A 142,419-nucleotide genomic window follows, 5' to 3' on the forward strand; every position below is an offset into this window, starting at 1 on the left:
TTACCACATGACACAAACAGAACACGATGGTACAGATGTTACTGGTTTTGGGTATGAATTCTTCATGCATGAATTCTTCATGCTGACTGAAAGAATGTCCTCCAGAGCTGTTTCCAGTGAACTGACTGTTCATTCCTCTATTATAAACTGTGAACGGCTTCAACAGCACTTCCAAGAATGTGGCATTACATTCAACCAGCCTCAGAACCACAGGCCACGTGTAGCCACGCCAGCCCAGGACCACCACATCCGGCTTCTCCACCTGTGAGATCATTGCTGTCCAGCCACCCAGACAGCTGAGTCAATGCTGGGTTTGTTCAGCCGGAGAGTCCCAGTAAAAACTGTCAGAGAACGTCTCAGGGAAGTGGACCGGCATCCTCCTCATCCTCACGGAGGTTTGAAGTCGACTGCACTGTCACCATTACTGGTGATATAAACACACTCAGTCCCTTTATCTTGACATGCAAACCACTGATTACATCTGCCTTCACTAAATATTAAATTGCACTATTAAAAACACTTTTAACCGTGTTGTTTGTGATCTCGTCATTCTTTACACAGACGAGGCTCCTTCCTGTCACTCTGCGATGTATATTGTGTCTCTTGTCATCAGCGTTAGCAGCACGGTTCTAGACATGGCAGGTCCACTTTGGTCTAGACCACGGGTGGGAAATTAATTTTTGCAAGGGGCCACATTAGAAACCTGAATTGGGTCAGTAGAATCCGGAATTGTCAACTTAATTCTTCCCTTGCAAAATGCACTAAATATTTAGAATAGCTGGTACTGATTATCAGAAGAATAGAACACTGTAAATATTTATATTAGGCTATTTGAAATTGTAGCGTTCATTTTATGTCATGTGTGTGTAAATAATTTATAATTGGCCTCATGTGGCCCCGGCAGGGATGTACAAAGGGCCAGATGTGGCCCGTGGGCCGGTTTGCCCAGGTCCGGTCTAGACTGAAAAATTTCAGCAGCCATTAGGTGGATTGCTGATTTTTTTATACATCGATGGTCCTGAGAGATGAACCACGATCCCTTTAGTGGTCCTTTGACTTCACCTCCTGTGTCACCAAGAGGTTTGTCATTCCTATGAATTGGCTTTCCACATTCATGGTCCCCTTAGGATGAACTGAGGTACCTCAGCTGACCTCCCGACATTTTGTCTAACCCCACAGGACTAAATCGTTCTCATCATCTTCAGCTGACATGTTCTTGTTACGCTTCATTTACCTTTAACTTATTAAACAAAGATAAACATGCTGATTATTACATTATCATGTTCACATCTACATTTGAAAATATTAGCATCCTGATGCCAACATTTAGTTCAAAACTCCAGCCTGGGAGCAGCTGGCTGTATGTATACCACCTTGTTGTGTGTTACTGGTGTGAACACAGATATGTGAACACAGATATGTGAACACAGCGGGTTGTGATCACCAACGTGTGGGAGGCTAAGGTGGCCAAGAAGAGGGACTTCTGTATATGCAACGTTTACTCATCTTTAATAAAGAATAATACCATTCAAGATTGAAATCTCATTTATTTAGTTATGTACAGGAGAAAAATGTTGAATTTCACAAGTAAAAGAAAAATAAAATCACATTTCATCTCTCTAGCCTCTAACAGAGGTACACTAGTTGAGCTCTGCCTCGTTTACAGACACACATGCACTCACACACACTTTCTTCCACGCGCTCCGTCTCTCACTATTTAAAATGTTAAAATATGTCTTTCTCTCTGGTAAATATGTTGTACTGCATTTGCGGGTAGCTGTGCTGCTGCTGTGAGTGGCTGTTAACGTTACGAAGGTCCTGCTGTCTGGTTCTGGTTCGGTTCTAAGGAGTGAGCAGAGGTTTGTGTGGCGTCAGATATGATCTCTGCATGTACCCTCCTGTCACAGACATACACACCATCTATATGCATATACACAATGGCATTGATGTGAGCAACCTCATTCACACACACAAACACACACACACACACACACAGTAAAACATACACACTCTTCCTCCTTGACCTCGGGTCTCCACCCCTCAGCTCCATCTCTACACCATAATTCGGTTTCCAGACACAACCCGTCCCCGGGGGATGGGATGTAGACGACAGGTGATTTTGCAGCCTGTGGTTAACAAATTAATAGTAAGAAGAAAAACAATCCTGTTGAATTAAGTGTTCTCCTTTAGTGGCCTTGTTTCTGCTTCTTGCGTCACTCCTGCCCGAATCCCTCCGTCTCCTCGATGGCGAACAGCAGCTTCTCTCTGAGCTGCTCCAGGCTCCTGTAGGGCGGCAGGTCCAGACGGTTGAAGCTGAGGAGGAGACAGAAGACAGGCCGTTAGTGCTGATGAAGAGGAAGGACTGACACCCCATCAGGGCTGTCAGTGCACTTACTTCCTGTGTTCACCCAGTTGGCCAATCAAAACACTACACTCACAGGAACAAGGTCATGTTTGTCATTAATGACTTACTTTACATCTTCAATATGGGACAAGTTGTTTACAGCAGCCATAAGACTGGATTCAGTGTTTTTATGTGATGTAAAATGTGTCTAAGATAAAACTTAAAAAACAACAAAAAACAAAGAAAATAAACTAGTCTGACACTTGACAGTTGAAAAATTTTGCATTCAACACCTTTTACATGAACACCTTCATTTATGCATTAACAATGGATCTTTTACCAACTGATCTGACACTGAATACATTTGTCGTCACCTTTAAATGAATATTTTATATCTCCACCATGTAGCACTACTGACATTCTACAGGAGCCCACGGCAGACAAACCAGTGCACCCCCCCTGCCCTCCACTGGATCCTCTGAATCCCACACATGAACTATTTTTGAAAGGTTCAGTCACTTCTTGATGTTTAAATCTTTGACGTCATTCGTGAACACTTCCACAGCCTCTTACCATGTGTGGCTTCTTGGAAGCCAGGTTTCCTTCCCCACCTTGTCTATGCAGAACTTCTGGGGACCGTTACTTCCTACAAGAAAAAACCTTCAATTATATGATTCTATATTTGGAGAAATATCTTTCAATATAATGGTGTGAGAAAAGAATATCATCTTAGGATGTGTTGTTTAATTTTTAGAGCTATAAATTACTACAAAACAGCCAGAATTCAAATTTGAGACAAAGAGCTGTGTGTTGCTCAGAAAGTTTAAACGACTGATTATGGAACCTTCAAAAACTGTTGGAATCTCCACAGTTAAAATCAGATCGGCTGACGTCAGCGCTCTAGACAACATCTTGATCTCACACAGTGACTTGCTGGATGTTCTGTTTTCTACCTATGAGCTCAGCGAAGCCGCCGACGGGCAGCCGACAGGTTCCCGTCACAAACTGGAGGAGACGAATTCGCTTCTCATTGTCCATCTCTTTCACCACCTGTAGGGACACAACCCCATCATGCTTTATCACAGCAGCCGTGTGTGTGTGTGTGTGTGTGTGTGTGTGTGTGTGTGTCTTCTGGGCCTTGCGGAGGTCTGTACCTGCCAGAACCAGTGGATCTGCTTGCTGTTCTTAGTGTAATGTCTGTAGATGGTGTTCTTCTGCCAGTCGGCCAAATCGATCTCCTGCATCCCACAGAGCATCAGCTGCAACAAACAAAACGACGTTTAGAGTGTGTGTTTTGTTCTCTTACTCATCAGCATTCAGGACAGGCCAGCGCTGACACACGAGTCACTGTGTGGTCCACCTCCACTCCAGACTAATTTAACCTGGTTCCTTCTCAGACTGAGTCCTGGAACAGGGACTCGTTTAGCTGAGAGGTGAGCAGCAGCAGGAGGAGGAGGAGGAGGAAGAAGACTTCATCAGTCTTGACCCGACGGGTAAATTCGCACGTGAGTCTTTAGGTGGACCACGTCAGTTCGTCCTGAATAATGTGACTGGTGAAGATGAGTGGGGTTCAGATTCCTTCCTGGCCTGATTATCTCTTTCATTGACTTCAAAATGTCTCTTATGTAGAAACCTTCACTGTATTGGAATCCTCTCATTTATCTGGTTCTGACTCTAACTGCTATGTGTCTTTTTCTGATACTGCTTGTCGTATGAAATGAGTGAATGATGAGTGAATTAATAAATATCACTAGAAAGTGGAACTGAATATAATCATTGAAAAGAGAATAAAAAAGTAATTAAATAAAACAAATGCTGGGAAAATCCTCTCACTGCTCTTTAGAGGGGTTACATGTCGACACGTGAGGGACCCTGTTGATCCTCCCTCCTACTGCTCCTCACCTCCAGCTCCTTTTCGTCAAAGTAGCGAAGCCACTCCAGAGGAACCACCTCGTTGAAGCCGTCCAGGAAGGCTTTGGTCTGCTCCTCCACTCCGCGGGTGAACCTCCAGTCGGTCAGCAGGCTGAGGGACGGAGAAGCGGCCTGACGTTACGGTTTGTTCTCCACTGCTGACATCCTCCCCGGCTTCAAACCGCAGTTTGTTCAGCTGTGCTGGTTATCACTGCTTGTGCTGACGTACCTGATGTACTCCTCCTTGTTCTCCTCTGTGACCAGCTCATTCTCTCCATCGTCTTTCAGCTGGTGAGTGGAAACCTTCCCAAGGATCTCCATGTCCTGTGCAAAATACAGCTCCACGCCACATTCCTCGAGGTTGTTCTCTCTGGACGCACAGAAACACAAGGTCAATTTCCTCCACCGTTGATCAAAGGAGCTTTGACACACACTCAGAGAAAAAAATGTGTTACTTACTTGACCCACATGATGGAGTTGTAAAACTCAGGGTCTATGGACTCCAGGTCTTTCAGCGTGGGCTTCTTGTCCAGCATTCGCTTGTAGAACGGCAGTGTGAAGCCGGTGTCGATGAACTTTCCATGGTACAAAGCCTGCAGGGATCAGATAAAGATCCACAATAAAGACCTGGTCTTCACTGAACCTGGTCATATAGCAGAGTCCCCAAGTAGAAGCGAGGAATTTGGTTATATTAAAGTTATACAGTCATTTGTGACATCTGGTTCACATCTGTGCTTCACACACGTCACATATGTTCTCCAGTTACTCAGAGTCATGCTGAAGGTTCACTGGGGATTGTTTGGTGCCCTACGAGTGTTAGAAGTGTCGCCGTGACTTGAATGGGCCGTTTATTTCTGGAGTCAGGACAGCCTGTTGAGTTCTTTCACTGGCAAAAACTATAGACCTGCTTTTGAACAACTCGTGATTCAAGTACAGTAATATCTCCAGCACAAAGGCTCCATCTGTGCACGTTTCTACGGCTACGGCGGCTGAATGTGACAAATGGGTTTGTTTGTAGTGGTTTGAGGGGAAACGGCAGCGGCTTCAGAGTTACAATCAGCAGTCGTGTAGATCAGATGATGACTGAGACAAAACATTGAATAACTCTTCATAGTGTGTGTGTGTGTGTGTGTGTGTGTGTGTTCACAGAGATGTACGGTGAGCAGATGGAGCTGTTTAATGTTCAGAAAAACAACAGGGGGCTCAGAGCTGTGAGGCCAAGAACAACACAGGAACCCACTGGATCCTGACTAACCATGTGTCTGTCTCACAGTCAGTGACACACACACACACACACACACACACACACACACACACACACACACACACACACACACACACACACACACACACAGACACACACACGAAGATTTACGGAGTGTGAGTGGAAAGTGTGAAGACGGAAAGTAAAAAAGGTAAAAAAGTAGAACAGGAGGCCGTAAAAGGGGTTTGGAAGTTGAGACTTTGTAGAGACGAGCATTTTTATAAGGCCAGTGAGCAAAGTGCATTTTAAGGCTAAATATAGGCAGCTGCTGGCAAGTGTGGGAAGGGCGCGGCAGTGAGGTCATGGTGTGGGTGAGGGGTGGGGTGGCTGACGGAGGGAGGGGTGGAGGGTGTGGGTTTTCAGGACCGATCCCAGAGAAAAAGACATGATTTGTGTTTCTATCGGGTCACTGATGGGAATCACCCATCCGTGTATCACAGGACGTTTAGTTCTACACCATCATCATATCAAAGTGTGGAGAATTTCCATTTAACTAATTTAAGGAGTCCCTGCCATTTGTAATTCTTGTTAACCACAGAATCGAAGAAAATAGTTTAATTTTCAGAAACAAATGAATAAATAAAACTATAAAAAACTCTTAAAACATTCAACAGCACCTCTCTATTACAGACAGATGTGGGAATAAAACTGTAAACTACTGAACAGCTTTTGAGCCATGCCCCTCATCTGAGACAAATCCGTTTCCCGCGCTAGAATGTGCTTAAATTCTACCTGTTTCTATGGAAACAAAAGATAAAAACTAAACGTCCCTACAAAGCAAAAAAGCCTCACCTCAGTACTTGTTAGTATTGCGTAGAAACCTTTTTGATAAAATAGATTTTGGGTAAGGCTGCAGAACCATAACGTGATGAACAGAGGAACAGTTCATTTGAGGTGCAGGATAAAAACGTTAAACAGCCACTGCCCAAAAAAATAAACGTAAAAAAAACCCAAGTACGGCAGAAGTGAGAGTGAATAAACGTTTTGTTCATTGCACGTTTTACTCGACTCATAAATGTGTCGACACACAGAGGTGGACACAACATTTCTGTCTGCGCTCATTATTGTTAGTCAGAGGAAAACAGTCCAGATGCAGCCGTCGTCCCGCAGACGGTAACAATACGAATACAGGCAGACATCCACCGCAGACGTGAAGCGATTAACGACTGACACCAACTCCATCAACAGCTGACACACCTTCACACCATCTGAACCGCAGATGTAAAAAACAAAACAAAACAAAAAAAAAACGCGTTCCTGTAAGACATGAATGAATATCAGATCAGAAGGACGCTCACCATGGCGATAAAGCGTCCGATGAAGCGGAAGTACGTGAGGTGGTCGGGGTTGATGGATGAGGCCGGGTTGATCTGCAGGCAGTAGTTGTTCTTGCCGGCGTATTCGAACAGACAGTACATGGGGTTCAGCACCTCGTGGGACAACAGGAAGAACCACTCCCTGTGGACGACAGGACACGTTCATGCAGGAAGGACAAAAGGGACATCATTCCTTCTAAACAACGGACACGTACTGTTGGAACAATTGTTTCAAAGAAAGGTCAGTTCAGTAGATCAGATATGGCCTTGTTCAGACTGCTCACTCAAATCTGTTTTTGTTTTTCTTTTTAAATACAGTTTTTAAAAAAAACCAACAACACTGAACCAGACCAATAGTTTTGCATCACTTGGTCTGCTGAGCAGAATCCAGGCAGCTACGATGCAGATGGTGAAACATTGAGGGAGATGTTGGAAGCCTGCTTCACTCCCGTCGTTACCACAGCAACCCAAACACAAAGGCTGGTGCCGTTTAAACACAGACATCCGTCCACTACAGATCTGACACGTCTGCAGCTTGAACGAAGCCACAGTTGTCACACATTTAGCTTTGTAGGGAACATCAAATGGCTGACAAACAGTTAAGAGAATAAGACGTCTGATGACAAACAAACAAAACAGTGAACAAGTAAATTTAACCCACAGACAGAAAATGATCCACAATCACAGTCTGCAGAAAACAGTACAAAACAAAATGACAATGACAGTAATGAAACAGTTATTGTGCCTGACACGTTTGAGTTTGACAGCTGACGTGAACCTAAAGGGTTCTGAGGACGTCCAGGTTGAAAGAGGTTCAAATAACATTTCATAAAGATTTCTAAATCCTGAATCAAACTAAATTCATTAATTAGTTAATAAAGAGTGTGTTTTTGCTCTTGTACCACTAGAAATCACTGCCCCTGGCCATAAATTAAGTAAAATCTCAGATGAACCAGATATCTGCCAGTGAACTGAAAATGTGACAGACGGCAGCTTTTATTACCTTTGGACAGACGCTACTTGTGGTTTTAATGCTGAGCTAATTATATGCTAGCTTCAGCTTCAAAGGACACAAATAATCTTTCTAAATGTACTTCTTTACGTACGTCAAAAAATACGACATCGTCTCTAGACGGCAGCAGACACTAAACGCTGAGACCCACCTATAAACCTGCACACATGCTACAATCGTAATGACACATGAATGAATGAAGACGAAGCAAAGTGAGGGATAAATACAGATGGTAGACTAAAAAGACACAAACAGTGTGAGGATGCATGTTAGAGGAATCGAGGGCTCACTGGCAGCAGCACCACCACCAGCTGCAGCACCGTAAACCAAGCGCTCCCCAGGTCCCTGTGCTCCCCTTTGAGGTTTATGGGAGAGGGGGGATGGACTGACGGATAGACGGGACGCAGACAACTCCCAACATCCCGTCCGTGGTTCTACCCTGTGGTAGAACAGCATGATGTCACCTACCATAGGGTAAAACCACTGACGTGACACTGGTGACAGAGACACAATGCAAAACCAAGGGGAAAAAAAATGAGAACACCGCTGACAGAAAAATAACAACATGTACAAGAAGGTAGACCTGGACCACAGCAGACGCAGGGGGGGGGGGGGCAGGGTGGATACATGTGATGACGGGTGGATGTGGGGATGGAGGAGGACAGAAATGCCGCAAGAGGGTAGGAAGTATTGGATGCTTTCAGGAAGCAACATTTAAAAACAGGCATAAAGCAGGTTGACAGTCAGCTGGTCAGCTTTACTCTGTCACACAGATCTCTGATGAATCAACCCTCAAATAAAGAAAAACCATTACAGAGATGAACTGTGGACACCAGGGATCCCAGGTTTCCTTCTGGATCGGAAATGCAGTAAACAAGCTGGTGCAGAGATGAGGAGACACAAAACCTCCACCAACATTAACATCAAATGTGAATATAATGTTAACACACACACACAGGGACTGAATGTGAAAAGAAGAAAGGTGTGTTTGTTTTGCTCACCTGGCGATTCCTCCGTAGTCCAGGCCTTCCTCTCCTCTCATGATGATGTAGAGTCTGCGTCGAAGTTCGTACGGCTTCACATTCATGATCTGATGACGAGTCATTCATACAAGTACAAACACAGAACACTCACTGAAAGATGAACCCATGTCAAACTGCAGAAGTTGTGTGTTTTATTGTGTGAAGCACACGAAGGTCCTTCCGTTACATAAGTCAGAGATGTTGGCCTTCGCTCAACTGTTTTCAAAAATTGTTTCAAAAACAGAAACGACTGACATCACTTTCTGGAAGGCAATTTCTGGTTGCTTATGGCACTTGCTAAAGCAACGATAAGTTAACTTATTTAACAGCTTGTATGTATGTACATATCATGTTTGTTCTTCAATTATTATTATTATTTTGTTGATTGATATATCTTCATAGAGAACAATGAGGTTTTAATTCTGATTAAAGAAATACCAGCTGGTTTCTCTGATCTGATTGGTCCAGACTGATCGATTAGATTATTGGTTACTTCAATGGAGTGAGAAAGATCAATTGCTGGTTGAGCGACAGGCTGACCCAGAGAAAAGAGTATTTAGAAGTGAATTAACTGGTTAAATAGAATATTCTACTTAATCATTAATGATCATTAGAACAGCTAGCCCCACCCTCAATAGCACTGACATCCACCCCAACATTCCAGGAGGTAAAAGTACACGGTTTGTGATCATTTCTTTGTGTGTCCCACAAATACTGTCACTGAGACCACTCATGTCTAGTTCATGTTCAGGGTCATTTCTGGATCAGGTGCTGATGTTTTGTGTCTCACCTGCTGAAAGGAGTCCTCGAACAGCGTCTGTCTGGACACAGAAATCTTTACATGGCTGGGCAAGGCATTTGACTGGACAGAGAATAAAGAACAAGCAGAACACTATAAATACTGACCTGTTTACAGGGTCATTACTGTCAGTTTTGAGTCAGTAACATCTCCTGAAAGCTTTGTGGAAGAAAAATAACTAGTGTTTACCAAAACAATCTGATTTACAACGAAAAGTTCAATCTCAGTTCCTCTTTTAACCAAAAAGTTTTTTTTTTTAATTTTCTAATTTAATTCATATTATTTTGAATGCCTGTTTTGTTATGAGACAAATTAGAACCACCATCCTATTTTCTGTAGTTTTCTGGCCAACAGAAGCTCTGCTGTATTCCACATGGAGGCCTTCAGGGAATCAGAAAGCAGAGTAGAAACGCCCCGGGGCTCAGAGCAGATGCTGACCTCTAGAGGTGGAAGACATGAACTACAGGATCTGACTGAACTGACAGTCCTCAGACATTGTTGTGTTGTTCATTGGGTAACGGTAAACACTACCTGTTTCACCAGCACATGAGATTATACTCTGGTTCAAAATTATTAATACTGCAATGTCACCAGTCTAGTAATGTGACTGGTCTTCAGACCCTTACTGGTAGTGATATCACTTGTACATGTTTTTGTTTTGTTTTTTACTCTTTAGTTTTGAGGTTTGAGGGAAACCTCTGAAATTCTTCCTGACAGTTTATATTCAGAGAATGTGAATAAAAGTTCCTCTGTGGACAGTTCACACTCACATGGCACAGGAAACGGAACTGGTGGTATTTCCACCTGAAGCTGCGGTCGTATGCACCGGGTGAACCGCCTTGCCGTGACCTACGTGCACACACACACACACACACACACACACACACACACACACACACACACACACACACACACACACACACACACACACACACACACACACACACACACACACACACACACACACACACACACACACACACACACAGGGAGACAGATAAAAGAGCACCTTGGTTAATTTTACACTCTTTAAGCCAATCCCTAAGGCGTGTCTGGTAATGATCTAAATAATCGGCTGACACGTGACGATCAGAAGCCGCCTCTTTGAAAAGCCCTGATGTTCCAGGTTAAACGCCAGACACTCAAAAGTAAATATTAAATTCACAGCAGCCACTCTGCTTTGAATGGCGAGTCTGGGTCTCAAATACAGAGGTGAGTCCAGGGCTGCAGCTGTGTTAGTATAAGCTCCACCAGCCCTGTGCACACACACACACACACACACTGGAAATGTGCCTAGTCAGCACTGGAGAGAAAGAAAGAGTGAGACAGATAATGGGAAGAAGGGAGGAGAAGGGCAGAACTGATGAGGAGGAGAAGAAGGAGGCCTCTAATGTGTTGGGTTTGGGCTTGCCGTGCTGCTAGGCACATCTCTCTGTGGCTTAGGAAATGAAGACCGCAGCAGTTGAACGCCGGGCGCAGGCAGACTCCGGCATAAAAAACACTGAACACTCTTTCTACAGCCTCCATGATCAGCTGCTGCAACACACGGCCAATAATCAGCAAGAAAAGCAGCTCACTGATGAGAACACACACACCCGCATGCCAAAAAACAACACAGGCGCAAACACCAGCACACACCCACACACATGCCAGACTGCAAAGGATCTGCTGTCGCACATCTGCACATTCTCATGACTTCTGTGGCGAGACCGCCTCAAGGCAAGGCAAACATCCACCGGCTGATGCTGCTGCGGTAAAATCTAAATTTTTACGAAAATATCTGTGGTATATAAGCTGAAGTGAAAGGAAATGGCTAAAACATGGACTGAAAAAATATTGAGGTAAAAAAGGAAAAAAAGATGGAGTTTAGATTAGGATGCAGTTTTGAAATATGTCAGACTTAGGCAAATTCTTTGTGCAATCTTCTAAAAATGGAGAAAAAAAAGTTGATTTAGTCAGTTTTCTGAGGTTTTACAGGACCTGACAGAGATCATATCTTTGCCTCAGTCTGTGACATGCTTCCGATTTGATTCTCTAGAAAGCAAGTTTGGGAGGAAGGGCTGAGAGAATATTTACCCTGACTCAAACCCAGGTCGGGGGTCTTTAAAGGTGGTGGTGCGCGAGTTGTGGTCCACAAAATATCGCACTCCCTCTGCGGTGTACTTCATCTCCCAGCCCGGGGGCAGGGGGTGCTCCTTGATCATCCTGCAACAGGGAGAGGGCAGTGAGCACAGTCCCAGCCGGAGGGCCCCCATCCTGGGGATGAAACTAACACACCTACCCGCACACCTGTAGATGTAAAGCTTCTCTGGCGCCTATCTCCCAAAGGCAAATTTGACTTATTCAGTCAATTATTCTGAGGTTCAGAATGAAGAGGCCCCAGCAGGAGAGGCCTGTATAAAATATCCTATTATAACACAAACAGTGTTTGGAGTGTGGTCTTGGATCAACGCCCTCATTTATTATTATTTAATCATATCCAGTCACCTTTGACATTAACGTGTAGCGCTGATATGAAGGTATTTTCTTGGTCCTCTTCCAACCATCTGGATGAAAAGAACTTTGAGTCTGCTGCACTGATGTGAGTCAAGCTGTTTTCTTTTTAGGTAGCTGAAAATGACAAATGTCCTCCTGAACATGAACGTCAACACAGAGAATCATTATGACCGATAAGAGTTGTACTCTGAGATTTAATCAAGTGAGGACTTCCGTTATTTTCAGCCATCATTTTGGAAACAGCTGGACTGAAAATACCTTCAGAGCGGCAGGATGTCGGCTTTATTGAAGGTCTGCAGAATCTCGTTCTTGCATGGACAAGTGGCTCAAGCTGGAGGTTAAAACCCTTATGATTGCTTTTTGATGCCCTGAAAGCTCTAGAGGCTGGCCACATAACAAGACTGAAGATTTGAGTCTGTCATATTGAAGGTTTACATTAAAATGAGTGAGGCGAGAGGAAAAGAACAAAAGCACCTCAGAAGGAGTTTAAATGTCAAAGAAATAAAAAATGATGCCAGAAAAGTTATCAAAAAACAGCCTGTAGTACCTGATATCAGTCTGAAGCCTGAAACATTTCCAGACTGGTCTCTACGTTTCCAGCATTTGGGGAACGTAACAGTCAAACTTATTTTCTTTTAACCACTACTTTCTGGATGGTCAATTAAATGGAATAGAATTATGACTGGCAAAAATCTTAAAATAAAGCGGTGCATCCCTGATCAGAAAAGCAGCAGATGCGTGATACTACACTGTGTATGGTGAGTAGATCTTCTTCAACACGAGCAAACACACAAAGCGGCACTGCCATCCCACAAACGCATGCACACACATCAGCACACACACACGTTGGGTCTCGGTTGACGGGCTCACCCTTGGGTGCGGGGATCATCCCACTGAGTGGTTCGTGTGTTGTGGTTGACGAAGTAAACTCTGCCATTGTCCTGACGCTTCTCTGTGGACACAAGCAGAGCAGAAATGAAGGTTTAGGTCGTTTCCAAAAACTCAACTCAGTAACAAACAAGAAGGGGATCAGAGATCAGCCGAGAGTCTGACAATAACGGCTGGGCTGAAGCCCGCCGCTAGGATGAGGTGACAGAAATATGTCGCTGCCGCGGTGGAAATCCAGCAAAATTGTGTGATATTTCACTGAAGCTCGTTCCAAATACTTAACCAGTGTGTATGTGTGTGTGTGTGTGTGTGTGCGTGTGCGCGTGTGTGAGTGTGGCTGGTCTTTGAAAGTCAAAGTGATGACGACGTTGAGAATATCAGCCATGGAAAACATATAGCTGATTGGTGACGCTGAAAGCCTGTAACTTCCAGCAGCATTAATGGCAGTGTGTAACAGTCGTGTGTAACAGTCATAAGTGTGCAACAGTCGTAAGTGTGTGTACGCCAGGAGTAGCTGGTGCCCATCCTCCTCCCTTCAGCGCTCCAACATCTTTTTCTCATTAACAGGAGTGTGTGGAGGGCCCAGAAACAGTAGTGCTCACATTGCAACTTTCACTAGCTCTCTCTTCGACTCACTCCACCCCCACTTTACTATCCAGTCTGAGACCCCTCCCCCTCCTCCTCCTCTCTACTTTCTTTCATTTGTCTTTCTTCTCCAACATCTCTCCCTTTTTTCTTCTTTGACATCTTAAATCTGAGCCTTAAAAAAAAAAAAGCGAGGGAAGTGACCGCAGATGAGAAAGAGCGCGCCAGAGAAACAAATGGAAGCCAGTGATATAATTGAGGTTTTGGTCTTGAGGTCCTGCAACATGCTGAAAAAGCATCACAGGCAGAGAGCGAGGGTTTTAGGAGAGAACACGGCCGTGTGATGAAGCTTGTGTGAATGTTGGAAAGAGGGAAGCTGCCAGCAGTGATCGTTTATGAATGAATGAATGAATGTGTGTGACATAATTCAGCGAGGATCCGATTACGCTTTTCTTCTGGGAAAATGTTGGAGGATGAAGAGTCCCATCAATAATGCATCCTCTGTAATTTGTGGACTTGAGAGCAAAGGCAGTGTCATACAGTGATGAACTAATGCAACATGATCAGAGACCAAAGACATTTTATCTAGATATTCAATTATGGAATGAAATCTACCATCAGATACAAACAAAATAAATAAACTGAATGATCTGCTCTGAAAGAAAGTCAACATCATCGTTTCTAGTGTTCCTGAAGGCTTCAAGTTCTGAGAGGATGAAAATCTCAAACACACTGCAACATCGTTTAAGAAAAGTTAAAGCCGATTTTGAATGATTTAAAAACGACAGAATCAGAAACTGAAAGTTTAGACCGACATGTTGCTTGGCTATCACATTCACCGATACGGTACAACTCAAAAGAATGTTAGGGTTCTGGCTAAGAACAGAATGAAGTCCAATCCTGACTGATCTGACTTAAGATCAGTCAGGACTTACAAACACAACTGGCAGGTATGGAGAACATAAATTGCTATATGACATAAAACTAATCTCCTGATGGAACACAAATATCAAGGCCGCTGCACAACTTCAGCATCCCACATCGAGTATCCACACAGGGAACGTCGGGCACACTTACCCCATCCAGGAGGCAGCGAGCCCAGAGGATCATTTTCCACCGGAGCGCCCGACGGCTGAAGGAGACACAGAGAGAGAGAAAACAAATCCTGTTAGGACACCTTTCTGTCTCCCGCCTCTCTTCCTTCTGCTTCCGCTTAGTGTTTGTCCTCATCGTGTGGCGAGGCATGAGATACTTCTCTCCGTCCAATCGGTTTCTCGCTGCCACACGAGGATGAGGAAGAGGAAAAGGATGGGAAAATACATCCCAAAAATACAGAAATGAGGAAAAACCAATGAGAAGTCAGATGAGAATGAAAAATAAGACATTTAAAAAAAAAAAAAAACACGCCGGCAAAACTCACTCAATTAAATCTGTTCCAGACGTTTCCCTTGACCTCGCTATCAACGGATGATACCTGTGGGTGAGTCGGGCTGGATGAAAGTGTGTGCATATGTGTGTGTATGAGTGTGTGTAAGTGTAGAGGGCAGGAAAGGGTGGGGGTGGCTCCTCTCTGCTGCAGCGGTGAGGGGTGACTGAGGGAGCTGGACGGCTGGTGGCTCGTATGCCTTCCAAAAACTACATGCTCAGTAGGAGGATAAAACAACAACGCTGTTCCAATGAGCTCACTGGCTGGATGCAAGCCCCACCCCTCTGGCTTCCCGCTCACCTCCTCAAACACACACCACCTTCCTCCACCCTGGCACCCTCCGTACCCCACCCCGAGGACCTCCTCCTCCACTTTTCTCTTGCTCTCTTGTAGCGCTGCTGTGAAAGTAGGCAGGGGAGTGCGATGTCTGAGGGAACTGAGGGAACATTCATGCTCGTTCCAGACTGGACACCCCCCCCTTCATGCCCCACCCAACCCGCCTCCCCTCCAGCCGCCCCAACCCACCCCGAGCTGACAAAAGGCACCTTTATTCACCCTAGGTCTGGAAACCTCAGTGGGGTTTACTCAGCCAGCGCTCAGATTCACACACACAGAAAAAAGTGTGTGAGCGCGAGTGTGTGCACCAAAGTGTGGAAAGTTTGTCTGTGGCAAACAGTGAGTAGGTATGGACGTCCTTCTGTTGGAACACAAACACACACACACACACACACACACACACACACACACTTGAATATATTAGCTTGAGTGGAAAAGTCGCTGAAAAGACGCTTGTTAGGAATTAGCGGTTTGAAGCTAACTTCAGTGCCGTTGAGTTTAGCAGCGAGCAGAACACGGGCCACTCATGATGATGCCTTCGCAGGTTAGTACTGAAATAACGGTGCTTTCAATGAAAAAATGTGGGGAGACTATTCACACGTTAGGGCATCAAACAAATCTCAACCTGTAAAATGATCAATGACACATTCGAAAATCAAAAAAGTGGAGAAATTTATTTTTGGTTCATTTGCTGTCCATCAAGCAGCTTTTTGTCCAAACAGGATGAGATTGGTACTTTTTATTGGCCACATTGAGGTGAATAACACAAACTTTCGAGGTGAATAACATAAACTTTCGAGTGTTTTTTTTCTCGGTTTGACAAACTGCACCACAGAAGTGATGATTATATTCTGTAGAGCATGTCAGCGTCACTTTGCGTCGCAAGTCCCAAAAAGCGAGGTGACTGTGCCCATTGAAAACGGCTCTGTCATGGAAACTCTGAGGGAGCCGAGATGGAAAGGACAGGGCCTGCTGCAGGAGCGGTAGTGGGTGTGTAACAAGGTTAAAGGGTGTGTGTGTGTGTGTGTGTGTTGCTCCCATCGACAGTCAATCCATGCCCCAACGCCCCACCCTTATGGGTTTTCTGTGACTAAAAAAGGTAAAAGGAGAATATAATGATATAAAGACATGATGACTTCATCCTGGCTCTGGCCATTCAGCTCCTTAGCAGCTTCCAGACAGGCTGGAGGGAGAAAGAAAGAGGGACTGGGAAAACAAGGGAGGGCGAGGAAGAGCGGGAAAAGCGGCATGTTGGCACAAATGTGTGAAATAATGGCTGTGTGTTATGGATCTCAAAGGAATACGCCATAAGGGCCGCGTTCAAAGCGGAAGACAAAGACGGTGATTTCAGTTCATCGCTTTGAAAATGGCTTCACATGATACACAACCTTCTGAGTGAAAATACAACTGTGAAAACTTCAGGAACATTTCTATTGTGAGGAAAATACGTTTCCCATATTTAGAGAGTAAATTTGTGACATAGAAAGAGAAAGTGACCGAGAGGATTCCAGTAAACTGGAGGTCAGCGAGTTCGTCAGCCAACAGACTTCACTGAAAACAGAAATTTTCTTTTGCTGCTGAATATTTTCATGGTTTCATTTAGTTAGACTTTCATTTACCATTAATAAACAATCAATAACTTAATTTTGGTATTCTGACACCAATTCATAAATAATTATATATACAGTACATACACTTCATATATGAAATATTATACAGTAATATATATTTTCCCAATCACTGATCAACAACATTAAAAGAAACTCAGAAATAATCACTTCAAAGGCCCCCAAATTCTACTGTTGTAAACATTCATAACAGACACCAAAGGGTTTTTAGTCAACCCAGTAATTAAAAACAATCATCATTATCATTAATCATTAGAGACTCTGGAAAAATCTAGAAATTAAACCTTTGGTGGGTTGAAATTTAGACACACATATTTGTCCCTCAGGAGTGAACTATTTAGTTAATCCCTTAAAAACACTTCTGTCCAAAGAAACACAGCTCACATGACTTTAACCTTCCCTCTGAACACATCCTCTACATTATCATATTCAGTGTGACATTCAAAGGCTGGGATTTCAGTTTTCCAAAGAGATTAAATATCCAGGAATCGATTTTGAGATCAGAAAAAAAAATCTGATGCTTAGAATTCCAAAAACGTCAGGAGGATCCTCAAATGAATCGTCATTATAGTAACAATGACTTCTGTGGTCAACTTTTTCATTTCAATCTCCATGATGACTGCATTCATACAAGGAAGGATGCACATCTGACATGATTTGACGCCTTCTTCACCTCAGGAAGCAGCACTTCATCACAATCCATTACATGAAAATTAAATACTTGTGTATTTTCAATAGACAGACAGCAAATAAGTCATACTTTACCAAATTACTGAAAACTGAGTCAAATGAAAACACCAAACACATTTTTGGTGCATGAATGAGCACTGATCCTTAACACTAGTAGCCAGATTATGCCAATGGCCTCAAAGAACCCTGACTTTAATGCAGAAGCATTAAAACCCAAATGCTGTCAAACCGTGTCGACGACACGATCATACAGTAAATCACTCTAATGAGATTCAAACATCATGTTAAGAAAACAGCACTTGGATTCACTTCTGTTCATTGTCCTTTCATGCTACAAGCCACTTACAAACGTGCTTTATGGAAACATGAGCACTGAAGGCTTGTGGGTAAACACCAGTGAACGTGACGTTCAGCCGTGTGGACGTGTGTGAGTTTTCTGTTGGGCAGTGGCCGTGATGAAACACAGGACCGATTCAGGTGCTGCTGTTAAGGGTCCTTGTTCCAGCCAGAACAGACAGAAGGTTGGAGAGAAGGAAGTGTTTGAGGGAAGGTGAGGGGGGCAAATGAAGGGTGGCTAAAAACAGATATAAGATGGGGGAGGGCGGTATCTAACATGGGGCAAGAACAAAAATAAAGATGTTTTGGTGTGATGCTGAACGGGGGATTTTAAGGGGAAAAGTGAGATTGGGGGGGATTTTGGAGAGGCAATAGAATAGTGGAGAGGTGGGAGGAGGAGGAGGAGGAAGGGTGATTTGGGCAGGAGGAGGAGATGGAGGTAGACGACTGGCAGAAACGAAGGGGGAGAGCCGGAAACTGGAGTTAATGACTGAGGCTGCTCTCCCTGGGGTCACTAAGGAGCCGCAATTACCACACACACACACACACACACACACACACACACACACACACACACACACACAAACGTATCTGCAAACATCAGTCTGTCACTAATAAAAACTCTTGCTGCTGTTTATGAGTTTGGACAGAAACAACTTCAACCTCTAGATGTGTGTGTGTGTGTGTGTGTGTGTGTGTGTGTGTGTGTGTGTGTGTGTGTGTGTGTGTGTGTGTGTGTGTGTGTGTGTGTGTGTGTGTGTGTGTGTGTGTTAACGCAGGCATTCGTTACAGTGTCATGGTCCATTTAAGAGCACGACTGGCTCATTGTCCCTCTTTGGTTGTCATTGGTGAGACTGAATAGAAATGGCACCTGACTACAACATTACAGCCCTGTGAGCACATCTGAACACACACACACACACACACACACACACACACACACACACACACACACACACACACACACACACACACACACACACACACACACACACACTTCCATTAACATACACAGCGTGGTGAAATCTGTTTGGTTTTCCTCCAGTAAGATGAGACGAACCATCTGAAACTAAATCAACAACAACAGACGAGACTTTGGTTTGAATAACAACAACTTCAGTCCACAGAAACGATCACAGTCCTCGAATGCTGAGGAAGGAGAATGGATCACCTAATGGAAGCAACAGCGTAAGGGTTCCCTCAGGACCGCTACGTCTCACTTCTTCATGATCCAGCCGGTGATCAAGAGTCTGAACGGGTCAGAAGCTGGCTGGCCTGAAGCCGGGAGCCGTTCAGAATAAATATCCTCACATTGACATCATCAGACCAGACATTTCTTTCAACTTGTTTTTCATCAGATGAGAAGATAATCAAAGTAAAATCACCAAAATTATTTTTTCTGGCTTGACTAAATTGACAAATATTAATAATAAGCTGATGTCTTGGAAGGGACTAAACTGTCGACACGTTTCACCAACTAGAACCGGACTAAAATACTCAGGATAATCCAAATATAACGAGACATGTTCTGGTTTTTAATGGCAGCAGAACTTTTTCAGTCTTTTTTTTTTTTTTTGAGTGAGCCCACACATACTTCGTGTCAGTCGGCCAGTAGAACATGTGGCCATGTTTGCAGTCAAACTATGAGCCGTTTTGTGTGTGTTTCCTTGTTCACACACACTGAGACCATAAATAGTCGCTGCTATCAGCAGTGTGGGCATTCCAAGACAGACCAGTCCATTATCAGCATGGATGGCAGGCCTACCGATTGACTTTTCACACACACACACACACACACACACACACACACACACACACACACACACAAACAACGAGAGGTGGGGGAGCTGCAGGCAGAGGAGGACACAGAAGCAGGGTAGGAAGTGAATAGTTTGTAGCCCACCAGAACTGTTCAGCTTGAAAGTATCAGTATTTTGCTTTTTGTGTGTTCTGTCCTCCCTGAATGCAGGTAAAATGTAGCTGAGATCCATTAAAGTCCATGAAAGGTCAAACGCTGCCAAATGTTCAGAGCTCAATGTTGTCTTAACACAAGCAAACACACAATAACTACAGAAATGCCCTAAAAGGAGCAAAACAAAAAGGAGACAATTAACAATATATTAAAAAAAAAAAAGCATTTAATCTAGGTTTTGGTTCTTTCTGTACATTTTCATTAGAGGCTTAGAGGCTTGAAATGAAATCTCACTGTCCTCTCCTTGTTAAAGGGCATCATTAGCAGAAGGGTATTTCTGTAATAATACTGGTTTTACAATCAATAAAGTCAACTAATACAATTAGCAGGATTCAAAAAGATGTGCAGCCAAAGGCCACTGCAAATCCCAGTGGATTTTAAATGAGTAAATGTGAACAGCGGCACCTCCTGCTCACAGTTTGTGTCTTTTTACAAAGGAGTTCCGTTTCCCTGCAACTCATATATTTAATATTCAAAGTTCAAAAACTACCAATTCACGAGGCAGAGCAATACAAGAGCAAAACTTTACATATAGTTACATATAGTCAAGGAAGACAAATGCGACTGTAAAACTAGGCATGCCCACAGAAGATTCATGGGAACTGGAAGTGGTACATCGAAAAACAAGCAGAGTGCTGGGCGGGGTGTTTTTATAGAAGGCTGTAAGACGTTTAGGGCTTGTTTTAATAATGGCTCATTGAGGAAGCTGGCTGTCTCAATCTCATAAGTGTTAACTGCTTAAGGAATCAACCTCTGACTTTTCCAAAACACAATATCCTTTTTTATTTTACTCAGTCAGATTTGCACAAACGTGGATGTTTCCTCAATTATTTTTCATGAACAATTTGCAAACCATCCTTTTTGCTTAGTACTGGGTTTGGGTTTATCATCTGTGGTTAAAGATGTAACATTGTCTAATACTGAGGAGAGAGCAGTTAATAGAGGTGCTGAACACCTTCACCCCACCTCGGTGAGGTGTCCTCACGCCCTGCAGTACCTGGTAGAGGAAGCGCTGGCTGAACTGGTGCATGGCGCCCTGCAGCTGGCTGCGCTGGCTCTGCCACTGCTGATAGTTTCGCACCGACTCGGCCGTGGGTCTCTGCCATGTGGTCGTTCTGGTGTTGTGGTCCACGTAGTAGTACCTGCCCCGCTGGTCCACTCGCTTCTCCCAGCTGGAATACGGGGCAGACACAGAGAGAAGGCATTAGCCTTCAACAACATCTTTATTTAGCACTTCCGGAGTGGGTGGTTGTAACATAAAGCTGTGCTGCAGTTAGGAACAGAACTGATTTATGGAGATGAGGAAAAAGAAATTATAGAAAGAAATGGAAAGAAAACACAAAGAGGAGGGAGACAGAGTGGAGGAAGAAGAGAAGATTAAGCTGGGAATGAAGCAGGGAAAGAGAAAGGAGATGAGCGAGGAAGACAAAGGAGCATGGGTTATACTGAATTATGTTTAATCAAACATAGTTAGGATCAATAAAACCTATATTCTTCTACTTCATGAATGGGACGGGGCGCTACGGTGAACAGAACAAGCGCAGTACACTCAGAATCCCCCACTGAAGCCGATTTTCACTGGACAGAGACGTAACAAAGTAATTTTATTATTCCTGTTAAGGGCAATTTTTATCTGGTTTATCTGAAAATACATTTTTCACTCAAAAAAATAAATAAAATATGCCACATTTTTAAACGATCAGAGGGTTCCAGTCCCACACATGGAGCATGTGCACAAAAGTGTGCAATAACACTGGACAGAAATCCCTTCTAACCAGGTCAGTGTTTGTCATGTGTAGAAACTTTCATGTCAGAACACTTCGGTTGACTTCTGACTTTTTTTGAATTCCACTTCCTCACTGCATCGGTAGGAGGAAATTATAAAATAGAAAATTTTCATAATTTTTGTATTTAAATGTAATCCTCCACCTACAGCTACTGTTGGGACACAACCAGCGTCCCTCAGTATATTTGCTCTGCGTCTCCTGAAAGGCACCATGAAGCTATGACAGGCCCTCACATCTTTATTTACCTTTCGCTGTGCCGTCATTGGTTTGGACTGGCCTCAGACATGAAAACACTTTATTCCCTCTGAGGACCACACCGTCCCTCAGTGACGACCGGGCCAAACTATAGGGGACGACAGGCGTGACGGTAACCATGAGCTGTCGTGTGTTTGTGTGTCGGTGGCCTGACTCAGAGCTATACTCCCCTGAGAAGGGGTCTGGACGTGGACTGAGATACAGAGTTCCACCCAACCACACACCCACAAAGATTCACATGCCTCCACACACTCAGCCAACTGTTCTCATTCTGCTGCTAATTTCATATCTCTGACTTCAGCGCTACAGAATTTTAAAGAGAAAACAGTGTCGACTTCCGTCTGCTCACTAAAATACACTTCAGATACCAACAGGCTTGAGAAAAGCAAACACACACACAAAAGAAGAAACACTCATGGTAGCCCTTCCACTGCTGACCCTCACGTTAGAAACATCCTGCCCTTTTAGAAAGGTTTAGTTCATCCTCTCTAGATTCTTCAACACTGTGTTATTATAATCAAAGAAACACTATAGCCACTGAAATCTACAGGACACCTCAGAAAAACAGAACTTATCAAATACATCATAGGAGCTGTCCACATTGTCTAATGGACTAAAAGGCTCATTCTAGTCCAGAAGCTGTCACACTACCATGTCTAGAGGTTACAGTCAACTTGATTTTTGTGGTTTGGTGCTTTATTCAACAATTTAAAACATTGCTGCTTTCTTTAGGTGTATAATTCACAGTTTACTCTATTTTCTTACTGATTTTTTGGGAAAAACTATTTTTAAAATGAGGTAGACATAAACTGTGCACTAATCTCTGCTCTACTCTGCAGTAAAATCAGATTCAACATTCAATTACCTGATAAAAAACTTCCCCCCCCAAATCTCTACAATGTTAATATAACAGCATAGAAAATGCAAGTACACAAAAAATCAGAGCTCTTCACTCCTTGAGTATGAATGGAAAACTCTCATTTGTTATTTTCTGGTGGTCCAAGTCCCCTAAAAAGACTCAGCTATTAATTCAAACTGACTTTCACAGTATGTCTTCAGTGTACAGTGGATATGAAGCGGGCTTGTAGAGTGACAGCTTACATGCTCTGTCAACTTTCTATGCATGAATACGTTTTTAACTACATGATACTCAAGAGTGCAGAGCTCCGCCAAGGCAGCTCACTCACCACATTATGTCACGGCGCCTAAGAGCAACGGTCTCATGATAGTTTGACCCTCATGACTCCTGGACCAGAAAAACGCCTCTAGTTTTTAGAGGCCGGATGAAACTAACTTCACTATTAGTTTGGTAGTTATTCAAGGAAAAGTTATTCGCTCATGGTGGTGATCAGAACATGGTGGTGATCAGAACTTTTGAACATATGTCAATAATAATCCATCTTTCTTTCATTCTTGAAGACAAAATGATTAAAATAATAATAAACCACAGTTTCAGATACAACTATAAAGATGTTTTTGTTGCAAGTGTGAAAAAAGTGCTATTGCTCTCTAAATTTAAAATATAAGAAAAACAGACACGGAAAATATCTATGATAAATGAATTTCTAAAAATTGCAGGGAGGATGACTTATTATTTACAGTAAAAACAGCAGAACTAAGTTAATCTGGTACAACAGATTGAGGGTAGGTTTAGATATTTCTCCCTGAAAACATCTAAAAAGCTGCAGCAGTCAGTTCTTCTGGCCTCAACAGTCCTATCAGACCCAAATATATATAACTTTTTGTGAAATGGTAATGCTCTTGAAAAATGTTTTTGAACCTATTGATCATGCTAAAGATGTAAGCTGATGCAAGGAAGGTAAAAACAAGTTTCCCTTTAAGATTGGAGTCAAAAGTCAGGCATAGCTACACAACAGCTACCCCGGACAGACACAGGACGCTTCAGCAGCAGGGATGTCTGCAAACACAGGGAATTATCTGGTTGAGACAGAATCTCTAACCACGATGCCTCTGAGCTTCCTTTAAAAGGATCAGAAAATTCCCTCCTCTCTGATATTAGCGCGAGCTACTTATTTGGTGGAGCCAGGGAAAACCCCAGAGCCCACAGTGGCCTGCTCCGGTGTCTCTACTTAGTTCAGCTTTCTAACTTTAACTTTTGCACCAGTCATGTGATCAGCTATCCAGATCAATGTATTTGCAGAGCATCCTCACCATAAACTGGTCAGATTCACACTCCACAGACCCTTGTCCTTCTGTTGAACCACTGCTCATCACCACTTTGACAGCAACCATTCTTCTTCTTTTCCTTTCGGCTTTTCCCTTCAGGGGTCGCCACAGCGAATCAGTTGCCTCCATCTAACCCCGTCTTCTGCATCCTCTTCTCTCACACGAACTACTTTCATGTCCTCTTTCACTACATCCATAAACCTCCTCTTTGGTCTTCCTCTAGGCCTCCTGTCTGGCAGTTCAAAACTCAGCATCCTTCTACCAATATATTCACTATCTCTCCTCTGGACATGTCCAAACCATCTCAGTCTGGCTTCTCTGACTTTATCTCCAAAACCTCTAACATGTGCTGTCCCTCTGATGTACTCATTCCTGATCCTATCCTTCCTGGTCACTCCCAGAGAGAACCTCAGTATCGTCATCTCTGCTACCTCCAGCTCTGTCTCCTGTCTTTTCCTCAGTCACACTGTCTCTAGACCAAACAACATCGCTGGTCTCACCACAGTATTGTACACCTGACAGCAACCATTAAGACTCCTGCTTCCTCCGTGGAATGTAATCGTAGTCCTGAGAGGACAAACACAATGTAAGGATAGAAACATGGCTGCAACTTCACACATAGGATAACTAGATTAAAGTGACAAAGTCAGGTACACAGAGGTGGCCTACACGCCCTATCTGGACAAAAGTATTTGGAACCTGGCTCTTACACCTACAGCAACACTTATGACATTCCATTCTACAGTCAAAGGCACTAATATGGAGTAGGTTCCCCTTTACACCTGTAACAGTCTCTGCTCTTCTGGGAAAATTTTCTCCAAGATTTTTCAGTGTTTTCGTCAAAACTTTTCAGCCATTTGTTCACTTCTGGACCAACGCTGAGAAGTGAACAAATTAGAGATACTGTAAGGTATTAGAGATACCTTACAGTGTCGATAATAACAAACATAATTTCAGCTGTAATTGATGTCACCAAATATTCAGCAGCACTGCTCCAGGGGAAGCAGCATCACCATCTACTGTTACTCTAACAGATTAACACTCCATATGGCTTTATACAACTGACTGTAAGTTGTTATTGAAGTTATGTAGCATGCACTGATGCACTATAAAATAGTAGATAGACGGACAGAAACAAGTGTGTTCCATGTCACCTTGAACCATTGTTCATAATAACTGTGTAATTGTTGTATTAAATCTTTCTGTTGAAATGTGATCCAGAGCTTTTCTGTTCTGTGGTTGTCCGTTTCCTGATTGTGGTTTAGACCTACGTCATTCTTTACTGCAGTGAATAACTTTTTACTACTTTTAGTGCCGTTTTTGGGGGTCTGCTACGCTTTACTACAGAACATCTATTGACATTCCTTGGTGGCTTGTGTCTGAACTGGTTCATGTTGCCCTAATTACCAAACATCTCAGCACTGCTGAGTTCACGTTTAAATGTACACACATACCGTAGAGCAACAGCATTAGAGCAACTGTATTCCTCATCAAACTAGTGAACACGACTTTGACATTCATTTGGAAGCGCTCTTTCCTTTGGACAAGCACAGCTTTATGTAAACAGTGTGACTTTTAATTCAAGAGACCCCCTTTCTGCGGGTGTCAAATAAACCACACTATGACATCATACAACTTCCCAGAGACTGAACAATATATGTGAGCCCTCTAACTCAGAAACTTTCCTCACTCTGCCTTCGGATGGCTTTCATTATTTCAGCTTCCAATCCCTGATTGCTTAACTCAGGACCTCCCCACTCCATCCCCAACCTCTAAACAAATTCTGATGTGTGCATCTGGAGCCCTAGACCAGCATTCGTTTGCTAATTGATCCTCTGAAGAGCCATGGCGGCCAGTTGCCAACACAGTGGTGGATGGAAGTACATGTGGCGCTAAGAAAGGACTTTTGTTCTCCGGGCCCCCACGCTCTCGTTCCTTGCATGGAAAAAGTGAGATGGGGGATGGAGATTTGAGGAGGAGGGGGAGCTGACCTTTTCCTAAAAACAGCCTCTCTTTCTCTCTGACATCTACAGTAGTCTGACATACTTTGAAAATCAACAAATAATTGATGGAAGAAAAATGTCTTAAAAGGGCTGGATGCTTTTTTTCTCCATATTTTTAATGTGTAGACAAAAACTAGCAGAAAACTGTGTGCTCATTATGACGGCTCAGCTCAATCAAACTAGGTGATTATGGACCTATTAAGGTGAGGGGGTAGTGGCAGCTGAGAACATAACACTTATAACAAAAGGGCTTGGTCTGGCTACTAACGACACTGGAACACACTAAATTTGCATGTCTGATGAAATAAAAACCTGGAATTTGGAATTAAATTTAACCCATTGCAAAAGAAATGGTCACAGTGACAGGAAACCTGCTAATCTGTTAACACCCAGTTAAACTATAATGAAGAAACTAGAAACTAGACAAAGAACAAAACAAAGAAAAAACAAAAATTTCCTTGGGATTAATAAAGTATATATCTATCTATTTATCCATCTATCTGAAAGCAGAGGTGGAAGAGCTGAACATGATTTGAAAATGAAGGCTATTACAGCATGATGGCTGCGTGCAACACCCACTCTGGTCTAGCCTGCATAAACACAACAGAAACAACAAGCAGACGGTGATGACACAAACATAAAATCCATTGGTTGAATGAACTGCACAAATCTTTCTTTCCTTTAGTTTGATCAAGAAGTTTACATGTGTGACTGGATATTAATGTGTTGACCAAGGGTACCAGTGATTTCTATGTACAACTTCATTTGTTAAAGGGACAGTAAAGTTAATTTTAAGTGACATATAAGTTATTCATCGTTATGAAAAATAGAAGAAAGAATAAATTTTATATGTGTAGCATCATCCGTTTGATCAAAAAAGCTTAAAATCTGCGTCGCGGCAGCTTCCGCATTCAGTGGTCACGTGGGCGTCACACGTCACTGGGTCCAAACATAGCTTAGCAGCCATAAGAAGCAATGCAATTCGAGACGCTATTAACACCAAAAATATCATGGTTACGTGCGCAGTGAACGGTTGTGTCAACAGAACAGCAAAAGACGCGACTTTCAAATAAATTCACTGTGGAATTAATAACAACTACAGTTGTTATTAATTCCACACAGTTCAATAGTAATAAATGGCGGTTAGCTCAATGCTAACATACTATGGACAATCCCATTGACGAGCTAGCGCGTTAGCATTTTTAGGGCGATACCTTCCCGCGACAGGTCCTTGTCTTCGCGTCTTGTTGCTGTTCTGGTGACACAACCGTTCACCGCGCAGGTAACCAGGATACTTTTGGTGTTAATCGCGTCCAGAATTGTACTGTTTCTTATGGCTGCTAAACTATGTTTGGCCCCAGTGACGTGTGACGCCCACGTGACCACAGAATGCGGAAGCTGCTGCGGTGCAGATTAAGCTTTTTTGACCAAACGGATGATACTACACACATGTGGTTTTTTTTCTATTTTTCATAATAATGAATAACATATATGTCATTTAAAATTAACTTTACTGTCCCTTAAAGTATATTCAAATGTCTATATGTTTATTAATAATAATAATAATAATGAACTTAAAGTTGTCAGCTTGCTACTTTTAACCTGGCGGTGAAAACAGAAAATGAAACACTTGCTTCTGAAAAAGCTGGTATCTTGGCCAAAACTCTAATGTACAAACTTAAACTTACACAGAACAGCAGACCAATCTGAACACAGAATAAATTCTATTATCTACAATCAACACATTTAGAAATATAAAAAAACAACTAAAAAAACAACAACTAAAAATCTATCAAATATGATGCCTTATGGACTAAAATAGCAGCACTTTTAATTTAGAACAATACAGCAATAGATCACACTGTTGTGAGGCATCTCTTGCAGGATTTGCTGACACTACACGACTACAGCCTATAGCATGCCGGTGGCTTTTGTCCGAAATGCAAAAAAGAAACAACTAAAAACACTTCCAATGAGCCGTCTGTTCATCTGGATCATGGGTCAGGTGCTGTCATTAGTTTTTCATCTCAGTTTACCACAAGAACAAAAGTTTAGCTTGGAGATCGCATGAGTGCTGCTTTGTTATCTTTACCTGTGGTCACAGAGTTTCTTTCACATTTTCAGAGGTAGAAGACATGAATGGTTGATATCTTATATTTGAAGACCCATGTCAATCAAAAATATTAACGTATCACCTAACCCTAGTGTGTTTCAATCCATGCATCACCACAGAAAACACAAGAAGGTTGTGACGGCGTTACCCTGGTGGCAGTGGTCGCTCCCAGGTCGTGGTTTTGGTGTTATGGTCGACATAATACACCCTCCCATGTGGCAACACCCGCTGCTCCCAGCTGCACACAGGAGAAAAGGAAATTCACACCTTAAATCATTTGACAACTTCATATCATAAACATTAACACGACAGTAAATATTGTCCTCCGGTGTTTTAACAGTAACACAGAGTAAAAAGTTATCATTAAGGTTTTTCTCCCTTTGAGCTACTTCAGCTGATAACAGGCCATTTAGAAAATACTTCTGTATTGGAAAAAGTCTTCTGTTTCCTTTACTGTAGTTTGTACATTAAATAAGATTGAGTTCTGCTGAGTCAGCACACTCTTGATTGACAAGCCACTGACAAGGATGCACCACAATGTATTGATTATAGATTACACACAGATAGTGGTGTTTCATGTCACGAGACATAGTTCAATTTCTTATAAGTGATAATGAAGATTTGGTGATTCTTTCGGAACATAAAGCCAAAGTATAACACATTTCAGTTTGACATTAATAGGTTTACATTATAGTGAAGAATCATCTGCATTACGTAGTACCTAAACTCATTAGTTGCCAGCTCTTTGTATCAACTGATCCACTTCAGCAGAAATGGTCAGAGAGAATCCTCTGACGCTCCAGACATTTAATAGCCTTTTGCTTTCTGTTCTTAAGCAATCCAATGTTGCTTCGCTCAGAGCAACGCCGTGTTCACTCGCCAATGAGCCCTGACATACGCACACTTTGTTGCATCGTAAGCTGTCTCAACTTCTCCATCTTCCTCTGAGTCTCCATCCTCGGTTCCGTAACTGGATCAGTTGTCATGACGCTAAATTCCATTATTAGAAGCCTGATTTTGACTGACAAGCTCCACCAGACTGTCCCCCAGCCCTCCCCGTCGAATTGATGTCTACAGACATCACTGGCAGTCAGGGAGTCAAACTGCACCTCAAGCTGCTTCTACTACCCTTCAGTACTACACGCATCAACTCTTACCCCGTTGGAAGTGAGTCAGTGGAGGACTCTGTGGTGGTGGTGCTGGCTTGCTCGTTGCTGGATGTGGTGTTAGGTCCTGGCTCTGATGGTGCAGCCAGACCCAAGGCGTCCTGTCCTGGAGAGGGACTACCGCTGCTGCTGGCAGCTGGGGATCGGCCTGACGGGGAGGACGGAGGAGGCGTGTGACGGGCCATGCCCCAGCGACTATTCTCCAGTCCGTTAGAAGTCAGTTCTACTTTGTCTGAGAGACGACACACAGAGAGACGAGACATCTATGAAGCACAGCCAAAGAGTCATTCAAACAAACCAGAATCACGGAGCGTGATGACTTTAGGATGTTGATGTGAATCTTTCAACACTTCACAATCTTCAATGTTTATCTATCGAGTCGAGTGCTGACCTTTACTTTTATTGCTGGAACTGGAAGACATCCCTGGTGAAGATTAGCTGAGATAACAATAATTTACTTAACAGAGCATTTACAGTTGCATAATATAGTTGAGATACTCTCTTCAGCAAGTTCAACCCTCAATTATTATTCGGGCAACTGGCGAACAACACTATTCAACAGAGAAGTCCTGTTGGAGACCATAATGCTTTCACATTCAGCACAAAATGTAATATTCTTTAAAAAGATTTAACCCCCTAAGCATAATCCCTCTTAATACACATCTACCAATATTGTTTAAACACTGTAGAACTTTTTGTTAAGGCCTAAATGTAGTTCAGAGCTCCATGCTTGAGCTCAAAGGCGTTCACTGCTGCTGACCCAACAGCACAAGACATGTCAAAACCATGATCCCAAACAAAGATAGATGGCTTCAGGAGAAGCCCTGGATTATTATAGAGGCCGTCCAGGTCGCCTGACTTGAATCCTGCTGAACATCTCTGGTGGTAAAAAGTGTGGTTAGAGAACATATATGGAGAACACTACAACAGCACCAGAGGCTCGTGTCCATGAGGAACAGGCTAAGATTCCTCAGACATGTTTCCATAAACTGGTGTTAGAGTACGCAACAGGTTTGAAGTAAGTCTTAGCATTAAATGCTTCCTGTGAGGTACTTGAAGTGGTTTGAATGGATTCAACTGCAGTACTAGAACACAATTGTTATGTCTGTTGTATTGATCTAAAGTATTTTTTCTGATCTGGTAACTGAAAACAGATAACAATAGTATGCCAATAAAATAATCAGGCTAATGAACCTAATGTACAATAGGGGCTAAAAATAGTTAGTAGCTGATCAATATCTGCTTTTCTGTCTGCAGAATGTTAACCTGAGCTGATTCTGATCCCATGAAAGGCTTAAACTCTCCTGCAGAGAGAATTCAGCTCTTTGTAAGTTAATATGAATAATCTAATTTCAATTTGGATGTATAATATCAGCAAAAAAATAAGATTAGTAGTTTCTGTCAAGTCCTGCTCAAGTTAAAGGCTTGTCTGTAACAGTGTCAGGTTAGCAGTCTTTCTCTACACTGTACCTGCGCTGCTTCCTGGGCTGCCATGACCCTTGGAAGACCGGCGGTGACCAGACCCCGGGACCTGATCCTCGTTCAGCTCCCCATTAATCAGAGAGTCTCCTCTGGAAGACCCTGGGGAGCCACCCTGAGGACCTCCCACTGAGTGTCTGTTGCTCCTGTGAGGCAGAAGGATGGAAGGTGATGAGGAGCAGAGCAGATGGGGAGAAAAAGTAAAAGGAAAGTAGATCAGGGTGAAAATCAGACAGGAAAAGGTAGGAATGACGAGATGGAGGAGATAAAAACACATCGTTTACTTACAGTAAAAGTGTCTGGGACTTTTCTGACATTGTGTTTTCTTGTTTTGTTTATTCAGTATTTCATGTCCTCTTCCTCACCCCACTACTTTGATCTGGTAACTCATAATTAGCCTTTTGTTGTTTCTGACGCAGGGGACCTGGAACATGTGTATAAGAGTAAAAAAAAACAACAACACCCAGTGATGGTGGCTACTTTTCCCCTCTGAATATTTTCCTGACACTAAATATAGCTTTGCTTTTCTGACAAGACCTTTCATACAAATAGGTTGGCTTTCCCTCCCTGGGACCGAGGAATGCAGGGAGCGATTGGGCAGCCGTCACCAGACAACTGGATTCAGGACTGCGCTCGATTGTTCCTTCACCACAACAAGGAAAAGAAGCAGCGCAGGAAGGAAACAGCGGTCAGACGCTGACAGTAGGTACGCGTGGATGCACCTCCCCGATGTGTTTGTGTGTGGACAACCAGCTCGTCGTCATTGGAGACACTTCTCCTCTTTCTCTCTGCGTTGTCTGTTACACAACGGGACGAAGATGTTGACTTCTTCTCCATGACAGCGCTGGTTTGGACTCTTGGCTGAACTGTGTTCAATGCCCCCTGCAATGTTTGTAGGGAAATACCATCTGACCCCGTGCACCATTGCCGCAGAGCTTTGAAAGAAATGCAGCCCGTTCCACTATTTATTATCCCACTAGCGTTGTAGCCGAGGAGAGCGGCGTCTGAAACCACACTCAGAGGGGAATAACGTGCTGGCACTCTGCAAAAGGGCTTCAGTCGACCATACTGGCACAGGCTGCCTTCACGCAGTCCTTTCTTCTTTACTTCACTTATTTTGATTGCAATTATGCCTTTAGTTTATGACTTTCTTATAAGCGCTTTTAGAAAAAGGTCACTCAGGTTTATTATTTAGCTATTCTTCTTATTAAACCACAAATTCCACAGAAATTGGAAACCAGCAGGGTAGTGAACTATGCTGGATTTAGATGCCGACAAATGTGGTTTTCTGTGTCTGTGTGTCAACGTCAGACATAAACAAGAACTTTCTACGATTGGCTGAAGTCTAACGTTTATGTCACCTCCCACCTCCCCTTCTATATCCTCTGGTGTTTTTAGTTTGTGATTCAAAGCCTAACAGCCCAGAAAAAGCTCACCCCCCCCCCCCCATGAGCAGATTTTACACATTACCATGGTAACGCTGTTACAAATGTCAACTCAGAGTGACAACGTTACCATTTATTCGTCTATACGGATTGCTCTCCAACCACATAGAATTGGTTGGTAACTCTCTGCACTCATTTCCCCTCAACTGGGACTTCTTTTCCCAACATTGTGAAAAGCTGCTCTCCAGAATTAACACAAAACAAATGAATGGAACGACTTCTCAACCAAATATAGTCTTCTGTAGGGCTAAATTACATTCATTCCTGAAGCATCTTCATAATTCACAAAAATGGTGGTGGATCATATGTACTTAACGGAAATAAGAATTGTATTATTAATGACTTGGTCTTTATTTTGGGGAAGGGTTATTTATTGTTCTGGGAGGGCTTCTGACAATGACAAGTACTGTATAATATATGGATAATGTTCTTTCTGTGTGGGGGCCTGCTATGGTCTTTGTCTCAGATTGTTTTCATACAGACATTTCTGCTACATTTTTAGTTTCCCACAGGGAAATTTCATTCTATGTGGGTTCTCTTTAACTCTTTTGTACATTAAATGATTCGTTATTTTTTTGGGAACTAAGCATAATGATGGTATCTGAAAAAGACTGTCATATAAAGAAGTGCAATATTCACCTCAAGAAAGCAGCAAGAACAAAAAAGAACAAATTCTGCCATTAAAAGATAGGAAAATATGTAAGCCATAAGAAGGCATTAGTCATGTTTTCTTTTTAAACTCCAAAATCTTTTTATTTCTCACAACTTGGTGAAACATTCTCATAACTTACCTGAGCCTGACAAGAGATCTATAAATCATGCGTTTTCCAAATCAAATTTTATCACGTGCCTTTATGCTCAAAGCTAAGTAATCCTCTCTTCCTTGTATCATCTCTGCACGCTACACCTCTAGTCTAGTTTAGTCACACATATAGTCTACCATCTACTGTATCTCCTTGATACAATCCCGGGACTGCATCTGAATTTCAAACTCTCCATGGAGACAGTTTGTAGAGTCATACCTGTATCTGTGTGGCCTCACCTGTTCTGAGCTGCAGCTGTGCTGGGAGTCTCCTCACTCTGGGTCCTCCTCAGGTTGGGTCTGTCCGACTGCAGTATCTCTGCATGTGGACATAGACCATCATCACGATACATATATACTATTAATATTTAAATATTACTACACTAATAAAACAGAATGATAGAGCCTTTGGGTTGTGAGGAGATTGAGGGTCAACCCCTACATAATCAAATCCACAGATTTCAAACATGTGACAGTGGCGTTGGAGACCCGTAGGTGTGTGCAGTCTTGTGTTAGTGTGTGTGTGTGCAGTGTGAGGTAATGTGTGACGACATGTTTAGTCCCAAGTGTGACAGAAGGACAAAGGCTATAAGATGATTTCTTCAGCATTAACAGTCTCCTTTAAAAACACAAACAGCACCTGCTGATGTAAAATCACTCACACCAGAGGCATCGAACACACAATACGTTTACACACATATTTATATATCCTGCTATCTAACGCAAGGCAAACTGGTCATCTCTGACTCACCCACTCCCTTCCTCTCACACACACACACACACACACACACACACACACACACACACACACACACACACACACACACACACACACACACACACACACACACACACACACACACACACACACACACACACACACACACACACACACACACACACACACACACACACACACACACAGTACTGTTTTGTGGCCATGAAAGGGCTTCTTGTGAGCAGACCCGATGGACATGCAGAAAAATAAACAGAGGTCTTGAGGAGAAATCATTGTAACGTAGCCCGAGTTCATCTCCCCTTCCCTTTAAATGGAACAAGGCAATTACTGGTACGTGTGTGTGTGTGTGTGTGTGTGTGTGTGTGTGTGTGTGTGTGCGTGCATGTAAAGAAATAGACTTTTAAGTCAAGAGACTATCTTAGAGACAACAAAATGTCAATAAAAAACATTAAAAACAGCAGTGGTCAAAATTACTTAGATAACCACATTTCACAGCTGAGCACAATGGAGACAAAGAATAGAACACACTACATTCTCTTTCAAAAGAAAGTTATGGTTAATTTTACAAACTCTTTTTTTCCCCCATTAGTCCATTTTATTCTTTCTGTTTCAGTAAACATTCAAAGTGATATCATTATAATCTGTTCAAAGATATCGAGCTTAATACTGCACAATCACACAGGACTTTGTCATGTTTGCGGAAACCAGAAAAATCATTTGATCTTTTTGATGAATAAATTATTCGAATAAATGCATGAGCAGGAAATAATCAGTATTTGCTGCTTGGCTGAATTCATTGAAGGGGGAGTTAGTCACCCCCCATATAAATTGAGCTTCAAATTGAATTCCGAGATTAAAACGTAAATAAGATGTTTCAAATTGAACAAATAACAAAATGCATCTGTCCACAAAATGACAGCTGTGAATATAAAGATTTGTGGAAACAATTTCAGAGCCCCAGAAACCTTCATCTGAGACAAATTCCACTCACACAATGAACCTGATTCATCTTGTAACCACTACTTGTTTGTAAAAACTTTGACAAAATATATTAAACAGGTTTTTAGCGATAAATCAAATTAATTACAATGGATAAAGCTTATTCTCATGATTTCATCCTCACCTCATTTGAGACAGGGGATAATAATTTATAATAATAATAAGTTTTCCATCACATCATTGGAATCAGGGATGAACATACCAAGAAAATATTGACGTGACAGAAAATATATACAGTATACAACGCGAAAGATGCCTTGGGAGTGTGTCTGCGTTATGTATACATGTTAAATGCCCAGTCTTGAAGGCGTTAGTCAGTGATCTGTCCAAGTGTGCTGTGGTGTATAAGTTGCTTTTGCAATCTGGGATGGGAAGCTGTCTTTGCAGGAAGGGAGCATGTAAGCATTTAGTGATTCCACAGTGTGCCAAAAGCTGAAATCTTTCTGCCTGGTTTCTGTTTCGCCCTATCTTTCTATACAAGGGCTTGGTTATGTGTGTGTGTGTGTGTGTGTGAGTGTGTTTGTTAAGGTGCGTGTGATGTGTGTGCATGTGTCAGAAACATCGCCAGGGGAAATGAGTAAAACTTCCAAACTAACAGAGGTGCGTTCAGAACGAGAACACAGAGTGCCTTAACACGACCAGAACGCAACACACTTCCACCTTTATACTCTCTGGCCGGCCCACCTCTGCCTGCACACACACTGCAGAATGTAAAACATATGTATATGCACACCCACACGCCTGAACCCACACTCATGAGATCATAAAACACACACACGGACAAGTGCCTCGTTTTAAAACCATGGGCACACTTCATTCCTCTGTTCAATAACCTATGCTCCACCAAAAAAAACACACATATGCACACACACATGACCTCTGTCATCCATGGCTTGGCCATGCAATCCAGGAGAGGAAACCCCCTGCTGCCATGAACACTGCCTCGGGATCACAGGAGGCAATTGTACTGCTGTGCTGCAAGCAATGAGACTCAATTACACAATTCTGAGAAACAAATTAGATGAAAAGACTTCTGGTGCCTCTGTGTGTGTGTGTGTGTGTGTGTGTGTGTGTGTGTGTGTGTGTGTGTGTGTGTGTGTGTGTGTGTGTGTGTAGAGTCTAAAGACAACAGTTCAAAGAAGTGAGGGTCCATTCATTAAGTATTAACCTCTGAACTTCCCACCTGTTTGAATTTAAAGTCTCAACTTAACTCCATTCATTCCTGTAATGAATATTTAAAGGTGTAATCTGACATTTTGTCAAATACGCCTATTCACTTATTTGAAGTTTGATAAGATCAGTATGTGGAGCTGGAGCCAGCAGTATGTTAGCTTAGCTTAGCTTGATGCCTGGAAACAGGGGCCAACAAGTTGTCAGGAATCCCGCCGCCTCTTTCGCGGTACCTGATGTGTTCTGGCTCAGTCTGACTTACACAGGTATTCTTACATGAAATCAGAGCAAACCTCAATCGTTACACCTAATGAAGGCAACCAATCACAGGCAGAGTAAAGAGGGTGATTCCAGAAAAAGCAGTGGGATTTTACTTTCAGATGTCCAAAGATAAGCAGCTGGACATTCCAGCAGCTGTAATGCTCAGGTTAGATCTCATCTAAAAACTGGTAGAAGTTCCGTTAATGGTTTTACACCCTTGTTGGAGTTTTTTTTTTAAAGCTGTGCAAGCTGGTAGCAACCAGATCTGTCTCCAAGCTTGAAAAGAAGGGGCATATGTCATGAAATGCAAAACTATTCTGTTAAAACAGTCAGCTTAGTTTGTTTATGCTCGCTCAAAAAGAGCATACACATTTAAAATTGTAAATATTTCACAAAAACTCTTTGCAGTGAAAATAGTTTCATGCCAATTTTTCCTAAATATGAAGTTTTTTATAGAGTGATCATTAAAAATGGGATGAAAGTGGCTATAGGCACAGCAGATAAATGATATTTTACAGATCTGTGAATTTTATCCTGACCTCACTTTAGACTGCATGACCTTAACTCACCTCCTTTCTGAACATCCCCATTTGTCAGGAATTCTCTCATCTTGTTACCATTGCAAAGAAACGTGGTTAAACAGATTCAAAAGAAACGTCAACCTTAACACACCTCCTATTTCCATCGCTACACATCTAACCTGTCACAAAGACACACATTTATACAGACATCTTGTGCCAGGCCTCGGCCTTCACTGCTGGCCCTGTGTTCATTCAACAGAACACACTGTGGGCTCTGTGTGGCGCTCTATGAAAAGCCTGTGTGTGTGTGTGTGTGTGTGTATGTGTGTATGTTAGAGAAAAGAGGGATGTATGGGTGTGGATACGGTTTTACGAGCAGCTTCATAACTGTGCGTTTGTTAAAAAGACATCTTGTATTTGCTTCCAAACCATAAAGGAAAGTAAAATGTTAGCATAGAGCTGGGACGCAGTAAATACTGTGGACTGAGAGTCATTAAGTCTGGATGACTATGAAACGCTTTTACATTGGTTTGGAAGAAGAAACATTCACCTTGATATCAAAACCAGGTCTTCTCTATTGTCAACGTTTAAGTTAAGTCAAAATCTTTGGGAGGGGGTACAAGTAGGCAAACAATAGTGCTACTTTTAATAGTTAACATTTTGCCCTGATATTTAGTTTAATAATATTCTTAACAATTTATTTTGGCAGGACAGAAAAGTTTGATATTTTGTAAACATCTGAAAGCCAGACTTTGCTCAACTAAATAGACTAACTCCATCTCTTAGGTAAACTGGGCTTTATTAGTGTCACCAAGACTAAACGCAGAGACGCTGAAGCGACAGGCTGGAAAATTAAACGCAAACATACTAGAGGATTGACATGTTCAACTGGCACACTTTGAGTTGTCTGCAAAGCCAACGAAACTGATATAAAGCTGAAAGACGTGTGTTGCCATGTCAAGGGTTTAGAATAGATTCTGAAGCTCTGATATTAGTTCGGGTTTCAGGAGACACTCTGTGACAGTGCGCCATCTGAAGCTAGCTGGCACTGTTTGGGCCCAAAAGTGACATTTTTGTTGTTTTTGAGTTTCTCTCCCAAAAAGTCAGTTAAAAGGCTAAATATATGAAATTTTGCCAGTAATTCTTTTTCATCTTATCTTATATTTTCTAAATTCCTTAATGCTTGTCATTGGAATTGTATAAGAATAGCAGATTTTCACTGTGTACACACAATACCTAAAATGGTCAAAAATGGTCCAATTGACTCCCATTATAACCACATATTTTTCATATTTTTCCAGCCTCAACGATAAAGCCCTCCAGGTCAATGACAGTATGTTACGGTGGTGGACCACTGGCACGAGAACTGGACGTTAAGAGTTTTCAGATTGCAGCACACATCTGAAGAACAGCCTCCACATCAGGCTTCTTAGGAGAGGGTTGGACAAATCCACATCAGTCCTGTCAAACTAAACTGCAATAAGTTAAAAAAATAAAAAAGCCTGTCAGAAAGTTTCAAAGTTGGCGTATGTAGTGTGGAAATGTCTTTTTGCATTAATTTCCTCTCAAATATTTCCAGCACCTTCTTGTTCTCAGTTTAGATTCTATTTTTGATGAGTTTAATGTCCAGAGGGACCTTTCATGATGGCTTCTGAGACAAGGAAAGAGCACGAGTCTAACCTTCTGCAGCAACAGCCAACTGCTAGGATGGCAGGTTTGGTATGTCTGCTTCAGTAGGGCTGATGACAGGAGTACATATTATGAAATCATAATGAAAAAACTGTGTTTTTATGTAATTTCTTGTTATTTATCATCTTCATTAATGATTGACGAGTCTGAAGAAGTTCACAGATCAGATTTTGTCCTCAAACAAACCAACAAACTCCAAAGATCAAAACGTCTTCAGAATGTTCCAGTATGAATTCACAGCCACGGGGAGAGAAGTATAAGAAGTAACTTAGCCACCATTCACACAATGTAAAATCTGTGGCTTTTTCCAAGTGGGGAAAACACTCATTACCAGGGTGGAGACATGGACAAGCATCCTACTGTACAGCGTGCATGTGTGTGTCTGTGTGTGTGTTTGTGCGGTTGTTGGCAATATTAGCGAACATTTGAAAGAGACAGGAAAGGAAAGAGTGAGAGGAGGAGGAGGAATGGTTTAATGTTGTGGTGGATTCTGCACTAATAAGCTGTCTGGACTTCTGTGGGAAAACAGTTTGCATGTTCACGTCAACAGATCTCTTCTTATGAGTGAAAATCTTGTGTTTCCAAAACCAGTGTTTCAGAAGACAACTGACAATGCTCTCCATGTCTGCATTGCATCACTTTTGAGTTTATAGCCTTTTCATTCGGGCCAAAGGATGTCGCTTTTTATACGCAGTTAATATCTTGTGACAAAACTCATTTTAACGTTACGTACAGTTTAACCATGGTTTTCTTTGAGAAATTTGCAATGCTGGTTTCTACACACCTGGCTTTTGTGTAGAACTTGACAGACACAAAAATTAACGTCAACGTATGGAGTGTTTTTTGTTGCCACCAATTCTCAAAGCGCAACGTTACATAAATTACCCACAGCGGTCGTTTCATTTTATCTTTTATTTCTGCTTTGATAGAGTCTTTTCTTTTACAGAAAACATGAAATCACCACTCTGTCTTGTGACATATGCACATGTGTACACGGCCTCATTCGTTTCACTTCTGTGTGTGTGTGTGTGTGTGTGTATGTGTGTGTGTCTGTGTGTGGTAAAGGTAGGACTCACTGTCTGCTGCTGTGCTGCCATTGGGCAGGGAGCCCAGATCAACAACCATGCCGTCCAGACAGACGTTAAGCTCGCCTCCCGCTACAACCGAGCCTTTGTTCTCCGTCTGCAGCACCAGACTCAGCTGAACGTTCTCCACTATAGGGGAAGGTGAAATGAGAGAGAGAGAGAAACAGAGAGAGAGAGGATGAGTGGTTGACAAGGGAAAGGAAAAATATTGGAGGAGAGAGTGTGAGGAAAGATGGAAGGGAGGAAATCGGACATCCTCTGTTATTGGTTTAAAATGAGAGAATGGTGTGAAACCATGGTGTGTTAGCTTCCACGGTGGAGGGCCACTTGACCATACTTCATACCTGAAGGTACTCGATGAGCAAATGAGCCAAGAGAGAATAACCTGTTCTGTTTATTCCTAATACTGTGGTTCTTTACATAAAGTAGTTTCTGACGAGTCCAGTGGTGCTGATTCCAGGTCAGTGAGTGAGTTTTGTCCCTGGCATTAATGACTAAACGGACCAAAAGCAGGAAACTCTCAGGGCCTGACAATTGTGTTTCAATCTGGTGACACATAGTGAATATCAATAACTGCCGTCTTGGGATGGGCAATCATTTTGTGACAGGTTTGACCTTCAATCTCAGACGACTGTTGATCAGCCATGTAGTCATTTACAGCAAAACCATACATAAAACACCTACAGAGTCAAAGAGCAAAATGCAATGGCTGTCAACCCTTTTTGGGGAGACAAGAGCTCAGTCCACTAACTGTGTACAGGCCCCTGGTGTGTGTGTGTGTATATATATATATATATATATATATATATATAAAAGAAACACACACATATATATTTCAACCAACCACACACATCTTAACAACTTATTGGCTCTACAGAACCGCTACACAACACACTGTGGGTAATACACATGTTCTAGTCTCCATGATGTGCTCTACAGGCTGTAGGACATTTTCACACTGAAAATAAAACTGTCTGCAGCCTTCCTTTGTCTTCCACTATAAATTCTATCAGCACCCATTCATCAGTTCTGGGTCAGTCAGTTGTACTGATTGGATTCCATGAGGCGAAGGTTATCACATGATGTCATCTTGTTTACATATTTCATGCCGTCACTATTAAGGCTACAGGTGAATAGCAGCTTGAAGCCAACACTGAAATGTCCTGTCAAGTGTTGAAGAAAGCCAGACTGCCTGCATGGCAGGTTGTGTCCCTCATCATGGATTGGAGGGAAAGAATCTCACCTTTCACTGCCAGGTGAGATGTAAGAAAATAAAATGTATTCATGGAGAGACAAGTTGATTCCTCTGAAGGTGAACAGAAGGCCTCCCTTCTGTCTTCATTTGATCTTTTCTCTTTCTGCACATTAAGTCCTTGATTATTGCTGTGCATACATGTAGCTGTGAAATGACATTCATGTACTCTTCTACATTATTTATCCATTTCTGAAAAAGTTCTAGAAAATGGTGCAGAAGCACATCGTTCTATCACTTACTCTTGCCATCGTGTGTTCGCAGCGTGTCCAGCAGGTCGATGGTGGCGCTGCCCAGCAGCTCCTTCCTCAGGGTGTGGCAGCTCCACAGCTTCAGATCCAGACGACTCTGAGGCGTCACATTACTATCAAACACGGGACAAGAGGAACACAATCCACCAGGACTCATTACCATACCGACACACATCATTACAAATTAACACATTAAGCAGCTCCACAGGAATCGTCCAGAAAGAATTCACGTCATGTTGCTGCCTTTTGTTCTAGTTAACAGTCCAGTTTTATTGTCTTATCCTCCTGGTCAATGCTGCAGCAGCTAATTCTCAGTGTTTGTCTTCTAACTGTAAAAATGGTCTTTTTAAATGATTACATGAGAGGGTTGCAGCCTTTATGTGAAAGGACAGCTGGAGAGACTAAAGCCAGTTGAGGATTTTCAGAGAAGTCAATAAAATATAAAATAAAAAGTAAAATTAAACAGATTAATCAACGGACACACCCTGCGGGAAATTAGCAATGCTTGGAATTTTAAAATAGAAGATAGGTGCAGAATTTCACAGCTAAGTCAAGGGAATGAATAACTCAATGAAATGAAATTGAATAAACATTTGATAAAAGTAAATGAAAAATCCTATTGTGTTTCATTAAATTTACTTCCAATGAGGTGATAATATTTTCAACAGTGTTGGCTTCACTGATAAAACGGCTGCTTCAAGTCTTGTTGCATTGTTTAACCAAACAAACCGATTCAAAACAGAACAGAGAAAGACGCTCCAGAGCAGTCGGTCTCTAATGAATTCCATCAACACTGTGTGTGCAAGTGTGTGCATGAGTGTGTGTAATGTCTCACAGAGTGAGGTCTTCATTCCACTGCAGCTCTAGATGTCCACTGCGTTTGCCTGTTTTTTTGGTTTCACTGGTCAGGCCATCGGCAGTCACCTCGACGAAGGAGCTGAGCCGGGAGTGACGGTTTGGCAGCTTCGGAGATTGGGGCTTTGCTGAAACCACTGAAAACACACACACGCGCACACACACACGCACAAACATACACACACGCGCATGCAATCACACACACACACACGTTAACAGAAGCAGTCATAAGGGAATACATCTGAATCAGTGTGAATAAATGGGTGATCTTTTCGTCACACACTGCTTCACCTGTTGGAACAAATAGCCCTACAGTCACCACATTCATCAGACAGTGTGTTACACTGTGTGTGTGACCCCTGAACACAGCCCAAACATACATGTATTTAATGTGTGCTAAAGATTAAATGTTTAGCCTTCATATCAACATCACCTCATCGTCTACGTCTTAAACGATACGCTGTCCACATCAGTGCCAGAGGAGACGAGGCCCCTAAAATCCAGCAGACGTGAGGCCTGTAATTTCACAAAGGAAACACAGGCCGACTCATCTGTCACACGGCAGCCGGAATCTTCACCAGCGCAAATACTGGGATAATAACACTCCATGGCTTAAATTCCATCCTGCTGTTGTAAATGATGCCGTTGAAGCACCTCTGACCCAACCACTCAGGTAATGAGGTAGTAGTCGTCAAACTGTACTCAAAATAATTATGATGACCCTTGAAGCTACTCCGGTCCCAGGAACAAAAAACCTGCTGACATGAATCTGTCATAACTGCATGCTCTTTCAAAAGTGAACTGAAAACTTATTTAACTCAATGAGACTTCAAATCTGTAAGTGTTCTGTGGATTTGACTGTTTCCATTTGTCTTTCTGCACATCTTTGCATCACAATTATAAAGTAAACACATAAAGTTTACTTTTAATGAACAAAAAAGAAGCTCTTCGTACATCTGATGTTCTGCGTTCTCAGTGCTCAGGCTGTTACTGTGCTAGGTGCTAAAAGGAAGCAGTGTGCCACATTTCACCAGAGTTACTACGGCCTGTGCACCAGCTGTAAAAGCAAAAAGTTCTCGAGAGTTGAACTTTTTATTATTCTTTTCACAGCACACATTTCAAATACAAAAACATTTCAGATACAATATTTTCCATTGTTTTCAAATAATTAGCCAAAGAACTGTTAACAGGTTTGGACTCCAGGTGTTACCTGAATGTATTTTCAGTCTCAACAAGTCATTAACTTTGCTCATGGAGACGATTCCAGCAAACAGGTGCTGTTCGTGTGATATTATTTGTCCTCACCACAGTAATCCCATTTTCCATACAAGACCTACTTCACTCATACTAGGACGAAACAATTTTTTTGTGATTGGACATCATCTCATTAAGTAACTTTAGAATTCCTAATTGAAATAAATTAAACATGTTCTCAGAGTCATTTCACAATCATTCAAAATTATCCGTATTTGAACTTGTGTTATTTTCCTTTGTGCATTGTCATCCAAAACCTGGTTTTGTTAGTTTATATGTTGACAGTTTTGTTAATTACAGTATCTGCTGTAAACACCGGCTACAAAGTACGTAGAGTCCTGGAGCCACACAGACGAACATAAACATCGCCCTCTAGTGGATGAACGAAGAACCTCTGCTGCACAGCCTCACCCAGTTTCATGTGGAAGAACCAAAATTTCAGAAAACCTTTGTCCATACTAAAGAGATCTTCTGCTGCCTAAAACACTTTTAGAAGTTTAATTATGATGTAATTCAGTTCCCTCGCCGCATATACTGTAACAATCTTCTGAAAGGAATTACACCGCTGCTACTAAACAAAAGAAAAATTCTGGATATTCCCTGATTTCATAATGCTGTTTGAACTGGTTAAAACTCTCAAGACACCTCTTTGCATTTACTGATATTTAATTGAATATCAGCACTATTAGAATTTAACAACTGTGGTAAAATCCTAGTACTGGACTTAAGACAGGGTTTTGGGGTGGAATACTTGCTGGTTTGAGGAGAATCTTGTTCCAGCATGCATCAGTCATACAAGAGACGGTTTCTTCATCCTGAATCACTTCTGTATTGCAAACTCAACAACATGAAGTCTGGAAGTCTGGTTCTCAGGGTGTAACAGAATGGTATGGGTGTCTGCATGAATAAATGATGAGACAAAGGCCTCTGTCTGCACTCCTTCCTATCACAAACATGGCCTTACCAGATCTGAAGTGAGCTGGCTGACATAAGTTGGTGATCTCTGAGCTCACAAACATCTGGCAAAAAAAAAAAAAAAGTGACTCATCTGCTTTTCTTTGAAGTGGGAAAAGGAACGACACAAAGGCGTGGAAGGGTGCCAAAAATTGAAGAACCAAAAATAGGTTTAGACTGAGAGATGGGGCTGAAGAGTGAGGAGAACAGGGGGAGCAGACGACAGTAGGTCAGAGGTGATGAGAATGAGGAAGTTTGACCAACATGAAGGGGAAGTGACTGAACTGTGAGGGCGGGACACTGGAAAGCATGCAGTGTAGAAAGCAGAACCTTCATCACGCAGTACTCCTCTGGCAAATTTATATGAAAATAAGTCTTTGGAGAAAAAAAAGCATATGTGCTAAGAGACAACAATAATTCGACCACAGTGAACTGCCATTGATAAATACTGGACTGATTATAGTGACTACTGAAGTGCTGGGTACCTACTACAAGTGAGGTGGGATATCCCATGATGTGATCATTGTGGGTTAGTTTATGGAATATTGTATTACAAAACCAGTACCAGCAACACCCAAGACAAAATGACACTCAGCAGCAGTGAGCGGCAGACAGACGGTTATCAGAGGAGCTGGTGAACACAGTGAAACCTTCAGATGGATATCAACTCATATTCTGGTACACTTGGAAATAATTACTTCTTTACTTATATTTTTGTCTCCTCCACATTTGGTAAAACTATCAGACTTTTTAAATTCCACCATGTTCACTAATGCTGCCTGCTTCTTGGTGCAAAAACACATGTGTGTCTTCTGAAAAGGGAAGACAAATTGATGAGTCGGTTTTGAATATAAATGTATAAGATTCTTATCAATAGAATATATATGCTAAAATTTTAGCTTGGGGCACAAATGGTAATAAACAAAACCAAAGAATAGTTTTCTCTATCTTCACTCTCACATTCAGTGAGACACTTTTCACATTCATTCTCACTACAAGTGAAAGAAGATTAAGTCTACATTTTGGGAGCCTTTGACCGACAGGCCCTAAAAGAGAGGGTCGCATGCAGACAGAGTTCTATGAATGGGCGGTATCTAATAAATACAGTAATGTCTTTTTGAACATTAAAGCATGCACATCTAATTATGCACCCTGAACCTGATTTTTGCTCATGAATAAGCATTGGAAATTGTGTGAAATTTACATATATGTAATGTAACATTGTTTTGTGCAAGCAAAAGCTGTTGGAGGAGCCGAGCTGGAGGCGTTCAGATGCTCAGCAGAGGTGTAAAAACATCTAAAATTGAAGTGACACGATGACCAAGTCATAAGCTACCAGAGCTGCACTAGGCTACCGCAGATGGACACTCTGTCCCTGTAAATCTGTGTGATGCTGAATGTTATGCCTCTGTCAAAGTTTCTTTCAATTAATCGAAAATGGCCATGTTTGGATTAATGGAACACTAAAAAATGACAGCAAAATAAAAAACAATCAAATGAAGACAAAAATACAATCTCTATAGTTTCAGGTATGTATGTGTACCATGATGGGAATCTATCAGTGGTGTTTGCAACACAACAGCAGGTCACACACAGAAGACTGTTTGTCTAAATACTGAATACACAAATATTTTTATGTGACACCATCTAATTCATCCAAATGACTTTGCTATTGTGTAAATGCTGCCCATCCTGTCTGAACACCAGGCTGGCTTCATAAACAATGAGTGAGAAGTTGCAAAAATGTGAACTATCTCAAGGGAAGGATCTAAAATCCAGTTACATACAATCATCATACTGAGATGATACTTGCGCTGAATACTATGCTTGTTGGACAGAACACACCAACATACACAAATAAAAAACAGCCACTGAACAGACACTCAGTGACCTACACATAGTGTTCTTGTAACACTGCACTATAGGAAACTCCATTATGGTCTTCTGCTCTGAGCACATGACAAACCCTTATTTGTATCAGTACATTCCAGTTACAGTATTTTCCGCAATATAAGGCGTACCTAAAAGCCTTTAATTTTCTCAAAAACAGACATCCACTGGGCCTTTTATATGAAAAAGGTTTAAAATAGGCCATTTATTAAAGGTGTGCCTTACAGTCCAATGCACCTTGTAGTGCGGAAAATACTGTAGTCAGTGAGATGACAGGAAAATGTGCATCTTGTTACCTTTCAAGATCAACTGAGACTTTTCGGTGGTCTGGGCACCGCCAGGTCTGTTCACACTGGCAGCTGCCATGACCTCACAGCTCTGAAACACAACCACAAAAACAATATTACAATATACTGCCACTTCAGCATGATGTTAAAACAAAGCTGTGTCAGACTTATGTTATGCTGCCCGTTTAAATTTTTACCAAAAAAGGCTCATCGACTATAGGTAGTTCCCAAACCCTATCAACATCACCTTGAGCAAAGTCAGTGATGAAGCTTGCTGAATTGAATGTAACAGAAATTGCAGGGCAATGGCCAGTAAAACAACACACTTATACTGAGCAGTCACTAATACTGCTGTCTTATTTGCACCCAGTCACCAGTGTGGAACGTTACTGCTGGCAGCATCAAGGTGACTGCTGTTGACATCTCAGCCAAAATCCCATTGAAGGAGGGTCAGGTGTTAGTCGGCCCAAATAAAAGCCAACAATCGAATGCTGAGTTGGATAAATGACCACCTGAGGTCCGGCTCCGGGCAGCAAGAAAACCTGATACATACAATCACATCAAATGCGCTCAGCATCTTTGTCAACCTTGTGAAGCGAGCTGGCCAGCTAAGGAGAGTTAGCTGGATCTGCTACTTAGCAGACAGTGGTTAACCTTCACACAAACCAAGTAAAATTTAACTGTCCTTGCTAAAAATATTTTAATGTCCCCCTATTTAAATACCCTTGGCTCCTGCGCATAGAACAAACACGGAAGATGATCGAGGCATTTCTGAGCTTCACTGGAAAGCGACGCAATAAAAAAAAAACCTCAATAATTTCCGGTCATTATTTCCAAACTAAATTCCCACCGATAATTAGAGATGTGTTGTAAAATGTCATGAATGATAGTCAACTTACCTAACCTACACGCGTTATTCTGAGGCGAGTTTTAAGTCAAATGAAATCGCATGACACTATTTTCTACAATTCTGTATATATTACATCCCATTTATCTCAGCTTTTAAGAGGTTTCTTCTTTCCCCGCCCTTTATTTTGAAAGGAAATTTGCGACATTTCTGTTTTGACGTGACTATTCAGGCTACCTTGACTTGTAACAAGCTAACTGTTAGCGAGCCAGTATCGTAAGGGGGTTTTAATAAAAGGACATGCTGATAAAATCTATTTTATGTGACTGACAACAAGCAACACAAAATAATTAATCACATGATTCATGCCAGGCAACGTTCTACCACTTGAAACGCGGAACAAATTGGGTTTAAACGTAGTCGTTCCCGTACCTTTTTCAGCTGTGCTCCGCTGTTGTCGCTAGTGAACTTTCATTTCCGCTTCAATGAAAATACCACGTGACTAAGTAAACGTAAATTTTTTTTTTCAATCCACAAAGGATTGTGGGTCATAATAATGGCAATTAATCATTTATTTTAAATTAAAGTCACCCACCACTTCATTATATTTAAAATAAATTTTGTCATATTATAGCATTTGATATAATTTTATGATAATGTGAGATCTAGTCTCTGAGAAGACATGTCAGTCTCAGGTCTCAGGCCTAGACAGAGAGGGTTATGTCAGGATGCAGCGTAAAACTTCTGCCAATTCACACATGTGGGTTACAAACACAATAGTCATACTGATGGGTCGAGGCCCGACCATCGCTGGTACTGTTAGCCATCAGTGGAAACTGTCTTACTGTAGGCTGAAGTAGGAGAGGGAGAGGGTTACAGCAGGTACCGTGAATGGTTTTAAAGAGCTTCCTGACATGATGCTACCATGCTGTGGTACAGTAGACGTACCAGGTGGAGGGGGAGTAAGGCTCGGACTGGGATAAACGCTGTTCTACCACGGAACAAACAGCCAGACAAATGGGATCTTACTGAGGTAAAAAGCTAGGGGTTGATGGTGCTGTAGTGAATATGGTCAATACCTATATTTCAGGTATGAGATGGTTGAGAAAACAGAGTTCTTTCTATGTGAAGTGGTGCAGATTGTCCCCAGAGAAGAAAGACATGGTCATGATCGGAGCAGACATCAGTGGACACGTTGGTGAAGGGAATGAAGGTGATGATGTTCTTCAATGCCGCTTGAGGACAAATGAAGTTTTTTTTTAATCTAACTAAATTGAACATAAATGAGGATGTGACAGGGATGAAGGTCAAGCAAAAAATTGCGAAAGGTGGTGATAGTGGCGGATTTAGCTTCTAAAAGGACCAGAGAGGGGCAACAAATGACTGGAAAAGTTACAAAATCACAATCATATATGATAAGTTCATTAGTAACAAGTGAAAGGATCATTATTGTGTCTATGGAGACAGCAGGCTTTCTCTGCATGGTAATGGCAATGTTGTGTGTACCGAGAGATATGCACACATTCCTCTCCATCAGCCGTTTGTATAAAACTGTCTTCATGCCAGTGAAGACAAGAATAAAACATATCAGAAGAAAATAAAATGTAAGGGAAATTATCTGGTCTTCAAGCCCTCTGAGGGAAACAGGCCTCGAGTTTAACTCTGTTCTGGCTCAGACTAAAATGCGTGTGACACCAATATTTCAATTCTTCCAGAAAGGGATCAGAGTTATAAAGTAAATTACATGATAAACCATAATGGGCCAATATTGAAGATAACTGGCAATGCAGATCATTTTCTTATATGTAACTGACCACCAGTCTCCTTATGAATGACAGTCATATTTTTTCTGCTTTCTCTGATCCATCATCTAGACCCTGGCTCTGAAGTGAACTCGTTATGATCCACCATACGAAGCTGAGAGAAAGAGCATGAAGTCAAATAATGCACACTGAATAATTAGAGTCAACAGCTGGGATCTATTTCTTAAATTATGTGCTTATAAATTGAATTTTTAAACTTGTGTTTTTGTTTGTCTTGTAAGAGCTGGCTTTGGCTAAACATGTTAAGAAAGTGTTCACTGATTGGTGACAGTTCTGAGTTAGGAGCACAAAGGTTCATGGGACCAAATTAATAAGAGATGTTTTAGTTTTAGCCCAGCTGACTGGGGGTGTGAGGGAAGGTACACTCTGGGTGCGAAGCCAGTGCACGGTGGAGCCACATTGAAATAGACACTCATACCTACAGGCAATTTGCAGCTGCCCAATTTTCCTGAAGCGCATGTTTTTGGAGGTGTAGGAAGCAGGAGAACCCAGAGAGAACCCACGCAGACACGGGGAGAACATACAAACTGCACAGAGCGTGACCCTAACTTGCTGTGTGTGGACAGTACTACCCACTGTGCCACCCCACACATATGCTGTTGTATATACATGTTCAATGTATATACATATATATATATATATGTATATATGTATATATATATATATATATATATATATATATATATATATATATATATATATGTATATACATGTTCAATGTAAAGGAAAGAATGAAAAGTTAATTTCCCACAGGGGATTATTAAAGTCTTCTTCTTCTTCTTCATCTTATTGACCTGGTAATACCTTCAATTGATGACTGTATTCCAGTCAGATTGTGTACATTTATTAATGCTAATGCTGTATTACGGAAGCCTCTTTGATGAATGTTTGATGACAACTTGAGTCCTTCAAACTAAAAGAGAGAGTAGACATAAACTTGAATTGGCCTAATAGAAATACGATCATTAGTAAATAGAAGAAAAAAGATTAAATAAGCAACAGAAGATTCTAAAATAGAATATAGATTTGGAATATAAAGAGCACTAAATGGGACTGAACTCTGAGTCAGTAGATTTGTTGAGCATTTAATACTATTGTGTCTACATTTATGTCGTATTGTGTGTTATTTTGTCTGTGTCTACTTCCAAACTACTTCTATACATTTTCCAATCAATCAATTAACTTTTATTTATATAGCGCTTAATCACATCTGAAGACATTTCAAAGCGCTTTACAGATACAAAGCCAACAATGCCCTCCAGAGCAAGCGTAAGCGGGGAAAAACTTCCTCAATTGATAAAAAAACTCTGGGCAGGACCCAGGCTCTGGAGGGCAGTTATCCACCTTGACCTGTTGGTTGGGAAGGGAACACACTGGGGACACAGATAGGTCAAGGAAAAGAGAGAGAGAGAGAGAGAGAGAGAGAGAGAGAGAGAGAGAGAGAGAGAGAGAGAGAGAGAGAGAGAGAGAGAGAGAGAGAGAGAGAGAGAGAGAGAGAGAGAGAGAGAGTTGCAGAGAGGCCAGTGTGAGTTTCATGTCCATAGTGCGCTGTCGCTGAATTTGGGGTGGGATTTTCCAGGCCTTTGGGTGTCCTGTCTTCCATCCGCGTTCTCCACTTGTGGAACAGAGGCACAAAGACGGCGGCAGTATTGTGCAGACAAAGAGTGTGATTTCACAGTAATTATAAATTCTAGGAGCATAGAAAGATAAAGAGTTGACAGAAGCTCCACACACACACACACACACACACACACACACACACACACACACACACACACACACACACATACGCACATACGCACACACACACACACACACACGCACACACACACACACATACACACACCTGGTGACGACAACGCTGAGGAGGCTCCGTCCCTATAAGGCGGCTGGACCAGATAAGGTCTCCCCAAGACTCCTCTGAGCCTGTACTACGGAACTGGGGGACCCCCTGCAGCGATTGTTCAACCTCAGTCTACGGCTGGGGAGGGTCCCGTCACTGTGGAAGACCTCCTGCATCGTCCCTGTACCCAAGAAAGGACGATCAACGACCACTGACCGGTTGCTCTTACCTCCCACGTAATGAAGACCCTGGAGCGTCTGGTCCTGGAGCTCCTGCGTCCACAGGTGCAGGGTGCTATGGACCCTCTCCAGTTCACATGTCAGGCCAAGGTTGGGGTTGACGACGATGAGCAGTGGATATGTACAATTTCCTCCGGGAAATAAATAAATCAATCAATCAATCAATCAATCAATAAATCAATCAATCAATCAATCAGTCTGTCTGTCTGTCTGTCTGTCTGTCTGTCTGCCTGCCTATAATTAATTAATCGGGAGCCAATGAAGTAATGCTAGGACAGGAGAGATGTGTTCTCTCCTTCCACTTCGAGTCAGTAAGCATGCAGCTGCATTCTGAACTAACTGTAGAGTCCTAATAGAAGAGCTACAACATCCCGATAATAAGAAATTGCAGTAATCTAATCTAGAAGGTGACAAAGGCATGAATGATTTTCTCTACGTCTATAAAGGATAAGAAATGTCTAACTTTAGCAATGCAAGTGAAAGAAGGCTGTCCGGGATACAGACTTCTTATATGACTTAAAGCTATCTTTCCAGGTTGAATAAGCTAGGTCAGTTTTTGTCGATCGCCAGATTCTCTCCAGTCTGCGAAGGCGCTGTTTAAGGTCCCTGACTGACGAGTTAAACCACGGGGCTGACCTTTCCTGTTTTCTGATTTTTCTTTTTAACGGGGCTATGTCATCTAGAGTTGTTTTTAGGATGTTAGCCACACTGTCTATGAGAAATTCTTTATTCTGGCTAGTACTGGAATAGGGGTGAGGGGAGCATACAGACTCTAGGCTGAGGGGATTTTTTCTTTAAATTTGGTCCAGCAGGTCCAGGTTCGAGCAGGTCGTCTCCACCCGTTGGTTCGTGTTCCTTGTCTTGTCTGTTTAATTACACTGGACTAGATTCCTGTAACAACTATGGTTCTTCACAAATGAAGACCACGATGAAATGACGAAATGATTATTTTTATGTGACAGAATTTTGAGAGATTTGATTTTTAAAATCACATTTATTCATAAGCCAAATTACAAGATAATCACATTGACACAAAATCCAAAAGAGATTCACGCAAAAAAGGAATTCACATCTCAAAAACAATCTTCTTCTTCTTCTTCTTTTCCTTTCGGCTTTTCCCTTCAGGGGTCGCCACAGCGAATCAATTTCCTCCATCTAGCCCTGTTCTTTGAATCCTCTTCTCTCACACCAACTACCTTCATGTCCTCTTTCACTACATCCATAAACCTCCTCTTTGGTCTTCCTCTAGGCCTCCTGCCTGGCAGTTCAAAACTCAGCAATATATTCACTATCTCTCCTCTGGACATGCCATCCACTGAGATCCACATATGTACACCGACAGAGACATAGTGCATATCGACACCACAGTGACCCACACATCTAGGGGACCTTCAGGTCATGTTGGCCCACAGTGGCAAATGTGCCCAGGGTGCAGCAGCCCAACCAACTCTCCATCGGACCTCACTATTTCGTTGTATAATTGTATAATGACAAATAAAGCTTCTTTTTCTTGATTTCAGTTCTTATATAATATAGGTATACACAATGGTATGAATATTCTTCTTAAATATTAAGTGGACGTTTGACTGTTCAGCTATTTTATCGCCAAAATAATTCTCCTTACACACGCATCAACATCTTTTAAATAATGAAACTTTAAATTTAAACTTTTTAATTTTATCAAATAAAACAGTAAATCGACATACACACGTTACAAAAACAGTTCACTAGAAGAATATTCAAACCCATGCATATAGCTATGTTATATGAGGACTGAAATCAAGAGCTGGCATCTAGTTCTTTTGCATTGTTTCTTTGACTAAACAATATCCAAAACTGCTTTAGATCAGTAGCTGTGGCATGGTGCTGCTTAGAACAGCTTTTAGCCATTCCAAGTTTTATCTTGTCTGTTTTAATCACATGATACACATGTGTTGTTCTCCTCTGAGCGGATGTGAAAGGGGGTGGAGTCTGAGGAAACCCTGGGTTTGTGGAATAAAACCTGCTCCCAACCAGGTTAACTTCAGAGAGTCTGTTACTGCGGTAACAAACCCAGAGGTTGTTTTACCGCTTCCTGAAACTGGTCAAGGTTGTGAAACTGAAAACCCTGGTTTGTTCTTCATTCCAGGGTTAAAATACCCCAGGTTTCCACTAAACCTGCTTCGTGAAACGGGCCCCTGGAGTCAGATTCTTTCTTGTTGTGACCAGTCCTCCTGACTTTCATGGAAACCTGTCACATCATTTCTGTGTAATCCCCTGACGAACAAACATGGAGAAAACATTCTCCCCTTGGTGGAGGAAAAATTACCATTAAAAAACCAACATTTCACAAAAAACACATTTATTGGAAAATAACATTTGTCAAAATAATGATCAAAAAGGAACAAAAGTAAATGTGTGGTGTTGTGAGACAAGCCCTTTTAAAACACTGACTTTTCATCGGGTGCTGACATTTTACAGATTACATTTCCAGACATTTATGTGTTGGCTATTTTCACATCATTCATTATTTTAGACATGCCTCTATATGATCACAAATGAAGATTTCTAAAAATGGAACTTGAAGTTTTTAGAAATCTCCACCTTCATACTAATTCCCACAGCTCAATAATCACTGGTTGGCATGAAAACCAACACAGATCTGAGGTCAGTAACCATGGCGCATGCCTCTGACTCCATTGACAACATCATGTGTCCAGAGCAGCTTTCTTCCAGCTGCTCAGTTGATGGTGAGCACGTCGCTCTGGATCTCGTGGCTCAGCTGCGTCTGCAGATCGCTCAGCTTCTTCTTCAGGACGGCCAGCGCCGACATGACGATGGTCTCCGGCCTCAGAGAACCACACGACTCCACGTTATAATAGAACCTGAACAGGAACAATAAACAATAAACACGTGAGACACAGGACTTCTAACGTGAGCATCGAGCATCGTCTATGTTCAGTATTTAAATAAATACGATTTACAAGATTCTTTCCACACCTTTCTGGCTTTCCATTCGGGTCATAAGGAGCCTGAACCTCATCTTCTTCAATCTCTGAGTATTCACTCTTGGGCCTAAACACCAGCGACACAGCATTCAGAACATAGCGATATGACACTGAATCTTCATCTCTATGGTGATAAAAACGTACCACTCCTCAGGTCGTGGGTAGACTGTGTGTCTCAGTGCATTGTCTGGGTCATACTCAAAGGACACCCCCGCTGTTGGGTTCCACTTGGCATGTTCCTTGCCGAAACCCTTCTTAGCATAAGCTCTGAGACGCAGTTCCTGGCCTTTGCGAAGCTTCACCAGCAAAATGTCTGGGTTAGTGTTAGACAAGAGAGAGTCAGGAAAAGATGAATGTCTCTAAAGGGGGATAAAGTGATGGAAGGACAGGCGTTTGACGTTGAGCTTACTTTCTTGCTCAGCATAATCATTGGGATCACTGTCTCGACTCTTGGAAGTCACCTGCAATGTCCAAAGAAAAGACTGTCAGCTTTTTGTACCTCCTGTCAAAAGATTCTCGTAAAGGGAGGCAGGACTCACAGGGATGACTCTCGGGTTGGTGGACAAAAGGTCATGTGAGGTGACTTGACGGGTCTGGTCTTCTGTGCAACGAACGTCCAGGGTTAACTCAACAGAACATTCTGGACAAAAATCATCACAGGTACAGTCCTGCAGTGGAATCAGATGCACACATTTATAACAATCACATTAAACCTCAGGGGGGGTTGAACAAAAATGTGTTTCTGACTGACTATATCAATGACAACAGAAGGCTTACCCTAGAATACTGCATTTTGTCAACAATGTCGTCACTTGTGAGAGGTATGAGACCTGATAACACAAACACAAATGTCACAGAGGTTATACAACTTTAAGGCTTCTCTGATCACTAAGCAACAATAAAAAAAATTCAAAATACCATCATTGCTGTGATCATTATACACAGTGATACGTACCAACTCTGTGTGCAATGAACTCATCATGTAGAACTGATGAATTGGCATCAATTTGGATCCAATCAATAGCTGCAAATAAAATAGTACAATTTGAAGTTAGTCGTTTTGAGGTCAAGTGGGGTTTTACTATCAGAGCTGATGTGTTTCCACGACCGTTACTGACTTGATTATGTCCTTTAAATGAAACAACAGCCAGCAAAGAGTGGAGTGATTGTTGCTGGTAAACCACACTTTTGTACACATTCAGGAAGTCACTGCTTAGAAAGGAGACTGTAGAGGGTGGGTTGGGATCATGCAGACAGTATTACTGCCAACAGAAACGTGAAGTTTCTGCCCCCTTTGGTTAGACTGTCAGAAGGAATACACAAAACGTTGTCAACAGATTTCAGTTAAATTCTATGAAGTGGTGGCTCTTGGACCAAAGTACAGTAGCCAAGATGTCCAGATAGATCTGGGTACAGATGTGGATTCTGGATTTTTTCCTCTTTTCCAAACCGGAGTTGGGCCCAAAGGTCTAGGGTGCTATTGATTGATGGTGAATTTATTTATTAAATCCTGCTTCAAAGCGGTGATGTATTGTAATGGTCAGTGTTTGTGTGTTCGTCCCTCTGTCTACCAAATATCTTCACAACCGTTGCAGATAGAAAGATGAAACCAAAAGCACATTACTCGGGCAGCAAAGGGGATGAAAATGAGATGATGACCTTGAGAAGAGTAGGTCAAGGTCAGATTTCAACTTTTGGTAACTCAGGAACCGGAAAAGATAGAAAGATGAGGGAGAAGGTTAGTGTAAGACCATAGATCAAAGCTGATGCTTTGATTTCAAGGGTGTCGTGGGATGTTGCAGTCTCTGACTGCCTAGTTTATCTTTTTTTTTTTTTAAAGTTTATATTTATTTTTTTATTTTGTATACTTGTCTGATCCTCAAAGGGAAATTAAGAGCACACGCTAGTATATTAACTCTTAAGCAAACGCATGCATACATATTAGTGGGTAAAGGTCCTTGTAGCACGCACGCGCGCGCGCACACACACACACACACACACACACACACACACACACACACACACACACACACACACAAGGGGGCCTGTAAGCATGCAATGGGATGTAGAGTGACAGACAGCTGCTTCCTGGTGTGCCCCAAAGGAGCAACTTTTAAGGGGGGACGGCGCCTTGCTCAAGGGCCTCGGCAGTGTTTGGGAGGTGAGCTGACACCTCCCACTGTCAGCTCACATTCCGAGGTGGCTGGTGACGGGAGCGGGAATCGAACCGCCGATCTTAGATCATAGGATGAGCCGCTCTACCGCTGAGCCACTGCTGCCCCTATGAATGTTACTTATAACAGTCCTGACTGACACCAAAGAGGCAAAGTTCATCTAATTGTCTGAAATTCATGAAACTTGGTAGTATAGTCGGACACAGGACAAGGAAAAAATGTCAAATTGTGATGACAATAGAATTTTTTTTTAAACTACATCCTTTTTTAATAGATTTTCTTGAGTAAACATTGGTTTAATGGTTATCATAAAGACAGGTTTTCAAAATTAAGAAGTCAAATGAGGAGGGTGGATCCCGGGATTGTTGACCTATTGCAAAGCTGCCTCCTGAGGCAGTAGAATGGTCAAACAGAAGGTCACTGTACCTATAGTGGCAACTTCTGACATGAAGACGCGGCGGATGGAGTTTGCAACCCTGAAAGAGAAAAAGACAAGAATGATTAGACGGAAAGTTCATTATTCAATTAACACAAAACCCTTCCATCGATATTTGTGACTGATAACCATATCACTGGGTATCGAATCGTTCGTGTACACTACTAGTTTCTTCCATGAATTAACCTTTTGGTTATAGCGCATCTTATTACCATGTTAAAATAGTAACTGGGTGCAGCTAATGAACAACAACACAGAATGCTCCAACATGAGTTGTGGATCTGAGAAGAATGATGGCTGCCCCCACACTTTCTTTGTATATACAAAAAGATGTTACTCACGCCAAATCAGTGTTTTCTATAACAAACTTGACATTTTCGTCTGTCAGTTCTGTGATCTTTACAGTTGGTTGATTAGCATAGGGCATTATTTAAGCTAAATAAACCCAAATTTAACGCCGTGGAATTGAAAGCTCACTCTGCTACCGCTGCCTTGGCTCAGTGGCTTTTCCGGAAATAACATCAAACGCTGATTGGCCAAATGACCAAACCCCGACTGCTGATTGGTTGCTGTTGCTGACAAGGTGACGGGTGTTTAGTTTATATCCGGGTCATTGAAGCCCGGACATTTACTTTCAAAATAAGAGCATTCAGTTATTTTTAATGGAATACTGTAAACATGCGTTATTGTTCAAGTATAGAGTTTTAACATTAAACAATATGAAACAGCTTATGGTTTATTGGGCTTATATTTTTTTAAACCCATTCAAAATTTTGACATTTAAAATTCAAAACGCAAAACTCTACTCCTGGAGTTGAGCTTAGCTTTATTGGTGGTCAAATACAATATCATTTTACCCACATAATGAAATTCTAGCCAATCACTACATATATAGTAATAACAATTTTATTGAAGACCAAAAATAAATTTACAGATCTGTGTGTCCATTTGTACAAAGGGGAAAATGGCTGACCAGGGCAGTGAAATTTTTGTTCATGAAACAAAGCAGGACAAAGCCACTGGTCCTGCTGGTGAACACAAAAACCCATAATAAATAATAGTTTACTCTTTCTGAATAAAAGGCCAGCACTTTCAGTCTCATTACAGTTTATCTGAAATAAGAGCAGAAAAAAAATTGATCTTCAGCTCGTGACACAGGTCAAAGGGTCAGACTGAGGATCAGCGTTAAGGAGAGCTCTTTTCACATCATCGTCTCTGGTTCAGTCCTGTGAGGTTCTTCAGCTGAAAAGAGCAAGACATGACAAATATCAGCAATTTTAGATTTTCAATGTCTACATATTTAACAATCCATGTTGTAAAACAGAGACCCTGATCTATTACAGCATAAAACAGCACTGAATATCTAAAATCACTACATGTAGCCATGTATGACTAAATAATTAACAATAAGCAAAGTTTCAAAATAATAGAATGGGCTGATGAGCAGCATATATTTACGTTAAAAGTAACTTCAATGTAAAACATCAGTATATGACATATCCTTAATTGCATTAGAGTCAAGAGCTTTGCAGCAAATGATCGAACTTCAGAGGCAAAAACAGATTTGTAGAAAAATCAGCACGTTTAGAGAAAGGCTATCCCAAAAAATAAGATTACAGGATACTTTACAGGAAAAAAAAACCAACAACAAAAAAACAAAACAAAACCCCATACTGAGGACTAAATCCCAAAATGACGGGAGACCTACTGTAACAGCTGCTCCCATGAGCCCTTGCACCACTGCTTCACCGGTTGACTGCACCTAGAACAAAGTGAAACACAATAAATACAACTCAGAAATCAGGTCATACAAATTCTGGTAAAACATGGAAGCATTTCCCTTTTTTCTGAACTCCTTGCATGGAACTTGTGTTTCATCATTTTGACTTGACTCCATGTTCGGACCAATCCCTGTTGTTTACTGAGAGGACACTGACATGTTTATTAAAACCCTTCGATAGCTCAGGTGGTAGGGCACAGGACTGTAGCAGGACAACGTAGTAATCCTTAGGTTGCTAGTTCGAATTCGGCTGGAAGGAGAGCTCTTAAATAAAAATTTCAGTCTATGATGGAATAATTAGATCAATAGAAATTGGGGATTCCAGTGTTCCTATGAAAAAAGGTCTCAAAACACATCCTGTGTTCACGCCTCTGTCACTCTGGATGCTTTCCACGCTACCTGTTTAGCGGTGCCCGCCATGTTGACGACATCTTGAATGCGGTTGTCAAGGAAGTTCCAGGTGTCTTGGAAGTCTGGTGAGGAATCCTGAAGCATCACCAGCTCTGTGGTGTTAAAGATACCAGTCAGCGCTGCCCGTTTGGTGTACCAGTTCATCTACAGAGGAAAAAAAAAAGGCAACAATAATATTGTAGCTTACAATATTGTTGGTTACAATAAAATGTAGCCAACAATATCAAGACACTATTTAACACAGGAACAACAGTCAACACCAAAAGCAGTTGCAGCAAAAACTCTCCCTGCTAGTGGGCGCCAGTGTTAAGGAAACAGGTTCTTAGAATTATTTAACCACTCATTTGTGGGGTGTGTGTTTGTGGATCACTAAATGTTCCAGTAGGTGTCACCTTGGTACATCGGATCGCTCACAACACAGATAGGAGCTTTGTCACCGTAGGAACGGAATGAAGGAGGACAAATAGCTTTTATGGATGATCCCTCTGTGAAAACTTGCATACAAGACAGTGAAGAAAATTAAGGGAGCTCTGCGTCCAAAAAGAAGAAGCACAAGTCAGGGAGGGTCAGTTGTTAGTTATTGATTATTAGTCTGCAGCCCCTCGGTGACTTTAGTAGTGTTACGTTTGCATTTGTTACTTGTGCTAACAGATCTGATTAACTGTCACTATTTCCAAATATGAAGACTATTCTAATAAGCTTTTCATTATTCTTACTATTTTGTAATTTTTGTCTTCCTCATCTGGCCATAATGGTTTAACCCCTTATTAGCTTAAACTCTGCATAATGTGAGCTGAACATGGATTTAGACTTATGATTTAATAACTGACTAGAGCAAGAACAAGAAGAACAGACTTCCAAGAAGCAGCGGCTGGAAGGACAGTCAGGCGTTTGGCGGGGGGGGGGGGGTAACCTGGGAGGTGGCCGGCCTGATATTGCGTGGGTGGTGATGAAAGGGGGACAGGAAGGTGTCAGCGGGAGCAGAAACAGGAGGGTATCGAGGGTGACAGGATCCACTCACGTCTGTGGATCGGTCGCCGGCGTAGAACCAGATGTCGTCCACCAGGGAGGAGAGGTGCTTCAGGCTGTCGGGGATGTTGTGAGGGAGGAGGAGGATGCTCATGGCCTTCGAAAAATAAAACAAAAACAAACAAACACACACATACGTGATTCTGTCTGTCTTCTCTGTCTGAGAAGAGTAGAATAAAATATAGGCGTAGTCGACTGTGCTTCATACCTGAGGCCATGATTCGATGTATGGGATGTGCATCCTCAGTCTAATCTCTACAGCATCTCTCAGAAAGTCAGCCGTCTTCTTTGGTCTGCAAAACCGTTGTCAAAACAATATTTGGAATTTTAACAGAGATTTCAGAAGATGTAAAATGATAAAATTCAGGTCTTTATTAATGACAGAGATTTCTGTTCAAGGTCTGTCTGACATTAAGTAGTAACGAGTTCAGCAGCACACAGAGCCTGTAGGTGTGTATACATACTCGGCCTGGCCCAACTGGACCTGGTTGTGCTGTTCAGACAGAATCTCTGTCAGCTGGGAGTTGCACTGGGCAACGAAGTGCAGGACCAAGTCTCCAGCGCCATTCATGAACATACCAGTGGAGGCGGAGGACAAACCCAGTGTCTGGCACCAGTAAGGCAGCAAAAACAACAGCAGACAGGGAATGCAACATCAGTAGAGTAATAATCATAACAGAATCCTGCAGGCTCCAACTTGTGTGGTTCATTCAATGTTTGATTTTGATTTTCGTCGACGTGCTTTTTGGTACTGTTCTGTCTTCTGACCTGACCAACAGGGTCCAACGCATTTCCTGTCATGCTCACCTCCGCTCCAGCAGCAATGGCTTCCACCGACCAGCCATGAGCCGGGACGAACGGCAGCGCGGCCGTCAGGATTCGAGCTTGAAGCTGTTCTTCTGTTTCGTATTCCTCCTCCTGATCTTCACTCTGGTCCTGGTAACTGTCCACAGGCACACAAGATTCAACAATAAAGAGAGTCTGACAGGAGTTAAATTAAGTGTCGTAACTCGCTGGCTACCATTGATGTCTATAGACATCAACTACATTTTTCAACGGCTGGAGTGACGGCTGGAGGACAGTCTGGAGGTGTGCAAATCAGGTTTCTAATCATAGAAATTTAGGATCATGACGATGGATCCAGAAACAGAACAGAGGATGACGAATCAGAGAAAGACTGAGAAGTTGCGGTAGCTAATGATGCAAGTCCGAGCTCCCCGGGGAGTGCATACGGTATCGCTCTGAGCGAAACAGCTTGCGATCGTTTGAGAAGAGAAAGAAAACACCGATAAATGTCAGCAGCGTCAGAGAAGTCCGTCCAAGCAGATCAACTCATGCAAAGCGCTGGCAGCCAATGAGTTGATGTTCAGTATACTGTACAGTAATCCCTGGCTTATTCGCGCTTCAAGATGCACGCCTTCACTACTTTGTTGATCTTTAGTAGTCACGTGACACCATACATACAACATCTGCGCACACGGATGTTGTCTATTGGCTGACAACATCCGTGTGCGAGCTGCTTTCTGAGACTCACGGAACGCAGCACACTTCCGTGTATTAAATAAACACTTTTATTTGACGCGAACACTTGCTAACACAGTTGGCAAGTTTGTTCTGGTCACATCTACAGAACCCAAGACTCCCAAAACGAAAACGTCTTCCCTACCCAGTGAGGTTTCAGTTCTTTCATCGGACTCAGATCAGTATCAGCGAATGATTACATCAGCATGGGGTCATTTTCTGCTCTATTGTACCTTTGACCTCATACTAACACAGCGTGATCCACTGACCTGGTGTCAGAGGCCTCCTCAGCTGTGGGGCCTTCCTGTGCAGGAGCCTCTGTGTCCTGTTTGACAGAGTCAGCCTGGTAGTGTTCATGGTAGGTCGTAGAAGAGGAAGAAGTGGGCTTGTCAGATTTGGAATTGTCCTGAAGCCTCAAGGCAGGGCGGTGGAAACCTCTTCTCAGGCTGCTGCATTGGGGGGTTGTTGCAGCTGGTACAGACAATACTGTGGTGAGAAATGGACTCGTTAGCTTCTGAGGATTTGGCTGGAGGAAAATGTGACCAGACTACACGGTGAAATCTCACATATTAAAACTCAAAGTCACCATGACATCTTGGACTTTGCACTTTGTTTCAAGTAACTTACAAATGAACCCGTTTGGCTCCTCCTCAATACTACTGAATAGAGCCAAAGCTGTCAGCAAAATGATTCAACCTTCATTATTATCTAGGCTTTATGGCAAAATAAACGGTCTTCAAAAACTGGATCACACAGGAACAGTTTAATTATCTCAGATTTCATTTTTGATTCCAAACAAACCTCGGTCCTACAAAGCTTGGTTTCTGAAAACTTCCTAGATCACCACAGAGGCTGTCGGTCATCTGACTTGAAACCCAAAGAAACTCTCTGGAGGGATTTGAAAGAGGTGGATGCAGCATGTAAATAGGAATATCACTGTCAGTGGGCTTTTCCATGATGCATGGGCTAAGATTCCTCATGAACGCTGCCAGAAGCTGAAGTCTAGATGTCTTGTCTGCAGAAAGTCACAGCAGTGAAATCATTTTGAGACTACAGGAGTTAATAAAAGTAGAATTTGTGTTACACTCTGGGAACACACCTTTGACATCTGCCGTTCTGAACTAGTGACGTTACTGTGAACATATGCTGATAAAGTAACCAACCAAATTCACCAAGGTGCTTGAATGATTTTACTTCCACCTGTAAACAATGTGTGCACAATCCTTCAAACAATACAGACTCATGTGTGTCCTGCAACTTTCACGGTATATATTGGTGCATAAATATATACAACATTTTGTTTTGTTCCATTACAAACAAATGTCAACAATCTTTAGGTGTTCATTATCACAGGATTTGGTACAAACAGCAACAATTGTAAGTTTGCACACCAGAAAGTCACATTTTGAAAGAAATTTAAGAGTCGGATCCTGTGACGTGTTGCATAACCAGACTGAAGACGCCCCCAGTCACAAAGACTAGTTAACTACAGAATGCATGTTGAACTCATGAAGCCTTTAAAGCCGTCGATCAACCAACAACCATCCAGCTAACTGTTTTGTTTTGTTGGACATGTTGTCATGTTCGTCCAATTCTGTCCTCCACAATCACCTTCCGCGGCAAATGACTTTGGTGGTTATTATCACTGACGTCAACACGGCCACGTTTTCACGTAACGTTGTTTAATAATCAATATTGACAGCAGACGATTATTTTCCCTGGATGTCCATTTTAAATGTAAGGCACCAGCAGCTCTGTAGTCGTGTCTCACCTCTGCACAGCCCCCGGAGGACCCGTCCCGCACGTACGCCTCTCAGCAGCGCCGCCATATTTAGCAGCACTGGCAGGTCACTTTTTTTTTCTCTTTGAAAACAACTACGTCATTTTAGCGCGACTCGGTTGTGAAAAGAACTACAACTTACAAGTAACACGATAACAAGGGAAAGAGAGTATCGCTGCTCTTTCAAAATATTATTCAAGATACAACGATATTAATTAGTGCGTTCGCTTTTTCTGCCCGAATTTACTCGACTCATTTCTTTTAAGACTGTAGTATGGTATGGTTTCAGGGACTTCGTCGAATGCAGTGAGAAACATTTTATTTTGAAAATTCAAAGCGGAAACCACTGCTCTTATTTTGTAAAATTTCACAATTTTAACGTCCGCCAAGATAACAGCGACGTGACCCGTGGTTTCGATTGAATTGTGGTCTTATTTCTGTAAATTTAAGCCAAAAAAAGCTCAATCATACAAACCAGTGAGTATATTTGTTATTTTTTTCTCTTTGAGTCTAATTCTCGTGGTCTCAGAAACGTGCTTACACATGTTTTATCACCGGTGTCATCTGCGTCACGCCGTTTTGCGTTCTGGAAATGTAACCAAATGTTTTCACCTGTCAACTAACAAGCTAATGCTAACGTTATCCAAGACAAAACGGAAAACTATTCGTACATTTATAACTGTGCAGTAATGTTATTTGGTAATGAGTGGAAAAAAAGAAGGGTCCAGACCCGCTCAACATCGTTACATTTCATGATATTCATAGTTCATATTTATTTCCAGTGTGAAGAACTTCAGTTTCTATTTTTGTTTTTCACAAGCCTGACCTCATAGGAAAATGCTGAGTCATGACGAGTGTTGGTTTCGTAATAAAACTTGGATAATAATAATATGCAAGAACATGCTGGGTCATGACGAATATGGGTTTTCATAATAAAACTTTGATCATGATAATCTATCAAAATAACTAGTTCCTTTTCTATCGACAGGTGAGGGTTAATTATAATTAAAATAAATGGTCTCATCCGGTCATTTTTGTTGGTCTGCAGGATCATCTCCACCAACTACATGTTTGTTCTATTTAGGATGATTCAACAGAAAGGTGAGGGTTTTTTTTCCATTGACATCCTCAGTAATCCTGCACATTTCCGCAGGAGGCCATGACAGATCTGGGCATCAAAGGAGGAGACAAGGTGCTGTTGATTTGGGCTCAGCCCTCGACACCAGCGGTCCTGAAACAGTATGCAGAAGAACTGGGTGCCATTGTTGGTTCAGGCGGGAAACTATCAGTGGAGAACAATGAGAGATTGTTGCTGTGTGAGTGACCCTTCATCTGTTTGAAGCCACATCATACGAGACTTGATGCGTAGACAGCTAATGAATCGCTTATCATACATGAGATTACATTAACTTTCTGAAACGATCCTCTCCTCTTCCAGCCAGCCATTCTGCCTCTTCCTTCGACTGTGTGCTGTCCTGTGTTCTGCCGGACAGCTCCTCCATCCACACTTCAGAGATGCTAGCGGAAATAGCCAGAGTGCTTCGACCTGGTGGGAAGTTAGCTCTAGATGAAGCTGTTACAGGTGACACAGATCTCTTGACACAGTTGAAATGCACCGATATGCACTTTATGTTGAAATTTGAAGTTATAAAACCCTGCATCACCCATCCATGAATTTTTACGTTATGTACTTCTTGTGTCAAATTTCTCAGTCAAGACTGTAAGATTGTGACTGATTGTGTTTCGTCATGTTTCTCCAGGAGCTGAAGCACTGAGTGTGAGAACTACTGAAAAGCTTATATCAGCCCTCAAGTTGTCTGGCTTTACATCGGTGTCTGAGGTGAGCAGGTTGAGTGTAAAGCCATAGAAAATGGCGGCACGGTGGAGTAGTGGTTAGCACTGCTGCCTCACAGCAAGAAGGTCAGGGGTTCAAACCCCATCATTTCCAACGTGGCCTTTCTGTGAAGAGTTTGCATGTTCTGTCCGTGTCTGAATGGGTTTTCTCCGGGTTCTCCGGTTTCCCCCCCATTATCAGGAAAAACCTGCATCTAAGGAATATTAGGTCATGTTGCCCCGTAGTGGCGGCGCGCCCAAGGTGCAGCGGCTGTAGACTGACCTTCCATCTGGCCTTTCAATTTCATTGTACCATCCCTGTGTATAATGACAAATAAAGCTCTTTGTCTTTGTCTTTGAAAATACCAAAGTGTCTCCCGGTGTGTGTGTTTTTAAAGCTTGTATACTCCACATACTAGTGGGAGGTGTTAAACTTCATTAAAGCAAAATGTATAGGCAGGAATAGGGGGAATATAAGCCTGTAAGCCACATACAAATGTATTTTTATTTATATGTAAATTTGTGCACATTAATCATTTCTGACCCACTTTCTTCCCACTTAGGTCACTAAAACAGAACTGAGTCCAGAGGCATTGAACTGCCTCAGGGATGCCACTGGTTACCAAGGAAACACTCTGGCTCGAGTCCGCATAACTGCAAACAAACCCAACTTTGAGGTGGGATCATCCAGCCAGATTAAGCTGTCATTTGGGAAGAAGCAGCAGGCACCAGGTGACGTTCTTCAGTTCATTTTACCGCACAGTTTTCTCCATGTCTGTCACTTTTAAAGAGATCACTTGTGTGTTTACTTGTGGTTAGGGTTAGAGTTAGTGAGTCAATCAGTAAGTCTCATGATCAAAAATTTCTGGAACAAACCGGTGTTTAAAATTAGGCTTTTAAATCACTTTTTATTTGAAAATGCGCTTTAACTTAAGGCTGTACAAGTTTTTTGCTGTATGGACACTGAGTGTTGTGCAGTTGTTTTTGTACACATTTTGATCTTGGAGATACTTTTTATTTACAAACTGTGTTCAACAATATAATTCCATGGTTTTATATTTTCAGTCTTTGTACCACCGGGCTTAAAATTGTCTCCTTCCTAGGCAAACGGATTCCCTTAGCTTTTGTGTGTTTAATTCAGGAGGTACAAGTGGACATAATCCACTTCATAATGGATCCCAACAGTTTATCATTTGGTTAGCATATAAATAGAAACTATGCCTTTTTATGGATTTCAGAGATTAGATACCAAAAAGCATGAAAGGTGGATCAATCTATAAATGAACCAATTTTCTATAGTTATGTCACTGATAAAACTTCTTACTTTACTGTCCCGTTCTGTGCGAAGTTCGCATGCTCTCCTCGTGTCTGCCTGGGTTCTGTCCGGGTTCTCCAGCGTCCTCCCATCTCCAAAGGCATGCGTTTCAGGTTGATTGGCCATTCCAAATTGCCCGTAGGAATGAGTGTGTGTGTGCATGGTTGTACTGTATGTCTTAGTGTGTGGGTCCGCGGTGCACTGGCCTCGTGCCCGGAGTGCCCCCCGACTCACGCCCTATGCTGCCGAGATAGGCTCCGGCTCCCCATGACCCACTGCGGCGGATATAGCGGTGGTAATCTGAAGATGACATGACTTTACTGTCAGTCTCTGTAGGTTTCGCGCTGTCTAATAGTTATTAAGAGTTGCACAATTTTTGTTTCCTGGTGTAATGTGAGAGTTTGTATAGTTTGGTTTGTCAAACTTGATGTGATGCTAACATCTTCAAAGGTGTGCTTTCAGTAGAGAAACCTGCTCTGGATCCCAACACTGTCAAAATGTGGGCGCTGTCAGCGAGTGACATCAACGACGACGATGTGGTGAGTCAGATTTTTTCTTTCTCAAAGGATCATACAGGTTCAGTCAGGAGGAGCATAATGTCTCTGGACCAGCCTGGGCCTCATAGTTGTTGTACTCAATCTTTTTACTGTCATTAACCTTTTGCATTTACAGTCTGGTGTGTGTTTTGTTCTTGTCTAGGATCTGGTGGACTCTGATGACTTTCTGGATGAAGAAGACTTTAAGAAACCAGATCCAGCTTCTCTCAAAGCACCCAGTTGTGGACCAGGATCTGGCAAGAAGAAAGCCTGCAAAAACTGGTGAGGTCACCATGCAAATATTTTGAGGGCATGAAGCATGTCGTGAGTGTTTTGGACTGCAGTAGTACCAGAAGGAGCGCTTTCATCTGGACTTTGGAAGCATTTGGTCATTAAATGTTTTTCGAATGTTTTTATTTAGCTCATGTGGTCTTGCTGAGGAGCTGGAAGGGAAAAGTTCAGAGACACAAAAGTCTAACCTACCAAAATCTTCCTGTGGAAGTGTGAGTATATTTTCAGATCTTCTCTCCAAATTACACCAACTGGTTAACATGGTAAACACTGATTTTGATTTGTCTGTGGTAGTGTTACCTCGGCGATGCTTTCCGATGTGCCAGCTGTCCGTATACGGGAATGCCAGCGTTCAAGCCGGGAGAGAAAATTGTTCTGGACAAGAAGACGCTGACTGATTCCTAAAATACTTGACCGTACCGCTCAGAGTTAACGTCACATTCCTTTCCTCCCCATCCGGGGACACATGGTTCCCTCCGCTTCAGCTGTCTGTCAGTGACGTCACTGCAGATTTGATGGGGTGTTGACGTCCCTCTAGTCAGATGGCTTCCGTTTGATTTCTTCAGTCTTTGAAATTACGACACGCATCATGTTGATTGTTATTCCCTCCTTTTGCAACAATTCCAGTTCTTACATGAAGAGTTGGGCATTGCAGCTTTGAGAATTTGTGAAAGCAGTATCTGAATTAAATTTAAGGAATCCAGTCTTTTCAGTTTTACTCCTGCCATTGTTAATTTGTAAATGATGTGATTTGTTTTTGATGAGGTACCTTATGCGCTGCTCTATTTGTGGTCCATTTAAATCTAGATGTACATTTTAAGACAAAATCCAAAGGACACACATCAGTACAATTTCAGCAAATCCAAACAACAGAAATTGAATCATGTATTAAAAGCTGAGCAATACTTGTCTTTTTATTTCATTTTAACTTGTGGAGGCATGCCACTGAATGATGGTTCATTCATACTGTACATACAGTCACGACTCTGGATGATTGTTGGGAAAAGGACAAAGCAAACGTCCATCATGACAACCAATATAAAACTATAAAACCTTTATAGGACACTTTTGGCTTTGCTTTACTCAAAATCAATAAAGCTGTCCACTGTAAACTAAAGTTTTCATGTCCTGCAGTCATAAAAGACTGGATTATGCTCAGTGATACTGGTTTCCTTCAGAATAATAAAACTAAAATATGAAATATAGCCAAAAATCGAACTAATGTGAGGTAAAACCATCAAGAGTCACTTGGTAACAGATCACCAGGGTTGATGCTGAAGTCCATCTTAATATCTCCTGAAGTCGGTTCAAAGATGAAGCTGTAAGACAGCGCCGCTCTGCCGTCGCCTGAGCTCTCCCACGGCGACCTCAGGAAATACACCCCCTGCTTCCTGTGCCGACTCCACTCACACTCCCCCTGCAAACAAGAACGTCAGTCAGAACCAACAGTCCTACCAGGCTCTACGGTAACCGCTCTGACGTTTGAAGGAAGCTGAGCTTCTCATCAGATTCTCGGTGATGTCCCAGCAGTTTGGTTCCAAATCAGTCCAAATGTAGAAATACTAAAAGTCCCCATTAAAAGATAAATCCACCCCATCTTACGTTAATGTACAGTTATATTCAAAATAATAGCAATCCCTCAACAGTAGCAAGATAAATCACTTTTTGGTACAATTTCAACTTCTACACCGCAAGCAAGTTTCCGGAGGGCATAATAAAGGTATAAAAAACCAACAGACCCAACAGGCCTGCCGTACATTCTGCTGATTCGGTGAAACTGAATGATTAACTGAAAGGATTGTGTTAAAAAAAATAGCGAGTTCAATTTGGGAGGGGGTCGATTCTGTGGGAAAAAAAGGTGTTTAAAAAAAAAGGTAGTAGGCAGGCAGGATCAAGGCAACTGACATTGCATATGCGGGCTGTGCATTTGTCCTGAAAAACCGAGTAAAATGGGTCATCTAAGACACTATTCTGATGAAGAGCATTTTTTAAATCAAGAAATAGATAAAAGAAAGGAAAACACACAAAGAAGTGCAGGAACCTATAGGCTGTTCAGCTAAAATGATATCAAATGCTTTAAAATGGCAGCCAAAACCAGAAAGACGAGGAAGAAAAACAACTTGAATGGATCGGAGGATAACCAAACTAGCAAAGGCCCAGATAACAATCATCCCCAGGAGGATCAGAGAAGATCTCTTAGTACTGTTACAATCAGGTGACGTCTATGTGAAGCCAAGCTACCAGTAAGAAGCCCCCGCAAAGTCCCACTGTTAAAAAACAAACATGTAGTGAAGCGGTTACAATTTATCCCCGTATCATGGTATCATGATATGGGGATATGGGGATGTTTCTCATACTATTGTATGAGAAGGGATCATGGATTGAGTCCATCAGAAAACTGGAAGTAGTCATGTTGCTGTATGCTGAAGACAAAATGCCTTTGAATTGGATGTTTCAACAAGACAGTGACCCCAAACACAACAGTAAGTGAGCAAAATCATGGTTCCAGACAAACAGCATCCTTCCAGTGGAGTGTCCAGCACAATCCCCGGATCCCATAGAAAACTTGTGGGCTGACATAAACAGTGCTGTTCATGAGGCAAAACCAAGAAACGCAGAGAAATTGTGGAGTGTAGCACAACTGTCCTGAGATGCAGCGCCTGCTGACCGTTACGAGAAGTTGGGGGCAGCAGTGGCTCAGTGGTAGAGCGGTCATCTTCTGATCAGAAATCGGCGGTTCGATTCCCACTCCCGCCCAGCCATCTTCAGAGTCTGAGCTGACAGTGGGAGGTGTCAGCTCACCTCCCAGTCACTGCCGAGGCACCCTTGAGCAAGGCGCCGTCCCCCCTACAAGCTGTATCTTTGATGGATTTAAACACATTTCTCATGGTGATGACAGAATATCTCAGATTATGTAGTTAGAGTGCTGATCATGTGTCCCAAAACCCTGATTTGAGTTTGTTTAGAAAACTAGACACACAGATAATTCTTCACATTAGACATTCTTATTACTCAAATTCAGCAAACAAGACAATCTGACAATAATCGAGTACATGAGAGGTGAAGGCTGTGATACCTGGTCACCCACTGGTTGAATCAGACCAGCGCTAACAGCGATGTCCTCAGTTAGCTGATATTCCATCCACAACACGACACCATGGCAACGACCGATCCTGAAACAAAGAGGAGAATGTGACGGAAGCGTTCAGATAAATCCACAGTGAAACGCTCTGTTCAATGAGGGGCAAACTGTAGCTGCTGCTCCTGTTACGTCCCTGATACATTTAAAATCTAAACATTTTAACACAGAATGTGTGGATTCCTGAAACAACACAATTGTTATCACAATTTTATAGAATTATTCTGTGTGGAGGAAATAATTCAGCTTTCATTCTTTGGTTTCATTTTATCTACTTATCAAACATCGGTAGAATTACTGTCAAAGGACCTGTGTGTGTGAAGTTCAAACACCAGAACGGCCTGTTGGACCATATTTTACCACTTGACCCGGTCATTCCTCATAACGAGCCCATGAATAAGAGTGTTGTTCTCATAATATCACAGCACAACCTTCTTTTTCTTTCCTCAACCAAGTTACTTCCTGCCGGACACAAGATGCTTCTGCGACTTTCACAATAAAAGCCCCATTCAGAAATGAAAGGCTTCTGGTCATTGATATGCTAGTGAGCTTTTACTATGAAATACATACAGGAGGTACTCAGTTTGTATTGCAGTACCTTAAATAAAGCTGACAGGACTAGACCACAAAACACAGGTAAGCACCACTGTGTGTTGGTGAGCTAATCAGCTACCGAGAGGCACCTTCTAACCAGCTACGTACTGCTAGCTGTTTCTTCCCACACCTGACAGATGTTACTTTGGTTGAGTAATACTGTCAGTCAGATCAAACTGAAAAAAGAGAGAAACATACCCGAGTTCTACCAAAAAAAATGTCCTGAAAATTCTGCAGGACAGAGTAGAGAGACCAAGTCATCATCACTGTGAAACAGTGGAGGATGAAGTCGGTATCGTCACAAGATGCAATCATAAAGTTGGTCTTTCTTTCATGTTGTTTTTCTAGGCGTGGTACTTTTGGGGGGGCAGACCGGTTTTGGATCTGGAGTGTGGTTCTTGATCTCATGGGTAAAACTCCATACCTTGTCAATGGTAGTGAACCCTCACTGATGATTGGCTGTTCAGGGATACACTGTGTGAAGTCAAAGGTCATGACAGGTGTGGACTGGGTCAGGGCGCGGCATGGGTACTCCCAGAGAGGGTGGGGTTCGGCTTCACGGGACTCGTGGAACTCCAGAGATCGCTGAAGGGACAGGGGTCAAGAGTCATGGAAACACATTTAAAACACACAAATAACAACTGATGGGGGCTTCTTCCACCATCACAAACCTCCTGACTGAAACCATTACTCTGTACTACAGCTCTATGACGACGATGCTGGAACCCTGGAGAGTTCTTACCTGAACCATTTCATCCATGGGTGTGACATCAAACCCCTCACATGTCCCACATGGAGCTCGTATCCTCCACAAATTCTAACAATCATAAGAAAAAAATTACTTTTCTACTGTACTGTTACTACATCTGCATCAACAACAATGCATTAATGATCCTTAAATGAAACTAAATATTACCACACATGTACAAAAACATTCACCTGGAACTCGACAGCCATCACGTGAAGCGTGGCGGAGCAGGGCAGAACGGTGATGTCGGGCCGGAGGAGGCCAGTCAGAGCGGTCCGACAGTACCAGAAGAACAGGGAGTGCCAGGGCAAGAGGCTGGTGCTGAAGTAGGGTTCCCCCATCAGGACCGAGATCTGGAGGAGACACACTTTCCTTTGACTCCAGATTCACCAGCTGGTCCCTCTTTTTATGTTTGTATTTTATGAATGTTAACATAAAATCTGAAACAAATCTTGTTCAACCTCCATTTGATTTGCTGACTACATATCAGCCTTTTGCAATACACATAAAAAAGAGCGGCACAATTCCACGTCTAGAATGTACGCTGTTTGTCTCAGTTCATTACTGATGAGGTAAGAATTTAAAAAATAACATCTGACCCATTTTTACACAGTATTAAAATAAAGATATTGAGTGAATGATTAAACTACACACTCCTTCTCTGAGGCCTCTTTATCTATGGGTTTTCTCACAATGACCTCAGTGTAACACCAACAGACAGCAGTGTCCAGCGCTACAGTCCTGTTCCAGAAATACCTGCTGCCCTCCTAGATCACTACTGGTCAGCTGCTCAGGCCTGGATTTCAGCAGCTCCACACCTCCTGTCATGGAGTTGGCTTCCAATATCTGCAGAGACAATTTTATAGCGTCAGCACTTCTTAAGCTGCTTCTGGAGTTCATTTCTTGTGTTAATTGTCCAAACACACATCAGACATCAACTGACAGTTCTCCCTTACCTGCTCGATGACCTGCTTTGACATTCTGGAGTTTTCAAAACTGTAGACCTGAGCAGAGAATGGAAGGTCACCAACATTGTGTGAAGGTGTGTGTGTGATGGAGCCAGGTGGTGGGGATGGAGTACCTTTTTGGCTCCCAGCATGTGAGCAAACACAGGAAGCAGACTTCCATCGCTGACGCCCAGACAGACGCTGTCTTCCCTCAGAATCTGAGTCAACACAGCAGCAGTAAGACGAGCAGCGCCGCACATAAAGTCACCGACAGGCTCACAGACGGACGGGCGTCACTCACGCTGCGCAGAGCGCTGACGTAGCTCTCCGTACGCCATTGGTCGTTCAGTTCACCGAAGCGAGGCCGAGTCCAAACCAGATGAGCCTGGCAGGTACAGCAGGGCCGGGGGAGGGGGCTGGCGGTCTGAGGGTCCGGCTGTCTGAGGACGTCAAACATCATTATGGGCTGGCCTTACTCTCAGAGCAGAAATAAAAAAAGATCAACCGATATTGTTCATCACTATTCAACGACACCTGAACCGAACGCTACTTTGACCAAGACAGAATATTCAGACGTAAGTAGAATTAACTTGACTCAAGGCTAAACTGAAGATAACCATTCCCAGTTCTGTACTGAACTTCCTTAATGAATGCATTTTCAATAATATTTGGCTAATTCTAATCTTTTTTTGACATTACAAACAACTACATTTTATTAGCTAACATAGTACATAAGAAATAATGACATCTTGTCTTCAGCCTCTTTTTCCGAATTGTGGGTCATGCGGGTTGCTATGGGCTACTAATAATATCATATGTTTTTATTCTTCTTTATTTTAGAGTAACAAGATATTATCTGTAACTCAACTAGACCTAACTCGAAGTAAACCTGTTTGTCCAAAGATTCAAATACAAGCCTTAAAATTCTAAGCATCCAACAATGTCAACGGTCTTTTTTAACATGAACTTGATGCTGGAAACAGAAAGTAAAACAGAGCATGTAGCGCCTGTCAGGTGGTACCTGTTGGCCTGGAGGCCGTACCACAGACTGTAATCATCATGGCAGACAGTCAGACTCAGCTCCTCTCCTTCTGCCACTTTGCTCTCCACAGGCAGGAAGTACACACTTTGCATCCAGTGATCCCGCCACTAAAACACACACAGACACACAGACACACAGACACACAGATCATCAGGGAGCGGATCGGAGCTGGACGACATCACAACGTGACTGAAACCTCACCGGAGCCGTCTCGGGCTCTGGGTACGTCCAGCTGGGAGCCATGGAGCACACGATGCTGCCAGCGGGATCCATTTCAAGGTCCCACCAAGACAGGACGACCTGGGCCCGCCCCCCACACCGAGCCACAAACTGGGAGGAGTGAGACTGGAAGGTGCTGTTCACGGGTTGACTGAAATCCACGCTGAGAGGGAGGGACAGAGGTCAGTGTGAGACGTGGAAGAGTATGTTGAGGAGAATCTCGGAGCCTTTCATACCTGAACATGGAGCAGACGGGACCCAGCGGGGTGAAGCTGTGAGGAGACACCTGACTCAGCTGGATGTCACACACCGAATGAGCGCCAGCGCAACGGCCCACCTCCGCAGGCGGAACCAGACGGGCCCCCTCCACCTCCACCGGCTGCAGCTGAGCCCAGTTCCACAGCATCTCCGACTCCACCAGCTGGGCATAGACGGTGGCCCGGTGAGGGACCGCCTCACATCCGTCCTGCAGCGGCAGGAGGAGACAGACGTCACCGCCAGCCGAGATTTCACTCCGAACATCAATCGACTTTATCCAGACTGAAGTTATCAAGGGCTTCACTGTCCCACCTGGACCAGGTAGTGATGAGCATGTTCATAGCTGGGAAGAGCTCCTTCCCCGATCAGCTCCGTGTCAAACAGCTCTGTGATCAGGACATTAGCCTTCATCTGCATGTCTCCATCTGAAACAGAGCAGACGCCTTCAGCACACAAACAACATCCTGTTCTCCTCTGCAAGAGTCACTGTCATTCGATTCTTCTGGCTCTGTCTGACCTGGTCCCACAGTGACGTCAGTGGAGTGTTTGTTAATAATCTTGATCTTGTCAGAGAAGCCATTTTTCTTCACTATGCACTGAGCAGCATCAGCCATGGGCTTGAAAACCTGCAGGTACACAGAAAACTGGGTAACATTTGAGACTGATCAGTGTTAGAAACGTGACATGGGGTGAGGAAGAGTTGCTAAACTGTGCAGACAGATCTGAGTATCATGCAGAGTCTGGATTTGTTTCCTTCAACAGATTTCAAGTAGGGACTTACAATATTTTTCAATTTTCATAATCAACTCAGTCACAGAAGAAATTAAAAATTCAGATGCCTGAATGCTGGTGGAAATAGTCTCAAACTATTTTCTGGTTGTTCAGATTCCAGCAACAATGCCAGAGGCAGAGGAATGAAATGTTGTGAAACAACTCAAGCTGTACCACAGGTTGCTCACATTCTTTATCAGCTATTACGCGGTGACATGTGGGCCTGTTAATGTGCAGATGGGAGCATCTCTACCTCCACAGCATAGCAGAAGTCAGCCCCAGCAGTGACAGCCATCATGGACAGAAGACCTGTTCCCGTCCCGATGTCCAAGATGATGACCTGCTCGCCACGAGCCTTCACCCTGGCGACGGCAGCTCGGATGCCCTGGTAGTACTTCTCATTCTGGAGGAAGAAAGTCCATGTCAGTAATGAAGGTAGAGGCATCAGGAAGTTCACAGATCAGTTTCAGTGCTAAAGATGTAAAATACACATAAATTAATGCGTTCTAAAACTCACCCTGTCGTGGTCATGGAGCATATCCGCATAACAGGACCTGAAATAAACACAAAACACTGATCCATATCCATAATATGAGGATGGGCTGCTTTGCCCTTCATTGTTACTAGATATACTGTTTATAAATCGGTCTCATGTCCTGTCAGTTCTTCCAAATCGAAGCGTTCCTCACACACAGACGACAGACAACCTTTAATGTTTAGTTGTCAACAGAGAAACCTCCTGACACTATTACACAGTAAACAGACGGACGCTTTAAAGACGAACTAGATTAAATTTTGAGTTTTTAAACAGTAATTAAAAGTAAAATTTTTGTAGTATTTTGAAAAAAAACCTTGCACTATCTGAAGCAGAGAGTTAGTTGAAGTTCTCTAGTTTTTCTTAGGTTATTAATTTGGTCATTAATAAATAATATTTTTACCCAATAAACTTCATATGCAATCAGGACATAACATTTTTAAACGAATATATAACTTGGAATTTAAAAGTTAAACACCTTTAATAGCTCGTTGCCAAACGTAAACGTGTTGTTGGGACAAACAACTTGATTATGCTTGGAAAGTGTTTTCCCGTAAACACTGACGGGACGCGGCTCGTCTCCACGCTGAGGCGGCTAAGCTACCTGGCTATCTCCTGGTGGTAGTCGTACTCCTCGCTTTCCTCCACCCAGTCCACAGCTCCCGTGGACGTGTTGGCTCTTCCACAGAAGGTCTTCATCTCTGCCACCGGCGTGACAATCCCACAGGAGAGAGACGCGTCACGTAAAAGCTGTTTTAACACGCCTCACAAGTCCAACCGTAAAGTGGGCTACGAAGGGAGCGCTGATTCCGTGGGGGCGGCCATCTTTGACCGTGACGTCACCGTTTGTTGGGTCATGTGATCAATGTATCAGTAATACAGTAGTTTACATTTATTGCCGTGAAACAGAAAGAAATTATATTTAACTTGTGTCGAAGGAAAAATACGTATAAGAATATTCATCGTACTTTCTTCCAGAAGATGCAGGACCATAGGGTGACCTATAGACCTATAGGAGTGGAGGTAGGAGCACACAGGTAGACTACATCTTGTGTAGACGGTGTAACCTGAAGGAGATCAGTGACTGTAAAGTAGTGGTAGGAGAGAGTGTAGCCAAACAGCATAGGATGGAGGTGTGTAGGATGACTCTGGTGGTGAGGAAGATCAAGAGGGCAAAGGCAGAGCAGAAGACGAAATGGTGGAAGCTGAAAAAGGAAGAGTGTTGCAGGACTTTTAGGAAGGAGTTAAGACTCCTGGGTGGTCAGGAGGTGCTTCCAGATGACTGGACAACTACAGCTAATGTGATCAGGGAGACAGGTAGGAGAGTACTTGGTGTGTCATCTGGAAGGAAAGTAGATCAGGAGACTTGGTGGTGGAATGAGGAGGTACAGGAGTGTATACAGAGAAAGAGGTTAGCTAAGAAGAAGTGGGACACTGAGAGGACTGAGGAGAGTAGACAGGAGTACAGGGAGATGCAGCGTAAGATCTAGCTATCTGCATTGTGTTTTTGTAGATCTGGAGAAAGCTGACGACAGGGTGCCCAGAGAGGAACTCTGGTATTGTATGAGGAAGTCTGGAGTGGCAGAGAAGTATGTTAGAGCGGTGCAGGACATGTATGAGGACTGTAAGACAGTGGTGAGGTGTGCTGTAGGTGTGACAGAGGAGTTCAAGGTGGAGGTGGGACTGCATCAGAAAGAGAGAAAAAGTTTGTTTTCTTATGTTATCGCTCAGGGATTTTAGCGAGTCAAAAAAAGGTTGAAAGTTTTAGCCTTTTTTTTTCATAAAAATAAGAACGCCGCTATGGCTACAAAGGCTAAAAACCTTGTAGCCACTCTGGAATTTACTTGGCCTATGGCGTAGTGGCAATCGGCTAGCGCAAGCCCAGGGAGATGACATTGTGATCTGTAGTGAGAGCAGGGAACAGGTGTAGAAGAAGCTAGAGAGGTGGAGGTTTGTCCTAAAAAATAGAGAGGAATGAAGGTTAGCCGCAGTAAGACAGAGTACATGTGTGTGAATGAGAGGGACCCAAGTGGAAGAGTGAGGTTACAGGGAGAAGAGATCAAGAAGGTGGAGGATTTTAAGTACTTAGGGTCAAGAGTCCAGAGCAATGGAGAGTGTGGAAAAGAGGTGAAGAAGCGTGTACAGGCAGGATGGAACGGGTGGAGGAAAGTGTCAGGTGTGATGTGTGATAGAAGAGTTTCAGCTAAAATTAAAGGAAAGGTGTACAAAACTGTGGTGAGACCAGCGATGTTGTTTGGTCTAGAGACAGTGTCACTGAGGAAAAGACAGGAGACAGAGCTGGAGGTAGCAGAGATGAAGATGCTGAGGTTCTCTCTGGGAGTGACCAGGATGGATAGGATCAGGAATGAGTACATCAGAGGGACAGCACATGTTAGAGGTCTTGGAGATAAAGACAGAGAGGCCAGACTGAGATGGTTTGAACATGTCCAGAGGAGAGATAGTGAATATATTGGTAGAAGGATGCTGAGTTTTGAACTGCCAGGCAGGAGGCCTAGAGGAAGACTAAAGAGGAGGTTTACGGATGTAGTGACAGAGGACATGAAGGTAGTTGGTGTGAGAGAAGAGGATGCAGAAGACAGGGTTAGATGGAGGCAACTGATTCACTGTGGCGACCCCTGAAGGGAAAAGCCGAAAGGAAAAGAAGAAGAATCATCATCATCAACTATAATAATAATAATAATAATAATAATAATAATAAAAATAATAATAACGTGTTATTTTTAGAAAACATTTATTTAGACATTCCATGAGACAGTTTACATTATGATTTCGACTCAGCATTGAGCCTAAGCAACAGGAGTCTCCTTGAAACAACACAAAACACTACTCTAAAGGAAATAGGAGAAAATCAAATACTTAAATATAATAAATACATGTAAAAAATTTAATGAGAACACCCAATATCAACAATAATTCAAGACAGAATGTATTAAACAGCAATTGAATTCAGAGAATTAGACAACAAAAGTGTGTTTAAAGTTCTGAACAAGCAGCCTGAGTTCTTCTGATTCGATGGTTTATTTGATTAATATACTGTTTAATCTTTGGCCCTGTAATGTACTGATGATTCAATGATACAATAAAAATAAATTGTTCACTGCAGCCTAACTGATAACTACACTTTCAACTGTTGCACACTGCATAACACCCAATGACATCTCTCACAGACCGCAGATTTTGATTTTTCATTGAACAACAATTACACATTTTTTTCAAACCAGTGAATACTTTCAGGTTTCTAACATTGTATCATATGCACAAATTGTGTACAGTATTGCATATCTCATCATTCATCCACTGTTGATGGTATAAGTATTTCAGGTGCTGGTCAAGATTCAGAGGTGGCATCATGTTCTTGATCAGTACTTGTGGTCAGCATGTGATGAATGACTCAGCTTTACCAAGTCACAACATTCTGATGTGATTTGATCAGTGAACTGTCAGTCTGTTATCAGCAGGCAGCAATTTGACTCTCTAAATTTGCATCATCCAACTGACAGCCTGTTCCACAGAGATATGTATCTAATTTACTGGCATTGTGTTGAAGGATTTCTGAGAGATGAAGAAATCCGTTGGAGCAGCAACAAGCTGCCCCAACAGAATACCACATGATGTTTTACCATACATATGCTAAAGTCATTAAATCAGAGCACAAATATCAGACAAATGAGTTTAAAGTGAGGGTGGACCTAAACCAGTAAGTCACTGGCTCAAATCCCTGGTAAACTTGAAGGAAAAGAAAACACATTACTCTCTCCTCATTTAACGGAGGCTGTTAAACAGGCAAGGCCTCGAACCTTCAACACACTTCAACAGCGGCAAACACTGACAGTGTCACTGGGAAACTCTCAGTCTGAATGTTGTATTCAACATATTGAGTGTAAAGAAAAAACAAGGAACCCAGTTTTTGTTCTCCATCTAAAGGATGAGTTGAACACAGGCTATCCATCCATCAGCTCGGTCCTGCATATTTCAACATTGGTGCTTCTGAAAACCAGATCCAACCCAATGCTGATCTGGTCAATGTTAGGTTCATGCACACTTGGCAGTGGGAAGACAGAAGGCCATGGTAGAGGGGGGCACCAGGATGTCAGTGAAGATGGGGCGGTATCCTGCAGGCAGAGGGGGGGCGCTCTGCTCCAGCAAGTCCAGTACAACCCCTCTGATGTCCCGGGACACGTCGCCACGGATGTCCAGCAGCACCGACACATGTTCTTCACTGGACAGAAAACATGGACGACCTGGTCAAGAACAGCCCCTGTGGTCATCCCTTCAATCAAACATTCATGTTGTACACATTCTAGATGGAAGATAGTTGCTGTTAAAATTCTTCTATATAACCGTTTACTGAGCAGCAACACTGGGTTTTGCCTTAAGGATTTAATAATATGTAGTAATTGAACTTAGGGTCAACAGTCCAGAGCAATGGAGAGTGTGGAAAGGAGGTGAAGAAGCGTGTCCAGGCAGGATGGTACAAGTGGGTAAAAGTGTCAGGTGTGATGTGTGATAGAAGGGTTTCAGCTAAAATGAAAGGAAAGGTGTACAAAACTGTGGTGAGACCAGCGATGTTGATTGGTCTAGAGAAGGTGTCACTGAGGAAAAGACAGGAGACAGAGCTGGAGGTAGCAGAGATGAAGACGCTGAGATTCTCTTTGGGAGTGACCAGGATGGATAGGATCAGGAATAAGTACATCAGAGGGACAGCACATGTTAGAGGTTTTGGAGATAAAGTCAGAGAGGCCAAACTGAGATGGTTTGGACATGTCCAGAGGAGAGATAGTGAATATATTGGTAGAAGGATGCTGAGCATTGAACTGCCAGGCAGGAGGTCTAGAGGAAGACCAAAGAGGAGGTTTATGGATGTAGTGAAAAAGGACATGAAGGTAGTTGGTGTGAGAGAAGAGGATGCAGAATATAGGGTTAGATGGAGGCAACTGATTCGCTGTGGCGACCCCTGAAGGGAAAGCCAAAAGGAGAAAAAATGTTGAACAGCAATTTTTTTAGTGCATGGGCAGGGAGCTCTGGTCACCTGATGTCGGGGTATTTGGCTGCAAGTCCAGACACCTCCAGTGTGAGCATACCAGGGTCCTTCAATCGTACGAAGTCGGCCAGGACAGAGAGTAAGGCAAGCGGGTTGACTTCAGGTACGGACTCTTCACCCTCCTACACACACATTGGTTTGACATGAGTATGAATGAAACCAATAAGGAACCTATAGCAACAACCTAGGATGGTTTGCTTCAACAGAACCCGTGAAATACTGTAAAGTGTTGAAACATTCTTCTCACCGGGCCGTGGAAGATTTCTCTGAATTGCTGGTCGTCCTGAACCATCTGCTGAGCAAGCTGCCTCCTCTCCTCGGCACTACGGCACACCAGCTTCTTCTGCATCAGAGCCCGAACGTACTCCACCACCATCAGCCACTGCGCCTCCTCCTGCAGACGCTGTGGACAACAACGAAAGAGTCAAGCCTTTATTAAAAACACTGCATAACAAGTCGGAGGATGGAGACGGGGCGGACCTGGCGGCAGGGTGGTCGGACCCGGCTGTACAGCTCCAGGTTCTGCTCCAGGACGTGGCAGAGTTTGGGGGTGGGATCTCCCTGGACCAGCCAGGGTCTTGTCAGCAGGCCAGGGAGGAACGGCTGGAGGTCCAGCAAGAGGTGATCCATCACCAGGCGACAAGCCCGTCTCACTGCCCGGTCCAGAGCTGCTAGAGGGTTGGGGGGAGTCCGAGAGAATTGGCCCACGGACCGAGAGGACTGCTGCTGTTGCAGGCTCTCTGTGGACTTCCTGCATCAAACACATGGAACACAGTGAGGTTCAGGCCTTCACAGAACCAGCTGATGCTGCACTGTAGTACAGGAAGTCTCCGTCAGTCATCAACATGCTGCCATTCTCACTTGAGGATGATGCAGTTGCTGATGGAGGCCAGCAGATAGTGGAGGTAGAACTTGTTTTTGTTGTTGGTTGGATTCTTTCGATGCTCCTTCCCAGATTCCACCAGAGCTTCTCGAAATCTGCCAGTTGAAAGAACGGCGGGGAGAGGAAGTAGAGACTGATTCAGGCCCATTTCATACACACCCAAAATGAACTGGAGGGTGAGTGTTGTGTGAATGTTCACCTGTTCAGGAGGTTTTCCATCTCATACAGTCCCATCTGTATGGTGTGATCTCGTAGGGATTCTCCGATCATCAGAGCCACCTGAGCGTTCTCCTCCAGCATCTGACACAGATACACACACAGATGTACACAACAACCTGATGACAAGACGCAAGACGTGAAAACCACACCGGACACCTGTCTGTGGTCACCACAGATGGATGACCACAGACAGGTGACCACAGACAGCTGTGTTTACCTGTGTGATGATGGTGGGCAGACTGGTCTGGTAGAACCCTTCGTGATCTGTGTCCGGTTCTTGGTCCCTCTGCCAATCCTGCAGCTCTACCTGCAGGGCTTTGTGCATCCACTCTGATACACTCTTCTACGACAGCAACAACATGGACGAACACACACACATTGGTAGATTTTTGCTGGTATGGAGCCAAACATCTACGTTTGGCCTCAGAGGGCCATCAAACTGCTCTGGTTTAAACCAGATTCATAGGCGGCTCATAATAAGGTCATATCAACGACATTACATAAGATTTTCTGTTCCATTTGTATTGCTGTTACTAAACTGGGAGGGACCTTCGTTTTCAAGGCCTCTTCATTATATGCTCGTCACTATAAAGGTCACGATTCGTCAGCGTTGAAAAAGACAAGAACTGACCCGAACACTCTGCACGTATTTGTTCTGCAGCTGCTCCAGTCCATCGATGGATATGAGCAGTCCGAGATCTTCTTTCTTCATCTCAGCCACCAGCTCTGGATGACCCATCATGTCCGGGCTGCCAAATAAAGGACCAGAATCAGACTCTTTAAAACAGTCAACAGTGTTTCAAGTTTGGCTTCTCAATAAAGTTCTACATGTTTTTAAAAGTTACATGAAAAAACTTGTTGTCGTCACTGAAATTCACTTCACTTAACTACAAATCACATAAAATAATATCGTATAGGTACGCGTGGGCAGAGGAAGATAGAATTAAATCACCTGTTGTAGACGTGCAGCACCCAGTTCAGCACAGCAAAGATCTCCCCGCTCTCCAGGTCCCAGCTGCTAACCTAGCCACAACCATCACTTACATGTGTATAATGAAGAAACACCCATTTGACAACAATTGATTAAAACTATCATCACGCTACACACTCTAGAATTCACAATAAACTTGGGGTCCATGACTCTGATCTCTGACCTCACTGACCTGCGTCAGGTGAGCATGTAAACAGCGGTGGCTAGCCCTCAGGTAGGCCGCGGTCAACTGGTAGTGTGGCGGGACACAATGCTCCAGCAGGTGGCGAACAGTGGCCAGGTCACTCATGATGCTGTGCTGCAGAGCGGACAGATGTCCTGCCAGGCCTGGACCACGCGTGTGCAGATAGGACACGCTACGAAACCTGGCAGAAACTGCCTCCTCCAGCACCTGATGGAGAGGGAGCGTCACCAGGCAGACATGTCCACACCGTAAGACGTTGTGCTTGCATCAGTTGGTGCTGACCTGGAAGAAGCGTGCTCTCCAACAGCGAGGGCGTCCTGGGGGCAGGGGCCTGCTACTGCCTCTGCCCCCCCCTCTGTCCTCCAGGAAGACTCGGTCCAGGGCCTCTTCCCGCTCCACGATCCGCACCGCCGACACAAACGGAGTGGGGTTTTGTCTGGCCAAGGCCAGAGCGCTGCTCACCACCGCCCACAGCTCTTTACCTGAAATGTCCAGAGATCATCACACAGGAAGTCGACTCCTGCAGCTGGTGATCACATGACTAGTTACAGACAATAGATGGAGGGACGTTGTGTTATGAACTTATTGCCTGTAAGATCCTGAAGGAAGGAAATAAATGAGCGATTGTGGCTCAAACTTTTCCTTGAGGCAGAAAATGTTGAAAATCCCTCAACATACAAAGTACATAAATATAAAATCACTGAAGAGACCAGGAACTATTTGCATTAATCTGTTACCATGTAGGATAGATTTGCTGCAGCTGATTGAACTGAGGAATCGGTGAGGTCTGTACTTACCCAGGGCGTCCACCAGCTTCCCCACACCAGAGAAATACTTGGCCACCAGCCCCTGGTCTTCTGTTGTGAGTGCACTTCCTGCTGTCCCAGCAGCCCTGTGGAGCTGCCAGAGGATGTCGTCCTGCCAGCGTTCCAGATCCATCAGCCGGGCGTGGGCTTCTAGGAGCCGCCGGGACTCCACCAGACGCTCCGTCTCCAACACCATGGTTCGCACTGTAAAGGCAAAAGAAGGGAGGGGAACCTTACATGGACCCTGGAACTACTGACATGACACAGAACTGTTTGAAGCAAGAATTACTTAGTCTGTTTATATTCTACATGAACCAAATTAATGGAATGAAACCCCCCAGAATAAATAAATAAACATTTCTGTCAAGGCAGCAGGAGACTGTCCAGTGTGGATGCGTGCAGGGCGGGGTCCCACCAGAGTAAAGACCAGGCAGGTTGCTGACGGCGGCGAGGAGCTGACTGTGGGTGACCGACACGTCTCTCATCTTCTCCAGACACTTCACTCCCTCTGTGTTGAGGCTGGACTCCACATCTGCTTTTTTTAAGTCACGTGACACCTCCTTCAACTCCGCCCTGGCCTCCCGGAGCTGCTCCAGACCCCAGCCCACCCCCTCCAGGTACGACTGGACCATGGACTGGAAGGAAGGCAGCAGAAACAAGCAGCAGCTCAGGGGCTTCTATTGATTCCCACTCATGACTAATAGCAACAATTTCTTCTAAAGTACTCAGCTGCAAACATTTAGGCATTCAATAAACTGATGTCATAGTGTGTGTGTGTGTGTGTGTGTGTGTGTGTGTGTGTGTGTGTGTGTGTTTGTGTGTGTGGCACCTTGAGTCTGGTGTGTATGGAGATGGTCCTCTGACTCTCTCTCTTCCTGTACTGGCTCAGACGCTCCAGATGCTCAGGTCGACAGAAAACACCCGACGCCCACTTCAGGGCGGCGCCGCGGGCCAAACGTTCAGCCCTCTCTACCTCTGGCCACACCCCCACTACTGGCATCATGTCTGAAGGAGGATAAAAGATGAAACAGGAAGAAATAGAAGAAATCCAATAACACCAATGCAATTGTGAACATAATAGAAGTGCACACTGAAGCGGTTTGCAGCGTGTGTTCACATCCTCCGACGTAGTGACCACATGTTAAACACAAACATCATTTTAGTAGTGGTCCCTCCCCACTGCTGTAACACATTAAACTGTATGTCCTGTATGCTTCATGGAGAATTAGAGGAACCTCACCTGCCTATTATTGAGGGAGATGTAGTGTGTTAGTCGCTGGGGTGGGGGTGGGGGGGTCCCCAAGTTTGAACCCTGAGGCACGAGCACCTTCAAATATTTAAACCTAGAGCCGCCCAGCCACAGGAAGAGGATATTGATTTTGTGGTCACCCGGGGACATTGAACCAAGGCGTGGCCCTATTACCTGACAAATGAGGTTCAACTTACTCATCAATTATTTGTGTTTCTGCTGCAGCTCAGCCTCTAAGACATTTGCAGAAATGAATCGTGTGCTGCTGAGGTTTGTCCTCACAGGGAGCATTTTCCATCAGGATTGATTCTATAATACACAATTTAATATGTTTTATAATCTGTTTCCAATCTTCCAGGGCAAGAGGAGTCCATCAGGATTTTGTTATAAGTCCAACTATTGTCCCCAAACGGCCCTGTGTGCTCCGGCGTGCTCACTGCTCACTGTCGGGCTGCCTCTCCCGTTAAAGAGCGACGATAGTGAACATGCTGTAGTGAACATGCCATGCATCAGCAGTATTGATTTGAATGGGAGAGGATGCACGGCTGAACATTTCTCTGCACTATAATGGAGAGGTGCTTTTCACAGCAGGAAGACATGATGAGGTCAGGCAGGTGAGCAGGATATCATTTCCCATCTGTGAGCGGTGCATGCAGCCACCAGATCAGGAGGACTCATCCCGATTGAATAGAGTTCTCACTGGTGACTCAACAGAGAGGATCCTGTGGTGCTTTGTGTGTAGAGGTCTGTGATCTCTGGATTGAAACCTCATTGTGTCGCAGGTCAGGCATGCATTCCTGAAAATTCAGGTTCTGTTGTGTAAGTATAGCCATTCAGACAAGTCTGTGTGTGTGTGTGTGTGTGTGTGTGTGTGTGTGTGTGTGTGTGTGTGTGTGTGTGTGTGTTTTAGGACACCTCAACAACACAGACAACGTTGCCTCTGTCTTGCTCGAGGTCATGGGACACTCTGCTATCTCTCGTCTAAATCTGAGTGCTTAAACATCAGCATCAGCAAAACAAGCAGAGCGCTCACATTCAGCAGAGCATCATGTAAGACGATGCTTCAAGCAGCACAGAGGCTGATACACAAGTTACTTATCAGTCCATCAGGCTGCTGTGGGGGGAAGGGGGGGGTGTTGGTATGGAAACCAGCAGCCTCTCTTGTCATGATGGGGGGAAATTACATCAACACAATAAACAAACAAACAAACGGCTCACAGACGCATGCATTACATGTCAGTGTCTTTTTTTTACGGATGTCCACCTGACTTTACCAATCACCATGTTGAATTATGTCATTATGGGATGCATGTTTTACTCACACTAATGAACCCATCTGTTTCTGTTTTTGCTGTTCTTTGAATTAGATTGCGTTCTTTAAATAGTGTCTACACTCATCCTTATCAGCGCAGACGCAGAGCCGTTCTGTAAAGTTGACGGAAGGTTCATTTAGTGTAGTGTGTGGTTTTCATCAGGAGTTAGTGAGAAACTTCTGTTTTAAGTCAGTAATAAGTAGAAAGTATTTAAAGTATGCCTGGAGGAAAAAAAAGCTGCATATCTGAATCTCCTCACGAGTAGTTGAAACACCATCTGCTGATGAGAGAATGTGGCTGAAAGCTGCAGAACAACTACATGGAACTGGTTGTGAGAGTCCACTCTGACTCCTGACCGGGAGGAGAAGGAGTCAGGGGCCGGGGCCAGGGGCCGGGGGCCCACAAACCAAACTATAACAGGAATGATAGAAGAATGCTGAATGACATCCATTCATTTATCTGCTCCCCATGGCGGCCGTGCCCTGCTCCTTCCTCCCCCAGCTACTGACAGCCTTCACCAGAAGTGGGTGTCGGCTGCTGAGCAGCGTTGTTGTCAACAGCCTCAGACTGTCTATGCATGTGCGCTCAATATGTGTGTCCCTTTACCTTCTGCTTTGTCACCACCATTCTTCTGATCCCCTCCTGACATTGAAGTTCGGTTTTCAGCTGCCTCTCCACCTGACAAGTCTTCGTCTTCTTCTCCCCGAGGCCCGGCGCTGAGGGTGTCCGGGGGGCGATGCTGGCAGACGAGGGTGAGGAAGGGCAGAGGTGGCACCGAGGAGCAGCAGGAGAAGAAAGTATGGAGGAGAGAGGGCACATGTCCATTCTACTGACGGCTTCCCTCGTCTCCCTCACACACAATCTCTCTCCCAGACACATCCTCTGCTGAGAGGCCGGCAGGAAAGGGAGGGAGCTGAGGGGGAGGAGAGGGAAGAGATTTAAGCAAGAGGGTGGGAGGAGAGGGCGAGGGAAGAAGGGGGCAGGGACAGGGAGGATATAGGGGGACATGCTGCATTCAGGGACTTGTTGAAATGATGGAATATATAGCATTCAAAAGCAGCCGTCTCAGCCAAAGAGGGATAAAAAGTCAACAGCTGAGCTTCCAAAAACTAAACCCTCCTATAGTTGGATCCTCTGCTTTAAATGTTCTCAAGTTCCTGCTTTATGAAAACATCAGAAAGAAGATTTACACCAATTTAAATGCTGCTTAAATTATTCTGGCCCAATTGAAACAAGACATGAATGGAAAACCAGCCTGAACAGCCTTTAAAAAGAGAAAGATTTTTATGATATAAACAACATGCAGGTATCAAATACTTTATTGTCACTTCTAGACGAGAGAGGACGGAAATGAAGCCGTCTTTAGATCCTGTACACTAGAAAAACAAAGGATATAAGCAATGCAGTCAGAGGTCAAATGATCATGGGGGGTGGGGTGACAACCATAATCCCAAAATACTGCAATAATAAAGATAATTAGATAAAGCGGTTGAGTAGAAAAAGGCAGTTAGATAAAAGTTTTCCAACTCATATGAAAATCTGTCCTGTGACGGAACTAAAGCACTTCAAAACGAGACAACATGTTTTTATAAACAGAGAACATTCAGTTCTTTTAGTTTGTCTTACTTTAGGTGAGTGTGTGCAGCCAGTGGGAACAGGACAGGATGTTGGGAGCTGAACCTGAGGTGAACTAAAGCAGAACGTACAACCTGAACTGAAGGATGAAGTGGCTGACACCAAACCCATCAGTGGGATGAGACTCTATGGTTCTGTTCATAGTCCTCACGTGACACTTGAAGCTGCAGATCTCACTGACGTTGCACCCGGAGTCTCCCCCGCCTCACGCCCTTAGCCAGCTGGGATAGGACAGGGGCAACTAGGAATGGATGATTTGGAGTTTGTACGAATGATGACATCATCACTGGCATCAAAATCAAGCCGCGGAATTACACACACGCTGTGGCCAGGGGGGAGGGAAGTGAGCACAGCGCTGACACCGAGACTGTGGAACAACAGGTGATTTTTCAACTGAGGGATCTGCAGATAACTACAGATCCGGACGAGTTTGAGACATGTGATCCACTGCCATGTGGAGGTAGGAGACCACCTGTAGTGTTGATAAAATTTGACTATTGTAAACACAGGATTGCTCTTCTGAAACAAGGCTTTAAACTGAAAGGACAAAATGTCTGCATTGCGTTACCGCAGGCAGTCAACCATCAGCAGAAGGTAATGATCAGTGTTCTTGCATCTTTGACGCACATTTCTAATAATAATATTGGCAAAAATGCACTTCCATTCAATAAAAATATTTGCAATTTATCCGTTTATCCACTTAAATTCCAAACTCAGAAATTGCCGTTATGTTTTGATCTCCCGCGAGTTTCTCATTACGAGACTCATTTGCTTGATTCAGCCTTATCAAAATCGATCAGTGGCAGCATTGGGGGGGCAGGGGGTAGCGCTGTCACTGCACAGCAAGGCGGTTCAGGGTTCGAGTCCTGTTCTGTGCGGAGTTTGCATGGATGGATGGACAGTTATTACTGGTTAACATTGTTCTACATGAGCCGGGATTCTCATTAAGAGTCAGATCATCCTCTAAAAGTTAGTTTTCTAATGCAACACAGGTCGGAGAAGATTGTTTTTTTCTTTTAAAGACAAAAAATAAGACATTTCCCAGAAATAAATCTTTCATTACTTTTTTTGAAATTACTTTTTGGCAGCACTGTGTATGATGGTGCAAGAAATTCTGAAATTTTGGTTTTGTTGGTCTAACATTTAAAAATTATCAGCCTTTTTGGATTGGCTATTCATACAAGTGGGCGTAGACAGGCCCTCAGGCCCCTCCCTCAATATAGTGTGTTTGATGTCACATGAATGAAGCTAACATGTTAGCATCCTGCTTGTGTACAGTTGTTTGAGGCTAATTACTGTCAAATACAAACATTATTCCTCATCTGGAATAATGTTTGCTAATGTTATCCAACATTAGCAAACATTAGCTCGAAACAAAATTTACCAGCACGCTGTGATATTAAAAACCATCCTTCAGTGTTCTCAATGAATCATGTCTGAGTTGGGTTTAAAGAAGGTTAAAGGTGGCTTCACAATCCCTAATCAAAAAAAAAGAAAAAAGAATCCTATAAATAAATGTTGGAAATGTCCATAATATACAGGATAAGAAAATTAAAGTAGAAGACGTAAAGGAATCAGTGGTGGGACGTGCATTTCACACTTAGGCCTACAGCGATGTTCTACTAAGTCAAAATTGCATAAATACATCCCATAATACTGTAAGTGGCCCCCACTGCTGCCACCAATGTAGCGTTCAGGACTGAGGCATTTATAGCTTCTTAAGAGTGATCCTATTATTTTCTATTGGCTGACGGCATCCGGGAGTGAGTGAACGCAGCGCACTTCAGTCAGACGCTAAAGGGCTTTAAACAGTCGATTAGGGTACGGGACAAGGTAATACAGACAGTAGGTGGTTAAATAACAGATGGGGAGGCTTCATAAACGTTTAAATTACCGTACATAATAAGATGAAGAGTTTGTCGCTATATCGCGGAATTCGTTATTCGAGTCTAGTTCCTGGAGCACATTAACCGTGAGTAACGAGGGCTTACTGTAGATAAATTTGAATACTGTATATTTTTTAAAGGAAAATTCATTACAATATAATTAACTTTTGTCATAAATATTAGCATGATTTCTGGTTATGTCAAGCCAGCAGAGAAGGCTTTGCTGGCCCTGACCAGCCACCACTGGAAGGAACTAAATTTCTATCTGAAGAAGCAAACTTTATTCACTGATGAGTCAGACGTTGTTGATAAAACTTTTGTCAAGCTGTAAATGGAATTAGGGCTGATACTGTACCTGAAAATCTAATGAGAACCAAGTTTGAAGGTTCTCTTCATCTCTTTAAAAAACAATTCATTTTAGATCAAACTGGGAAGTTGAGTCTGGCTGGCTTGAACTGTTTGAGCTCTGTTTGAAAACTGAGAGAAAGTCTCTCACATAGCAACCACATAGAGAAGGACACACACACACATGCACATACACACGCACACGCACACGCACACACACACACACACACACACACACACACACACACACACACACACACACACACAGTTACACTGCACGTATTTTATTTAACAGCTGTTTTCTTTAGGCCCTTGAGTCTCTATACACCCATTAAATTTTTTTTAACATGCCCACACTTGGTATCTTTTTCTTCAGCACAACTTCATCTATTTGAAGAGATACCTATTATTTCACTATGACCTACTTCATTGACATATTGGGCTAAAATAGACACAATCAAATTCGTAATGAATAAAAATTGTATTAATTGCAAAAAAATACAAAAACTAAAAACATGCCCATCGAACTGCTTTGGAACTTGATAAAGGTTGCTATAGGTTTCTAACATGAATATATAAATGAAAAATTAAATAATATAATACTATATACAAATATTTACAATGGAAACTTGTATATCCCCCAGGCATTTCCAGCTGAAACGCTAAACAAACACACCAACTTCAGCCACAACCCTTCAAAACCATCAAATTTTAAAATAACATTGACAGTCTCATTCTCAAAGTTTTTAAAAAGTGTGAATATAAAATTGAGTGTTGATTGACATGTAATCAAACTATATACAGATATATTATACTATGTACTGTACAACAGGCCGTGGTCGGTACACAGTACCACATCACGTCTGCATTGTCTCGTAAAGATGATGGCAGCGATCTAGGTAACAGACTGTCTTGGTTACAAAGGTTTAACAACACCCTGTGATCTGATCTCGGGGTCTGGGTCATAGGGGCCTCAGGGCCAAACCCTGTTTAGGCAAGCAGGTGAATGATGCTGCTCTATAGTTGATGCTGAAAACAGTGTGTTTTCCTCGACCCAGTAACAGAGCGTCCCTGACTCTCTGTGAGCCTCGACAGCTGTTCCATCGGCACTGGCTACCACCACCGAGGAACGTTTGTTTGTGAAGTCCTCTGACCCCTCCACCCTGTTTGTGTCTCCAAGATTCCCGGACCTCTTCAAAATACAGCTCAAACCATGCCAAGTGGCCCCGTGGCTGGAGCCAGCACAAACACGCCGTCTGAAGGCAACATGGGGACAATCATCCATTGGAGATTTTGAAATATGTGTGTTGGTGCAAATCGAATCTAAACAAAGAGCATAGTTGTGAAAGAACCGACTCTGGGAAAGCTTGTGCTGTTTAACATTCGGGAAAGTAGTTTGATGTCCCAACCACTCCCACAGCTTCCAGTCTCTCCAGTCACAACACTTTAATGTGCATCTGAACTGATCACAACGAACATCTTTACCATGTGGGGGGTGTGGGAACAAGTTTTGAACCTGACCCCGATATATCACCACCTTGTAAACAGATAAGGGGAACTCATTGTTGCACGCATCCTGCAAATAAAGAACAGCAGCCTCTATTTAGTTTTGTTTCTGTGCACATGAAGAATTTAAGTGAATAATGAAATCCATCTTTGGCTTTCTGTTGTTCTCTATTCATGCCGTGGAGAGGTTTGGCTCTTTCGTGGCTAAAAGCTCCACAAAGTTTGCCAGCTAAGTGTTAATTTTGTCTGATACTTGGCCAGGTAGCTCCCAGTGGAGCTGGAAACAGATGCCTGCAGTTGGAGGAGCAGAGAGAATGGATCAAGACAATAAAAACAATGAGCTGAAGGAGGCTAAAATGCAGAAGAGGACTTCACTTGGTGATGAGTGTTTGGCTGAGAGTGACATCTTTCACGTCATTCATTTCACCTGTTCTTATAATAAAATAGTGAACATTTAAAATGAGAAATGATCAAATGAAATATTACATAATAAAGGCTGAAGAAAAGTCTTCCCACAATCCCACACTTGCAATCATCTTTAGACTCTCCCCTCTTTTCTGTTGATCATAATTGTTCGTTCATTCTGGACACCTCTTTGTCCTTCACCATCAGCTCCTCTATCTTTGTCACAGAGGAACAGTTTCCTCCAGAGCCACAGAGGACTGGAGCAGATGTGGAAATGCCAGGATGTTGTCCTGAATGTATTCCTGCCAGGGTGGGGCCACATTTCTAGGGACAACAAGGCCAGAGAGGTGCTACTCCTCAATCAAACCCCGCTGACAGATGGGTTGTTCTGTCACTCCCTCTGCATTTACTGTCAGCCTGTTAAAGACCTGGTCCAGCATACTGATGAAGACTCGTATAGTCTCTAGTTTTTAAGTTCTTCTTCATGAGTGTTGAGACTAAAGGGAGATCAAAATACATCCAAATTTCTTGTGCGTGTTACCTTTTGAATTGAATTTTGAATTTCTCTCGTTTCCCAGGCGTACCCGCACCAGACTAGACCCCAGACGAGCTTCTGGATTAGGATACAATGAGATATGGCTGAAACTCGGGTTCCTCTGTTTCTGGTATGATGCTCTGAACTTCTGAAACAACTTCCAGAAGGATCTGAGAGGAGATGAAATGTTTAAACTGTTAGAATTGAATTATCTGTTAGGTTTGATATTTACATTCGTTAATTTATAAAAACATTTCAAATCAGTCAGAACTAGTGTATTTTTATTTCTATTTGATAATATAATGTATTATATATCATCATGATTCGTTTTTTTATTCAGTCTAAACTAGCCATATTTTGTGGTTGTTTTTATCTCAAACTCATCTTCATCCATTGTTTCTAAACCACTTTGAAAGGGGTTGCATATTAAATTTGTTCACTGATGGTTGACAACAGTCCACAAAATCTTGATCAAAACTGTTCCAGCGACTATCGTCCACACTGACGTGTAGTTCACCGCCCCGGCCCCCAGCCATCACCCAGGGTAGAATGTATGTTTTGAATGTAGAACCAAGTGCTCCTTGTCATTATAATCATCACCTTGAGCTCCATAACACCCCGCAGTGTCTCCACCCAGAGGAGCTACGGGACGGACAGGAAGTCTAATTCTAGACCACTTCCTGCATGACATTCCTGACCTGAGCTGGCTTCCTGTCAGATTCTTTCAGACGTATGGTTCCACCAATGTAAACGTCTGTGGAGGATGGGACGGATTGGATCCCTTAAATCCGCATCTATTTTAATGGAAGCACGCACTGCCATTAACAGGTTTTATATCAAAAGTATTTAAATATTAAAGAGCTAAATATTCATGTTGAGTAATTATTAACTAGACATGTTAGCCTTTGATTCCAAAACGTTGCACCAGATGTAAATACATTACGAACATTTTTTGTATTCATTTCAATCAGTTTATTTCATTGTTGCCTTCAGTTTAAGTGTACAGAAAGACATGAATTACATTCATAAAGTGACAGAGTGATAGGTGGAAATACATGGAAACAGGGCAACACAGACCTTGGTAGGTGTAATTCACTTCACATCTTGTACTTTTATGTACAAATACATTCTCTGTTAGTGTTTAAGTTGAAGAAATCTTTCTTCAAGAAACAAAAAAAAAAAATCCCTCTCCTTCAATGTTTTAGTGTTTGATAAAAATGTAGTCATCCTTCCAGTTCAAACATGGAAAAAAAAAACAATGATATGAAACAAAATGTGTGGAAATTATTTCAGACATATAAGCTGGAAGGAAGAATTTCACCTCTACAACTGAAAGAGAACAAACACTGCCGACACAGGCTGAAGCAGCTGATCAACACAGAAAAACGAGTTGAAATAAAATCTCATTTCCACAAAACGACTAGAGAAAAACTAAAAGTACTCAAAAAAGAAAGTAACAAATAAAATAAAAAAACCCAACAATGATGATGGAATTCAGATTAAAACGAATAAACAATAGCATGAAAATCAAATAGTTATCTCCTAAAGATGAACCAGCACAACCCTGCTGTTAGTGTTCCTAATGCTTGATTTAAAGGAAGCCGACCGTTTAGAGAAACCGATCTCTGCCAGCTCTGAGACGACGATCCAAACCCTGATGTCAGCCTGGCTACAGTATGCTCTCCCTCAGGTTACCACTGCTGGACGACGGGTTCGACTGTTGGCTTTCCGTTTGGGTCGCTGGAGATCGGTTCCAGGTGTGGAAGTCCAGCAGAGCCTGGTTGAGTTTCTCCATCCAGTCCAGTCTGTCCTGTTTGGTGTCGGCCGAAAACCAACACCTGAACAAAAGCAACAACCGTCAGTGAAGCACTTTGACCACAGCAGCAGTGGAAGAACGGTCATGTGGGAATATGTAATAACATTGCTGCAAAATCCGTGGAGACAAATAACTTTCCTACTTATTGCAGATTAGGATGACTTCACCACAGAACGCAGCAGGGAGTTTATGAAGCAATTATACTGGTTCAAAATAAATTTCTAGACACGGCCCAGATGTCACAGGAGTTTCCCACCAAAAGCAAAAAACAAAACACCCTCTATGACATCACTAGTTAGCTTAAGAGCAAATTGCTTCAGCCTTATAAGCTCTATTTATGCAGGCATCCCACAATACTGACAAAACAAACCCTTCCTCCTGCATCGCCCTCCTTTGTTTGCTGTGAACGGTGGTACAAGGTGGGAAAAAAACACGAGTGACGAACAGATGGAACCCATTCCCGGATCCCCGCCTCACTCCGATCATGGCGGGGGATAAAACACTTATCACGCTTCTCTAACTTCAAAGAGCACGGGGGGGTGTGAGTTCCTGTGCAGTCTTACTTGGCCGACGCGTCCTGGGTGTCATCTTGCTGCTGCTGCTGCTGAGGGCTGTTGCTCACCAGCTCGAAGGTGAAAGGTCGAGCACACAAGTCCCTCTTCACTGGTCGGACACAACGACTGGTGGAGCTGGACAGACAAACGCTGCCCTCTGCTTTCTGGGAGTTCACAGCAGGAAGCTCAGTTACATCGACGTGGAGTCATGCACTGAGGGCGTCTGCAGGTCTGCTGCTGCTGTCCTCACCTTAGTTTCCCTGTCGTTGGGATGGTTCCAGTAGAACATCACGCATCCGTCCAGGACAAAGTATCGCCGATGCCACACCCCAAATCCACTAATCAGCTCAAACACCGTCTGAGAAGAGAACCACAGATCAGGGGCAGGGGAAGATGTCAAAATCGCAGTTTAGAATTCACATGCATTGAGTGTAAACATTTTGTTTGAAAATCTGGAAAATACAAAATTCAGCAAAAACAAGAGCAACATTCCAACATAATAACTTTTGATTTCTAACGTCCTTGATGGATTGTAGTGTCTAAAGTCAGTGTGATGATGCACTTGATAGATCGATGACATCACTGACCAGGAAGCCTTGGTGCTGGACATTAGAGTGACTCTGACTGTCCAGTCGCAGGTAGATGTTGCCCTCTAGAGGAGACAGAAAAGGCACCTGTAGTCCAGAGGACGAGGGGGACAAAGTTAAACTGGTCTGATGTGGAAGACACAAGAAACAAAGCAGGAGACAAAGAATTTCATCCCAGCATGCTTTATCTATTTCTGGAAAGAAGAGCTGCCTGAATGTCAGCTTGTCAAACTGTCGCCTGATGTCACCAGACGGGGCTTTTTTTTCTGTCTATTCAGACGGTCGACACACACAGAAAACAGAAAGTAGTTCCCTTCCATGCTGCCATTTCCCACCCAGTAACATTACATCATCATTTTAAATAAACTGACACAATGCAACAAAGAAAAGTCATGTGAATAACAGAAAATGACTTTAGACATCTCACAGGTTTTATTATTCCCTGTAGCACGATGGCATTTCATAACTAGCGTACTCCACTAGTTTAGACATGTTAGTGGAATTTGTTCAGCACACACACACACACACACACACACACGCACACACACAACAGAGGTTAGGCTGAAGGACAGGTCAGAGGTCAAGTGAAAGGTGACAGTGATGTGAAAGTAGAGAAACCTTTTCCTGAAATTCATCTCCCAGCAGTCTCCTGATTTTGCCTTCAAGCTTCATCTATGTGGAAGTGGTAAAAACAGAGAAGGGGAAGGGCGACAGACAGGGAGGGGCAGACACATTACATCACCAGTGAGCCCACCCAGGTGGAGAACATTCAAATGAATAATAACAAAAAAACCCGCAAAGAACTGTGGGGTGGTTTCTGCAGATCAGTGGTGAAGGTAAATTGAGCGAGGCTTGAATTCCTGATCATGTGATCAACAGAGACCCCCCCCCCCACGGTAGGTCCTTACCTTGTCCAGAGGGAACCTGCCGAGTCCCAGCGAGGCCAAAGTGATCTTATGGGAGCCCACCAGACAGAAGTTACTGGAGCGACGAGTGCTGAGAGCAGGAAGGCCAGCAGCTGGTGGACAGAATGAAAACTCACAATGACGAGTCACCAACATGTTGGTACCAGCCTGGGGGGGGGGCGGCAACCAGATTTAATCTGTACAAATCAGAACTGAACTGGTTCATGAGCTTCTCATCTACATGTGCCGATCAGACAAACACTGAATAAAATGAAGCGTCGGTAATAAATGTCATTAGTATAAAGGTGGACTTACGCGTCAGGCTGTGACCGGATCTCTGAAGAAAACAAAAACAGAACATTTAGGTGACTGAGGTCACATCAACGGATCTGACAGGACCTGCTGGTTTCATCAGGTTCAAGTCTTGACTTTTTAACTTCTGACTGTCAAAATGAGCAGCGGACACAAGGACGACTGGAGTCCCAGAATAACTTAGAAACTAAACGCATGTTTCTTTAGCGACGCTCCAAACACGTCAGGTTTAACACATTAGTTCTTCACTGGGGGAGATGTTAGCTCACACACAGACATTGCGACACTCCACCTGGTGCGTGTCTACTGTCAGGTTGTATAACCAAAACCACAAATAAAGATAAAACTCAGGCTTAAAGCTGTTGAATCTGAGTCTTTTTAAGGCCCTACAGAGACCCTGGAGGTGGAAACATGAGACACACATTGGATACTTACTGTGATGGTGTTGAGGAGCTTTCTAGGTGTGACCTGAATGAGGAAATACAGCAGAAATGAACTAAACACATTGATGAATACTCACAACGCTCCTTATAAACCTAGAACTCACCCGTGACTTGGTCGTGGGCCTGTCCAAGCTGCAGTTCCCCCCTGAGGAGTGGGACTAGGAGGCACAAAGAAAGCCCAACTCTACATCAGATCAAACAGTATTAAACATTTTTCTGTAACTGATAATGTAGGAAACAATTTACAGGTCGGATAGATTTCAGATTTAGCTTTCAAAATGTTAATGACAAGCAAATAAAACAAAGTGTGAGACCGACACATCGACAAGAAGAACTCTATGTGCCCCGTTTGACAGGAACAAGCGTACAGATCCACACCAATGTGTAAGTAAGGCCTGAGGCCCAATGTTCCCTTAGTGTTAGTGCAGAACATTCAAAGAACAGAGAGCCTGTGAACGAATAACTCTGAACACAGATGTAAAACACTTAATTTTTCTAACTTAATCTTAACTAATACATGACAAAAAAGATGAAAGCACCAAAAAATGTCAAATGTTTGGTCTCACCAGGCTGTAGACTTCCACATCAATTTCAAAGGATGAGCGAATATCCTTCCTGCCAACGAGATAAAGTGTATGAAAAATCAAAGGTATGTAACTGGACCCCACGTGAAACTAGTCATTAATGATCATTAATAACAAAACCTAAATGTGACAGAAGAAAAATAGGTTTTATCCACTGATGGATGGTCATAAAAAATAATTCAGCAAAGGAGAAAAAGGTAAATGGAGCAAATATGTGCTAGAAGACGAGCATCAGATGAGTCCACTGAAGGACCCACAATGCATCTGGTAAACTGCAGCTTACAGCGTGACAGACGTGGGGAAGGAGATGGTGTCTCCGTTCTGAGCATCAGCAGCGGTGGCCAGCGGCGTGGCCACGATGTTACACGGCCCGTAACGGATCAGGATGAAGAAGTAGTGAGTAGGCCGACCTAAACGGACAAACACAGCGAAGCTTTCAATTTCATTTCAAGTCTTTTCATTGCGTGTGTTTTTGAAACACTATATTTTTAAAATTGAAAATACCTGAGCCTGTCTTGCTATGCGAGGAGCAGACAAATTCCACTTTCAGAGGCAGCTGGATGTGTGAGATGCTGACGGTACCTCTGCAGGGCTGCTGGGAAACGTAGGCCCCCCCTGCCTCTCCAGACTCAGACTTCCTTTCCTCCCTCAGTCTGGTGACCTCAGCCAGCAGCGCAGAGCGTTTCTCACCTGCAGCAGACAAACAAATATCAGGACCAAGGGAAACACCAGCAGTATTAATTCATCTTTTGTTTCCAGGACTTGGTGCGCGTACAGGAGACCAGCAGCAGCTTCTCTGCTTCAGCCTCCTCCTGCGAGCCTCTCCCATGCTCCTCGTCGGTACAGCAGCTCAGAGCCTGCAGCGTCTGGTTGATCACAGTCTGCAGCTTCCCTGCTTCCTCACTGAGAGCCTGGACAAACACATGTCAGGTGATGCAACAGTTGTGCTCCATTCAAATCAGTCAAAACAGGTTACATCCACAGTTGACTGGTTTAAAGGTTGGACATCAGATCTTTTGAGAAACTAGTTCCCTTACAGCTTCGGTGAATGGATACGCCTCAGAGCGAAGGGCGACTCACTGTGATTCTCTCCTTGATGTTGATGGAGGACTGAGGCTGAATCTTCTGCGGAGCTCCTCTCTGAACAGCCGGGGTAACATTCTGGACGAGGGTCTGCTTACTCAGTCTCTGTGTGCGGTAGGAATCCACGCTGACGACAACAGAGGAAATTTTAAGTAGGTTAACACCCCCACGCTGTCTTATTCAAACGAGAACACTATGAAAATGAAAAGCCTCTCGGTCTGCTGGTGAAGTACTTGACCCGAGTCTCTGAAAGCATTATCATGACTTCAGTAAATGATGTGTTTGATTACCTGTATAGAGGAGCAGACTCAGCAGGAGGGGTGGGGGTCTCCTCTGGCGTCAGGAGCAGCGATGGAGGGTTGGACTCCTGACTCACTGCCAGTCGCTGATGGTGTGAAAGAAACATTCATGTGATATTCCTATTTTCTAGTCATTAGCTGTTCATCTAGAGGTCAGTCCAGTAGGACCGCCTCAGGTGAAGTCGGTCTGGTGAGCCGGTCTTACCAGGGGGGTGACCACGGCCTCCACTGACTTGCTGAGAGGAGAGAGGATGCCACCAGAAGGAAAGGTCAGCAGCTCGTCTCCATCGCTCCCATCATCTTCTTTGGCCTCGTTTCCTTCTTCTTCTTCACTTTTCTCCTTTTCGGACTCGGTTTCCATCTTGTCTTTGTCTCCAGAACACGCACAGATGCCGCTGTCGTGGCCCTCGATGTCTTCATCGTTGTCCAGCCTCTCTTCCCCTCCCCTCTCAGCGTACTCCAGCACCTCCTCGAACATCTGGTCGATTATGTCGGCGGTGTTGGTGTCATTGTGATCTGTTGGCAAAAATATTTCAAATCATTTATGAACCAACAGACGAGGAGAACAAACACACAAACATCTGCGTCCACGAGTCACCCTGTGATGTCACCAGTGTAAACCCAGCGTACGTAGTTGACCAGTGTTCAGGCAGCCCGGGTGCTCACACCGACATCCTCCAAGCGTTCTTCTCACCTGTCGTGTCTGTCTCTGCCCCGGACCCGGTGGAGGTATTGATCTCTGATCGAACGGAGCCATTGATTAGCTCAGGCTCCAGGATGAAAGAGACTTTCTTGGAGCTTTCTCCTCCATCAGTCGGTCCATGAGCAACACGCCGACCTTCCTCTACGCCGTCACGCTCCAGTTTCTCTGTCCAACACTGAGCTCCAACATTTCCCTCAACGTCTGATAACTCAACACGAACCTCTGACTTAGAGTTTGTTCTAACCTCTGCAGGAGGAGGAGCCCCCGTTGTGTTTACTGTCCCCTCTTCATCTGAGTCTAGCTCCATTTCTTCTTTAATATTAAGGATCTCACTTAACTGTTGGTGTTCATCATCCTTGTGAAGACATCCGCCCGAGACGTTCTGTTCTTCTTGTATAGTTTCTACACACTCTATAGGTCTAGATGAATCGAGACACGCTTGGGGTTTATTTGCAGTGGACCGGTCTTTCACAAAGACATCTGTGGAGCTTTCTGACTCAACACCATCATCCTCAGGTCTAGGTTCCCGTCCTTGCATCTCATCAGAGACTTTACCCACATCACATTGACCATCCTGCATGTCAGAGGCTTCACAACCACCTCCAACACCTTCCCTTCCATCTACTGTGGATAAACACACATCTTCCTCCTGTTCTTCCCCTAAAACAGACTCTTCTTCTTTGCAACCCTGATCTTGAGGATATCTCCACAATCTTAGCTCCTCATCCGTTGAAGGTTCAATTTCTTCCTCGCAGCATGAAATACTTTGAGAATGATCCATTTCTTCAAAAGAAAAGACTTCAGAGCTGCCTCGTTCAGCTCCTTTGGAAATAGAAACCGTTTCTTTCATGTTTGATTCCTCTTGACGAGTTGATTCTAGAAAGCTCTTCTCATCACCTGTCGGCAACCCTGACACATTCTGATCCTCACTGTAAGGTTCTCTGGAGAAACTCCGGTCCTCACTAAAGGACAACATCAGTACAGTCTGGGGTTGTGACGGAAGCTGTTTTTGTTCATCTCCCACTGAAGCCTTGTGCTTCTTCTCTTCCCTGATTTCTTCACCTTGATGACAAATTTGTTCCTTCCGTTCCGTTTGCAGCCTCCCTTCATTCGAGTTATCGATCTCTACAGACGCATCCGGGGGTTTAGAGTCACAGGGCGTCCTTTCACCTGCTGAAAACGTCTCACATCTTAACATTTAGAAAGCTGAGCATCACATCTGATAGACTTTGAAGAAGGAACTCATCTCGATCAACAAGATACTGAAGGCAACATCTTTGGCATAAGACAACGAGCTCAGAATAACAGACATTTCCAAAATATTTATCATCGATTATTCATTATTAATCAATGTGAAAAGAACCATTGGAGACACATGAATCCTAAATCCCACACAGCAGAGAGCAGGGCGAGTAAGCAACGACAATTCTAGTGACATAATAAGGATCATTCACAGCTGCTTGTTAGAGAACTAGTTAAAAAAAAAAAAAATCATACAATTAAATACACATTGGCTTTGCAGTTCTATTTGACATTCTCACGTCTATTTCTGCAGCCAGTTAAAGACTAAATGTCTGTTGATGTCTAGTCTTACCTCTCACATCTGAAGATTGTTTCTCTGCACCTGATTTAAGAACTTCAGTGATGCTGCCATCTTTCATCTCAGCATCACCATCAGCCTGGTGCATGCAAAAATATCAGAACAAAGGCCATAAATAAATAGGAAGAAGTAAAGAACATAACTGTATTTGATGTTTAACGATGTAACAGAATAACAAAGAAAACACAAACTGTCAAGATTAAACCAAATCTTCACAGCATAGGAGTCAAAAATCACAAACCAGCCATTTTTGAACAGTGGGAATGAAGAACTAAGTGAGAATGTGGAGCGTGACTCTTCAGAGAACATCCACAGAACCCTTCAAAGTGACGCCATGTACCGTGCATTAATTATTATAAATATCATAAAGGTTTGAAGCAAAGAGTCTCTGAAGTTCATCTGTGAAGCAGTGCATCATCTCATCATGACCCTATTAGAAACCTCCTGCTCCCCACAAACACACCACACTTAAGTGAAACAGTGACCTCCAGAGGTGATCTTCCTACCCTTACAAGACAAAATCACATTCATAAAAACCCCATCAACAGGAGCAGTTTGCTTGTGGGTTGATAAGTGCCTATTTTGTGTTGTCCAACTGTTATCACCTCCCCCAGCAATATTGTTCATTCTTTTGTGGTTTTGTCCCCGGGTCACAGCATGAGTGGCCAGAGAGGAAAGGGTTTTTGGTCACAGACTCACATCCCAGGGCTGGATGGGAGGCCAATGAACTCTCCTTCTAGATCTAGGAACCCAGGAGGGAGATGAAGGGCCAGGAAGCGTCCTTCCCTGACAAGGTTTACAGAATTTAGTAAAAAAGTCTGTAAAAATCTCACAAGCTGGGGAAACTTCAGAATTAGGCAAAATATGAGCTGCAATTGACCTGTAGAGTCTGTTACTGATGGACGCGTAACACGACAGGCAAGAGGGCACTCATCTGTAGATCTCTTCACATTAATCAAGAACAAAATATACCTATCACCCACTTCTGCAGCAAAGAACATCTTTGAGTTCTGGCCAAATAAACAGCGTCTACTTCAGTACGACAGAAAAGGAATTACTGAAAGAACTGCTTCAACGCTTAAAAGGCCCAATATCACAAACCCACCTGATTCAGCATGGGATCGGAGCTGCTCCGTTTCAGCCAAGCATTCTGACTGATCGGCTGCAACTGCCTCAACTCCTGCTTCCGCTCCTGATCAGAAAAACATTAGAGAAAAACTCCAGCAGCAGCTACGCACTGCTTAAATATGCATTGTTTAAATACAAGCAGCACAAAAGAATCAGTTCAGTCGTTCTTACGTCCACTACACATAGCTTTACTCTTAACATTTTCATTTAAATTGCGGTCCCTTTGCAAACATCACACTGCAGCGCCTCATAAGTGACTTAAAATCGATGAACGAACCTCGCGCATGCGGGAAGCTTGCTGGGAGCTCGGTGTCGTCACACACTGGAGTTTCTGCTGAATGTCAGACACAAAGTTGGAGCAGATTTGAGGGCAGGTGCTGGTGGGGCTTGGGGTGGAGGCGGGGCTAGTTTGGAAGACTGGAGCCTTAAATCGCTCCAGGCGCTGATGAAATTCTCCCTCACCTGGAGAATAAAACATTTATATCGTTGACTTTTAAAACAAAAATTAAATAAAGGAAGCAAACTCTTGATGTTTTCTCTCCGCCATTGAAAAGTGTTTAATATTGAACATTTGCTGATACTAAAATCCACCTTGAATTAACATATTCTTTTGTAATACAGCCAGCCATGTGACGCGAAACTGAATGATCTTTATTGACTGAATTCCTGTTGTTCAAATATACCTGGTGGGGGTTTGGCAGATCCAACACTAATTTGAGTATGAAATACTAAAATAATAAAATATTCATTTCCATTTTTGGGTGTGACAGAATACCAATTTAGTAAATTCAGCTAACCAATGTAACATCACAACTGGTATCTATATGTTCTTTTCAATTTTCAGGATAGAAACTGTACGTAACAGCTTCATTTTAGTAAATGTATTTTTAAAAACATACAGTACATTTCTGCTTAGTGTACAAAAAAATCTGGGTCATCTAACCTTCTTTAAAAGTGACTTTATATCAGTCACAGTACTGAAGTCATGAAGTCATACCTCAATCACATTAAACATATTCTGTCTCTCTGCACTCGCTGTTGCCTTTATAATCAGCTCAAGTCCATTTCAGGTTATTATGCTAATTTCCCTATGATTTCACTGATGATTGGAATTTGTATAATTCTTTGTTGCCCTCCAGTGTATTGAAGACAATTTTGCAAAAAGCAATCATTTTCCCATGTTTTTTATTAAGAAGATTCCTGCCTAAAATGGATCCTTGTTATTTCTTTATTTTTTTACTGTATGTGTTCATGTGTTCCTCACCAAGGAGATGCTGTTTACAACCCTTGTTGTGGAAGACTGGTGGGCTGTCAGCTCCAGGATCAGACATGCACCTCTGGGCCAGAGGAACTCCTGAACCAACAAAAACCTTCTGTCACAAATTGCAGTGTTTAGCTACCACATATACTATAGAAACACCTGAACAGCAGTTATCGTCTCTCATGTGGATAATCCAGTTTGACTGTTAACATATTCAGTCACAAAAACTGTCAAAATTAAATGCAATACTGTTGTACTATTATGTTAACATATACACTAGAGTATAGAAGGGTGGCTGCCTCCTCACTGCTACATGTTGTGCCTGTAGTTTGTGAATCATCTTCTAGAGATGTGTCTACATGACCCTTAGTGGGAGCATGTCTGTTTCTGCACTAGAGGTAGGATTACCGTCTCGTCTCTGACTCAGCTGCTGGACTCGGGAGCGGACTGAGGGAACAATCGGTGTGTCCGGCTTTGCCTCCAGCTCAGCCAGGCGAGCAGAGGAGGATGGTTTAGGACTTCGGTTTTCTCGACCTGATGCCTCCAGACGCCGCCGCTTCTGGCCATCATTCACCTCTGGGATATCAGACATAAAAGTACGCAACAGTACAAAACACCACAGACTGGCTAGAAAATGTGCACATACTAGAATTATAAAGAGATTTTTATGGGTCTTTAAATTCTCTCTCATACAAACCTGATGATGAAGGGAGATTGTCTTCAGAATCTGACAGAGGTGCTCTTTGCCTCTTTAAGCTGATTTTACCATTATTTTCCTCGTCTGTCTCCATACTGAGCTGCAAACACACGGAATAGACTTTCTGGGTGTATTTTCAGACAAATGATCTTTTATTCAACAGCGCGATTTGAGCACAGCAGAGTTGGAATGAACAAAAAATAAAACCATCGTCATTTGAATATTAAATAATACACTGTACTGTATATCCTAACGCAGTTACAAGCTCGCTTTTAGACCGGCTTTATCCACTTTAGCATCATTTACCACAAACCTGACATCCCATCACCACTCCTGACAGTATGGCAGTCAGACGTAGATGCTAGTTTACCACTGAAGTCAGTTCGTAAACACACGCCGTCTTTTTATGTTGACTAATAAACATGAACACCGTTCACCCGGGGACACCGGACTGGACGTTCACCCGGTCAGGTCGACACAACTTCGGGGACTTTCGAGCTAACGGTCACCTCAGGCTAGCTAAAACCACCTAGCCTAGCATTGGAACAGGTTTAGCAGGTAAATTCAAACGCGTTAACAGAGAAACAACGTTAAATGTATGCAAACAATGTCGATGTTTTCTCACCTGAAGAGATATCACTACCGGGGAAGTCTCTGAAACAGCTCCAGCCTGTAACTGACCGAGTAAAAGGGCCAACTATGTTCTATTACGTCTCCAGGCTCCTCCAACTTTGAATTTCAGCGGGTCCTCTGACGTCACCGGAACAGGAAACTGGAGTCAGATAAGCACACCGTAGAGCTGATCTGGGACCAGATCACTTTCTACAGCTGTTTAGCGTTCAGTGGACCGGAGAATCCTCTACTCTGATTCCACGTCAGTGTCCGCGTTGGAGCTAAAAATAAGGCCATTTACCGTACCAGACAGTTCCAGCACGCAAATGAAGATGTCACCTGGAATGGGAAATGTTGCAGGGCAAAAAAAAAAGTTTCACAACCTTTGGGGTTGTGAAACTTTGGTCATATCTAATAAGATGTTATGCCATATATGTAATGTTTCTTTAATACATGAATGGTGGGTTTGGATGAACGAACAAAGCCATGGTCAAAATCTTACAGAATGATAATTTCTTTCAAATGACAGTAGAATGAGCTTCAATCTCTAATAGTGGAGGTAACGATCCAGGTTTTGACATAGAGTGAAGCATTATTCAAACTCCAGTTTATATGAGGTTTAAGGATGTCTTCAATGGCAGAATCATTCTAAACAAGGCAGTCAGACTGCAACATCCCGTGACACCCCTGAATTCAAAATATTACCCTGCCCTACTTTCATAATGGTCGCAGCAATGAATTCTATATGGTACTTTTCCAAATGTGAAGGTCATCATCGCTTTTTTTTGTGCCTGAAACTGTTGTTTCTCGTTTGATGATTGCCGTATTTTCCGCACCATAAGGCGCACCTAAAAATCTAAAATTTTCTCATAAACCCATGGTGCGCCTTACAATCCGGTGCGTCTTGTATATGGGTTAATATTCATATTAATATTGGTTAAAAACATCGCTGAAAAAAGCCGGCAGTCTGGCCGCCAGTCTGGCCGCACTCCGCCACCAGAGGAGCCCCCTCACAAGGCACTCAGGCCCACGCCCCCTAACAACGGTAGTCAAGGGGCGTCACCGAAGTCCCGGCTCTGACTGAGCTGCTCTCAGACGGTAGAGCGGACTGTAGGAGCACTGGTGATTACGTAGTAAAACATTCTATTAGTCTGGAAACACACGGAGAAACTGGCATAAAGGTGAATTAAAGACCCTCAAAGCTGAACTTCCAGCCTTTTCTGAAATTTCAAGAGCAGAGTCACTGCTAGACAAAGGTGTCTGGTGTGCTGCATTGATTTACAAATGTAGTTGATAGCTCTGGGGGGGCGTCGGAGGGGCGCATTCAGGCTTGTGTATTCTGTCTGCAGCGACGTGCTGTGAGATTCACGGCGGTGAGACACCGACGTTAAAGTCAGTTCTAGGAGTAAAACAGAGTCATATTTGCCAGTAAATCAGCAGCCTGACATTAAAAACTAGTTAAATTGTTTAGGACACACAGCAGCAAATAGCTGCACCTCACCTCCGACTGGACTACCGATCGATCGAAACAATATTTAATTCATAAACGAAGATGAACGTCGGAGTTAAATATCTGCCTCGAACTTCAGATCAGGAAATAATCCGCTCTGTTCGCACTGACTGCACTCGTAATGAATTTAACCAGTTTTTAATGTCAGGTTTTTTAATATGTGTGTTGACTTCTTTCTAAGATGGCAAAGTGATCAAGTGATCAGGTTTCCTTGATGAGGCTCAGAATGTCTTATTGACATAATAGGGGCCATTCAAAGGTAGTCAGGAAGTCATGAATGCAGTCATGACTGCCTGAGCAGCGCGGCTCTATCTAGTGGACGGATTGCGCAACTACAGCCGCTGCAGTTTATTAAATAAATTTTATTTTTTTATTGTTTGTGCCTTTTAATCCGGTGTGCCTTATATATATGAAATTATAAAACTAATTATTGAGGGTGCGCCTTATAGTCCAGTGCGCCTTATAGTGCGGAAAATACTGTATATCTCATCAGGTTTCAGACATGTGTACTTAAAAAGGTAGAAAAGTGAAAATCTGACCTTGACCTAGTTTTTCCAAGGTCAAGGTTGTGATATAATTTTCGTCCCCTTGCTTCCCCGAATATAACAGCTTTAGTTTCGTCTTTCTATCTTATCCGGTTCCTGAGTGTACAAAAGTTGAAATTTGACCTTGACCTAGTTTTCTCAAAGTCAAGGTCATCATCTCATTTTCATCCCCTTTGACGCCTGAGTAATGTGATTTTTCTCTCATCTTTCGATGAGCAACGGTTGTGAAGATATTTGGTGGTTGAACGGACGGACACACAAACACTGACAATTACAATACATCACCGCTTTGAAGCTGGATGTAATGACAGCAGCAGCAAAGAATATGTTGAAATTCATTCTAAGGAACAGATGTTATAATTTTTACTTTTTGCTGAAAATATTAGAGGTGATTCTATGATAAAATTGAAATGTGTGCGTAAAATATCTTTTTATTCTCTGCATGTTTTTTGTTGAAAGCTTGGGACTTTAATGAACATTAACTATAAAAGGATTGCCGATCAGTTAACCTCTATATTTAACTGATCTGTTTCACCACAATCACTTCCTTCCGAGTCCGACAGCATCAATCATTTGAGGCTTTCCACGTAGCTGAAGAGGTGAGAGGGAGAATCTGCCTTCATGCTCACGGTAAGATTAATATACAATACAGACATCCATCTTTTCTAGGAATTGCTGTTGAAACTATTGTTGAGACTATTTCAGTGGCAATCGGAGAAGTAGAGACAGAAGTGTCATCAGTTCTATACAGAAGACAAAAACGTCATCTAAAAAACTAGTTAATATTTAACTGTATTTAATATTACTATTAATATTATTTCATGAAAAAATAATACATATACACATAGAAAGTTAAAGCATAACTGTGTCAACTTTAATATTAACCATGTATGGTTAGAGACAGAACACAATAAAACCAAGAGAAGCAGAAAACAGTGTACATGTAAAAAAAAAAAAAAGAAAATATTACAAAAGAAAGAAAAAAAATCCCACATAAAAGTTTGTTTATGTTTATCTGAGCTTGGTGTTATCAGAACTGTGTGTGGTTCACAAGCATTTCAAAGAAAATGCCAAGTCAATTCTTTTAACTTGGACCACAGCATTACTTTTCTCTGGTTTAGAGAACATCAAGCATAGCAGAGCAGTCCTGAGAAGGTGTACTCATTGGCATAGATGCGTATAGTCTATATATGCTTCTGTATAAATGTCTGGAGATGTATTCAGACAAGATTTACATAACAGGTTCTGTTCTGCATACAAGTTCTGTTTCTGGTATATAATATTCTGAAAAAAGAAGAAACAAAACGGCACTGGCTAGCCTCTAGTATGTACATTATTTATGCATGGCCATCATGAACAAATCCATACGGGTAATATTTTACTGTGCTGAAGGTGTCAGGTTTGTCCCCTTAGCATCTTTTGCTATAAATGCATCAAGATGACTGTCAGTCGAGTAAAAACTACTAAAATAACAGATGAATCTGGGAGTCATTTCAGACGACTATCAGGACATGAAGGGGTCATTCTTCAACCATACATTTAGTATTATCAATATAGTAATATGAAACTAGAATGTGACAGCTCCTGGAAAAACTGACTGAATTTACTCAGAACTGGACTTCACATATTCTGCTTCAGAGATCGGTGTTTATGTATACAGTAATATGTTTTAGTACAGTCAGAGAAACATTTGGTCTGATTGTCAAACCAGTCCAAATGTTTGTCTTTGTGAGGGGTCCACGAAGAAAAAGGTCCACGGGATATTTCAGCTTCCTCAGCGATTGTCCCTTTGTACATTTTACACATAGAGAAAACAGCAGGGAAAGCTGGACATCAGGGTTTAATTCTATGACAACAACCAGCAATTACATCACAATATAAAACATCTTTGTATGACTGTAACCTGTAACAACACTTTGCATATTGTCTTCTGTTCAAACAGGAAACACTGCAATAATGTGGCAGTTGTTACACTAGATTCTAAACTCCCTTCTTTACTGTCGACCTCAGACACATCATCTAAAAACACACCTCCATAGACACACACCACACACACACACGTCTGCATCTTTAACCCTGTTTAAGGCCAGACTACATCAGTGCTCAGAATGGTCACGTTTTGATCAGTGGTTTGGCTCATGTTGAGTTTGGTGAGGCCTAGAGCCTGAATGTGTGCTGCTGACCAGTCGCACACTGTCCTGACAGGAAGTCCAGATTACAGGAAGCTGTTGTAATCACATCTTTGAAGCTGTATTTTACCATCCTGTCTCATTTATTCTACTCTGCCTGAATAGGAATATTTTGTTTTAAGTTGAGTCAAGTGTCTTTTTATGGCAAAAGTTTGCCAACACTAAATTACAGTAAGTTCTTTTAGCGTCGTCATCATTTCCTATTCAGCAACTCTTTGTGAATGTACAATGTCCAAAACAAAAAGTTAGCTGGAGGAAATGATCCATTATTCAGAAAAAAGGGGTTAAAAAATAACCAAACTGACTAATAATGCGAGCATATTCCCCGCTGGGCAACATGTCTGCTCCCCATTTCTAGTGGTCCATTAACTAGCCTGCCTGGTGGTTTTGAGCCACTGAACCTACTGGTTACAGCTGTGGGCCAACCCTCTGGTGCGCTCTGGCCTTCTTTCCACCTGACTCCTTTCTCTGAAGTTTCTTACAGTTTCCTTATCCGCCTTCCTCCACAGACCCTCCTCTCCTCCTGAAACCTTCTCAAAACGGTCTTTATGACTGAGGGTGTTAATGTGTATACACTTGCGTTAAATCTCTGAGAACGAACAATAACGCAAAGAGCGTCAAGGAGAGGGATAGTACATTTATCTGCAGATATATGGAATATGGGAGGCACGGTGTCGCAGTGGGTAGCACTGTCGCCGCATAGCAAGGCGGTTCCCGGTCCGAGTCCCGCTGTGTACAGAGTTTGCATGTTCTCCTGGTGCCTGCGTGGGTTCTCCGGCTTCCTACCACCTCTTAAAACATGCACATGCACACGTGCTTGCTTGTCTGTCTGTGGTTCCACAGTGCACTGGCATCACGATCGGAGTATACCCTGCCTTACACCCCCAGTCGGCTGGGATAGGCTCCAGCACCCGCGACAACGGACGAAGCAGGTATCGAAGATGAATGAATGAATATATGGAATATGTAGGGAACATAACACTAATACAGGTGTACAAATGGCTATGCATGGTCCCTGTCACGTGTTAACTCCGTACTGTTGTTCAGAGGAACTCTGGCTTCTCCTCTTTGTCATCAAGAAATATAGGAAAATAGAATTTCACAAAAACATGCATTCCCCATAAGAAGAAAAAGTTTCAACAGATACAGTGAAACCCTGCAAGGAGACGAGGATGGGCGCTGTTTTGGCGTGTGTGTGTGTGTGTGTGTGTATGTGTTGTGAGAAAAGGGCATCATGTTAAATATGGTGCACATCAGTTGGAACACAACGGAATGTTATGGAGTGACCCTAGTGTCTGTTTAAGTGTGTGTGTGTGTGTGTGTGTGTGTGTGTGTGTTTGGAGCGCCACAATTGGTGTTGATTTTTTGGGGGAGGGGATTAGGGGTAAAAGTGATGGAACATGTTGTTTCTCTTCAGAAGATTTTTCCTTTCTTCTTGTTCTTTTCCATCGTCCTGTGTGAAAAACAAGAGGTGACAAAGTTACTTCGTGATAAAACATGTAAACACCAGAGCTGGGCTTAAACTGGATCCCTGGGGTACACCACAACAACAACGTCTTGTTTGTGTTGTTCAGATACTTGTGGTTTCACGGTCGAAGTTTGGAGATTTTGTTGTCTGTGCCAACAGGATAGGGGAGGAATATTCCATTCATCTTGGAAAATTAGTTAGCCGAAAATGTATTATGTCCAAATATTGAGACATCGCAAATCCTCTGTAGCGATTTATAAATAAAAGTTCAGATGCAAAAATTTGTGACTGCGGCTCATGTCATGTTGTGTGTCTGGGTGTTAATCTGTGGCAGTCATGTGACTTTTTCATTGCATTGCAACAGGAGACCAGAAATAGTGAGAATATTTCACTGCCTAAACACAAAGGGCATGTCACATTGCTGTTACAGCACCCTGATTTTAAACATTTTTACACGAGACCATCACTCTTTACACTCTGATATTTTTAACAGCCCATCAATATAATACATTAAACCTCCAAAGAACAAGCAAACAAAAAAATAACATGCTCCGATTGAAATTGGACCCTAAACCCATGAAAATTAATGATGGAGGATATCAGGGACTGTATGCTTGTATATTTTAATACAAAACAATAAACCGCAATAATTACTAAACAGCACAAACAAAAAGCATTATTTTTTAAAATTCTAAATGAATGCACATCACACATTCTGTAGATCTTGCAAATCCAGTTAACAGAGACTGTTACTGACTTGGAGGCATCCAGTTTCTGCTGCTCCAGGATCCTCTGCTGCGCCTCCCAGTTGGCCTTCTCATCTTCAAACACTCGTCTCTTCTCCTCCAGCTCTTTGTACTGAGCCTCCAAGTTCCTTTTCATCTGTTCGTGGCGTCGCTCCAGCTGACAGTCAAAACATTAGATACGATCTTGAGCACCAAGACAAGAAAACTCTAATGGGTGCTCATCGCAAATGAGCAAACTCGTCAAGAATAGAGATGGAATAGTTTGTGAGGTAATTACCTACAACATTTCTGTGTACATTTGTCGTATTTCTTATTTGTGTACTTAGAAAACTAGTTCCACGGGTTTTAAGAAACCTTGATAAGTTCTGTCTCCTTCTGTCAGATAAAAATACGTCTTTACCTCAGTCTCTTTCATCTCCACCCTCTTACTTGGGACACCTTCATGTTCTATTTGTCCTCTCTCTTCCTCTGACACCCCCCGTCACATACTTGCATGAAAAGCTACACGAAAGCTCTGCAGCTGTTTCATTTAGCATACATCAAAAAAGCAGTGTACCATTTCTTCATCACAAAGGAGTAGGTTTATGAAATCACACTGAAAACCCACCTCCACCTCAGAGTCCTTCAGTTTCTGCTTCTTCTCCTTAACCTTCATTTCAAAGACCTGTTCCATCTCTGCCTCCATCTTCTTCATTTTCATCACATGTTCCCTGCGCTCCTCCTCCATCTGTGCCAGAGGACTCCTGTTGACCATGAGGTTCATTCTTTAACAGTATTTAACAAAATAATCTCTCGAGCAACGGTGATAAACAATAACTAACATTCTTTAGAACATGCTTGAGGCTGCTAAAAAAAAAAAAAGAAAACCTTTGCAATAACTACAACTTAATAAATTAGGAGTGGTGTGATTAGTAGTTCAATCGGGCCTACTTAGTGAGCTGCCCCTTGGTCTTGGAAGCGTCGACTCCGTTACAGGTGACAGCAGCGAGTTTCTTACTGCGGTAATTCTCATAGTGGACGTTGTTGGTGACATCCTTTAGATCCTGCATATGGGTCCTATGGATGAGGAAGAAACAACCGCCATCACTTACATGAGTGTAAAAAAAGACAGCAAAATAAAAAAAGAAGCCCAGAGGAAACATGTAACTCCTTTACAACCACAAAATGTTAACAACTGTGAAAGTTGAGGAACGCCTGATTGGTTCAACCCACAGGTAAAGTGGTCCAGTGGTCACAGGTGAGAGTTTCATGAATGAGGATGAAAACAACTTCAAAGAAAAACCTCCTTTTTTAACAACATATCTCATCTCTCCATGAAAATCTGTGTGAACAAATAATCAATCAATCTGACAACAGTGATTCTCTCAATACAAATCCGAAGAGTCGACTACAACATCAAAAGGTTCAGAGAATCTGGAGAACATCTGCAAGTTCGAGGCAAGGATAGAAACCAACACTGAATATGTGACCTTTGACCTTTCGGATGGTGCAGCACAAAAACTGACATGATTTGTGAAGCATTTCATTCCATGAGGTCAGAAACAGTTCAGAGAACTTTCGTCATGAACAAGGTGGCTGCATTAGATACTGTGACCAGAGGAAATTCAGCCTCCTTTAATCGACTCTCTGGTTTGACAGAAACACACGTGTGTGTCAAATAATTAGTCATTATGCAGCATTTATGAAATAAATGTTCAGAGTAGTGCTCCTCACCGGATCAGCATGTTGCGTAGCACAGTGAAGTCACAGTGTTCCCCGTTCTCCACTGAAAAACACAAGCAGTGAGATTTATTACACACTACACTTCTCATGAGTCACAATAATGTCTCAAGGGGGATGAGGACAGAAAAACTTTCAGCTGCAGATTCTACAGGTCTACACACACGCGCACGCACGCACACACACATACATACAGGTAGTTTTATAACTGTGTATTATATCTGTGGTTCACAATGAGAAGAAACACACACATCTGACTGGTGGGTCAGATCAACACAACTATGGTGCGTTATTTAAACGTATTAATTGTATGTAAGCAAAACATTGATGTCATTAATCTCCTGGAAGACCTTGTGCTACAAACACACATATTTAAGTGTACACCACAGAACGGACAGTTCATCCATTCAGTGAGAAAGACCAAGTAGTAGCATGACAACAGGAACAAAGGGCAGAGGAACATGAGGCCATGATCACACGAGATTTCAACCGTGTTTCTGTCCCACTGATGTGTGTTTCTGGTCAGGAAGCTGAAGCCAAAACCGCTGGATGTTATAAAAATCTACCTAACACTATAAATATATCAAACAGGAGAGTAGAAATTAGCTGCTGGCAATTTGCTGACAGGCTAATCATCTTAGAGCATTTGAATTCACCTCCAACATTTCTAACAAGATTGGACGTATTGTAATTTATTTATGTGACGCTCACAACAAGGTCTGTTTTCCAGCCCAAGACAGGAAATCCTCCCATCTGATCATAGCCTTACATTGTTGATCTCCCCAGACACCACAGAGTTAGAACAAATAAACAAATAAACAAACAAAGAGTTCCATCTCAGACATCAAAACAGGAAGGATCTCATTATCAACACGGCACAGTTAGTAGACGAGGAGTTTTCATCTTTACGACAGAGACATGGTTATACGATGAAACGGGATTCTGGAAAAGGACTGCTGTTAAATCAAGAGGACCGTGTTGTGGATCTCCAACCTCCTCCTCCTCATCAAATACGCTGCTCCTCATTGGTTAACCTCCACTCAATGGCAGCCAGTGGTCATCAGGGCAGTGGATGAGGAGGACACCTTACCATTGATGAAACTTAAGCAGTCCTGCCCCTTGGCCTCCAGAGCCAGCCATTGACCTCTTGTCTCTTCTAGAGGAGGGAGCTCTGACGGAGGGGAGGGGTACGGTTTTTCAGTTACTGTCTGCGCCCACCGGGGGCTAAATCTGGGTCTGGAGCAGCTGGGTTTGTTATGGCTCAGACTTGGCACGGATCAAGGCCAGAATTGGCGCGTTTGGCCCAGATTCAGCCCAGATTTGGCCCAGATCAACACCATAACCTGCAAGTGTCCGAGATGATTGGCTTAAAGGTACAGGACTTGTAGAAGGAGCGTAGCGGCGGGGTGGGGGTGGGGGGGCTGTTACGTGATGATCTATGCATGACCAGCCGGGAGGGTGCAAGTCTCAGTGAGGAAAGAGATGGAGGAGCTACGTAGGGTCAAGGCTCAGGGGAGAAATGTTGGAGCTAATAATACACCAATTCTCTCTCAATCATCGGCATAAAATACCTGATGCATGATTGATTTAAATTCAGTTCAATGTATTCAATTCAAAATGATTTGTCAATCGTCTCCGTCCATCAGGTGTTTTAAGCCTGAGTGCTTCGTCTATTAGCAGTGTGCATTTAGGCCGTGATGATGAACTGCTCTACTTCAATGGATCAATAACACACAACTTTTAATCTGAAGCATGCATGTGTGTGTGTGTGTGTGTGTGTGTGTGTGTGTGTGTGTGTGTATGTGTGTGTGTGGACTGTAGCTTTTGCAAATGTATTTCTACATTAAAAAGGCTTACATTGAAATTTCAAGTTTGCTAGTGAGTGAGGATTCATGATGCTAAGCCACATTACCTCAATGGTTAAAATGCTGATTCATGCCCTTTAGGATAATGCTAAATCACCGTTAACTGCTGATGAAACTAATAGCAATGCGTTAGGATGGCGGCTCCCTCTCCTTGTTCCAAAGATAGAGCGAGGCTTTGCACAACCTTCTCACCTGTCGCCGACGTGATTCAGCTCCAGCTCTCTGGAGCTGAATCACGTCGGTGAAGCGAGGCGGGAGCTAAATGGTTACTGTTTTACTGATAGCATTGGAGCAAAGAAGGGAACCAGAGTAACAGACTGATGCTTCTATTGCAGCTTCAGCACCAGCCTCTAGTTTTCTCCATGACAACATCAGCATCAGACCTGGGACAAAACAAGCAAGAAAGGCTTTAAACCTGCCGACAACCCAGACGAGTACGAGTATAAATTTTGAGCCTAGCCTGGTTGATCAACCTCATCAAATGGAGTCGGACAAAGGGGTCAAGCCCCAAGTTGTAATAAAGTTGTAACAAAGTGAAATCACCCTTTAAAAACTTAGAGTGACGTTTTGAAAGTAACAATGTGATAGGAACAGAGACAACTAAAACAATCATTCATGTGTCAGGTGAATAAGTCACTGGCCCTCGTGCATCGTGCTAGCACCTCACACACATTATGTGTACTGGTGATAACATCAGATGGTTCAAACACTCCCAGAGAATCAGGAATGTCTTTGTTCCACCTGCTGGGGATGGACTCTGTAGATTTTTGCTCTCTGTCTGAAGTAAAAAGAATTCAGCTGTGAAGCTCAGTGACAGAACTCACACAGGTAGCACAACAGGTTTGAGAGCTCAGCACATTCTGGATTCCATGAGCTGATATAGCCCTGATTAGAAGTGTCCTTCAACAATCCACTGATATTCCCTTTCTGACTGATGAAGGGTTTACTGCTTCCAGCCTGAAACCGTTCCATTAAGAACATACAAGCTCAGGCTCTTTAGTGTTAATGTGACGTTAACACATCTCAAAATTAGTCCACAAACGTTTGACGCATTAGAATGGTTTCACTCATCTTGGCTTGCTTGAGGTTGTGTGTTTGAAGTGTGTTTTCATATTGGGCTTCAGGGAACCAGTAGAATAAACACATATTGGAGTTAAATTCACAAAGTCAGAGACTGGTCTACAATGTAGAAGACATTTGAACCTTCACAACAGTTTGACTTGATGACATTCATCAATAATTCTCCCTAATGGATGACGTGGCAAGAAATACTTGTGCTGAAGACATCATCCATCCCTCCAGACCTCTTTCTATCAGCTCATTAGAGTTCCTTCGCTACTCAGAAATAAAAATAGGATCAAACAAGTGGCTCATGAATATTTTAAGATTCCCTTTGCTTTTATCTCGATACGTCTCTGACAGAGTTCTAAAATACACCATAAGCTTTCTAATAGGCAGAGATCAACTTATTTTTCTCAGTGGATGTTACAATGCGTCTCAATTCAATGTAAAGTTCTCATGTAGATTGAAATGAAATGGGAACTTTTTTCAGTGGTTGATCATTTCATCATGTCCTGAAACCTACATTGACTTTCCTTCACTCCGACACTTACTATACTTCACTTACTATACTCCCCAGTTGATATGTAAACCATTACCTACCTGTACCTGTGATGAGCTAAAATAAGTAGATAATAGATAATAAGTAGATAATACAGTGATACTCAGATAGCAGAATGCTGTGAAGCTCTGATTTAGTTCTATTAGCAGTTTCAATTGATGTTCAAACTACTAACATACAGACTGTGGACAACTTCACATACTGACTGTGTTAAATATAGATACACATCAGGGTGTGTCAAGTGTCAGCAAAGAGCAGAGGGGCCAACAACCTATTGAGGACACATGAATGATTTTCTGTATTTTGTATTTCCAAACATGTCATTTAAAGAATTCACAGCAGCAGAACATGTTATATTTGAGTATATCTGTATTCAGCCCAAGTCTGATCAGAGCATTGGTTTGACCATCAGCCTAATGATGAGACAGCACAGCAACAGAAAGGTGGAGGGAAAGGTGGGTGGAGAGTTTGGGGGACTCTCTGAGGGGGGAGGAGGAGGAGGAAAGGGGAAGAAAATGAGGCTGAAACCAAGTGAAAGATGGTTTGATTTACCAAAAATGCCCTCTGTCAGTCATGGGAAAGAATAGACAAAGAAAAAAAGAACAAAGAGAGAAAGGAAAGAATGAAAAAGTGAAAGACTGATAAACGGTCAACCACAAAGCATCATGGTACTTTATATAAACAGAATATCATCTTTCAGTTGGACCATCAAAAACATGAAAACCAGCACAACATCTAGAGCGACGGTTCATTCTGGCGGTCTCCGATTGGTCGGTTGGCTTAGGTAGTGCGTGTTGCCATACGGAGTATTTCCCATAATGCAATACACTTTTATAGCTTTTCCAGAATCCCCGTCAGGGTCAAGAACGAAATCACCAAAAGGATGGTCCGCAGGACGGAAAGGGTTGAAGGGAGAACGGGTGAAATAACTTCCAGATAACTCCTGCTTGTCAAAACGTGCTGCATTCAGGGACATCCTGGACAAACTGACTTCACTGTGTTCAACAATCCCGGTCACTGATAACCATTCACTCATGTCTGCAGGCTGAAGACGTGGCTGTCACAGGTGTGAAAATACCACAGTTAACTTCACGCCTGTCTGCTCAGTGGGTGACTTTAAGGTTCCCTTCAGAAACACAAGTGTGAGAGCGTTTGCTGCCAAAGGCCACTTCAAATCTGAACACCGAATGACCTCACAGGTCAGCGACCTCCAATTATCTACAGTACAACTGCAACATACAAACCTGACCAACACAAAGACAATCAAAGAGGAATCAAGGCAGGAGTTCTTGCAATGATAACGGAATGAGAAGCGACTTCTATTGATCAGGTGAACTTAAAGCTACCTGAAGGAGGATACAGATTTAATCCATCTGGGACAAAAGCTAAGATACGACTTGAGCTGTTGGTCGATATGGAAACCCTAAAAAAACACAAAAAAACCCAACAAAAAAACAAAACAAAAAACCCCAAAACAGAACATTGAACCACTTTTTTGGAAGTTCGCCTTATTTGTCTGTTTTTTCTCTGTTCTAGTGCCATCTTTTGTTTTACAAAAGCTAATCCACAAACCAAAATAAATGTCACTAAAACCTTTGTCTTTTAAAAATAGTTCTGAGGCTCCAGCAGGTCTATCATAATCCTGTCCTGCTATGTTGCAGCAAAAGATCCGTGGTTCACTTTAAAAAGGTTGAACTTCTCATCTTACTTTCAGCTGCAAACACATTTTGACAAGCAGTTGGGTGAGCTGGTAGTTAACACACTGAGTGGACACAGAGGGTCACTGCGGAGATCATGCATTATGTCTCACGGTCTGAGGAACATCATGCTGCATTCACCATGACTGAGATAATCCTGTAAGCGCTCTAGACATCTAAACACACCGACTTTCAGACACCCACATGCATCATCATCATCAACATCATCATCATCATCGTCTGACCACTCTGCCGAGTCATGTGTTTTTATAAAAGAGGACATTAAAAAACAAACAAAACAACTGCTGCCCCGTGTGTGAATTCTTTCAGTGTGCACACCTCTTTCCTTTTTTAGAGGAACTCGCTTTGTGGCCACAAAAATGGAAGCCTTCCTGTGTGGCAGCGGACTTGAGCGAACCTACCTTCTGCTACACCCCAGGGATACTGGCGACCTCTGACCTTCTTCCCGTTCACCTCAATCACCACATTGCTGCCCACCACAGCCAGCGGCATCTTCTCCTGGAGGGAAAAGGACAAAATGTTTGATGGATCATTGCTATGGCAACTGACCAACCCTCACATCATTTACATTCAGGTTCATCTGTGGGTTGATATAACACCGCAAATCGACACACTGAACTGTAAGCCATCTTGTCGACAGTTACAAAGTTGGCAAGACTCGTAACTCATTAGAAGTTTATTTAGATGTAGAGGAGGATTTAAACAACAAGATAATGCAACAAGGCTAACTGGCTAGAATAGATTTATACATTTTGAACTCTTAGGACAGTCTTGTTGGTCAGATTCATAATGAAAGGTTTTCAATAAAGTTTTCATCATTGTTATTGTTATTATTACCGGTATTATTACTAGTCACTACAACAGTTCACTGCTTTGTAAGTTCTTGCCAATAAAACATGCTGTGAGAAATGTTAAGGCAGAGGCAGAAGTTCCATGAGCATTTGTTAATCAAAGTTGTTCAGCGTTCTTGTCTATGGAGCTGCTGAGACATTCTGGAGGTATGCTGCTAGGAATGAGGGAACGGGATGGGGGCAGCTGCAGGGGTTGGCTCCAGACCAAAGGACAGACTGACCTTCCAGTGTTTGTGACTGTCGTCTGGCTCAGAACAATCAAAAGTCCTCAAATCAAGTCAAACAACAGCGTTCGGTGCATTACCTTGATCTTTCTGATGAGTTTATTGTCTTCATCATCTTCAGTGTCTGGGAATTCATAAATTTTAATTTTGTGCTCCTGAATCTCTTTCATTATCTGGCGAAGGAAGAAAGTAATCTCAATGAAGGTCATAAGTACAAACTATGGGATCTCATTCATGTTTAAGACTTTTAAAGGTCTTGTTTAACAATCCATACATTTAAGAATTTGGCATTTTATCCTCTTTGTTCCCTGAGAATGAAATCAACACTAACACACACACCTGTTTTTTAAAAAGCTGGCATTCTTCTGGTGTCAGAGTGTCAGCTTTTGCAATAAGGGGGATGACGTTCACTTTGTCATGGAGTCTCTTCATGAACTCGATGTCCAGTGGCTTCAGACTGAAACGACAGACAGGCAGAAATAAATGATCACAAAAGCATCACAAACAACACATTTCAAACAGCAGAGCCAGCGGCGGTGTGGTGGCCTGTTCCGGGTTTACTGAGCCCCGGAGAAAGAAAAAAGCTTTTACAGGACATTGATGAATGAAAAGCTGAAATGGACTTGACATTGATCACCGTGACATAGATGTGGATCAGCAGCTCTGTCAGACATGGTAATACGCCCTGTGAATGGAGAGGCATGTCAAAGCAGATGCAGTTCAGGGGGTCACCAGCAGATGGACTGGAAACAACGCAGGAAGCTGAGCGACAGATTGTTTTCTTCTTCACTGCTGACAACTGCCAGATTTGTTTTTCTGGTTTGGTGAAGGATCGTCTTTGTGATACTCCTACAAGCTCGACTTGTCTGAATGACAAGTGTTACTACTGCTCAGTTCTACTCACAGCTCTGGGCCAGCGTAACATTGATGGGATGCCTGAAAGTGTAGGCAGTGTACTGGGAGGGTGAACATGTAGTGCATTAAGGAGGAAAATTGTAAAAATAGAACTGTTGTGGCTCAGGATTGGTTATTTCATCCTGACATGTCCTCAAGTAGGGTATCCAAAAATGCTCCTGAAGGACAGATGAGTGCCATCGCTGTGTGTGTGTGTGTTTGCATGTGTGTTTGCACTGGCGGTGAATTAAAGACTTGTCAAGGTATACATCTCCAGGAATGCAGAAATACAGAGGGCCCAAAAACAGCTGCTGAGTGGTTCACTAGTTCACCACGCACACGGGCCGAGTGGGTTCCGAGCCACTCAGTGAGACCGGGGTCCGGGGTCAGGGTAGCAGCATCAGGAGTCTTGGTCACAGATAAAACAGGAGTCTGCATGTCTGGTTTGAAACGCAACTACAGCGGCAGAAACTTTTAAGAGACTTTTGGGTGCTTGTGGGATCTCTAAACATTCTTCCCTCCTGAGTTACAGTAAATCACAAACAGTCATTTATCAAATCAGTAGCATTAAATTAACTGTTTGATGTTGTCCTTCTTTCACCTTTTGCCATCTTGGGTTCTAAAACCTCGCAGGCAGTCTAAACTTTATTATGACAGACATGAACACGACTCTACTTCTATCACATGATTTACAGATGGAAGTCCTGCAGCTGCTTCAGGACATGAAGGTTGAGACTGGAGTGATAGAAGCATGAATTAATGTAATTTAAGCGAATGATTGCTCATTTATGGACCAATTCAAAAGCTGATTTGAAACCATGCTGTATTCTGAGTTCAAGCCAACAAAATTATGATAACAGGTCGGAGAAGGGACAGACGACGATCGACTCGCTGGCAGAAAACAACACCGTCACATTCTGTCTGCCAAAAGGACTTCAGTTTATGAACGATCCAAGGATGTTTTGGAACCATGTGGATCCAACGTTTACCAAGACTGAGTGGATTTGGGCTGCCTGGAAACAGAACTGAGGCTGGTGCTGCAACCACACAAACAGGCAATGACACATTGATGTGCACTCGTGTGTGTGCGCGCACACACACACTACAAAATGAGAGAAGAAAGAGAACGCGTGTCTGAGACGAACACAGGCCTGCGTCTGGGAGCTCCTTCCAGCCTCCGCTCTGATTGGGTGATTTGGTGATGGAGTGCAGATCTCTACTGAGCATGAGCAGAACTGGGTTATATAACCACAGTGGGCCGTGAACACTGGCTGGCACAGACACACCCACATTCGCCTCAGCATCACTGGCAGAGACGACAGGAGACAGGAAGATGTGAGGCATACGTTCACTTCAAGAAGGAGTCTTTGTGTCAGAGAGCGGTCAGAGCGTCGACGGGTTCTTTTCTCCGGACAAATACCAAAAACACTCATCGGTGGCACGGCGCTGCCATCGAGACCCAAACACAACGATGGTGATAGGTGGCAGTGAAGAACACATTCTAGTCCTCAAGGGAGCATCTTCACCACAACACTTTCCTCCCACTTTCCAACTGCCGCTTATTCAAAGTGGGATTCAGAATAGTGACCACTAACAGCTACAGCATCTCACAGAAATATTAAAGGAGTTCTGACGGACGACTGTACACTCATCTCCAAACAGCAGACAACGTTCGTGACAAACTGATGGAAATAGTGGAGCATTCAGCAGCTACAGTCACATGTTCCTCTGGGAGCTGCTGGAGAACAAAAGACGGCTCGGCAGGACAGCAAATATTAGAAACAAACCCCAGGAAAATCTAAATTAATATTCTGTCGTGTAAAGCAGGGGTCCCCAAATCCCAGACCAGTTTAAGGTCAGACTATATTTTCATTTTTTAAGGTGTGGCTGATGAATTCAACAAAATAAAATGATATGACCAGCATAAAACTAGAATTTTTCAGCTTTCCTTTTCTTTGAAGTCGGGTTAGGTTCTTTTCTTTCCTCATTGGCTCTTTTATCGTGCACAAACAAACTTTCCAAAAACTTGTGTTTTTTGTTCATTTGGATAACTTGGGAGTTTCAATTTAGCAGTAATGCACTCTGTGTTAGCAGCTGGAGTGACCCCTTTAAGAAGGTAGTCATGTGACCGAGGCAAGCATCTTGACAGACGTCAAGAGTGACAGATGAGGAGAGAATCCGGTCATTTGACAAAAGAAAACATCGTTCAGAATCAGATAATAATGTAAGTTCTGTATTCCTTGTGCGACCCAGTACCAACTGACCCACGGACCGGTTCCTGTCCATGGTTTGGGGATCCCTGCTTTAAATCACCCAAACTATGTGTTATTGTTATCTTAATTCAAGGTTTTCCTACGAGTCCAGTTGACTCCACTACAGAGATCGGATCACTATATGGATCACTATACGGATTCATCAATAGGAATTGAAAGTGTGGTTAAAACATATACTGTACATAAGTGTGTATTTTTCACACAACTGGTAAGAGGAATGTCCGTTTGGTGTTACATTTAGAGCACGCATTATGATTCATCTCCACTGCAGACCTACCCGTGTCCTGAAGGCGCTATGAAGTACAGGCAGCAGTGAACTCTATTGTCTGGCATGGACCTGCGGTTCACCCTGGACTCTGCGTTCAGGAAGTCCTCACACTTACTGTCAATGTAGTTGATGACTGGCTGCCAGCTGGGAAGGCGGAGAGAACGTAAGGCAGAGGAGAGAGGAGGAAGTCAAGACAGGAGTGAAATGTGATCCTTCGGTAGCAAAAGAAACAGAAACCCTCCTCACCAGTTGCTGTTGTCGACCGCATCTCCAAACCCCGGTGTATCGACGATGGTGAGGGTCAGCTGAACCCCTCCTTCCTTAATCAGCACTTTGGACTGCTCCACCTGAAACACCGACATTCACATCATTTAGTGGTGCACAGGTCACCATCCAAATCCTAGCTGCTGCAGTGTTCTGATATTAGTGTGGATTTAACACGCTGTGAACACAATTCAGAGAAGAGCTTGGCATCCTCACTGCACCCACACAACGACTTCCATGTTTAATTGTACGACACCTTCCCCTCCCACACAGGTCACTGACAATACATAATCACAGTGTAGGTGCACCCACGCAGCCTGTCCAGGATCTGCTGGGTGTTTGTGAGAAAACTGACACTACGTCCATCTAATGTTCTGGATGCCTACCACCTCCTCACAACATGGACCACTGGTTCCTACCAGCATTTCAATGCTGAATTCAGACATTTTATGACCTGCACATGTAAATATTCTATGAATGAGGTCAAAAATAATGACTCGCAGCATAGAGCGATGCGGACACCTCAATGAAGCACCTACATAAAGCACCATATAGGTTCATTTAATTACATCAAATGAATAATTAAAAACAAACAGAAAATCTAAGATGCTGTCTTGAGCGCCCCCACCCATCAGGCACAACATCACATTTACAGGGACACCTCTGCTTACAGCGTGTCACGTCACGTCATTCTCCATTTTTAAAAAAATGTCATTTTACTCAGACTTTAATCTGTCCGACACAGATATCGGAATCGCAAAATCAATAGTTAACTGTTACAAAAGACAATGTCATGTTACTATACAATAAATATAAATATAAACATATAATATCATGTTATTAGCCCATAACAACCTCCATGACCTGCAAAGTGGAAGAAGCAGCTTTAGACGAGACAACGAGGTTTTTTTTTTCTGTACTGTATTAAAAAATCAAATTTAATTGTTTCTAAGCTTAAAATAGATTCATATTAACAAAATATTATTGAAAATGCATTCATTAATAAAGTTCACTACAGAACTGGGAATAGGTATCTTGCCTTTAGTTAATTCTACTGATGTCGTTTTTCGTCTTATGTTGCGTCTCCTGGAACCGATTAATGACGTAAACCGAGGTTTACCTGAATTTATACACCATTAAGATTAAAACTTGCTGCAGTTTGAGCTTCCAAAGTCTAGTTGAATATTTAACAAAAATGGATGAAATATTTTCAAGAACTACGGAAAATAACAAAATGGTGAAGAACATGTACTCTGTGCAGTCATAGATTACCATCACCCTACCAGGTCACCAAGAACGTTCTTACTATATCTGTCTCTCGCTACAATGCCACATTGAGCTAAATCAGGCTTGAGTAATTCAAGCTCACACATATCGTAAAGGAAATAGGGTTAAGAGTGTGGCTTCAGTCTACTACAAAAAAAGATGCCAAATGAAACCATTCCACTTCACTCATCAGTCACATATTCACATTCACGCCCACAGTTCCATCCCTCCTCGGAGTCCGTCTGCTGTTCCCTCGCTTCGCCGCATACTTTCACAAGGACATCGAGTTATTTTAGGATCGCCCCTCTAACTTAAACTACAGCCCCGTCGCCCGAACAAACATTCTTCAGCTTCCACAAACCTTCAGATGATCTGTCTGACTCTACAGCTGAGTGGACGCATCATACGCGACCGCAGTCATATGACATATCTCAGCTTTACTGTGACTCCAGCAGGTGTGTTCAAATGTGTGTATGTACAGTAAGTGTTTGTGCGTGGCGCGGCCGCCATCTCAGAACCAACGCTGCTTATTTCCACCGATGCTGTGAAGAAAAACAGATCGGGAGAGAACCTCAAAAATGCTGTCAGTCTCAACACCATCATTTAAAAGAAATCTGATCTAGGGGAATGTGAGGGAGCGACAAAGCTGGAGAGGCCGTTCTGGAATATAAATACTCTGACCCAGTCTCTCCCCCCTCAGCCTCAGACCACAGCGCCCGACGCAAACACACTTCCACACACTAACTGCTACGTTCAGCTGAGATGTGTGCCCACGTTGTGTTTTAGGGGTTCACGTGAGGTTCGACGTGAGCAGCAGACCGGAAGGGATGTTTTCAGTCTTGCGGAAACAGAGTGAATTTATCTCTGTGAGTAGAATGTTTAGGACGGTAGAGGAGCTGCTGTCATGGGGAGTTATAGAAACATCACCTGATGCGTTTTCACCATCAGAGGCGTGAGCGCAACGATGCTGCGTTAAAAAAAAAATCCCAAAATGATGGTGGAAAAAAATGCAATTTCACTGCCCAGGAGAACAAAATTAGTATGAAATGATCTTCTGGGAAAATTTATGACTAATAACAAATCATGCATACATTTAAAGGATGATGAAAACCTTACAACTACATTTTTAGGGTTTATTTTTCACCTTTTGGGAGGCTTTTCAATAGCTTTTTCTGATTACACAAGAACTCCTGAACTGATTTCCATGAATCTGTGTGGAGGAGTGGGGCTCGGGTCAGGAAAGCCTCACAGATAAGAGGGACCACTGAGCCAACACGGACGTTTGACTGCACAGAGCAAGACCTGCTTTAATAATTGGTTGTAAAACACAAGCAGCTGTAGAAAACTGAAAATCCCAACAAGTTCTGATGGAAATCAGGATCAATTTAAGCTTCATTGTTTGAAATCTCATGGCCTTCAGCGATGAATGGAACAGGAATGCTGTTTCCTTGAGTCTGTTCCATAACAGCATTGAGACATTTAATACTCCGCTGCCACAGACATGTGTCAGGAAGAATGACAAAGAAGAGAGCCAACCCAAAACCCTGGAAAGCTTGGCTTACAGATGATGATCAAAAGCATTCATTCATTTCAGCTCAACTAAGTGTCAATAAAACAAATATTTAATGCTACTAAACTCTAGTTTTTAACACTGGTGTTGAAAACTTGAATGTGGAACGGTTTTACTGGAATCTAATGGTGTTGAAGGTTATGGCAATTTCTAATTTTCAGCTTCCCTGATGTAAAGAAACCAATGTTTACCATGGATTATGGTAGAAACAGTCTGAATGCTTTTACTCATGAAACCAAACAAACAGAAGCCGGGTCTGAATCAACAAGGGCTCCATCCTCCTCCGCAGGAACACTTCTGGCCGGTTGAGCGGCGAACAGAACAGCTGGGAAGAGTCGCTGTGAGTGGACGAGTGGGTGATGCTTGTTTTAGCTGATGTGCAGATGACAGCGTGCGGCACAAGTGGAATGAAAGTCCTGCTGTGTAGTGATTAAAAGTGTGTGTGTGTGTGTGTGTGTGTGTGTGTGTGTCTGTGTGTGTGTGTGTGTGTGTGTGTTTTACTGGAAGCATCTTTCTGGATTATACAAATAATTCATTAATTAAGTAAGGAGAGGAGGATTTTTCAGCTTTTTAGCAGCGTGGGGTTGTGTGTGCCTGTGTGTATGTATGTGTATGCATGTGTGTGCGTTCTATTTCTTGGGAAAATTCTTGCCCTATAACCGACCCCCCTCGGGGGGGCTCTCACCCACTTCCCTGTTTTTCTCCCCATCGCCTCTCTCTCACCCTTCACTGCCTCTGTCCTTTCCCGTTCTCCCCCTACTCCTCCTTTACCCCCCCATCACACCTTCAGTCCCTCTTTCTGCCAACTGCATCCCTCCATCCACACTTTATTGACTTTCCTCCCTCGTTCTCTTTTCCAAACACGTTCCTCATCTTCCCTCCACTGCAGATCCAGAAGCAGCCTTCCTCCCTCTCCTCCTCAGTTTGTCATGACCATAAAAGGACAAAACCAGGTCCTGTGGCCAAGACGTTTCCCTCCAAGTTCCACAATCCTTCTATTTCACTCTGCTGTTTTAAAAATACTCCTTTGTTCGCTTCTTCTCCATCTCTTGCTCCTACTCTCCTGTCTCCCACTGCACTCCAGACTTTCACTCTCCTTGACAGCAACACAGGAAATCACTCATCCATTGTGGTTTGAAGCCTGGTGATATTTCTGAGAAGAAGCAGCAATCGGCAACAATTTCTCCTGAAAGTGAATGTTTCTAAAATGCCACACATACTTGTTACTATAAATGATGGAACATATTTAAAGTCACTCATTCATTGGCAACTGGCCGTTAAGTTGAGTTTGTACCGTAGAGTGAAAGTGAGTGAAGAACAGGTAGCACCCAACATCACCAGAGCTCATCGTTGGGTCATAACTCAGTTATGTAGATTGTGTTCTATTGTTTTGTCTCCACAGAGATAGAGGAAATATTTCCTAATGTTTAGACCTGGTGATATGTATATGATGGAGACAGGCTGGTCACAGATAGCTTGTCTGACATTTTCACCTCTCAAATGTGACTCATGACCTTCTGTTATCTTCAGCCTCTTGAGCCCAGAGTGTCTTCTGAAGAGTCCTCCGTCTCCCTCGCACAGAGAACCCACACCAAATATCTAGGAATGCATGACACTCACATGTTTGTATATTTCTGGCAATTTTCCCTGACTGTGGTGAGGTTGGGAATGACAGCAGGTTAAATGGTGGGTGAGCAGTTTTTGTTTTTAACCAAAAAGAGAGATGTGGAAACAGAGGTCCTTTTGAGAGAACACGTGATAGCAAAAAATGAAAATATTGAGAATTTCACCCTTATGAACAACAAATAAAAACATGATAAACACCTCAGTTTTACATCCCATCACACAGTTCACAAAAGCGAGCTGGTCTTAACAATAAAACTATATGTTAGGAAGGGAAAGCGCTGACTCAGTCATCTGTGTAGGTTCTCAGTTATCCAGGTCATATCCAGCCTCTTGGATGAGAGGCGAAACGTCTTCAAGAAACGCTCTGAAAGTCCAGCGGATTGATTTAAACAGCTTTGGATACACTGACTCGGTCCGTTTTATTCGTAATGACAGCAATCTGGACTCTAGTACAGTTTGGTTAAGAAATAAATCTTTGGACAGATTAGGTAAAAAAAACCTCTAATGTTCATTGTTTCGGGAAGTCAGATTCCAACCATCAGTTCTGCAGGATCCCATCAATAATGGATGTTTTTCATACTTTAATACAGATGAATGGTTCCATTCTAATCACTGCCAAAGCTCAGGTTGACCCTGGCTCTGCTGGTTACTGTCCAGTTCTAAACGAGCTCCAGATCCATTTGATTTATCGTGAGGTCATCACTACACATCACATCTCTAAATACTGAGCTACTCAAACCTGCATGTGCTGTGTTTTCTTTACACTCTATTATTGCAGCCGCTGCTGGAGCATTTATCTGGAGGAATGTGGGAAGTGGGGGGGATTACCGTCTTAATGTGTCTGGTGTAACGTCTGAACATTTAACTGACACGTCAGACATGAAATACACTCAACACACATAAGATACAGGATGACTGAAGACACGCATTTACCCAAGTCGTAACAGTTAACTGCAATTTTTTGGGAATTTCATAAATCAGAAGGGGAACTTTCAAATAATAACACAGTAATAGAAAGCTCCAAATTCCCACCATATCAAAAGCACCTCTGCAGCAGATAATGTGTGTAAAAACCATGGAACAACTTTTGAGTATTCCCACAGAAACCCTCTGAGACATGTTATAGTCAGAGAAATCAAACTGTGACCATCAAATAAATGAACACAAAATGAAACACTCAGTAGTAAAAGTCAACACTTCAGGAGAGTTGCATGTAGAAAGTTGTGTGAGACATTTTTTGAGTAAATGAGGTTGCTGGTGGAGCTTAAATACCTGTACAGTCTTCTTGATGCGCTGAGAAGGTCCAGGGTAGTCTTTAGAGTACAAGTCAGTCAGGAACAGAGAGTTGATGAGTGTCGATTTACCAAGGCCAGATTCACCTGAGGAAACAAACAAACAACTAACTGTTATCTCTTTGTTATCTCACACACACACACACACACACACACACACACACACACACACACACACACACACACACACACGGTAGATTCATCCATCGTAAACAAAGGAAAAGTTCAAGAACCCAGCTGCTAGCAAGAACCAGTTTGAGACAGCGGACAAACAATTCTTCACCTCCTGCTGACTCTCTTTCACCGTTTCTATTCATCCCCCTTTCCTACATTCCTTTCACTAAATGCTTTCTTAGCATTTATATATATATATATATAAATCTTATTTCATTTGTCTCTTTGCCAACTTTCCAATCTTTGCTCTTGGACCCATGTTGGAGGCAGCACTCGCACAAACACACAGTTAACATTTACTTTACAAAAAGCCCAGCCAGTCCAAACACACACGCTGCACACACACACTGATGTGATTAACGGCCGAGCATCTGGCTCGTGCCTCCTGAACAGCGCTAGAGGATCATTTGGGATGAGGGAAGAGCAGCGTCTTGTCCCAGCAAGACCTTTGACTTCCACTGCAACATCACGCTGCTTTTCAGCCTTTTGGAAATCTGAAGATGAGGCTGACTTGGCAATTTGAGACCAAACAACAATGGTGGGGGTCGAGTCTGAGGGGCTATGTACTGTGCAAAATACACTTTGTGTTGTTTTTCAACACAAGTGTGTGACACTGGTGCATCTGAAGGCACTCTGAAGCACGAGAGACATCTATCCACTCTGTGTCACTGCTGATCTTTAAATCAAAAACACCCGTCTCTGTGGAAACAAATTCTCTCATTTAGATATTTCATGTGAATTGTTCTACAATGTTATTGGAGGACTAACTACTCACTGGTCCACACAGTCCATGATTTGGTATGCACATACTAGTTAGCTGGTGCCAAGGCAAACTTCCGGAGCATTAGCTGTAATAAAACCCTTTGCTGAACAGGGATGGGTGATATACGATGTGGCTAGAGAAGAGCCAAGACAATCTGAGTTCTTGTTGCTGTCAAAAAACAGTCTATGGAAATAATTTAGATTATTGATCCACTCTTCCACTTTTCTTCAACTGCTTTTCAGCAGGCTAAACCATGCGTCTAGACATGATTGTGTACAAATGCACCAGCACATGTAAAAACAAGCAAATTGAAGAATCTAATTTTGAGATGCACACTTTCTAATACCCCTAAAGACCATGTATGACATGTTATTCCATTTACTAATCAATAGCCTACAGTTGGCCATCAATAGTAACCTGTGATATGATGTAGCACTGTTTAATATGGCTAATGATACCATTTCAAGCAGAGACAGACCAGCTAATAATGAGAGGATAATTCTTGAATGTTTTGTACTCTATGCTGAGTAGGGGGTGATACTGGTAACACCTATGTGATTGTCTGGGCTTAACAGTTCTCACAGAGCAAGAGTTGTCCAAAAGTGCAGCCAAATGAATCATGCTATGATTTATATTTTTACATGCAATGAAACACATAAGTGCTTTGGTGCACCACTCATATGTCAAAGTGGATTAAACACAGCAGAGTGCGGTAAGAAAGGATGGAATTTTTTAGCTTTATCTAACTATTGACTCTCACTAAAGTAAGACCAGATTGGCAATGGACATCTCTATACATTATATTCACTTACACTGTCCACATCAAACCATCTGCTGATGGTGCACATCTGCATGCAGAATGGTTTCATTAATTCTTTCCATGGGACATCTGTGTACTTCATCAGTGAATGTCAGTGTGGTGTGAAGCCCCAGCAGATTCCAGTCTTTACCCTTCTTAACCTTTTGATCTGCCCCCAGTGTGTGTTTGCTCAGTTTGGGACCATCTTCTGTCCCTGTGTGAGTTATGAACACACATGGGCCAGTGTCTCCTGCAGCTTCCACAGCTAGATGACGGCCAACTCACCAGTTTGACGGACTGTTTGGAGTTAGAGTTCAAGCACACATACGAATGAACAAAGAACGTTTTACGATGAGAGAGTGCAGACACACAAAAGCCTCCTCTTCCTCCTGTGATGGGTAAAATGCTGGCAGCCCTGCAGAAGGATGGCTATCTAAACATTGAAGGGAGGTGAGTATGTGGCCATGTATACCATTAATTTGCTTCTGCTGTTAGCTCCTGCTCTGTTGGTAGGTCAGTGTCGCTCCTGACACAAACTGAAGACAAGCCAGCAAACTAATTGAAAAGTCTAAACCAACTATGGCCAGATTGACATGGAGCCTGCAGATGGATTGTCCACGGAAAATTACTGTAAAGTACAACTGGATTGCTAATTCCATGGATTCACCGGGACAAGTAGAAAAACCACTTCATAGTTCAACTTTGGCCAGCTGAATTGTCTTCAGTCGGGGAAGCCTTCACTGAAATACGAGTCCTGCTCTAATGGGTTCATGAAAAAAAACATCTGGCCATTTAGTCTCTTAGGTGAACAGGACAGAATAATAACAGCTGACCTAAGGAAGCTAGCTACATGGCTAATCATTGGATTGGGTTAGGAAGGCAATGCTGACTTCCTTTTGATATTAATGATGGATGCACCTAAAATTCTAGTACATGGTGTTGAAGGAGACAAAATAATGTAGATAGATTATGGTGGTAGACCACACAATAGAGATGACATTAAAAAACCTCATGAAGTTAATACACAAACATTAACAATATGGATGTATTGACTCTTTCCTGTTCATGAGAGAGAGAGATCTACTTTTTCATTTGCTAAATACTCCACTCTGTGTACCAGGTATTCAGTCATTTTTCTGGTGTTATTTTGTTGATGGGTAGGAAGAGCAAACTGGGTTTAGAAAACTGCTGGTGACAAGCAGATGAAGATGTAAAGTTTAGGGCAGTAAAAACCTACAATAAGCTAAAAGACACTGACGATTCTTCATTGGACATACAGCTACTGATATACAGTAGACTGTCCAGAGCACTCGGCCCAAAGGAAAAACATTACGATACTTTCTTTGTAATAACTTACTTTAAAATAAAGAAAAAAACACATCCAGTACAAATGTGTTTTAGATTGGCTTTTCTTTATCAAATTATAGTATAGGTCTAACGCTGAAGTGCATGATGACACTACCAAAGTAAAAACTGATACCAAATTTTCATACTATCCTACACAAAGTCCAAATGCACGTTATTCTCTTAACAAACAAGTGCTATGTTTAAAATATGCTTTCACAAACATTCACTCAATCAAGGTGTCACTGTGAGGTTCACATGAAGTAAAACATCGACACATATTTGACCTTTTTCTGTCGCACCACCTGTTTTAGAATAGATTGCCATCCACCCTTGGAGGGTGTCCTTATATCTTCCTGACAGGTCGAAGTATCTTCTATGTGAACCACAGCAGGTTTCTTCACCTGTGGGAAAAGCAATCTCCTAGAGTTCTTTCAGGGAAGGGAAACACGGGCCAAAGCTTTCAGTTTCTCTACCTGACTGCCTCTCTGTGGTTTGCTAAACTATTCTTGCCCAGTCTTGTCTGTAAACCAGATGTGATATGGGGTGGGGGTGGGGTCATAGAACAACCATCGCACCGCCAACCATGGGTCCCCATCAAAAAGCAGACGGTGCTAAGCTAAACTTCCTGTTGACTAAACATCTCTGTTGATGCTCGGTAAACACCACGCTGGCTGTTCCAACTTCGTGAAACAGTTCAAACAAACACGACAATGAGGAGCTCTTGGCTGGTCTCTGCATCACTTTCTACTCATGATAAGAGGCATCACAAGTTTTATTAAGAACTGGCTTCAAAGATGAAAAAGTTGTGATCAACGTTAAAAACATTAAGGACCACTTAACTAATTTAAATGCTGTGAACAGTTGTGTATTCATTGTACAACTGAAGTGGAGGAATGTAGCTGCAAATGATTTGTTTCTCTGACGTTGTGTCCAGAGCGTTACAGATGCTTCGCTCAGTCACTGCAGTGGGCTAAAAGCCCAGAGGGCAGGTCCGTCCCAATTAGCCCCCCCCCCCCGCTTCAGCTTTAATTAAATATTGGTTCCACTGGACAAGTGAAAGTTCTGTGCCAGCTCGATGTAAATAGATCAGTGACCTGAACACTGGTGAGGGATGGCAGGTCCTTTCTGCTGTCTCTTTTCCTCTAAACGAAACATCAGTCCACCTCTCCATGAGTCCATCTCTAGGTCACTCAGCCTCCAATCACATGGCCACATTGGTCCATGTCTCTTGTCTGTCCCTTCTCAAAGTTTGTTACTTCATTCTTGGTATGCAATCTTACTGTGCATGTTAATCTTACTGTGCACAAATTAAAGATATTCCTTTGGGGTCCAGTGTAATTAGTGTAAAATCACCCGAAAATCGACATTTTACAGTTACAGTATATATTTTGCAACACTATAATCTCCCAGCAATGTACAATCCTCCATGTCAGACACTATTACAGTCAGATAATGACAGTTTTATAGAAAACTGATCATGACATTTGTTTCTGGTTTCCTCTCTTGCCACATGCCATCATGTTTCTGCTGTTATCTGAGCAGATATTACTGAAAGCATAAATGACTCCTCTTTTTCTTATTACTGTAATCTCTATAAAAACGATCACTATGCAGTGGAATAATGAGTAATTTGAAATACCATTCAGTAACACAACATACTGCTGTCAAGTCTCTAATATCAGTATTTCAATACAATATGAAAAATGCAACTGGTCAAATGTTAAGCTAATTGAGGGAATGAAAGTCTCTAATTTGTTCCTAGAGTTTTAATACAACAGTTCCTTGTCAGAACAAGAGTTCCTAGATAGATGAAGTTAATAGACAGCGCAACCGTCGGACAAGATTGATGTTTACTCTGACATCCAACAGCACTTTGCATGATGTCTAGTGAAAAATGAACATGTTGAAGGAACTGTAGCAAGCCAGACCATGAGAAACAGAACAAAATAAACACACAAATGGTCACACTGAGGTTCCCATGGGATGCCTGACATTCCTGCCTTTTCCTCTCATTCCATGTCTCCCTCTTTCTCAGCCTGCGGCAAGAGCTGGCCTCCCTCACGTCCCAACAACCCTACTAACCAACACCTAACACAAACACCCATACACCTTTAACAAGCTTGTGTGAGGCCAGAACCAGGATATGTGACAGAAGACATCTGGGGAGCAGAGAGGTGGGGGAGAGAATGGAAGTCAAACACAAGCAGTGAGTGCCAGAGGGGTTGTATTTGCTGAGCACCAGACCGTTGGGTAAGATAATTCTCCATTGTTGCAGCTAAATGGGACTCGCTAACCCCAGGGGTTCAAAGGTCAGTGTTTTGGCACAGATAAAGATCTGCAAGTCCAGCAGAGACAGTGGAAGCATCACAATGCAACCTAAACTGCCTCAGCACGCCATTTGACTGTGGTGGTCCAAAGCGCATGGATACAGGAGCTTTGGAGGGATAAAACCCACTTTACCTTGGATTTCTTCAAAATTAGAGAGTGAATGCTGCATTCCGCCGAGAGGGAGGCTCAATCTGACAGACTTATGCACGTGTGAGGTCACAGCAAGACATGTGCCTCTCAAAATAGAGATGCACACAACGGGAGCAGAGCAGAGAAAGAATGAGTAAAAACCAGGGATAGACTGACTCGCCTGCAGTGGTTTAAGCATGCATGAACATGCACATGTGCACAACCCCATCCACAGACAAGTGAACACAGTGACAGGGTAGTCTGGCTGGGCGTTGGGCCCAGAGGCACTGAGGAGACTTTGTGCAGGTTTGTCAGCAGGCTGCAGTGCAGTAATAATGATGGCGCTCACCAAATTCTGATCACAGCTCTTAGGCGTCAGAAAGGAAAATACTCAACCACATATTATTATGTCATTTTGTATGTTTTCCTGCACCACACAAGATATTTTAAGAGCTCAGATCTCTCAGACAGCAGGCTTCTGTGTCCTTTAACAGACAAAGAATAATAAATAAAAACCAACATGATTCAGACTCGTTAAGAATGTATTTGATAAAGAAAATGATAACCCAACTTCAACCTCACAAATATGGCTACCTTAGGGAGTTTCCATTAGATTTGCAATGTGACAATGTGGACACAATAAACTGAACATAAAGCATAACAGATTAATAGCCCAATTTCCTGCTGAGCCCCAGTGGTTTGGGAAAGTCCATTTGTCTTCAAATTACTTCCTTGTGCTTCACCAGGGATCTCCTGGGACTTTAAGTCTGTTGAGATGTTGTGCTGGTTCACTTTGACACTGGGCTTACGAGGATACATACATAACTGTGAGGTGAGACAGTCTGCAAAAGACTCTTCTGAATGCTTGTATAGTTTTCAGTCAATATGCACACTGACCACAACCAGCAGTTGTGAAAAAAACAGAGTGTTTTTATTAGGTAGGACATTGAGATGGGAAATAGGGGAAAGAATGAGAGGTTGATGTGTGAACAAGGTCTATAGATGGCACAGGCCTAATCTCCTGCTTTATATGCACCATGTAATGGAAGATTTTTAAGGACAAACAAAACATAGGTAAGAAACTTTCCAGGCTGTCAAAAAGGTTAACTGGGTCCAGGGACTAATCTTCAGTCTAATATGTCAGTATAACGGTTCTTTAACAGGTCTTTTCCCAGCAGACATTCGACTTGTCACAGCAGGAAAAGCACAGGTGAAACTAATAACGTGAAGGATGGCTCTGTTCCATTGGACTATCCCAGAGGAACATGGTTTTGAGCCAGTAAACTCAGGAGAACTCCAACGGAGCTGACATATGTCAAAGGAATGCAACCAATATTACTGTTACCAAGTGCACCTGTGTTTTTACTGCGACAACATAACATTAAGCTCCTCCGCACCTGACAGACAGTTTGGGGTTCCCACAAAGAAAAATAAGGGCTAGACTTATTTTTCATTATGCTCATCTGAAAACTGAATTTTCAGTTGACAATGCCAATCTGCATCAATGAACATCAAATAGCATTCAAATCTTCAAATAGAGGTGTATTGGAAGTGAATAGCATGAAATCCCTTTGGACCAATCAGAATTTGGAATTAGGAGCCTCACTGCTTAAATCTCTGTTTCCAGCTATGCTAACATTACGGCTGTGTTATTCCACCTGTTAGAATCAACAGTACACTTTCCATAAGCGGTGGCTGTCGGCCAGATGGCCGGATCGTGAAACACTAGAGGTGTCTGCCTGCCTCGGCTTTTCTGATCATTTACAAGAAATTTAGATTGTTCAACTGAATGAAAGTTTTTAGTCATTGGACATCAGGTTTTGAAGTCTTCTGAGTTTAATTGAGTAACAGCTAACAGCCTGTTTCCTGAAGAACACTGGAGAGAAACTCCTTTATCCGGTCTCTTTACTGGTTTTAATCAATGGATCAGTTTATTTGGAAAAAGAGAAAACTTCTGGATAGTTTGGCTCTGGGGTGAAACCTCATAAAAGATGACTAAAGAAATCAAAAGCTATAAACAAGACAAGTATCTATGAACACACAACAATCAGAGACGTCTGTCAACTCATGTTACTGAAACAACATTACTAATGTTAACAGAATCAATGTTTGACTAAATAAAGTTTCATTTTCATTGGACATCTGGTTCAGAATGCCACTCCCCTTCCCAGCCCCTGAACCCCACCCTGCCTATGTTAGCCAAAGAACACTAGGCAAACATTGATGACTGGTTTTAAACTTTACGAAAAAATGAAAACCCATCATCACATCTTAAAACTTATTGATTTAAAATGGATTTTTTCCTGAGATTAAAACACGGTGAAGTTATTTCACAATAAAAGCTTCACTATGTGGGTTAGGCTTGAAGTCAAAATCCTCTCAGGCAACTGCAGGCGTTCAAGAAAATAAAAGCTGCTATCCCAAAAATCACACATTTCTGTGGCTTCTTCAAAAACCACACTTTTCTGCTTCAACCATCCCAGATGGTCCATTGGGGTGTTGTTTGGGACCACAAGGAAACAAAAACTTGGTTTGTATTGCTTGGAAAGCAGTGTTAATCATGCTAACAGTTTGTTTTCATTGTTACAGTTGTGAAACAGTGATAGAAAATGGGTTGAAACCCATCATTCTCAGCGAGTCATACGTCGAGTGCTTAAGTAGAAGGTATGGAACTAAAGAATGAAGTTTCACTCTCACTGAGAAAGCACTGATACAATGTGTGTGTGTGTGTGTGAACGTGACACAATGTGTGTCATTGGTGTATATTAACGCATCTGGTTAAGCCATGAGATTATTGAGACCAAAGCCTTCCTTCACTCTCCCTCTTCTGCAAGGTCAGTTGGCAAGGCGGTCAGTCTTAAGCCTAAGTCTTATCTGCACAGACACACTGCTCAACGTAGCAACACACACACATGCAAGATTAGCTAACAGGATAGACAATCACACACACAAGCAGCCAGCCTTACAATCACACACGGATCAGCAGATAGTGATTTAATGGACAGACTAGACTACTACTGGGCTGTAAAGAGATTCAAGCTCATCCAGTTGACACTGGGCTTCATTCACTGGACTTTACTCATTAATGAGGGCACTCAAACACTATCTAAACCAGAGACATCATCAAAGCAATGAAAACAGAACACAAAAAGGAAATATTCATTCTATCTAGTTTGTCATTTCAGCATAGTGAAGCAGCCACACCACAGAAAGATGTCACAACAAGGCTTTTGGTTTTGTAAAAGTGTGTGCATCAATTCTACGGAGAAGACATTGATTTATGTAGATGTGAACTTACAAATCAGTGATTACTTTAAAGACGTCTGTTTTATACAACTCAACAGACTTGATCCTATCCAACAGACTGATGTGCAGCTCCACCAGTATAACTAAAAGCATTCTGCTTGACTCAGCTACAAAAATGTGGGTGTGTAGCTTTTCCTCATTTTATGAGTTTTTGGAGTGCTTGTTAGAGAATGTAAGACATTGTGAGACTTTGCAGAATTACTGATTCACTTATGGTGCAAGTCCTTTTTTTAAACTGCAGCTTTAATCGATCTAAATTGTTTGATATGCAAGTGACACAAAGAATGTATTTACAGTAATCCCTCAGTACTCGCGGTTAATGCATTCCAGGAAAAAACAACATTTTGCGATATATATTATATATTACTATATTATATATATATATATATATATATATATATATATATATAATATATTATATATTAGATATATATTATATAATATATATTATTATAGCGAAGAACTATTTTATCATTTATGGTAATTTAAACATTTATGAACCCTCCCATACTGATATTAAATCACCTTATATCTGTATTACCTTTTCCCACACCCTTATATATTGCTTAAAGTGCTTTTAAGTGTTTCTTTAATACACGGAAGTGCGCTTGTTGATCTTGAAGTCACACCAGCTTCTGGGGGTCGCAGCAGCTAAACAACGATTGATTGTTGATCTTGAAGTCAAATCAAGCTGTTATAGAACACACACCAGTTCAATAACAATGCAATGGGCCACTTGCAACTTAAAGCTCTAGCTTACAAAGTCCTCCTTTGTGCTCCTCTCCTACTTTGGGAACGTAGAGGCTACAGGGCTGTTTGGAAGCAGCCTTGATCCACACCAGGAGCAGCATGAAGCCAGCAGGCCTCGCTTCCCCTCTCATTCCAGATCCCTTCAGTTCTGCCCCGACTCTCTGCTCTGTTCAGCTCTCTGTACTGGCGCTGGATCTCGCTAATCTTTCCAGGAGTTTCTATTCAATCTGCCAGCTGGACAAAGAGGCAGGAAGCAGATTTTTCCTCCTCAGAAAGAGGCGGATTGTGACAGAAAATACAAAAGAGGTGGTCAGAAAGAGCGAGAGAAAGACAAACTCACCAGAAGAACAGTTTGCAATCACAACACTTGGCTCAGCTTTGGTAGATGCATGAAAACAGGCTTTCTACCATTTATCTCAGTATTCAAAGGCTATCTCATGACCTTCATAACTTGCTGTTACATGTTCCCACCAATGCAGCCCCTTGCACTACTTTCATGAAGTGCTTAATCATCAGTTAAGTATTGGCAGAGGGTACCAAGTGCAACTCATCTTCTTGACTGAAATAATGATGATGAACTCTAATTGAGGATTTAAATAAACAGTTATGTCTGCAGATGAACAGTAGAGGCTCATGCAATTCACAGATACTTCAAGTCCAAAACATCAAATGGCTCCATCGTTTTGGTATACAAAATGTTGTTGATTACAAAGTCTTGGAGATGCACATGAATGCACCATTAAGTCCCACATTTGTATTAAACTTTGTCATTTCCCCTTGCGGGGATCAATAAAGTATACTTCTTCTTCTAAACTATGACATGATGACAACACAGGACTTAGCATGTTTGTCTGCTGTAACCACTTTGGTACGAGGGTACCCATCACTGAGGCGGACAGCCTTCCAAAACTGACTCACCAAATGGAAAATGTAACTGCATTGGGCGCTCACCAGATATCAGCTTTATACCCACAATGTCAACATCTGTTGCTCTATGAAATAAAGGAAAATAATTTGTCTGCCCCATTTATGTCAAAAATATTTTCATCTACACGCTTGAGGGAAGACTTTGTGTATTCCAAGTCAAATTACAAAAGAAATTGAGTTCTTTTTGTGATTGGAGTGTAAATAATATGAACTGTATTTGGTGCTTGGTGGGAACAGAAGCAGTCGACTTGTGGCATCAAATGCATCCCTAGACTTATGTTAACATTTTAAAGAGTTCTTTTTGTGATAATATCATGCCAGTATTCACCTCCTCACCTTTATCCACCTCTGTAGCTGGATATAGTAGCCGTTAGCCTCTACAGCTGCAGTTAACTGTTAGTTGCTTTCATTTTGAATTTCCTCTTCTCAAAAAAATCTCTTAGTGTCTGAAGTCAACAGAGCACTGAATTGTAATATCTTGTGACAATATCTAGCATGAAGACTTGGGTTTGGAAAAAAAGTCACTCAAAGACAGACTGCTGTCGTTTCTCAGGCAGAAAAAAAAACAGCTGGATTCCACTAAAAACTGGATCTAAAACAAACCACCTTGAGACAAATTAGAGCTCATTTTTCAGTCAGTCTGACCTTTTCTGTCTGTCTCTGTCACACAGTTGCCTTATGAACTGTATTTGGTGCTTGATGGGAACAGAAGCAGTCGACTCGTGGCATCAAATGCATCCCTAGACTTATGTTAACATTTTAAAGAGCCAGCGACAGACGTGACATCTCCTCCCTGGGACCTCTGCTGGAATTTGAACAAGTTACTTGTCGGCATCGGTCCAGTCCTCTCATACTCTATCAACATTCTGTTCCAAAGCTGGAAGGATCAGAACCAGGCCTCTGACTCCAGCAGAGCTTTTACACTTTTCACTATGAGGCCAAGTACAGCAGTTTTGATATGAAAGGTTGTGATTCTGTTAAATCTGTCCTTATTTTGTTGTCAATAGCTCTTCTGTTTGATGGACTTCATTAGTCAGTCCACTGAATCCTAGCTTTCATTCAGCCAGATGAAGGTTCCAGATGAACCCCCCCCCCCCACACACACACACACACACCCTCGGATCCTCTTCCCCGTACGTATCCCGTGTCATTCGCTGAATGCGCTGCTATGCCCCTCACATCCGTTATGTGTGAAATTTGGATCAGCTGGGGCATGCAGGGCTCTGAGCCAAGGAAGCTGGGAAGAGAGGCAGAGGGGCCCATATGTGAGGGCCTGAAACAGGATCTAGTTCACTGTGAGTCTTTCTGGCTCTCTCAGCCAGGCTGAATTCAACATAGAGACTGCTAAACAGGAGGATAAAACCCAGCCGGACAAACCGGAACAAAGGGATGGACATATCTCTGTGTTTGTTCTTTATCATCTCACTATACTGATTGGAGTCACTACAAGTCAAACAGAGTTGAATTAATAACCTTTACAATCATTTAATAATGTAGAAAGAGGAGCAAGTGCTTCAAACTCAAATGCGCAAAAACTAAAATGTGTGACAGTAAAACAGAGATGCTGAATTCTTAAATTTGAAATTAGCTGACAGTTTTGTTAGTTTCCAGAAGCAACACCATCCAGAAGCAAGTCTAAAAGATCTTTGATAGCCGCTACTTTTATTCTAATCCATAGAAGTCAAATAAAAACAGCCAAACCAGCACCATGTGTTGAATGTAAGTCACACGTTCTAACAGATCAATACCTTCAAGAGATAAGCTGGAGACCACGTGACACCACATAATCATGGGATTAGCTGACAATTATTAAATCATCAGCCAAAGCCTAGATGTGTGCAATACCCCAATACCTGCAGAATTACCTGACAGTGGTCTTTCCCCAGTTTAATTTTTGTCAATATAGTCATCAAATCAATATGTCACCATCTGTGAGTGAGAAGATAAATTTCGATATATCTGACATCTGAAATCTGCAGGACTTCCAGGGTCCAATCTATATTTGTTCAATTTCCATTACAGATCCCTTTCACACAATGAACTGATCAATATATCAACTGAGGGCTGAAGAGAAATTGGATCCTGTGTTTTTAGTTCCAGGAGTTGGAAAATCCCAGTGATGGTTATAATTATGTAAGGACTAAACCCTGCTGTGGAACACAGCTCTGTTAACGGTGTGGCTGCTAACACATCACTGTCAGGTCAACAGTTTCTAATATAAGTGCTTCTATTTTTCATGAGGATGTTGCCGGACTTTAACAGGTGAATTCCTGGAATCAGATTTCATTCATTCATTCATAAGGCAATTGATGCTGGCTGGCCCCCACCTCCATACATAACACTTAAATCACATCAAATTTGGGGTCTCCATCCATCTCCATGCCTCTGTCCACCAGGTCTGACTCATTCCCCTTTGAACTAACATCCTGCAGCACACGTTTAAATCCAACCACCCAAAACACTGAAGTGTGTGCAGAGGGCTGCAGCAATAAGCCCTCTGGGAAACTGACTCCCGCTCTCACTAAATATAATTCCACATTCACACATGAGGCTGATCAAGGCCGATGTCTTGAAGGCTGGGTCCCACCGAACGCCACGGCTCTGCAGAAACCTTTGAAAAATATGTCTTCTTGTATTCCAAAGCAGCTGAGTGAGCTGGATTCCACACATTCTTCAGCTCCTTTCGAACTGCGGTGACGACACAGTCGCACAAAAATGAAAACACACTCAGGTGGATGGTCGCAGGGAGGCGAGCAGGTGTGTCGACATGGGTTTGGCTACAACCTTGTGAACAGAAGCAAATGCACACACACACAC

The 142,419-nt window shown here is 42.7% G+C and overlaps 8 protein-coding genes across 17 annotated transcripts in view; 1 reads left to right on the forward strand and 7 right to left on the reverse strand.

The window, feature by feature from the left end:
- Positions 1-1,527: 1,527 nt before the first annotated feature.
- On the reverse strand, positions 1,528-47,806 carry wwp2 (WW domain containing E3 ubiquitin protein ligase 2). 3 transcript variants are annotated; one of them, XM_068312061.1, is made up of 24 exons: positions 47,749-47,806; positions 46,479-46,560; positions 42,065-42,221; positions 41,221-41,342; positions 39,718-39,855; positions 33,503-33,581; positions 31,007-31,161; positions 29,528-29,768; positions 28,519-28,608; positions 21,023-21,197; positions 14,715-14,769; positions 13,035-13,116; positions 11,745-11,873; positions 10,439-10,517; positions 9,660-9,731; positions 8,849-8,937; positions 6,818-6,977; positions 4,715-4,848; positions 4,485-4,625; positions 4,247-4,367; positions 3,499-3,603; positions 3,298-3,394; positions 2,918-2,990; positions 1,528-2,313 (listed from the first exon to the last, which is right to left on the reverse strand). In XM_068312061.1, exons 2-24 carry the CDS (start codon positions 46,546-46,548, stop codon positions 2,214-2,216), a joined length of 2,664 nt encoding a protein of 887 aa, XP_068168162.1. In that variant the 5' UTR covers positions 46,549-46,560; positions 47,749-47,806; the 3' UTR covers positions 1,528-2,213. The 3 variants fall into 3 exon arrangements, with proteins under 3 accessions (XP_068168162.1, XP_068168163.1, XP_068168164.1); XM_068312062.1 differs by lacking the exon at positions 11,745-11,873; XM_068312063.1 differs by lacking the exons at positions 33,503-33,581; positions 39,718-39,855; positions 41,221-41,342; ... (1 more) ...; positions 46,479-46,560; positions 47,749-47,806 and adding an exon at positions 31,304-31,347.
- A 5,213-nt stretch (positions 47,807-53,019) lies between these two features.
- polr2c (RNA polymerase II subunit C) lies at positions 53,020-57,317 on the reverse strand. The gene is made up of 9 exons (XM_068313275.1): positions 57,160-57,317; positions 56,809-56,858; positions 55,164-55,232; positions 54,986-55,038; positions 54,748-54,876; positions 54,618-54,669; positions 54,353-54,521; positions 54,201-54,275; positions 53,020-54,085 (listed from the first exon to the last, which is right to left on the reverse strand). Exons 1-9 carry the CDS (start codon positions 57,243-57,245, stop codon positions 53,941-53,943), a joined length of 828 nt encoding a protein of 275 aa, XP_068169376.1. The 5' UTR covers positions 57,246-57,317; the 3' UTR covers positions 53,020-53,940.
- A 391-nt stretch (positions 57,318-57,708) lies between these two features.
- Positions 57,709-63,411, reverse strand: coq9 (coenzyme Q9 homolog (S. cerevisiae)). 2 transcript variants are annotated; one of them, XM_068312992.1, is made up of 9 exons: positions 63,331-63,411; positions 61,829-62,045; positions 60,846-60,981; positions 60,503-60,645; positions 60,247-60,331; positions 60,031-60,135; positions 58,998-59,153; positions 58,527-58,580; positions 57,709-58,060 (listed from the first exon to the last, which is right to left on the reverse strand). In XM_068312992.1, the coding sequence occupies exons 1-9, from the start codon at positions 63,386-63,388 to the stop codon at positions 58,025-58,027; spliced, it is 990 nt and encodes a 329-aa protein (XP_068169093.1). In that variant the 5' UTR covers positions 63,389-63,411; the 3' UTR covers positions 57,709-58,024. The 2 variants fall into 2 exon arrangements, with proteins under 2 accessions (XP_068169093.1, XP_068169092.1); XM_068312991.1 differs by having other exon boundaries at positions 59,923-60,135.
- Positions 63,412-63,700: 289 nt separating this feature from the next.
- ciapin1 (cytokine induced apoptosis inhibitor 1) lies at positions 63,701-68,219 on the forward strand. Its single transcript, XM_068313439.1, has 9 exons — positions 63,701-63,816; positions 64,493-64,655; positions 64,778-64,921; positions 65,100-65,179; positions 65,736-65,904; positions 66,950-67,026; positions 67,187-67,305; positions 67,445-67,526; positions 67,609-68,219. Exons 2-9 carry the CDS (start codon positions 64,499-64,501, stop codon positions 67,717-67,719), a joined length of 939 nt encoding a protein of 312 aa, XP_068169540.1. The 5' UTR covers positions 63,701-63,816; positions 64,493-64,498; the 3' UTR covers positions 67,720-68,219.
- prmt7 (protein arginine methyltransferase 7) lies at positions 68,199-76,399 on the reverse strand. 2 transcript variants are annotated; one of them, XR_011035215.1, is made up of 18 exons: positions 76,172-76,399; positions 75,550-75,586; positions 75,286-75,435; positions 74,779-74,887; positions 74,574-74,686; positions 74,240-74,469; positions 73,986-74,166; positions 73,764-73,891; positions 73,044-73,182; positions 72,877-72,960; positions 72,752-72,799; positions 72,552-72,641; positions 71,987-72,148; positions 71,790-71,864; positions 71,472-71,632; positions 70,391-70,487; positions 69,983-70,174; positions 68,594-68,731 (listed from the first exon to the last, which is right to left on the reverse strand). XR_011035215.1 is itself a non-coding variant. In XM_068313437.1 (17 exons), exons 1-17 carry the CDS (start codon positions 76,264-76,266, stop codon positions 68,552-68,554), a joined length of 2,079 nt encoding a protein of 692 aa, XP_068169538.1. In that variant the 5' UTR covers positions 76,267-76,399; the 3' UTR covers positions 68,199-68,551. The 2 variants fall into 2 exon arrangements, 1 of the variants encoding a protein (XP_068169538.1); XM_068313437.1 differs by lacking the exon at positions 69,983-70,174 and having other exon boundaries at positions 68,199-68,731.
- A 1,903-nt stretch (positions 76,400-78,302) lies between these two features.
- On the reverse strand, positions 78,303-87,160 carry exoc3l1 (exocyst complex component 3-like 1). The gene is made up of 15 exons (XM_068312741.1): positions 86,881-87,160; positions 84,542-84,717; positions 84,128-84,347; positions 83,704-83,916; positions 83,189-83,388; positions 82,895-83,113; positions 82,684-82,754; positions 82,363-82,480; positions 81,949-82,074; positions 81,712-81,812; positions 81,491-81,607; positions 81,110-81,380; positions 80,877-81,032; positions 80,618-80,751; positions 78,303-79,807 (listed from the first exon to the last, which is right to left on the reverse strand). Exons 1-15 carry the CDS (start codon positions 86,921-86,923, stop codon positions 79,621-79,623), a joined length of 2,352 nt encoding a protein of 783 aa, XP_068168842.1. The 5' UTR covers positions 86,924-87,160; the 3' UTR covers positions 78,303-79,620.
- A 6,360-nt stretch (positions 87,161-93,520) lies between these two features.
- anln2 (anillin, actin binding protein 2) lies at positions 93,521-105,314 on the reverse strand. Of its 3 annotated transcripts, XM_068314138.1 has the most exons (23): positions 105,184-105,314; positions 104,559-104,658; positions 104,270-104,437; positions 103,865-103,954; positions 102,878-103,062; positions 102,578-102,664; positions 101,467-101,551; positions 99,375-99,685; positions 99,161-99,255; positions 98,868-98,997; positions 98,563-98,698; positions 98,292-98,477; positions 98,071-98,197; positions 97,770-97,818; positions 97,308-97,361; positions 97,196-97,228; positions 96,764-96,785; positions 96,452-96,561; positions 96,162-96,215; positions 95,544-95,630; positions 95,207-95,314; positions 94,966-95,120; positions 93,521-94,424 (listed from the first exon to the last, which is right to left on the reverse strand). In XM_068314138.1, the coding sequence occupies exons 2-23, from the start codon at positions 104,650-104,652 to the stop codon at positions 94,256-94,258; spliced, it is 2,535 nt and encodes an 844-aa protein (XP_068170239.1). In that variant the 5' UTR covers positions 104,653-104,658; positions 105,184-105,314; the 3' UTR covers positions 93,521-94,255. The 3 variants fall into 3 exon arrangements, with proteins under 3 accessions (XP_068170239.1, XP_068170238.1, XP_068170241.1); XM_068314137.1 differs by having other exon boundaries at positions 104,270-104,658; positions 105,184-105,217; XM_068314140.1 differs by lacking the exon at positions 103,865-103,954 and having other exon boundaries at positions 104,270-104,658; positions 105,184-105,217.
- A 2,758-nt stretch (positions 105,315-108,072) lies between these two features.
- Positions 108,073-142,419, reverse strand: part of septin15 (septin 15) — a 37,915-nt gene continuing 3,568 nt past the window's right edge. For all 4 annotated transcript variants that reach the window (XM_068312313.1, XM_068312312.1, XM_068312315.1 and 1 more), the window contains exons 3-13: positions 129,060-129,166; positions 123,308-123,408; positions 123,071-123,205; positions 119,966-120,083; positions 119,707-119,799; positions 118,953-119,049; positions 113,342-113,393; positions 112,559-112,684; positions 112,236-112,371; positions 111,640-111,785; positions 108,073-110,867 (exon numbers count right to left, since the gene is read on the reverse strand). In XM_068312313.1, coding sequence (XP_068168414.1) covers positions 110,828-110,867; positions 111,640-111,785; positions 112,236-112,371; positions 112,559-112,684; positions 113,342-113,393; positions 118,953-119,049; positions 119,707-119,799; positions 119,966-120,083; positions 123,071-123,205; positions 123,308-123,408; positions 129,060-129,166 — 1,151 coding nt within the window. In that variant the 3' untranslated portion in view covers positions 108,073-110,827. The remainder of the gene's footprint in view (positions 110,868-111,639; positions 111,786-112,235; positions 112,372-112,558; positions 112,685-113,341; positions 113,394-118,952; positions 119,050-119,706; positions 119,800-119,965; positions 120,084-123,070; positions 123,206-123,307; positions 123,409-129,059; positions 129,167-142,419) is intronic.

The sequence above is a fragment of the Antennarius striatus genome, chromosome 4 (genome assembly GCF_040054535.1).
Source record: "Antennarius striatus isolate MH-2024 chromosome 4, ASM4005453v1, whole genome shotgun sequence".
Classification (NCBI taxonomy): domain Eukaryota; kingdom Metazoa; phylum Chordata; class Actinopteri; order Lophiiformes; family Antennariidae; genus Antennarius; species Antennarius striatus.

What these genes read in the sequence shown, in the direction of transcription:
- wwp2 (XM_068312061.1), bottom strand. Translation starts at nt 46,548, where the DNA reads ATGGCAGCTGCCAGTGTGAACAGACCTGGCGGTGCCCAGACCACCGAA. An exon ending in GACTACGGAGGAATCGCCAG is followed by an intron (nt 6,978 to 8,848) that starts GTGAGCAAAACA and finishes TGTCGTCCACAG; the next exon opens with GGAGTGGTTCTTCCTGTTGT. An exon ending in AGATCCACTGGTTCTGGCAG is followed by an intron (nt 3,395 to 3,498) that starts GTACAGACCTCC and finishes GTGTCCCTACAG; the next exon opens with GTGGTGAAAGAGATGGACAA.
- polr2c (XM_068313275.1), bottom strand. Translation starts at nt 57,245, where the DNA reads ATGCCCTATGCTAATCAACCAACTGTAAAGATCACAGAACTGACAGAC. An exon ending in GTTCATTGCACACAGAGTTG is followed by an intron (nt 55,039 to 55,163) that starts GTACGTATCACT and finishes TTGTGTTATCAG; the next exon opens with GTCTCATACCTCTCACAAGT. An exon ending in TACCCACGACCTGAGGAGTG is followed by an intron (nt 54,276 to 54,352) that starts GTACGTTTTTAT and finishes GCTGGTGTTTAG; the next exon opens with GCCCAAGAGTGAATACTCAG.
- coq9 (XM_068312991.1), bottom strand. Translation starts at nt 63,388, where the DNA reads ATGGCGGCGCTGCTGAGAGGCGTACGTGCGGGACGGGTCCTCCGGGGG. An exon ending in GTCCAGTTGGGCCAGGCCGA is followed by an intron (nt 60,332 to 60,502) that starts GTATGTATACAC and finishes ACGGTTTTGCAG; the next exon opens with ACCAAAGAAGACGGCTGACT. An exon ending in TCAGGCCGGCCACCTCCCAG is followed by an intron (nt 59,154 to 59,922) that starts GTTACCCCCCCC and finishes TTTCCTCTGTAG; the next exon opens with ATGAACTGGTACACCAAACG.
- ciapin1 (XM_068313439.1), top strand. Translation starts at nt 64,499, where the DNA reads ATGACAGATCTGGGCATCAAAGGAGGAGACAAGGTGCTGTTGATTTGG. An exon ending in GAAGAAGCAGCAGGCACCAG is followed by an intron (nt 65,905 to 66,949) that starts GTGACGTTCTTC and finishes GTGTGCTTTCAG; the next exon opens with TAGAGAAACCTGCTCTGGAT. An exon ending in CAAAATCTTCCTGTGGAAGT is followed by an intron (nt 67,527 to 67,608) that starts GTGAGTATATTT and finishes TGTCTGTGGTAG; the next exon opens with TGTTACCTCGGCGATGCTTT.
- prmt7 (XM_068313437.1), bottom strand. Translation starts at nt 76,266, where the DNA reads ATGAAGACCTTCTGTGGAAGAGCCAACACGTCCACGGGAGCTGTGGAC. An exon ending in TACCACCAGGAGATAGCCAG is followed by an intron (nt 75,587 to 76,171) that starts GTAGCTTAGCCG and finishes TGTTTATTTCAG; the next exon opens with GTCCTGTTATGCGGATATGC. An exon ending in ACGTCAGCGCTCTGCGCAGC is followed by an intron (nt 72,961 to 73,043) that starts GTGAGTGACGCC and finishes GTGTTGACTCAG; the next exon opens with ATTCTGAGGGAAGACAGCGT.
- exoc3l1 (XM_068312741.1), bottom strand. Translation starts at nt 86,923, where the DNA reads ATGTCAGGAGGGGATCAGAAGAATGGTGGTGACAAAGCAGAAG. An exon ending in CCTGCCTGGTCTTTACTCTG is followed by an intron (nt 83,917 to 84,127) that starts GTGGGACCCCGC and finishes TTGCCTTTACAG; the next exon opens with TGCGAACCATGGTGTTGGAG. An exon ending in AGCAACTGCATCATCCTCAA is followed by an intron (nt 81,381 to 81,490) that starts GTGAGAATGGCA and finishes TGTTTGATGCAG; the next exon opens with GAAGTCCACAGAGAGCCTGC.
- anln2 (XM_068314137.1), bottom strand. Translation starts at nt 104,552, where the DNA reads ATGAGAGAGAATTTAAAGACCCATAAAAATCTCTTTATAATTCTAGTA. An exon ending in AAGCTTCCCGCATGCGCGAG is followed by an intron (nt 102,665 to 102,877) that starts GTTCGTTCATCG and finishes TTTTCTGATCAG; the next exon opens with GAGCGGAAGCAGGAGTTGAG. An exon ending in ATCCGGTCACAGCCTGACGC is followed by an intron (nt 96,562 to 96,763) that starts GTAAGTCCACCT and finishes TCTGTCCACCAG; the next exon opens with CTGCTGGCCTTCCTGCTCTC.